The sequence below is a fragment of the Triticum aestivum genome, chromosome 5D (genome assembly GCF_018294505.1).
Source record: "Triticum aestivum cultivar Chinese Spring chromosome 5D, IWGSC CS RefSeq v2.1, whole genome shotgun sequence".
Lineage (NCBI taxonomy): Eukaryota > Viridiplantae > Streptophyta > Magnoliopsida > Poales > Poaceae > Triticum > Triticum aestivum.
In genome coordinates, this window is record NC_057808.1 from 467142856 (window position 1) to 467283228 (window position 140373).

Genomic DNA, 140373 nt, shown 5'->3' on the forward strand with positions numbered 1-140373 from the left:
CACGATTGGTGGCACAAGGCTACTCCCAAGTCGAGGGTATCGACTACGGTGAAACCTTTTCTCCCGTTGCTTGCCTTGAATCTATTCGTTTGTTGATTGCTTATGCTTCTCATCACAACTTTAAGTTGCAACAAATGGATGTGAAGAGTGCTTTTCTTAATGGTCCTATTAATGAGTTGGTTTATGTCAAATAACCCCCCGGGTTCGAGGATCCCTACTTTCCCGATCATGTGTATCAACTCGATAAGGCACTCTATGGCCTTAAACAAGCCCCACGTGCGTGGTATGACCACCTTACCGAGTTGTTACAAGATCATGGGTTTGAAGTTGGGCTAATCGACCCCACTCTTTTTACTAAGAAGGTCAAAGGGGAGTTGTTTGTGTGCCAACTATATGTTGATGACATTATCTTTGGTTCCCCTAACAAAGCTTTCAATGAGGAATTTGCCGCACTCATGACCTCAAAGTTCAAGATGTCTTCCATGGGAGAGTTGAAGTTCTTTCTCGGTTTTGAAGTAAAGCAAAGAAGAGAAGGAACCTTCATCAACCAAGCCAAATACACTCAAGACATGCTCAAGAGATTCAAGCTAAGTGATGTCAAGCCGGCGTCCACTCCAATGCCCACCAAGTGCCAACTTGACATCGATCCCAATGGTAAAGCGGTGGATCAAAAGCTATATCGCTCCATGATTGGTTCCTTGCTTTACCTTTGTGCATCTAGACCGGATATCATGTTGAGTGTGGGAATTTGTGCACGGTTTCAAGCCGCACCTAAGGAAAGACACTTTGTGGCGGTCAAGCGAATCTTTCGATATTTGGCTCATACCCCAAACTTTGGCTTATGGTACCCAAGAGGAGCAAACTTCAAGCTTGTAGGGTATTCGGACTCCGATTGGGCGGGAGACAAAGTGGATAGGAAGTCCACTTCCGGAGGGTGCCAATTCCTTGGTTGCTCTTTGGTAAGTTGGTCTTCTAAAAAGCAAAGTTGTGTGTCTCTCTCGTCCACCGAAGCGGAGTATGTGGCGGCCGGCAGTTGTTGTGCACAACTCTTATGGATGAGGCAAACTTTAAAGGATTACGGTGTCATTTGTGACAAAGTGCCTCTTTGGTGTGATAATGAAAGTGCCATCAAGATTTCTCTCAACCCCGTGCAACACTTCAAGACGAAGCATGTTGAGATTCGGTATCACTTCATCCGAGATCACATTAGGCGAGGGGAGATCGAGCTCAACTACGTCAACACCCATGATAACCTTGCAGCTATTTTCACGAAGCCTTTGGATGAAGCAAGATTTCGCGAGTTAAGGCATGAGCTAAATATCATTGATTCGAGCAATGTTGCTTGAACCCTTGCACACCCCACCACACTCAACTTGTTGTCTAATCTAGGTGTAGGCATGGACATAGGGGGAGTGTTGTTCTCTCAATGAACTCTCCCTCCCCCCATTATGCATAAAGTGATCAACTCTTTCACATTATCCATTTTTGATGGTACTTGTGCTTCAAAGACGAGTTTTGGTCATGGGCCCAAGGATAATTCTTCGCGGTGCGATACCAATTGACTCAAACATAGGTGGCTCCGGCCACCGCCCTCTCCTTGGAGAGTTTGTGTCTCGTTTTTGGTCTGTGTTGTCTCTTGCCTCTCTTCCTTCGTGCCGAGCTTGTGCTTATGGTGTCCAGTGTGTTAGCTCTTTGGTGTGGTCTCTCGCTTGAAGGTTCCGTGCTTCGGTGTTCTCTCTTTTGGTTGAAACTGTCTTTTCTTGAGCTCACGGTACTACCGCGGCCTGCCACGGTACTACCGCAAAGGGGGGGGGGGGCAGTACTTCCGCACCCAGCGCGGCAGTAATTTTTTACTGCCGCCTGGGGGAGCAGTACTACGGCCTCGGTGCGGTACTTCCGCCCGGGCGGTACTACCGCAATGACGTGCGGTACTACCACGTGAGGAGCGCACGGTACTTCCGCACCCAGCGCGGCAGTAATTTTTTACTACCGCCTGGGGGAGCGGTACTAAAGTCACGGTGCGGTACTTCCGCCCGGGGCGGTAGTACCGCGATGACGTGCGGTACTACCGTGCGATCAAGGGCGCGTGGGGGGTTAAACACGGGCAGGGGGAGTTCTAACTCCCCCATACCCATTCGTCTCTCTCCCCACTCCGTCTCTCTCTCTCGCTCAAGAACGGTGCCGGAGGTCCTCGCCGGATCTTCGTCTCTGGCCGCTGGGATCGTTCCCACCACTCCCTCTTGCCATGGAACAAGGTTTCTCCCCAATCCCTCCTTTTTTCTTGTTCGTCTTGTTGCTTTTAGGTTTTAGGCCAAATCTATGCAAGAGTAGGACGTAGGAGAGTAGTTTTGTGTAGTGATGGTACTTGCTATAGTTGTCCCGTGATGGATTTGATCGACCGTAGTACCGCGTGTTGACACGGTTGTGCTCAGATCTCCGTGGCCGTTTCAGATCTGCAACCGTGCGGTACTACCGCTCTTTAGGTGCGGTACTACCGCACGTCCGGTACTACCTCCCTGCTGGTGCGGTACTACCGCGTCTACGGTACTACCACTCCTTGGAGCTGTACTACCGCACGTGGCGCAACACACGATACTACCGTTGTCTCAAATCCCTCTTGTGGCACTTCTCATGTGCCATGTCTACTTGTTTTACCTGCTTTGCTGTGGTCTTTGCATTGATCCTTCTCGCGTTTCGTGTGTGTTTGTTTTGTGGTGTGTGTTTTAGGTGGTGGCTCAGGTGCTCCGGCTCGCCGCTCCAATCCAAGTCGTGACACGGGATCCAAGCGTATGCGCAACACAGAGGCAGCAGAGGGCTCCAATGCCCCCCAACGCAGAACCAAGACCACCGCCACCAAAGAGAAGGAACCCACCATGGGTATGGATGAGATACCGCTTGCTGAGTTCATCTCTCGGAGGAAGATCCATCCATATGGAAACCCTCGTGCCAACTTTCGAGGGAATGAGCTATTCTGGACCAAGCAGCAGAATCTCATTTATCTGGATGTCATCAAGGCCAAGCAAAACACCTATGTGGAGGTGAAGTGGATCAACATGCATCACATGCGAAAAGAGGCGCACCGGGAATACTTTGGTGAGGCTTTAGACCTAGTGGAGCAATTTGGCATTGAGCATATCATCTCATTCCACAAAGACTATGATCCTGAGATCCTTGCTCAGTTCTTTGCCTCAGTGCATTTTCATCCCAATGAGGAAAGGACCATGACTTGGATGACCAATGGTCAGCAGCTGACTGCTACTTGGAAGGAATTCATGACTTTGCTTGGGGTTCTGGATGAGGGGCTCGCCACACCCCAAGGTGTTCGCCCTCATGCCAATCCCGAGTCTGCCAACAAGAACAAGCTTATGCCCTTCTATGTGGAGAAGAATCTCTCCAATGGCAAGTCATCTTGGGTACTCAACTCCTTTCTTGACATCATGCACCGGATCTTCCGCAACACTCTCTTCCCACGCATTGGGGACAAGGACAAGGTGCATGCCTATCTTGTGGATATGATGCTCCTGTGTGAAGATGCTCGCAACTCTCAGACACTACCACTTGATGTCTCACATATCATGTGGCATGAGCTTCGGTTTGCGGTCTACAACCGCAAGGTCCCCATCTATGGACCTTATCTGTTTCAGTTGATCTCGGCTACTTGGGAGCGGGTCTACCCTCAGGATGAGTTTGAGGCCCCTGGTTGGATCCGGCATGAGCCCATCAACCTCCGTATCAAGCCTCAGTGGGCCAACACTACCTCTCGTGCTGATACTGCGGCTGCCATGGACGTGGATGCAAATGAAGATGAGGAGGAGGCAGCAGACGAGGACAACTCTGAGGGTTACATCCCTCCCACCTCTGAGCCTTCTTGGGCTAAGCGACTGAAGAACAAGATGAAGGTTTTGTTCTGTATGCAGGCAAAGGGGCAGTACCAGACCCATGTGGCTTCCAAGGAGACTCGCCGCCGCGACAAGCGGATTTTCAAGACCTTTGGCGAGACCATATCTAGCGGGTCAGAGGTGCACATCACCCCAGAGGCAGAATGGATGCGCAAGCAGGGTTATCGGTGGACCGAGTCTGAGGAGGAGTCCGTCCCAGCTGCAGAGTCTGACGGGGAGCGTGCAAGTGACTACTCCGCTTGAGCCACCACTATTGCTGTAGGTGTCCTCTCTGCCTTTTTGGCGTCTCGATGCCAAAGGGGGAGAGAGTGTAGGATTTGCGAGTTGTGTCGTGTTTGGGTCAGTTGAACTTCGTTTATTTCGTTTGCTTTGGTTTGCTTTGGTTTGTGCTCGTGAGATCTTCTATCATATGGTGTAAGACATATGCACTCTATCGTACCGTAGTGAGCTTATTCTATCTTGTGCTTATTACATTATGCTCCTGTCTATCTTGCTTAGCTTTAGCCTTATTGCAAGATTTGCTATGTCTATAAAATATAGGGGGAGTGTTGATCCTAGTATGTGTGCCGTGCAGTCCAAAGCACTCATCGAGATAGCACACATCTAGGGGGAGCCCGTCTATATTTTAGAGACTTGGGGTTTGCCCTTGCTCTTTGCGTTATACCCTCGTGCAAATCCCGTGTTGTCATCAATCCACCAAAAAGGGGGAGATTGTAAGGGCATTTTTATCCCTTAGTTGGTTTTGGTGATTGATGACAATGCTTTTGCGGACTAATCATGTGCATCGAATATTTCAGATATATTGACTAGGCACAAGATGATTTGGTTCCCCTCGAAGGCTATGGAAGACGGCGTTTCTCTTTGTTTCTTTTCGGTGGTATTGAGTCGTAGGGAAGTCGTACTATTAAGAGGGGGTCCGCGTTGGAAAGGTTGGGTGGATTCATCACGTACACATCTTCCTTTGCACCTCCTTTCCTCTAGCCTTTGGAGTATCCTACGTTTTCCTTGTCTATGCAAATATTGCTCTTGCTTGCTGAACTAGGGCGTGCGGTAGTACTGCTCCTTAGAGCGGTAGTACCGCAGGACCTTGCGGTAGTACCGCCCACTGGTGCGGTAGTACCGCAAGGGCCCATGGTAGTACCGCTTCTAGTAAGCGGTAGTACCGTGGTATCTGACTTAGCTCCGCAAGTACGCGGCAGTAAGGGGCGGATGTAATTTTTTACATCCGCGCCTCGCGCGGTAGTACCGCTGCTGGCTTACGGTACTACCACGTTGGGTTTTTGCATCGACTCCAACTCTGCGGAAGTAGCCACGGATGTAATTTTTTATATCCATGCCTTCACATCTCTGGACAGCCCCTGCCTTGCGGTAGTACCGCAAGGGGGAGCGGTAGTACCGCGCCAGCAGTACTACCGCCCTCTGCTTTAGTGCATTTTAGGCTGTTCTGGTCTCTGCTGCGTGGGCGGTAGTACCGCAGGGCCCTGCGGTAGTACCGCGCCTCAGGTACGGTAGTACCGCGTTGCGCAGGCTGAGTTGGTGGATAACGGTTGGATTTGTTCTTCCACTATATAAGGGGTGTCTTCCTCCTCTAGTTGACCACCTCTTCCACCTCCAAGCTCCATTGTTGCTCCAAGCTCCATTTTCGCCCGATCTCCTTCCCTAGCCAATCAAACTTGTTGATTCTCTAGGGATTGGTTGAGAAGGCCCCGATCTACACTTCCACCAAGAGAAATTTGAATCCCCCCACTAATCCCTTGTGGATCTTGTTACTCTTGGGTGTTTGAGCACCCTAGACGGTTGTGAGCACCCCGGAGCCATAGTCCATTGTGGTGAAGCTTCGTGGTATCGTTGGGAGCCTCCAATTAAGTTGTGGAGATTGCCCCAACCTTGTTTGTAATGGTTCGGTCGCCGCCTCCAAGGGCACCAATAGTGGAATCACGGCATCTCGCATTGTGTGAGGGCGTGAGGAGAATATGGTGGCCCTAGTGGCTTCTTGGGGAGCATTGTGCCTCCACACCGCTCCAACAGAGACGTACTTCCTCTCAAAGGGAAGGAACTTTGGTAACACATCCTCGTCTTCACCGGCTCCACTCTTGGTTATCTCATGCCTTTACTTGTGCAAGCTTATTTGTGCTTTATCTCTTGCTTGCGTGTGTGCTTATTGTTGTTGCGTCTTATAGGTTGCTCACCTAGTTGCATATCTAGACAACCTACTTTGATGCAAAGTTTAAATTGGTAAAGAAAAGCTAAAAATTGTTAGTTGCCTATTCACCCCCCCCCCTCTAGTCAACTATATCGATCCTTTCAATCCTATTGTGGATTTTTCCCAAGACAACGCAACCGAGATGATAAACATCCAAAATAAATTGGGGAAAAGCCGGCAACAAAGCCCGAGAAAAGCGAAATAACAAAGAAAATACGACGAATAAAATAGAGTTCCAACATAATTATACATAGACTCATACATGAAAGATAAACAACATGCCAAGTTCAACTACTCTCATACATGAAACGGAGCATCATGACTTTTACGACTACATCCGTACATCATCCTGACAACTGCGGATACTCAAACGCTCTACTGCTCTGCTGGTGTTGCGGGGTCCTCTCCTGAAGCGGACTCGGATCCTGAACTGACGACGTTAACTGAAACCTCCGGGTTAAAGGTAACATGACGACGCTGCCTCGAGGGCTCTCCCTCCGGGGCAGGTGCAGGGTGAAGCATCGGGGCTACAGGAGTAGTGAGAAGTGACACCCACTCAGCAGGAGCACTGAGAGGATTCACGGTCGAGGTGCCCGAGCTACTCGGAGGAGTAACCGGTGAAATAGGTGAACTAGAACTGGATGGAATATAAGGAGTAAATCCCGTAGAGGATGGAGTAGTGAAAGATCTAGTAGTGGCTAAAGCAGTACGAGCACGAGTCAGCTCTCGAGCCAGCTCGTGGATCATAAGGTAGCTAGCAGTGATAGCGAGAAAGGTGGCTAGCAACACTATCAGACTCCGGATCAATGATAGGAAAATGGACACGACCATTGTCGTGCAGAGAGGGATAGTAGTGGAAACCTGGGTGGTTCTGCATCCGGACCTCGTTATAATGAAGCTCGACAAGGACCTCGAATGCAGCAAATTGGACGGCCTGGGAAGCGGTAGAAGCAAAACCGCTCCGAGAGGTACGAGTGTAAGTGCTGGAATCAGAACTGGTGCGCAGAGTAACCACTGCGTGATACTCATACACTGAGTCTGCTAGGCGCTCCCGGTACACACGATAGACTGGGTCGTCACTGAGGGGGTACAGCCGACGCCACACGTTACAAAGGAGATGCGGCGACGTGTACGGCATCAGCTGCAACTGGCATGGATACGGCACCGGAGCCATCTACACTCACAACCATTAGTAGGTTAGCATAACAATAAAACGAGTGCATACAATGCAACAACCAGCTACAAATGCTACCGGCACTCAACTTAAACTCGTAACTAACATCCAATTAACACGTCGTAGTCTAGCGTGGCCTACAGTCAGCGGGCTCTGATACCAAGCGTTGTGGCACCCCGGCTCAGAGCAACCGGTTTACCCTGCATTGCCAGCCCAGAGACCGTGTCTTCTGGCAACACACAACATCTTGGTACAGAGAGCAACCGCTTTATTGATGCTAGCGGATCATAGTTCATATTACAACAGGTGGCGAGGCCAAGCGGCACACATGGTGCGGCTGAACAATATGTACATTATTTAGTGAACATAAAGGGGCCTCGATCATAACAACTACGCGGCAGCGGAAAAACGTTGTAGCGGAACTCCATAGCACAGGGACACCGATGTGGACACGATCTAGACTCGGACAGCACTCCTTTCCAACGAGACTTTCCTGAACGCTGGCATGACACGCCAGGTCAGTACATTGAATGTACTTGCAAGCTCACAACAAACATAAACATAATGACAAGCAATATCATGATATTTAACCAATTGATTTACTAATGCAACATCATATCATACATGCAGTGATCATGATCTTGTGATATAAGTCCCTCGGACTTGCTTACCAAACGGTGATCGCTCTCGGATCACAAATGGACCAACCTCGTGGTGTTTGATCGGGTTACCTCGTAACCAAATGGTGATCTTACCGAGATCACAAATGGACCAACAACTTGGTCTCCATCAACACAATGTTTTCTCAAACATCATCTTCTCAATGGTGCAAAGTTCATATCTTAGTGTGCAAAATTAATTAAACGTTGACCCATGGTGTGACCTACTTTCGAGCGTGTCTGTAACCGTGGACTCGGCTATCGATAGATTTAATACACTCTACAGAGGTAGCGCACTGTACCCACACCACGGAACCCATGGCCTCGCACTCCCATTCGGGTGGACCAACGACGTTCCGACGAAACCCCTCCATTGCCATGACACTCTCCCGGCCACTCCGACTCACTCCCCACTGGGCTAGTCATGGGTGGCCCCGTGTCTACCAAAGACACCAACGGCCTCTTGCAGTGGCAAAACATAAACGGTCTCAAACGGGGACAAGGTACCATAACAACAACAACAACGGGCACACAAGGTTATGTCTTCTTACCGGGCCAGGGTACCGCACGCCCATAACCTTTCCTCGTTGGAGGCACCGACCAGAGGCATGACAACAGACCGAATAAAGGCCTTCCCATAAAGGCAAATGTGGTTGCACCGGGAAAACTCGATTCAGTGGCACCATGACCCGATCAACGATATGTTCAAGTTGAGTTATTATCAGGTTCAACTTAAGGTGAAAGTAACCGGTGTCATGATATGCCATGAAAATGCATCACAAACATATGCATCATATATCAACGGAAATAACTGGGTCAACCATATCCACACTAAGCATAGACATCAACAACTCATAACACCCCTCTGGTTATGATTTATCATCACTTTAAACAGAATCTTTTCTTAGCAAAGTTATCATTTATCTCATTTAAGAAAATAACTCAAAAAGAATTACTTATATCCATAACCATATTACTTCTTCATAACAAATATTACTTCTAGTTACTTAACCAACTAAATTAGCTTCAAACTTCTGTAACTAAGCATATCAACTCAAACAAGCAACCAACAGAATATAAATATTATTCTAGTGATTTAAATGCATGGATTAAACCATTAATTCAAGTTGAAAAATCACAAATATTGTAATGGCACCATGAAAATGTTGTTGTGGCTTGCCTTAGTGCAGATGAGGTTCACAATACTCCTGGTGATCCTCAAGACAAGCTTCACTTTCTCAAAACAATTATAAACACAAAAAGAAAACATCAAGAACCCTTCTGAAATTCACCAGAAAATCTAGACAGCAGAGAAAAATCTCATTTTTGGTGAGCTGCTAGATTTCTTCATAAAGAACACAATGCAAAAAGAATCAATTCATTTGGACTTATGGTTAAAAAGTTTTGGCTGTTTGAAGCTCTCTGGATAAAATTGAATTTTGAATTTAAATAAATAGAACTGGGGGGTGACGTCGAAGGCGTAAACCTCGCGGGTGCCACCACTCATACCGCTTTGGGCGCGTACAGAGTGGCTGACTAGCGGACCCCGCTAGTCAGGTGAGAGGGAGGGGAGAGGGAAACAGAGGGTGGCGAGGCTCCGCCGGAGCACATGCCGGCGATGAGGGCTCCTTGGCCAGAACTGGAGGGAGGGATCGAAAGAGGAGACGGAGGCACACCTGCCCGTACCCGTAGGTTAGCTAGGGGTGGTCGGACGGCGTCGGAAACGGCCTCTCCAGCTGCGACAGAAAGCAGAGGTCGCCGGAGTTGGAGACGACGGCGACTAGAGGCAGCACCGGGGGCTCCAACCGGGTGGAACAGCACCACCGAGGCACGGCGGAGGCCCTGGAAGGGTGGCCCAAGCCTCAGAGGGGCTGGAGCTGCGGAGACGACCCAAGGGGATCGCCGGCGAGCTCGAGCTCGGGGACGGCGGCCTGCCCGGTCGGGCTACGGCTTTCTACGAGTTTGTGGAGTGTGTGTGAGGAGTGGATGATGCTCGAGGAGGCTGGGGAGGGCTCTATTTATAGCCGAGCGATGAGAGGGGCTCGGGCTCCACCGGAGGACACCTGGACACGGCGCCCGGCAACAAACGACATCAGTGAGCGAGGGGGAAGGCGACGCAGCTCACGCGGGCACTGTGGGCGAGCGGAGACGAGCACATGAGCGAGGGGGTGGCGACAAACACAGTGCGCAGCGCACTGTTGGGTTGGCCGGACCGCGCCCGTGCTCGCTGCGGCGAGCTCCGGTGTCGGCGAGCTCCAGGAGAGAGTTATGAGGGCCGGGAGGATGATCGGGCCGAAGTTTGGCAAGGTTGGCAAGCGGGGAAGCGATCACGCGAGCAACAGAGGCGCGGGCGCGACGCAGAGCGCGTCGGCCATATGCCAGCACGCCTGGACGAACGCGGTCACCGCGTGAACTCTGACCTCAAGCTGAGCTAAGCCTAAACTTCATGTCTGGCGTGTAGTCTGTGGTAGATTGAGAGGTTACCACACTTTGGTTTGAGCTCAGGCACAGTAACATGGATTTCAACTTCCTAGTAAGTTTCTGGACAGTAACTTTGAGAGCTTATTGTGGTCAAAATACTGGGAGTTGGGAGCTAGGCTTTGGAGGTTAGCAATCATCTACTAAGGTGATGATGCACAAGAAAATTCAGCCACAATTGAGCAAGTAATTAAAATGGTAGTTGCTGTAGAAACTACCATTTCTATCCAGAACAGAAAATATTTTCTGTAGCAAAAATATTCCAAAAAGTGATGAAATATTTTTGCTCCGGAAGGTGCCCTAGGGTTCAAAGAATATTTGGGAATTTTCTCAGATTTTTGTGGGCAAGAAAAATTGGGGTTGCTTTGGACACAAGGGGCTAGTTAGGGTTTTAGAGAGAAAATGAATATTTTTCATTAGAGAAAAATATTCATAATATTGTTTTGAGATGGATCAGAGAAGAAATGATGGCTTAGGGAGAGAAATAAGTCACTTGGGTGAAAGTCAAGGGGGTACCCCAAGTGTTTAAGTCCATCTGAAGTGATTCAAAATTTCAAATTCAAATCCAAACCAACTGAAAATCAGGCAAAGAGAAGAGGGCAAAAACCAGGCTGTCACAGGTGGAGGGCGCGCCCAGGGGGGTAGCCCCCCCAAATAGTCCTATTTTTCCTCCATGTCGATAAGGAGCTAAAAGATCGACGACCTTAATACCTGTTTCAAAGATGGATAATTTCGCGGTTATATAGATATTTTCTATACTAGGGTCTTTACGCTCGGTATAAGAGGGTTAACCGAACTCACGGAGTTTTTTGATAAGGGTGTTATTGATGGAATTACCAAGGCAATACCGACGGTGTCCGCTTGACCTTTTCTAAGCGGGGACAGAATGAAACGACCATAATAAAGGCGCTTACTATCTACTCTTGATTCAACACACGTCCATTGTAGTGTTTGAGTGGATCTTGCTCGGTTTTTTGGGGTTGATAGTGGAAAAGTCGACAGATAAGTCACCCTTACTGTCCCTTTACAGAACGGGGCGCGCCCCCGACCTTGTGGGCCCCTTGTAGACCCCCTGACCTAGATCTCCCTCCTATATATACTCTTATACCCCAAAACATCCAGGGGAGCAACGAAACCACTTTTCCACCGCCGCAACCTTCTGTACCCGTGAGATCCCATCTTGGGGCCTTTTCTAGCATCCTGCCGGAGGGGGATTCGATTCACCCACCATAATAAATTCTATCTTGAGAGAAGCCTCTAGTGAAACCTATGGCCCCCCGGTCTATTTTACAACATATTAGTTTCCCGTCAACTTGCCAATTTCTGTCGCCGTTCCTTTACTTTACAATCTTTTACTTTTCGTTCCATAAACCAAAAATACCAAAAATATTACTTTACCGTTTATCCATCTCTATCAGATCTCACTTTGCGAATAACCGTGAAGGGATTGACAACCCCTTTGTCGCGTTGGTTGCAAGTTGGTGTTTGTTTGTGTAGGTATTCGGTGGCTTGTCGCGTTGTCTCCTACTGGATTGATACCTTGGTTCTCAAAAATGAGGGAAATACTTACGCTACTTTGCTGCATCACCCTTTCCTCTTCAAGGGAAAAACTAACGTAAGCTCAAGAGGTAGCAGCAAGCAAATAGAAGGCACATGGAAACACGAACAAAAAGACATGCGGAAAGAAGGCCAATAAAAAGGCAAATCTTTTCGAAAATTGTTCTAGAAGTGGGGGATAGGAAAACGAGAGGCGAATGGCGAATAATGTAATGCAAGAGATGAGAGTTTATGATGGGTACTTGGTATGTCTTGACTTGGCGTAGATCTCCCCGGCAACGGCGCCAAAAATTCTTCCTGCTACTTCTTAAGCTTGCGTTGCTTTTCCCTTGAAGAGGAAAGGGTGATGCAGCAAAGTAGAGATAAGTATTTCCCTCAGTTTGAGAACCAAGGTATCAATCCAGTAGGAGACAACGCACAAATCACCGAATACCTGCACAAACAATCAAACAAACTTGCACCCAACGCGATAAAGGGGTTGTCAATCCCTTCACGGTTACTTGCAAAAGTGAGATCTGATAGAGATAGATAAATGATAAAGTAAATATTTTTGGTATTTTTGGTTTATAGATCGAAAAGTAAAAGATTGCAAAAAGAGTAGATCAGAAACTAATATTGTAGATCGGAAACTTATATGATGGAAAATAGACCCGGGCATAGGTTTCACTAGAGGCTTCTCTCAAGATAGCAAATAATATGGTGGGTGAAGAAATTACTGCCGAGCAATTGATAGAAAAGCGCAAAGTTATGACGATATCTAAGGCAATGATCATGAATATAGGCATCACGTTCGTGTCAAGTAGACCGAAACGATTCTGCATCTACTACTATTACTCCACACATCGACCGCTATCGAGCATGCATCTAGAGTATTAAGTTCATGAAGAACAGAGTAACGCATTAAGTAAGATGACATGATGTAGAGGAATTAACTCAAGCAATATGATGAAACCCCCATCTTTTTATCCTCGATGGCAACAATACAATACGTGCCTTGCTGCCCTACTGTCATTGGGAAAGGACACCTAAAGATTGAACCCAAAGCTAAGCACTTCTCCCAGTGCAAGAAAAACCAATCTAGTTGGCCAAACCAAACCGATAGTTCGAAGAGAATTACAAAGATATCAAATCATGCATAAAAGAATTCAGAGAAGATTCAATTAATATTCATAGATAAGCTGATCATAAATCCACAATTCATCGGATCTTGGCAAACACATCGCAAAAAAGTATTACATCGAATAGATCTCCAAGAACATCGAGGAGAACATGGTATTGAGAATCAAAGAGAGAGAAGAAGCCATCTAGCTACTAGCTATGCACCTGTAGGTCTGTGGTAAACTACTCACGCTTCATCGGAAGGGCAATAGAGTTGATGTAGAAGCCCTCCGTGATCAAATCCCCCTCCGGTAGGGTGCCGGAAAAGGTCCCTAGATGGGATCTCATGGGTACAGAAGGTTGCGGCAGCGGAAAAGTGTTTTTGTGGATGCCTCTGGTGGTTTGGGGATATATGGGAATATATAGGCGAAAGAATTAGGTCAGGAAGGTGCACGAGGGCCCACAAGGGTGGGGGGCGCGCCCTCTATCCTTGTGGCCGCCTCGTGGCTCTTCCGACTTCATCTCCAAGTCTCCTGGTTGTCTTCTGGTCCAAGAAAAATCATCGCAAAGGTTTCATTCCATTTGGACTCCGTTTGGTATTCCTTTTCTGCGAAACTCAAAAACAGGGGAAAAACAGGAACTGACACTGGGCTCTAGGTTAATAGGTTAGTACCAAAAATAATATAAAATAGCATATTAATGCATATAAAACATCCAAAACAGGTAATATAATAGCATGGAACAATCAAAAATTATAGATACGTTGGAGACGTATCAGTGATCGTGCTCATCTCGATGGCATTAGCAGAACCCTGGCACTAGCGATGGGCATCTAAAATCGACCTGCCAAATTTACTATAAATACGGAAACCACACACTTCGTCACCACCATACGGTTCAATCAAGCCTACCATTCTGAGCCACCAAGCGGTGGCAACTCGTCTTCCGTCGGTTACAGCATTGACAGTATGATAATATAGAGGCAACCAACCTGACAAGCGACCCCGGCCGTCTCATGATGCATGAGAGGTTCTCCAGCAAGGACAAGGTCTGAAGTTATCTTCGATGTTTCCTAAAAAAATAGAGGCACAATTGTCTTATTCAATAGTCTGAAGTTATCTTCGAGTCCATCACAATTCAAAGAAAATCTCTTGCTCCTTAGCATAAGAGTCATCTGTGTGTGATTTATAATATGCTAGTTAACCAAGAGTCATACACATTCTTTTAATGATTCCACACATGCAATATCTCAAGTTATGGTTGAGTCCATCGCCAATCAAATGAATCCATTGCTTGTTCGCAAGAGTCATCAGAGTGTGGTTTATATGCTACTTAGCCAAGACTCATAAATTTTCTTTCAGTGATTATATACATGCAACATCTTCACCTCTTGAACTAGCACAATGATGTTTGGGGGCCTGCTCTCACATCTATAGGAGGTATTAAACATTACGTAAATTTCTCAAGGATTTCAGTCGCTATACATGGACTATTTGCTCAAGGAAAGAATGGCGTTGAGCAATGAGCATGCCTTTTACAATTTCCAAGCACATGTCGAGAAATACCTCAACACCAAAATTCGCTCAATTCGTTCAAAGTAGGGTGGAGAATATCATAAGTTGCATCAACACTTCCAATAATGTGGGATCACACACATTGTCTCGTTCCCTCACCCTTTGCTCAAAACGCCATTTTCAAAAGCAAGCACTGGAACATTGTTGAGGTTGGACTTGCCCTCCTTCCTCATGCCTTTCTCTTGTTTTTTTGGGGTGAAGCTTTCCCTTATGGCATGCTACCTAATGATTCGACCCAACAAACTTCTGCAAAACAACAACACATTATACAATTTACTTCTATTAAGTATGTTAGCTTCTTACTTTTGCAGCATAGTGACAATATCATACGAAGGGAGAGTCTATGATTGATCGTGAACAAGAAAACGTTGCAAGTGCATACCCGCAAACCATTTCAAGGAAAGATGCGTAGATATGCCAAAACAGTAATTAGGTGGGCTAAATCATCCTAACAGGAAGCGTCCAATCGATCAGGTGATTATTAATGTTGGTACTTCTCCCACAAGTCTTCTAAATAAAAAGAGATGTACAATATGATCATATACCCTTCGTGAATACATGTGAAGCTCCTAGTGATGATACTAATTTGAAGTGTCTGGAAGATTTGAAGCTTATTTTCTTCTTAGCGTGTGGCCCATCATCGAGGAAACAAACTTCAAATCTTTCTAACCCTTCAAATTAGTAGCATCACTGGGAGTGTTGTTTGTATTGATGAGATATACAATCAAATTCATACATTTGTTTTTCTTTATAAAACATTTAGGAGAATACCAACATTTTTAGTTGGTGCATGATCGATTAACGCTTCTCGTTCAGTCTCCACATTGTTTCTTGAGAGTAGTCACAGGAAAGCACTTAGGCCCTGTACAACGTAGGTGCTTAAGTTGGTGGTTCAATAAGAAAACCCTTGTGTTGCCAGCCTGCTTAGCACAGGTGCTTAGGATGAGGCACATAAGCAAACTTTGGCTCCCGGTGCTAGCCGGTGCTTGCCCTTCCATGAAACTATAGTTAACTCGGGTCAACCTTAATTAAAGCAACTTAGGCACCCGTATGAAGCACCTAGCGTCGTAAGGTACAAAATTTCTGAGATACAACTTTAGTCTCTCTCTCTCTTTCTCTTTAAGCATCCGTGCATGAACCCCCGGCATTATACAAGGCCTTACATTGGTAGGCGGTTCATGATTATTTAGAGGCTTTCGGTCATATGATATTTTTCATGTTTTGGAAAAAGCAAAACATACATGTTCAATGGAGGTAACTATTATAGGTGGTGAAGAACAAACAACACACGTGTTGTTCCATCACTAGAAGAAAAATGTTTCAAGCGTCGTTGATTCTAAAATAAGAATAATATTAAGGCCGTCTAGAATTTTGCTTTTGCTCTCCTCATGAATCCCCGGAGCAGCAACATAGCAAGTACCAAAACACTCACTAGTGTGATTAAGGATCATTACCAAGTCTGAATCTTGTTTTTAGCAAACCTCTTAAATTAAGCAATACTCTCGTTTGTACTACACTAATTTTTTCAGGACATAACATGTTATTGGACATATTTGAAGGCTCCACCTCATATATGTGTGTGTTTAACACTATTTTTTGTTCATTCCAATCATTAATGTCCCATCATATACCTATATAATTTCACCCCCAGGCGAACAGGGATGGCAAGACATGCTTTCATGTTATGGTAAGCTACACATCATGTTATGGTAAGCTACTCATTAACCCAGAAATTCTCTAGTGTCCATAAATGCATTGGTAGAGTAAGATGCCCAACTTCATCTTCGACTGCTAACGAGTTTGAAAAGGCTGGATATGCATAATGTATAGACAACAGATTCAAAATTTTATTATTTTGCTAATATGAATACTTAGTTAGAATAGATGAAGTAAAGAATAGTGGCAATAACACTCACCTAGATACTTACTTCATTCATGCCCAACCCTAATTGGTAGAAATATCCGAAGCTCCCTATGAATTGATGGAAGAACTCATCATTTAGAAAGATTATTTCTATTTGATCAAGGTAAATTTCAATGAGATTGAAGGAACACTTCTAGTCTGGGTCATGAAGAACGCTCCTACATCCATCGTCGGAGAAGAACTAAAGCATCTTTAACATCAAATGTGTTTGATATATGCGCCGATCTATCTAGATATCACAGTCCAATACGGCGACCGACTATCATGTAAAAATAATAGAAAAGTATGCACATGACCGGACTAATTATCATGTTCACTATTGTAGTACAAAACGTATGTGGAGTCAGCTCGAGGTGTTAGCACGTCATAGAAAGCCCGCAACAAAGTCACTATCTATATTCGTGATGCTCAGCGTGTATTGCATTAATAGCTCACACTAAATGAAGAGTGTTGCCATAAAATGGCAAGTGGTGAAAGTATAAGGATTCATTGTGCGAATTGGAAGAACCCCCCTGGAAAACTTACATAATGAGATGAAAGGAAAAGAAATAAAAAGGACAAGTGCATCATTCATGATGGTTGGTAAAGGCATAACTATTGTATCAAGGAGACCCTTATCATATACTCCTTTTTTTTCTAAATCCACATGTAGTTTCAGCAACACATCTTGGTATGTACGTACAATCTGAAGAACAAATTAAAGTCCCATTTGCATGTTTATAAATACTTACTTGTTGAATCACCCCGATGAGCTCTTTCGGCCCCTGGTTATTGGCCAAGGAGGATTTACCACATAAAGATCATCTTTGATGTCGTTCTTCAGGCTAAAATGGTATCTACCTTGGTGTACCACATCAAAGAGGGTGGGGAGTTTGCTACATCACCAAATCATAGCCATGATACCAACTAGTTGAATTTGTCACCTTTGGATGCACATCATTGATTTATGGATTGGATCTTCGCCTTTGTTTCTGGATCCACTATCTTCCACTATGACCACCTCTTTATTGTTTGGGATCAGTTAAATTTTATCAAATGTCCCCTTCTCATCGCCCTTAAACGACGCAAGGGTTACACGATGGTGGGTTCTCATAGTTTCACGCCAAACAAGTTAGGATGTGTAGAGGCGGTGCAGTGGACATGTGCAAATCTCACCCGAGAGGCACATAGAGTACGTGAGGCATGCAATGTATCTAAAGGATGAATTTACATGCCAGGAAGGGCGTCCCATGAATGCCTTGCCTGAGGCATCGATGTTCCCCATGCAATAGTGTGGGCCCTAAGCCGACGTGTTGGCAATTTCCTTGCATGGATGTTGATGTCAAGGCCCTTATGCCTCCTCTTCCTACCACCCCTTTTATTTCTTAATTTGCATCAATGTTCGGCAACATGACTTAGTATATGCATACAATATAAAAAGCAAAATTAATGAATATAATTTTGAGGTCCCTCTCGCTAGCAATTATTTTACCTTGGTGCACCACCCCAAAGTGGGTGGGAGTTGGCGCTTTATCACCTAGTATATCACATCTAGGATACCAACCAGTCGGATCTCTCACCTTTGGATGCGCATCGCCGTTTGTGGACCAGATCTTCATCATTTTCTTTAGATCCATTGTCTTCCGCCATGAACATTTATTTAGGATCCCATAACTTCAATGGAGGGAAGAACACATGATGATAGGTTGTGGAGGTTTAGCAGTATCAATGCGAAACGAATTAGGGTGCACATCGGAGGTGAAGTGGATGTGTCCAGACCTCACCCAAGAGGAACATGGAGCAAGGCCAGATCTAAAGTGGTGACGCTCATGGGAGGGCGCTATGGATGATGGTGGAAGCGAAGGAGAAAGGAGGGTTGGCGAGGAAGAGGGGTGGCAATGGCAGCAGGGAAGGGGTGGAATGATGAGAAGAATGACTATTAGGGTTGAGTTTATATAGAAGTGGGGTTTGAGAGGAAAGAGCCATCACCGTTTGATATGGATTCGATTGTGCTAATTTCTTTAATATAAAGCTGGAAAAAAATTGAGTGCCACGTAGTAACTCCTATTTAATAGACATGGTATTTCCCAACTAAAGTACAATCTCCACAATAAACCTCTTACTCCCTCTGTTCCTTTATATAAGGTGTATTACCACTATGAAAGGAACAAACATTATTATTTTCTTGCCAATAGGAGTATTACCACTATGAAAGGAACAAACACTGGTCCTTTGTTTTAGAAAAAATGTCTCTAGCACCCCACATGGTTGTTCAATAAATTTTGACATTGGAGTTTTGATGTTAAATAAAACCTCCCACATACCACACCAATGCCAAATGATATACTCCTAAGTCACAAGTATATGTTGGCAATCCTCCGCCAACAACATGCTTGTCCTCTTGCCATCCTCCATCTCCTTGTCCCTAAATCAATTGTTGTTGTCGGCTCCCATGGCACCCATGCTCTTCCAGAATCTTTGCCGCTGCCTATCCACTCAACCTAAAAAAACAAAAAATAATGAATACATACAATCTAAAAATCAAAATTAATAAATAACCTTTTTTTAGTTCCCGATAGCTAACAATTATTTTACCTTGGTGCACCACCCCAAAGTGGGTGGGAGATAGTGCTCCATCACCTGGTATATCACATCTAGGATACCAACTAGTTGAATCTCACTTATGGATGTGTGTCACCATTTGTGGACCAGATCTTCATCCTCTTCTTTAGATCCATCGTTTTCCGCCATGAACACTTATTTAGGATCACATAACTTCAATGGAGGGAAGAACCCATGATGGTGGGATCTGAAGGTTTAGCCATCTCCATGCGAAATGATTTAGGGTGCATATAGGAGGTGCAGTGGGTGCGTGCAAACCTCACCAAGAAGAACATGAAGTAGGGAAGGCAAGGCGAGATCAAAAGTGGCGGCGTTCGTGGGTGGGAGGTATGGATGATGGTGGAAGCGAGGGGGAAAATAGGGTTGCCGAGGAAGCGGGATCGCGGCGGCAGCGGCGAGGGAGGGGAGAGGGAGGGTGGAATGATGAGAAGAATGGCTATTAGGGTTGAGTTTATATAGAAGTGGGGTTTGGGAGGAAAGGAGCACCACTATTTGGTATGGATTTGATGGTGCTGGTTTACTTTTACATAAATCTGCAAAAAAATACTATTTGAGTGGTACATAGTAACTCCTATATAATAGACAAGATATGTCCTGATTAAAGTGCAATAACCACAATAAACCTCTTATTTCACAAGCAAAAAAAGTGTTTTTTCAGTTTCGTAAAAAACAATTTCTTTCTTTCTTGTGAATACCGCTACGAAAGGAACAAACATTGGTCCTTTGTTTTAGAAAAGGACGCGACTAACTTCCAGTCAACTGGAAGTTAGCGATAGGTGCGGACGACTAGTTCCTACATGATCGTTATCATCACACGCTCGCTTCCACTGGTTTTTTTCCTTCTCTCAAAAACCGTTGATGGAAACAATAAATCGCTAGTGGTTTTTTTTTGTTTTTTCGCTGCATAATACGAGAATAAAATAAAAGTGCTTGAAAGAGGATTCGTACCCAGGTCTATGCAATAGCTATTGAGCCCAATAGGCAACTAAGCCACCTTTAGTTGTTGTCTATTGTAGATAAACAATGTTAATTGGACCTTTCTTATTTCCGCCATATCAGAAAAAAATGATAAACTTTGGCTTGGTAACTTTGGCATGACCAGCGTCATAACTATGGTATGAGCAACATGGTAACTATATCATGATAGGGTTGGTAACTACAGTACGAGAAGGTTAAAGCATGATAACTTTAGCATGGCGAAGTATGATAATTTAGCACAGAAATTACCGGTGAATGTTTCAAAAACATTTTTCCCTTGGATGAAAGATACCATGGTGTTTAAACGTAAGATATTAGGTCTGTCATGCATAAAATTGTCATAAACTTACATAGAAGTTACCGGAGGAGTTATGTTTCACCGTTTTTTCCTTGAAGTCAAAGTTAACATGGTGGTTGAACGTAAGTTATGAGGTCCTAGAAAGTTACCATGGGGTGTACATAAGTTATCATGTCTTCAGTATGTAAATTATCATGTCATTTGCACAGAAGTTACCATGATATGTTTCAACAACTCCCCACCCCCACCCCGGTCGCCAAAGTTTGTAGAACCGGGGTGTACACAAGTTATCAGGTCTGCGGTGTGTGAGTTACCATGTTATTCACACAAAAGTTACCGAGAGGATATTTCATCAACTCCCCCCCCCCCCCCCACTCCCGTCGCCAAAGTTACCAGGACCAGGGTACATAAGTTATTAGGTCTACGATGTGTGAGTTACCATGCTGTTGACACAAAACCTACAGAGGGGATATTTCATCAACTCTCACCCCCACCCCCGTCGCCAAAGTTATCAGGTCTACGATGTGTGAGTTATCATGCTATTGACACAAAAGCTACAGCGAGGATATTTCATCAACTCCCCCCCCCCCCCCCCCGGCACCCTTGTTGCCAAACTTACCAGGACGGGGTGCATAAGTTATCAGGTTTGCGATGTGTGAGATACCATGCTATTCACACAAAAGTTCATCGACTACCCCCACCCCCTTTCGCCGCGAAAGTTACCAGGACTGGTGTACAGAAGTTATCAAGTTTGTAATGTGTGAGTTATCATGCTATTCACACACAAAAAAAGTTACCGAGGTATATTTCATCAACTCCCCCCACCCTCACCCGGTCGCTAAAGTTGCCAGGACCTGGGTGCATAAGTTATCAGGTATGCGACGTGTGAGTTACCATGCTATTCATACAAAAAGGTATCGAGGATACGTTTACACTAGTTCTGTTTGGGGTCAAAAAACCTCCACACTGCCTTCTAACATCATAACCTGAACCAGACTTAAAGTTGGTACACTGTAGTACTGTATTTCTTAGACGAGAAACTCAAACCCAAGTTTTTCTTGCGGACGGAAATACTCAACCCATGCTTTTCTAAAACACTCAACTTGAATGCATTTGCTCACCGCCTCATACCCAAAACAGGTAAGTGCCTCGAGGACCAACGGAGTGGAACAAAATCCAGAAGTTTCATTTCCTCCCCTGAACAAATCTCAGCTTCAGTGGTGTTGTATACATATATACTGTACGTTGATAAGCTATAAGATCTTATTCAAATTTATAGAATGAAAAATGTTTCAATTCGCCCCGATGATAGTACATAACACAGTATCAAACACATGGCTCAGAACCAAATCCAACCAGAAGGCAGATGATAATGAAGTGATCATCCATTGTCCTGTCGTAAGTAAGACGGCTGAAAGTCTGACACACTTGCGGAAGCTCTGTGGAGATTCTTTCTGGTGCACAGTGCATCCAATACCGTCAACAGACAATGGCGTCAGTTAACTGTCAGGGATCGATGAACCTAACCTTGTGAAAATCATTTCTTCGGATTATTTCTCGTCCGTTTCCTTGGTCTAGAAAGCAGCTTAAGCATGTTATCGGTCAGGTCGAGCGGGGAGTCGTCACCCTCGTCCTGGAGCTTCGTACCGGACGTTTGTGTCAACCATCCCAGCGCTTCTATCGCGGCATCCCTCTCCGCGACCTGCTTGTTCCTCTTCGGCTTCCCGACGAACTGCATCCCTTTGAACTCCACCATGGCCCTGAACTCGTTGGTCTTGAGGTGCTTTGTCTTGTACTTTGGAGGCGTGTGGCCTGCCCTCATCAGCAAGGTCTGCAGCAGGCTCTTTGGGTTCATACCATCCTTTATGATGTTGCTTTTGCCGTCTTCGTTGTCCCGAAGCCTAGCTCTGCTCGTTTCTCGGCCGAACACAAACCTTCCTTCACATAGGTCGCCTGCAGCAAGCTCTTGTGCAGCAAATAAAATGTACTTGCCTTCCTTGTGAATATCAAAGGTTGGGTCTTCAAGCTGGATTTGGGAAAATTGCCACATTACAAGCACAATCAGCATATACACCGAATATGGAAGACAAAAATTAAGCAAATTGGATACTCAACAACTTTGTTTTTAATTTCTTACTGGTGACACATATATTATAAAGTAGCGCATGCTTTATATTCAGGGGTAACAACATGATAAACAGTATAATCATTATTCCCTTGTTAGCTACTAGAAATGGCAGAGGATTGTAATTTGGTACATAAAGTATCACCGATGTTTCTTTTACTTATTTGCTGAATCAACTAAAACATCTTATGAGATGAAATCTGTATAACACCTTCCAAATTAATTGGTAGCAGCACTTTACCTTCTTCTGTACAAGTTTATCAAGTTCTTCTTTAAGTTGCAAGTAGCACTCTGACAGGCTGGGGTCCATAAATAGATCAATGTAACCATCAAGCATCTTCAAATGCCCAGCCTATTAGACAAGTTAGAAGGCATAGATCAGTGCAACAAAAAATGCAAAAATACATAGACAAAGCATTTGACAGAATACTCAACATACCGCGCTTCCTTTTGTGACAGCACCACCAAATAAGATCAGTATGGAATCTGATACTCCAGTTGAATCACGGATGAAGACAGCATTTACCTTCACCTTCTCACCAAAGACCAGCCATGGATAAGGGATGGTCTGGTACTTAGCATTCACAGAATTCTGAACAAACCTTAATGTCAGAGACTCAGAGTACTCAGATAAACATGTCCGAAAGATGATGTATTAAACGGGGTGTTGGACATGAGCATTTCAGGACGCTCCTGTATGCACTTACAGCATAAACAAGAACTTGGCCATCATCCATGGTCTTGAAGGACATGGAGTTTTCCCTGTGCTGCAAAGGAATGCTAAAAATTAATTGAACTGTCTTCCATGTAATACAAATGCAATGGAAATTGTTGGCAGCTGTTTACCACAACAGATGATATCCCAGGAAAAAGTCCAGAACAAATTACGCCACGAACTAATGATTGATTATGGCTCAAACTATTATTTGTATTTGCATCAGAGTCTATCAAACCGGCGTCCTTTAAGATATAGCTGAATTGCTTTCGAAGAGAATGAATGGCTTGTAGTGTTTGAGCAGAAAGGAAATTCCTCCAACAGTACTCATAACCAGATCCTTCCCTCTCAGCATCCTTCCATCCTTCATAAGCTCGGACAAGGGCCATATGATCACTATAATCTTTCGCTGAGAATCTTGATTTTGCAGTTCCTGCCAACTAATAATAATGACAAAACTATAAGCTAAGCCTTCTTAGCTGAATGAAAAAAAATGGCTTGGGAATGAACGGAATATAGTAAAATAGCTAACAGCCACCGTGTGTACGACTGTACGTATTGGTGGTATTTAGATCTTCCTAACTTTTATCACAAAATTCATAGGGAAGAGAATCATTTCAAAACTAAAACTAGTAATTAAGATATAGTCAGACAGTGGAAATTAAAGTCATACATCTTTCTTGTCCTGTGGCAACAGGAAAGGATCCCGGGCACTCAATCCAGCAACCACAGTAAGTATAGGGTCAATGCAACGGAAAACTGCACCCATTATAAGCATCTTCCCCAACTTTGGATCAACCGGAAGCATGGAGAGGTATCTTCCTACAAAGTTGAATATGTTTCAGTGCCAACATTCCTGTAGCGTTTGGAAGAAATCAGAATATAAGGCATACCTAGATCAGTAAGGTTCTCGTTCTCATCTAATGATCCGATCATCTTCAGGAATTCCACTGCATTTTGGACCTACATATTTATCATGTGGTCAGAACACAAAAATGAAAAGGATAAAACTGAACCCTTTACTGCCTACTTAAAACAATAACTCATAGAGTTATAAGCCGTGTAAGAGCCCAACAAATGTCAAAAGTACCAAGATAGAACTAAATCATGTAGACGCAAAGACAGAGAGAAATGGAATATCCAAATGCTTAATTATGATTTCAACACATACGGCTCGTGGTTCTGGAGGCTGCAAAGCAGCTGATAGAAACTCCCCAATGCTGTCAACCTGCAAACTTTTTATCTGCAAACATAGTGAATTCAAAGGAGTCCTAAGAAGCTCTGGAAGCTGGTACTCTGCAAATGCATCATATACACATCTGGGGTAGAGATGATAGCATTCTCCAGGTTGTACACGACCAGCTCTGCCCCTCCTCTGCATGAAGATATTGGGAGAAAACATGAGAATTGTAGCAAAGAAGATGATTTGTAAACAAAAGTATTGACTATTGAGTGTGATCATATCGCCCAAACAAGACTGTTACGGTCAAGATAGGTTCACTGTTATACAGAAAGTTATTCATTGCTAGAAAATTTCTTGCTTGTAACCAACGACAAGTATATATTGACCACCGAAGCAGAATAAAGATGCTTTGACTAAAACAACTTCATGAGAGGAACGGGAACGTTGACGTGCTTGTTGAGGAATACATTATTATTAAGCGAGCAAAAGAAAATAATGGGGTTCTGCTAAGAAGATAGGCCTTTTGACTTGATATATAAACCAATGGGCTAAATTTTGTCAACTTATGACCACAAATGACCAGAAACCTCATATTAAGGCATGCCCTCATGGCCTCGTACAGGCAAATCATATAAACATGGTAAATAGCTGACAAAGAGACGGTCAAACATAATAACACAATGATACATAACTCGCAAAGACAAGAGTCTCACTGGTCAACATATAACATACAGAAGGGAAGCATTGCTTTGAGCTATGGAAGCTGCTGAACGTGGGTCCAAGTATGTGACATTTACCAGATTGAGTCGAAGAGAAAGGGCTGGTGACTAAGAGACTGAAAAATTGAAGATAAGGATTACCTGACGGGAAGAAGCCTTTGAAATCCATGAGGGGAGTAAGCAGGGAGTGTTGTTTAGAGCATCGTATGTGGTTTCCTTTGCTTTTCCACAATCCATGACGAAAACAATGTCATTTATGGTAATACTTGCTTCTGCCATGTTAGTGGCAAGTACTACCTTCCGAACATTAGGAGGTGCCTTGTCAAATATTAGCCTCTGCGGAAAAACATAATGTTAAATATAAATGTGAATGGCAAATAATTATACGATGCACACAGGATGCTATGGATATAATGATATATGCACATCAATGAACCAGTAAGCAAGGTGAATCTGTGTATATAAGATGCAATTACACAATAGAAGTGGTATCTCAGATCCAGTGACACAATTGGCATCACAAAGCAATCTCATTTCAATAAGAAATGCAAAATTAGGATCAATTACCTGCTCAGAAGTAGCCATGGAACCATGGCATGCAAGCAGCAACACTCTATTTGGGTCACCTAGCAACGGATGCGCTTTTAATTGATCCTTCAAAGAGCTAATGTCATCCCATCCGGTCATAAATACTAAAACTGCACCAGCTCGCTCTTTGCGACATATGTGGCACAGAACAGCCTCTATGAGATTAAACCCTATGCAGTCAGGATTCCAGTTTGCCAGAGAATCACGTGTCCTTGAGCCATAGGTTTCAAAGTTCGAATTTTGAAGGGCATCCTGCATAGTACAGTAACAATATCTGAAGAATGTTGAGGAATAATTGCAGTCATTAATCTCTATATAGAACTAGTACCTCAACAAGTGTAGTAATTTGATTTTTCCTTTTTCTGGGCAATAGCTGTCTCTGAGTCTTCCACACTTTATCTTGGCCGTAATCGTCAAGTTGATTACTTGCTGTCATCTTATAGCCTGTCCTCTCTAATATGTCTTCCAGAAAATGCGCCCTCACTGGATGTGTGAATCCCTGAATTCAGGGGAAGAATGCAATGGATGCAAGATCACTTACACAGTATACCAGAGGTACACAAGCTGGCAGATGAGCATTATGTATATAGAGTGACATATTACATTTAAAAAAATAACAACTCACAGGAATGTGGATAGTTGGTGCTCCTCCAAAATAACTTGAGAACAGTTCCGCGTTTAAAGTAGCACTCATCAATATCAACCTTAGATCGCGGCGCCGTGACAATAGGTCCTTTAGAACGATCAATAAGAAATCTGACAGACCAAAGCAATAATAATTTGATTATTGTCATGAGTTAAATGGGGAACAAAACCATCATAAGGGCAATTAATAAGGTCTTGAGACACAACCTTCGTTCATCCCTCTTTCATGTATTTCATCAACAAATACATGAGACACTCCATTCAAGTTTCGGTCACTCAGCAATCGTCTTAGTAAAATACCACTGGTGCAGAAAAGTAAATGTGTATCTTTTCCTCTAATTCCCTCCAATCGAACTTTGTAGCCAACCTATTAAAGAAGCTAGTGTTGTATGCCAAAAATTACAATGGATATGGGCTACAATAACAAAGGTAGCAAATCGGAAGTTCCATCTTACCGATTCACCAAGGTTTTCTCCTCTTTCGGTGGATACCCTTTCTGCAACAGCCATTGCAGATATTCTTCGTGGCTGTGTACAGATTATGTTACAAAAGGCCCCTCGACCAGATTCTATCTCTGACTCCAACACAAATTGAGGCAACTGTGTTGTTTTTCCACACCCAGTCTCCCCAGAAATAACTATAACCTGGCATGCACAGGAATAGTCAGATAAATAGAAGGACAGAAGGGAATTGCAACACATCTTTCCACTGAGTTCACAAATCTCATAAGTTCCTCCCAGACAAGTGTACCTGATTGCGTGCAATGGCTGCTAGAAGCCTTTCCTTCTCCTTGTATGCTGGGAGTGATTTCCGAAATTCTACCATCTTAGCGCCTTCAGGTGATTCCTGTTATTACAAGCAGATAAAAGCTTCATCCAATATTTCCATGAATCAGCAGCTCGCGTACAGATATGTAAATGAAGATATAAGAAATGGTGCAGAAGGTATTTGTAAATCATGCCTTTGTTTCTTTCCTCTAACATAAATCAAGCTGTATGCTAAAAAACAGAAATAAAGCTATGCGGCATTCAGATACTGTTTGGATTTTATCATACCTGCCAACTTCTTTGAAAATTGCGCATCCTAAGACTCTTCCTCTGAAGGATCTTCTCCATAACCGACTCGTCGAGCAGAGGATCCTGCTTCTCATCCAAGTTGACCTGCTCAGCTTTCTCGGAACCACTTTCTGTCTTGCCACCGTCTTTATCAAACGGCAAGAGCGAACGGTCAAGGTGCTCCTGCACAAATCCTTCAACCCTCCTCTGCAAGCTTAGCGGGATCACCACCTGTTTGTTTCCATGCACAGCAAACACATACACGCCATTCAAATGGAATGCATTTGCAATAAGAGAAAGATGTGTGATCTTGCCATTGGATTGCATGGACTCACCTCTCTTTGCGGGCGCTTGTCGTCCAGGTCTGGCCTGTAGTTCGGTAGCGGGACCTTGCTCGCAACAATAACCTTCCCATACAGCTCACTGTCGTCCCACAGAGGCAGCACCGCCCGAAAGATTCATCAACATTTCTGTGACTGCATATGAAATTAAGAACTGGGGGCAGGTGAAATTACAGTACACAACCTGTAGAGCCCCATCCTCTTGGCGAGGTTGGCGATCTGGTCATAGTCCCGGCGGTCCCTCCGGTCCCTGGAGATGATCTCCTGCTCCTCCGCATTGCGCTGCAGCATGCTCAGCTTCCACCTCCACTCGTCGATGTTCGCCACCGACGACGACGGCTGCGGTTAGCATTTGGTGTGAGAGGCAGCAAATGAGACGAAGAAAAGGGTGGAAGAATTGTTTTTTTTTTTTGCCAGCAGCATAGATAAGATGTGCCGCCCGGCGGGAGTGGAGTATACCCGGTGGTCCTCGTACTCGTGGTCGTACTCGTCGTCGGAGAACTGCTCGACGGCGCGGCCCCCGCTGTAGCCGCAGAAGGTCCGTCGGGAGAAGGCATCCAGGCGGCGCGGGAGGAGGAGGAGAGCAGCGAGAGGGATCGGCGGCGGCGGCGGCCGGCTGAGTGGGCCAGGGAGTGGGACGAGGAGGATGCCCAGCCCGCGCCGCAAGACGCGGCGCATGCTACTGTTGGCTGGTTGGCTGGGCTCTACTGCTGCGGCGGCGCGAGCATGGCCGGAAGAGGAGATGGATGGGGGGAGTGAGGCGACGCCGGCGTCGGGGAAGGGGGGAGGAGGCGGCGGCTTGGCTCCCGTTCGAGCTTGGGCTGGTCCTTCACGGGGCTGCCTTATTGGGCCATCCGAATGGCGGCCTTCGGTTCTTTTAAGGCTCGGCTGTGAAAATGGGCCTGTGCATCATTCTTCTGGAAGAAAGAAAACTGGTTTCGGACCGTTCGCAGCTCCTGCCCGGATAACCAAACCTCTCTCTTGGACTCAAAAAAACAAAAACCTCTAATTTCAAAAAAAAACAAAGAACCTCTCTCTTCTTCCACTAAAAAAACATCTCTCTTCTCATAAAAAAAACAAAACCTCTCTCTTTCTCATAAAAAACATAAACCTCTCCCAAATGTCCGGACCAAACTGTCCGACACTTTTAGCCATCCAACGACGGTTACCATAATTGCCCGAACCGGTCAATGTCATCCGAAATCCCCAAAATCAGCACCAAACTGGAGGAGGTTTGCGACAGTCTGGACGTCAGCCATGTCGGACTCCGACACCCCGGCCAACCCAAAAACCCTATCCAAATATCTCATTCTTTCACTCCATCCACCCCCATGTGCTTTATATTCACGCTCCTGGACTCCGACATCGTCGTTTTACCACTCCAAACGTTGCCAAGGCCTTGTCGGACTTCCGCTGCTCCACCCAAGCAGTCACCCAACTTTGCCTACGCCCGTCATTCCGCCCACGATCCAATTGCCTTCCAGATAGCCCTGATCCATTACGGACACCACACATGGCGAGTGTTCGGCCAAAGGCATAGCCAAAAAAAAGTGACGGTTGTTTACTTTGAAGCAAACACGGTGAATTCGGACGAGGATTACTTCTACACCGAGTTCATGGATTTGTCGGATGATGATCAAACGACGATGATGAGAGCAATTCTTAAAGACACATAGCATGCGATGGAGCATGCTCTCAACTTCAAGGGTTCAATGACGGGACATATGATGTTGTATGACAACTACTTTCAAACGCGTCTACCGAGGTGTCAGGGCCTACTATGATTACTTTAAAATTGAAGAAGGATGTCGTTACAAACATTGCGGGTTCTTTGGTTACCAGGAGTGCACGACTGTTATGAGGCTGCTTTTCTATGGCACAATCGCAAATTTGTGGGATGAGTACCTTCGGATGTCTAAAAGCACATGTCTCTAAGCCATGATCAGATTTTCTACCGTAGAGGTCAAGGTGTTTGGACCGGAGTTCTTGAAAGAACCAAATGTCACATACATAGCAAGGCTCGTGGCACTTGGAGAATCAAGTGGGTTCCCGGGTATGCTCAGAACACTAGATTGCATGCACTGAGAATGGAAGAACTATCCATATGCTCAATGGGAGCAATACCAGGGCCATTGCAACAAAAAAAACATTATTCTTGAAACAGTTGCATCATAAAGACCTATGTGTTTGGCACTCTTTTCTTTGACATGCCTAGGTCTCACAATGCATCAAAGTGTTGCAATGGTCTCTTTTGTTTGCAAGGTTGTGCGTGGGCGAAGTCCTTGCGTGCAACTATACCATAAAATGGTTATGATACGGCAGGGGGTACTATCTTTTTGATGGTATATAACCTTCGTGTGTGACCTTCGTCAATATCATCTATGAGCTAAGGGGTAACAAAAATATCACTTTGCCCCAAAACAAGGAGCTCGAAAGGATGTGGAGGGGCATTTGGAGTGCTCCAAGCCCGTTTTGTAGTTGTTCGCAGACATGCTAAACTATGAGATGCAGAGACATCATGGGAGGCGATGACAACTTGTGCGGTCATGTGCAACATGATTGTGGAAGATGAGGGCGAGGGAGTTCGCCAAGGTCTGGAATTTCAAGATATGGGTGAATGCAAACCTTTTCTTGTGCAGCAGAATTCGGCGACGTTTCACGATTTTCTCCAAGTGTGTCATCAGTTTCTTAGTCTAGTAAATCATGAGCAGTTTCATAATGATCTGATTGAGCATCTGTGGGCATTTCATATGGATAACTAAAACATGTATCTGAATAAGTTAAAATTCAAATTTGAACTATTTTATTTCAAAATTTTACGTTTGAATTATTGTTTCACTGAAATATCCATCTTTCTATTATCAATTAATTGTGATATTTTTATTATTATTATTATTAACTTTCAATACTCTAGGCATAGGAAAAATAACTGAGTGGCCTGACATTAAATGAGTAGGGTTGGGTGGCCAATGTCTCGCCCGCTGTCCGCTGACATATTTAGTGCCGTGTGGTTGGTGATCTGCGTTGGAGTTGCTCTTTATCTTACTTCACAACATATAAAATTGTGGAGGTGAAGGGAGAAAACCAAAGAAAATGTTTGCCTTTCTTAATTAAGAGATGATATTGTAGCACGATATTTCTCACCGCATATTTAGATATATCTAGTTACTAGAAATAGAACTAAGAGATATCCATTGTATATATATTTCTATTGTTATCTCTAAATTACATGTTAGAGTTAAAATAAGATTGCCTGTCAACCACTGTATATGACTTCAAGGCATTTTTATTACTCAAAGAGGCTTATTTTAAGAAAACATATTAGGATGTGTTATAAGATAGTCTTATCTTGCGTCCCGCACATATCTGAAGAAGTTTACAGTGGGATTGTTTGTTATTCTTATGCCCAATAGTTTTTTTTGGAATTAATGAGCTCAAAGAGCCCAACATTCACTACTTAGGAAATTGATAAAACATCATTCTGCTCCCACATCTTCATCTATTAGAACGGCACACAAGCATACCGTCTGTACACCCCACAAAAGAACATGCACAAAATAGGGAATCCAAGACATGGTTCTAGTTGAAAAACTCTTACAACTCCAAGCCATACATCTAAAACAGGGAAATCACATAAACGAAAGTATGCACGACAACTGCTTAGATCATCAAAGACTCAAAGAGCCATCCCAAAGCTTTTTGGTCTTTCATCTTTCAAACTTGTGCACACATGGTGCCCAGCCAAACTCTTGTGGGAGAGTTTAGTTGCCACCAAAAGTAACCTACTCTATTCGTGCCACATACAAAACCCCCGATAATTAATTGCATGATCCTATATTTGTGGGGGTGAAGGTAACCTCTTTTTTCTTCATATACTTGTCTCTCTTCCAACTCAGCAATTATATTTGGTGGCACTCCTGCTCTTATATGCATGTTTTTTAAACTATGCATAGACTCAGATCCTTGGAAGAAAAAAAATGTCCAAGATGCCATGATTTTCATTTTTTTAAATCAATACTATCAAGTAAGGCTTCTAAAATCTGATTACAAACATGTCCAAGATGCCATGTTTTCAGGAATTGATGGGACTAGTAACCTAGCCACAAACATAAATCCCTAAGACTACCCACAGCGGGGAGTAACTTAGAGTAGTAACATGCATATGTTACTAGTCTATGTTACTACCTCTATAGTGGGGAGTAACATATGTGGTGTCATGCATCACTTCATTTATTAGGCTGTAGACTCATCTTGTCTTGATATGCGTGATGTTACAGTAACTAGCTATGTTACCACATGCCTCTCTTTCTTCATTGATTACTTGCCACATCATCTATTTTAGCTAGATGAGTGTGATGTTACCACCTATGTTACTCTCATTGTGGGCAGTCAACATACTAGCAAAGGCTCATTTACACCATTTAGTTGTCACCTGGTCCTTTTCGTGTTCGATCAATGCTCATGAAACTAGGATGGGTGGGTGTGCGCGTGCACATGAGGATGGGGCGGATCTTTTAATATCCATCGAGATTCTATTAGTTTGGTTCTGTATCACTAAAGTTTTATTCGCAGAAAGAAGAGCACTCCCTCCGATCTAAAATTTTAGTTCAAAACTTGAACTAAAACCACGACACTTATTTTGTGTTGGAGGGAGTATATACTGAAGTTTATAGACGACACTTGTTTTACAGAAGGACTGTTTGGCTTGGTGCAAAAAAATGGCTATCAGCATAACTGGCCAACCATTCGAGACTAGTCCCTCCTTTCCAGAACCATTTATTGGGCAAATTTTGAAGCTGCCAAATGTTAGCACGTCAAAAGCAAAGCTGGCCAGCTAACCACTGGCTTGTTTTGTTCTCACCTTGCTTGCAGTTGCAGGTGAGCACTACTCACCGTGACGGATAGGCAAAAGATAAGAGGATGAGGCCCATCATCTCTGTCTGTCGTGCCAAATGGGGGATCATCGTTGGCAAACCAGATAGCAGGCATGCTTTGTTTTCGCTTTTTCATTACGGGTGAGCGCTCGCTGCGGCCGATGGCAACGGGGTCAGTACGAAAGCCATCTGCCAGAAGGAAAGGAAAGAATTGAATTGTGATCGCAGAAAAAAAGGAAAGAATTGAAAGCCGGGTCCACCCAGCAGCGAGAGGAAGCAGTGAGAGTGCACACACGCAAGACGCACATGCTCGACGGAACGGAAGGTTCTGTCACCATTCCGTTGCGGGGCAGAGAGAGAGGGGGAGATTGACGGATCATGAGGACCGGCCCCGACCGAGCTGTCCGTGGGCCTGGGCAACCACCACCATCGCGACGCTTGACCGAATCAAATCGAAACCAGTGGCTGCGCGTCCCCCCGGCCCACCGTAGCCTAAACTAAACAAACGCCTACTGGACGAGACTGGACCAGCCGATGCCGCGTCATTATTGGGTCGCTAATCACTTTGTTTAGGGAACGCTAATCACTTTTTAAGGAGCGCTAACACTAGACTACTAGTCGTACAGGTCAGGGGAGGTGGCCATGCGCCGCCGCGAAGCAAACGCAGCACGCCAGCATGTCGCCCAAGTAAGACCGGCCTCCTGAATTGACCCTTCCGCCCCTCGCTCCCCTGGCCATAGACCCCGCGCCCACACCGGTAATATACCGCCCATGGCGAGGGCGACGCGGGTATTCCGCTCGGGGGCCCAGTGGTAGTACTAGTAGGGGCTTGGGGTTCTGACCCGTCTATCGATCAACCCGGCCCTTTTTTCTCGGCGACCAACGCACGCACGCGAGCTGCTCGAGAAAGAGAAAAGTAGCCAGCAGCGGCAGCGGCAGCGGCGAGAGCGAGCACAGCCGCGCAGACAGACAGACGCACGCACGCCACGCCACGCCATTACAAATCGCCCCAAGCACCAAACCCTACCCAACCAGGCAACCACCACCCGCCAGCCCTCCCGCGGATCCCCGCCCTCAGCTCGCGCCTTCCTCCCGTCTCGTCTCGCCTGTCCTTTTTTCTCTCCCGCCGCCGCGCCATGGAGGTGAGCGACCGATTGCTGCTCTTGTTTTTTTTCTTTTGTGCGGCGGCGTTGTGTCTTTGGAGTGCGTGGGTCGCTGACGGGCCGTGCCTTGTGGGTTGCAGGAGGGGAGGAGGGGGACGAGGACGGTGCGGGTGCGGAACATCTCAGATCTGGCCGGGGAGCGGGAGGTGCGCGAGTTCTTCTCCTTCTCCGGCGAAATCGACCACGTCGACATCACCCCGTGAGCGCCCGCTCCCTTCTCTTCCTGAATTCCTTCCCTCCCCACTCGTGTCCCGTCTGTCTAACCGCATTGCGGTTTTGGGCTTGCTGCTGCAGTGACGGGGCGGCGGCGGGGAGGACGGCCTACGTCACCTTCAAGGACGCCAAGGCCCTGGAGATCGCGCTGCTGCTCTCGGTATGCATGGCCTTGCCCAATCATCCAATGGCTACTTCCGTCTGCGCAATCTGGTTGTGCTGGTGTTGTCAATTGCTATCTATAATGAATTATTTTGCGTGCTGTCAATGTCATTGTGAACTGTAAATAGTGTGGTAGGTATACGCAGCTGTTATGGCTTTTGCATTGGACCTAATTTTTTCCCATCGATATCAGTACTTGAAGTGTCTTTGGCTGGAAAGGAAATTTATCTCCATGATAAATTGCACTTGGGGACAGTTGACATGGATGTAGAAATTAGGAGGAATAGAAATCTTTCATTCTAATCGTTTCCCCTCTTGTGGCATTCTGTTTGCATTGTGAGCTTTTTTCATAGTAGAAGAAGGTGACCAAACTTAGGAAGGAATTGGAAACCACATTTGAATTTCATTGCTTTCAAATCATTTGGTAAGATATGTTGTACTGTATTGTCATGTCCATCAACTGGCAATATGATGGAATGACAGTTGACACCGCTACTTGTTTGTTTGTGAAATCTGTAGAGCCCATTGACCATGTTTGAGTAAAGAAAAAGGAAATTAGTATTTTAATCATGGCTGCTTTGATTGGCACAGAAGTGTGCTGCATAATATACTACGAGATTGCCGTTGGAATTCTTTGACTTTGTGATCTTTTTTGTCCTTTGAAGTAACTAGCATGCCAGTCATTTCTTTATGTGCACATGTCCTTGCTCCAATCAAGGGGCCTTCCAGGTTGACAGGTCTACAGTGAATTTATAGTTGTATATTAGCTCTGTGTCTATTTCACTTTTTTTACACATCACCACGTTCCTTAGATCTGCATAACTGCAAAACAAACAAATGTTGATAAGCTTCCCCATGCATGATAGCGTGAATCATTATAAACAATATATTCTATTTCTTTTTCAGGGAGCAACAATTGTGGATCGAGTTGTGAACATAACCTCTGCTGAAGATTACATCTACATCCCTGTTAATGAACAGGTGCACTATTCAACTAATTAATGTTACATAAATGGCAGTACTCTATCCGTCCTTTTTTTCATAGAGAGGTCCATTTTGAAATCATGCAGCAACTTGTGATGAATGAGGTGACAAGTACAGCTCCTACTGCAGATTTGGGACAACCTACTGAGGTATCTTTGAATTCCATTACATTTACGTTTCTTTCTTTTCTCTTTGTAATATCATGAAAACCCCATCAATCATGGGTCACTGTGTGGAAATCTGCCCCAAATAAAAATAAGAAAATGAGAACCTTGGGTTATCTGCTTATATGTTACTGTAGTGGATCATCCTTGTTACTGATTACTGAAGTATGACCCTACCATGTAGGCCAACGCAAGCCCCACTAGTGTTTATGCCAGCAAGGCTCATGATGTCATGACAACTGTGATCGCAAGGGGTTCAGCAATTCGACAAGATGCTGTGAATAAAGCTAAATCATTTGACGAGAAGCATCAGTTAAGGGCTAATGCGTCAGCTAGGATCAGTTCCTTCGATAGGCGTGTTGGCCTTTCAGAGAAGTTAAATACTGGGATATCTGTCGTAAATGAAAAGGTGAAAACTGTGGACCAAAGGTTACATGTTTCTGACAAAACAATGGCTGCTTTGCTGGCTGCAGAGCGCAAGCTAAACGATACAGGCTCTGCTGTGAAAACCAACAGGTCTCTTCTTTTACATACCTTTGCTATTGTTCACTTAATCAATTTGATGTGTGTTTTTATATCAGCTGACGATTTACCTATGTCCTGTATGGCTGATCCTTCGCCCTCATTTCCCCTACTTGTAGGTATGTGTCTGCTGGAACAAGCTGGCTGAATGGTGCCTTCAGCAAGGTCGCCAAGGCTGGACATGTTGCTGGCTCAAGAACAAGAGAAAAGTTCCAGATAGCTGTGTCAAATATATCAGCCAAAGTAAGTCAATAATGAATTTTACTGGGTGAATTTAGCACCAGAAAGATAAGCAGTGCTATTAAAGACATGTAGCAACGCTAAAGAGCTGCCTTCTGCACTTTTTCTTGTTGTCTAAACAGTGATGAAGCAGAACTTTATTTGCATTATTATGGTTATTATTAATAGGCATGCCCAATAGCATACCATCGTAACATCATCCTGCTGCTGCCAGTGCACATATGATTCTCAACTTTGGGAGCTAACTGATCATACTTCTAGACTTCAAGCATTACACACAATTTGTTTCCAATAGGTGCTACTCTATTCTCCTGGACATTACCAAGTCAACATCATATTCTTACCTGCAAATAGTAGACCCAGTCCTGATCCCTGATTAGAAAAATACAACCATTTAGATAAACTCTCAACCAAGAGACAACACCGAGCAAGAGATATAGAGTCAAGTACTGGAACAATTTGTCTGTTCAGTTATATGGTTTTTATCTGTTCACTGTAGAGCATCTATGTTCTGCAGAATGTGATGCTGCGATACCGGTAATGCCTTTGCTGCTTTGTTAGCTTTTGGCAACATAAGTGGCATTATCGAAGGTAGATTGTTTGTGTGCATAACTTAGGAACAAATGTGCTTTTGAAAAGCCATTAAGTGGCATTATGGAAGGTAGATTTTTTGTGTGCATAACTGTAGGAACAAATGTGCTTTTGAAAAGCCATTTTAAAGCCAATCCATATGCACATTTTTTTCTCCAGGATATATTTTGTCAAACAGTAATTTATTTGCAACCTTATTTCTGTCACAACATAGTTTGTTGCGTCTCATGCTCCAATTCCACGTTCTTTCTTCTTTTGCTGTAATAGGGGCCTGCTGTCGTTGCTTGAGCGTGTTGAGTTTGTTCTGGGAGGCTCCTCTTTTTGGTGAAAATCTGCTGGAAACCTTGAGCAAGCACCTTCCGTTGGTTGTGTCATCAAGCTGTGGCTTGTAACTGTGTATTTCTCTATTTTTTTTTCTTCTTCTTTGAGGAGGTTTTAACTTTCAGGGAGTTTGTCAGATTTGGTACATAGAGGATCTAAATTTTCTTTAGAATTTTAGAACCACTATTCCTTTTAGTGTCGGTGTTCAATTGATTATAGGTGGTAGTGACATTTTGAACCATGTTCGGTGTGGCTTCTTGATTGTCATTGATGTCCCATGTGTCATGTCTCTGCTTCTGCAGAAATTGTCACTCAAATTGAGTAATTTGGAACATATGGAACTGCAGTGCTTCTTTGTGTACACATTCATCTTGTGCAGTTAGTATGCATTTAAGTTTCAGTGCAAGCATGTTAAGTCAAGGGAATTGTGATACTCCCTCCGATCCATATTACTCCCTCCGTTCCTAAATATTTGTCTTTTTAGAGATTCTAATGTGGACTACATATGGAGCAAAATGAGTGAATCTACACTCTAAAATACGTCTATATACAACCGTATGTAGTCCATATTGGAATCTCTAAAAAGACTTATATTTAGGAACGGAGGGAGTACTTGTCTTAGATTGCTCTTGTCTAGATACATAAATACATCTGTATCTAGACAAATCTACTAATCTGAGGGAGTATATTTTATGATTATTAATTTGATTAGATTGCTTCAGAACAACGCTCACCATTTTTCTTCTGCTAATCTGTCACATTCAGATTGTTATGAACTTATTAGTAAGAGTGCTCAACTGCTCATCCATAATAAGTTTCCTCAAGTACTCGATCCTATGTGGCTATTATGTACTCCCTCCGTCCAGAAATACTTGTCGAAAAAATGCATAAAAATGAATGTATCTAGAACTAAAATACATCTAGATACATCCATTCCTCCGACGAGTATTTCCGGACGGAGGGAGTAGTTCTTATTCCTTCCGGTCGCTGTCCTTATTCTTGTGTTTTCTAAGTCTGTGGCTTCGTTGCTGAACTAACAACGGTTGCAATGGATTATCGATATGCATTCTTTTTTAGTTTTTTGGGGCATGTAACCAGTGTAAAAAAAAGAACGGAAACGCTAACGCCCACACGTGTGCACACGCCTTGATTGCCGTCCAGTGCCTTTTGCACGAATCTTGGCACGAAACGGCTGGTTTTGTGTGCCACGTAGGACAACTCGTGTGTGTGGCATGTGAGGGAGTTCGCCCGCACGCCGGTTTTCTCTTCACGGTCAACGGTTGCCAGTCGGGGCGTGCGGTGGAACTGCTGTCGTGCCCGCACGCCATGCCCGACTGCGGTTGCCGTCTACCACGTCTCGCCACTTCGCCCCCCTCCCCTCACGGTTCCATTACTCCCCTCCCATTCATTACTCCCCCAACCCACCATCCACACTAGTTGCATTTGATTGGAGGAGAAGCCGAGAGGAGAAGGCGACGGCGGAGCCGGAAGAGTCGACGACATTCGCGGCCGTTGGTGGGGCTCGCCGGACCGGAGCGTCGTCGCCGGAGAGCCGTAGATTGAAGGTAATGCTCCATCCTACGCTCACATTCCTGCCTGCATTTCCGCCCCCTCCCTCTGTGGTTAATTTCCGCTCGAGATTCGTCGAGATTCCGGCGGTTTCGCGGTGCTCCAGCGTCCCCGTCGGCGGTGGAGTCCGGTGCTTGCCGTTTAGGGCGGCATTGCGCAGTTTCGTCGCCGCCGCGGTGGCAGCCATGCCGGTGTGGCTCGGCCTGTGCGCAGCCACATCCGGGTTCTGCCTTGCGATTGAGCCGACGATTTTTCTAGATGTTAGTTATGTATTGCTTCGGAATGCTATGGCCATTAGTGTAGGGAGTTTTTTGTTGTTAAATTTCAGGGTATGATAGTTGCGAATGAACCCTAGATCTAGTTAGGTGCATTTCAAAGTGTAGGATAATGACAGCCGTGGCATTTTTCAACAACTATCTTCACTGATGGCAACTAATTTCCTGATCAACCGTGTTAGTTGCCACAAATATGCTTTCCATGTGGAAACTAATTTTGTGAACACACTATGGCTGTTGCCATGTTATAGGCAGGATAATGGCAAATTCACTATACTATAGACTTAGTTTGTGTTTTGCCATGCTGACTTGTGATATTTGAACATTTTTGGCTGTATTACATGGTAACTCATTTTTTATATGAGGCCAGGGTGTGAATTGCCACATTAGATGTTGTGTAGTGGAACTTGTCTGCCTTTTTTTTAAAGTGCCTTGCATTAACATGGCAACTTGAACCTAGTACATTGCTTGTGAACACATGGCAATTATTTTTATATGAGGCCAGGGCGCGAGTTGCCACATTATATGTTTGCGCAGTGGAAGATGTCTGCCTTTTTTTGGAGTGCCTTTGTGCTAACATGGCAACTTGAACATTTTTAAAGTGCCTTACGATCTGTACATTTTTTTGAAGTCAATGTGTTCAGTTGCCACATTTCATGTTGGACAATCCTAGGGGGAGCGCGGGGGGGGGGGGGGGGTGTTCCTATGATCTGCCTCATTTGCCACTTTCAATTGAGCCAATATGGCAAGTAGATTCTGCTAGCTGGCAACTGCCTCCTTCATAAGCTCATACACGCCCAGTTTGCCATGCTTCTGCAATTGCTTTTCCATTTTGATTTTTTCCTGCCTTTTTGTGCATGTTCAGCACATGGCAATTACTGCCCTCTTCAGATGCTTAAACTTTGGGGCAACCATTAGAGTTTTCATTTTTTGTTCATCAAAGATATCAAGTGAAATTTTACTTTACGCATTTCTTTCTGTATTTGTCGGCTATGTTTCCATTTCACCTTAATGTGTGTTTTGTTCTTACCTTAGCACAATGGCTCGTGGCGACCATCAAGACGACGATGATGACTTCATGGAGTTACCGCAACAGAATCGCGCAACTGGTCGGACAAAAGATGGCGACGAGGTCACTTTCCACCCCCATATGTTTTAATGTCACATTGAGTTTGTAATCTTCCGTTAGAAACCAAATTTTCACGACATTGAAACATGGCAACAAATGATCCTTTATCTGTTATGCAGAAGAAGAAACGTTATCGCAATAGGGCTTCACAAGAACGCCTGACTATATTTACCGAGGGATTTACTGACGAGCAGAAGGGAGCTGCTGGTGAGATGGGGATGCAGGCTCTGATGGATGTTCGGTGCAAGAACCTAGTGAACCCTATATGCGACTGGCTCGGTGAGATTTATGATCCTGCCTCCAGGGAATTTGTCATTCCGGGACGTGGAAGACTGCCTTTGGACGAGGAATCCGTGTTCTGCACTTTGGGTGTGCCCCGTGGAGAAATCAAAGTCCCGTATGAGGTGAATAATAAGATCGAGGAAGCCTTGTTCGCCCGTTTGTTTCCTGGGATGGCATCCATGCCGAATACGACTGTGCTGGCAACTTCGCTGGAGGGCATGAAAACCCATGGCGAGGTTTTTAAGATGAAACTCCTCATGTACCTGATCTCACCTGTTTTTGCGCCTACCACATCTCTTCGCCCAAGCAACAAGTGCTTCCCCATCCTGGTGAATGCTCTCTCTCTACTTCTTTCTTCCTTCATTCTTTTGATTTTGATGTCATCTGGAAGCTAGTCACTGCCAGTTTTTTTATGATTTCATTTTGAATGCTGATGCGGCAACTTTTTGTCCTAAAATTTGTGTCGTGTAGGCGAAGCTGAAAGACGTGAAGAACATGAATTGGTGTAAATTCATCGCGGCCTTCCTGCATGATGCATTCTCAAACAAGAAGTACCAAAAGGGCTGTCGCCTGCACTTAATGGTATTTTTCCCTACTCTTTTGCAAATACTCTTACCACGGTTGAATGTTTTCCCAAATCAACATGTCAGCTGTTTATAAGTGTGAACCGTACAAGATCATGCATGTCAACCCTTTTGTTTTCATTGTTTATGTGAATTGTTTACATGTGAAAGTGACCTCTGTTTGATCTATGGCATCTGTGGTTGCTGCCTACAAGGCAATAGCATTTTTCAACAACACAAAAAAGTGTTCATTTCATACATCCACTCTCTGTTTATACAATCTGCATGGCAAGCATGATGTTGAGCTTGTGGCAACTATCAGCATAACAAGATGGCAACTTGTAGGATTGAAAGTATGTCTAGAGGGGGGGGGGTGGTTAGACTACTTGACCAAATAAAAATCTAGCCTTTTTCCAATTTTAGTTCTTGGCAGATTTTAGCAACATAGCACAAGTCAAGCAATCAACCTACACATGCAATTCTAAGAGTATAACAGCGGAATGTAAAACAATTGCACATGAAGGTAAAGGGAGGAGTTTGAGGGAGCAAACACAATGTTGACACGGAGATTTTTTATCCGTGGTTCCGATAGGTGGTGCTATCTTACATCCACGTTGATGGAGACTTCAACCCACGAAGAGTAACGGTTGCGCGAGTCCACGGAGGGCTCCACCCACGAAGGGTCCACGAAGAAGCAACCTTGTCTATCCCACCATGGCCGTCGCCCACGAAGGACTTGCCTCACTAGGGTAGATCTTCACGAAGTAGGCGATCTCCTTGCCCTTACAAACTCCTTGGTTCAACTCCACAATCTTGACGGAGGCTCCCAAGTGACACCTAGCCAATCTAGGAGACACCACTCTCCAAGAAGTAACAAATGGTGTGTTGATGATGAACTCCTTGCTCTTGTGCTTCAAATGATAGTCTCCCCAACACTCAACTCTCTCTCATAGGATTGGATTTGGTGGAAAGAAGATTTGAGTAGAAAGCAACTTGGGGAAGGCTAGAGATCAAGATTTATGTGGTTGGAATGGAATATCTTGACCTCAACACAAGTGTAGGTGGTTCTCTCTCAGAAAATATGTATTGGAAGTGTAGGCATGTTCTGATGGCTCTCTCCATGAATGAAGAGTGGGTGGAGGGGTATATATAGCCTCCACACAAAATCTAACCGTTACACACAAATCACCAAACTCGGTGGGACCGATTCAGAGAACTCGGTCAGACCGACTTGGTTCATAATGTGACCGTTAGGTGTTTCGGTGGAACCGACATGTCAACTCGGTGGAACCGATATCATTAGGGTTAGGGCATAACGTAATCTCGGTGCGACCGATTTTGGTAATAGTCAAACAGAGAGTTGGTCAGGCAAACTCGGTGGGACCGATTTGCTCATCTCGGTGGGACCGAAACGTTACGAAAAGGAAACAGAGTGTTTGCATTGCAATCTCGGTGGGACCGATCGCTCATCTCGGTTGGACCGAAACGTTACGAAGGGAAACAGAGTGATTACAATCCCATCTCGGTGAGACCGATCCCTATCGGTGAGACCGAAAAGATTAGGGTTTTTGGCAGTGGCTATGTCAACTGAACTCGGTGGCTCCGGATAGAAAGAATCGGTGGGGCCGAGTTGGATATTTGTGGATGTGAGAAAGTAGTGGAGGGTTTTGGAGCATATCACTAAGCATTTTGAGCAAGACCCTCATTAAGCAACACCTCATCCCTTCTTAATAGTATTGGCCTTTTCCTATAGACTCAATGTGATCTTGGATCACTAAAATAGAAAATGTAGAGTCTTGTGCTTTGAGTTTGAGCCAATCTTTTGTCCTTAGCAATTTGAAGGGTCCACCTCCTAATCCATGCCATGCCAATCATTGAGCTTTCTTGAAATATTCATCTTGAAATAGCATTAGCTCAACGAGCTATATGTTGTTAGGAATTACCAAAACCACCCAGGGATAGTTGCACTTTCAATCTCCCCCTTTTTGGTAATTGATGACAACATATATATCAAAGCTTCGACAAGTGATAAGATTGAAAAACATCGTCGCTTTGAGAAGAATGTGATAAGCAAGAGCTCCCCCTAAATTTGTGCATTATTTAAAATTTTCTTTTGAATGCAAATGCACAATCGATTAGGATCATGGGTTACTCTTCCATGTCACATACATCTTGGTGGAGCGCTCAAAATGATAGAAATTAAAACACATGCACTCATCACCAAGCAAAGTGAATGATCATAAGAGGATATAAAGATAATATCATCCAACAAGCATTAAGGGTAGCATATGATCAAACACATGATCAAACAAGTATCTCACAAGGACATAAAGTTTCAAACCAAACCAAATAAGTGCAAAGAGAGAATAAAAAGGCAACACTCTCTCTCGAAGCCTATGATCTATACATTTTTCTCCCCCTTTGGCAACAAGTTACCAAAAAGTTCAAAAATTCATAGTGCTAAATGACTCTCAGGCTTGATCTTCGGGAGGTGGTGTTGAGAGAACTCCAAGGACGAAGGCTTCAGATGAAGTAGCTGGAGCTGGTGGAGTAGCTGGTGGAGGTGGAACTGGAGCTGGAGCTGCTGGTGCTGATGCTGTAGCTCTGGTGTCTGTCACTGGCACTGCAGCAGATTTCTGTCCTCTGGGCACTCTAGCAAAAGCATCTGTGGTAGACTTGCCCTTCTTCTCCTCCGCTTCCTCCTGAAGTTGCTCAACTGCAGTTTGGATTTCTGTTACCTTGACATCAAGGTCATAGAATTTCTGCTCAAAGATCCTCTCCAGACTCTCTTGGGTGGCCAAGCCCTTCTCAATCCTCAGGGTGGATTGGATCAGATATCCAAGCTGGTCTTGCTTGCTCTTCAAGAATACCTGAGATGTCTCCTCTACTTGGCATCTTTGCAGCCTTCTCTGCCTTAGCCTTCTCTCTCTTTTCATGTGCTTGAGCTGAAGATGGTTCATTCTCATTCATCACTACTGTGTTATCTTCAAATTCAGGATAGATGGGCAGGTGCTCTTTGTCCAAAAGATATGTGCCTGTGCCCATCTTTGAGTTGATGGGCTCCTGAATGTGTGGGGCATACCTACAACTTCTCTTCTGGTCAGCAGCAGTCCTCTTGATTGTCTCTACAATCAGGCTCATAACTTTGAACTTCTGTGGGACATCAAATATGTGCAGCAAGTTGATGGCATGTCCTCTGATCATCTTGTGATCACCTGACTTGGGTAGCAGTGTGTGCCTTAAGATCCAGTTTATGGTTGGTAGGCCAGACAACAGATAATGGACAGATCCAAACTTATGTGTATCCAAAGCAGCATCTGGGATCTCTTTGTACATGTTGGCCATAGTGTTGTGGTCTTTCTTCTTCTCTGCATAAATGTCCAAGTCTGTTCCTCAGGAGAATTTATAAGCTTGGCCCATTCCTCAACTGTAGACGGGTACCTAGTACCCTCAGACATCCATACTATCCTTCCATCTGGATAGAAGTGTGCAGTGGAGTAGAATTGCATGATGAGCTCATCATTCCACTTGGTGAGCTTCTGGGCAACAAGAGTGTCCACCCCACATGCCTTGAAGCTATCAAGCACACCAGGGAAGTGATCCTCATTTTCCTTGATGAATTCCCAGTCAACCCATCTCATATCACACAATGGGCTTCTTGTCAAGCAGAATAGTCTCATAGAAGTCCTGCTGTTCCTTAGTGTGAAATCTGTAGTCCACAGCAATCCTTCTCCTGATAGCATATGGATCAGACTGTCTCCATAGTCTTAATCCTGCATCCTTCCTGATTTTCATGTTCTTTGCAACTGGGTGTGCATCAGTGTGGTCAGGGATCTTGGGCTTCAGCTTTCTCAAAACAACAGAATCATCATCTTCTTCTTCAGCAGTTTGAGGCACTGGGGCCTTGTTCTTCTCTTCAGCAGGTATGTTCCTGGTGCTTCTCTTGGGTTTTGGTTTTGGAGCTGGAGCAGCAGCCTTGGGAGCAGCTTTGGGCTTTGAAGGAGCAGCCCCTGATTTAATTGCATCTCCCATAAGCTTTTGTGCTTTGGGTGCTGGTGCGGCATCCTCTTCCTCTTCCTCTTCTTCAGACTCTCTCATAATTGATGGCTTCCCAATAACTCTGGCAATGGTCTTCTTGACCCTTTCTTTTCTCTTCTTGCCATCTCCAGTTTCCTTGGGTTCAAGAGTGAACTCCATTGTTTCTTGAGTGGAGGCTCTGGCTTTTGACATTGGAACTCTTCTTGCTGGAGCCTTTGTTTTCAGTCCAGGCTTTGTTGCAGCAGCTGTGCCATACTCCTTTTTCAGCACCTTTTTCTTTGAAGTGGCTTCATCTTCAACAACCACATAATCTTCATCCTCAGAGTCAGAAGTTTTCTTCTTCCTAGTCCTGGTGGCAGCCTTTGGCAGATTGCTTGGAGTGCTCCTGCTGCCTTCATCATAGCTGCTAGAGGGACTAGTGCCCTCACTCAACTGAACCTGCTCTTCAGACTTGTTCTGGCTATCACTTTGGTCAGACATCTCTGCAAATACTCTGACAGCAGACCCTGTGAATAGGTTATAGATGAGGTAGAGTAGATGAGCATCACAAAGTACACGAGTTTTGCAAAATGGATGACTTAAAAACTTAGTTTTAGTTCTTCACAGAAAGCATTTCGGATCTACCGATTTGTAAACTCGGTGATACCGAAGCAGCTTTTGGAACCTAAACTAGTGAACTCGGTCAGACCGAGTCACAGTTCGGTGGTACCGAGACTGCTAGGGTTTCACAGAGAATCGAACTCGGTCACACCGATTTGCAATTTTCGGTCAGACCGAAAACGCATGTGCACTGGCCTAAGCCAAAATCGGTGAGACCGATTTCTACAACTCGGTCGGTCCGAGATGAATTCGGCGGAGACCTAACCCTAAATTTTCAAATCAAAACTAATCTACGGGATGTTTTCGCTGGACAGGATGATTTCAATCGTGGCAAGAATCATGGCAAAGCAATGTGCTAAGAATCGGAGTTAAGGATTAGCACAAAGTTCAAGTTCGTACCCTAGTTCGGCGACGAACTTGCTACGGCGGCAACGGCAGTGGAGATTTCCGTTGACGGCGGCGGAGACCAGCGGCGGGAGGTCGCTGGCGACGAGAGGACGATCCGGAGACCCGAGGAGGCAGAGTAGGTTACGCGCGGGCGAGGAGGTTCGGAAAATTTTCCAAAATTTGGCCCGTCGGTATATATAACCTGACCCTGTCGGTGTGACCGAGTGGAACGACTCGGTGGCACCGAGATGCAAAACTGCAAGCAGTTACTGCAACTCGGTGTGACCGAAAAGTTCTAATCGGTTGCACCGAGATTGAAAACCCTAGATCAACTTAGTGACTCGGTAGGACCGAAAAGGATGAATCGGTCAGACCGAGATGCACAAAGAGGTTTTGGAGGTTTAGTCTATGATGAATTGGGAACTCCGAGTGCTCCTCACACAGAGTGGTTCGAATCTGACTTGATCAAACTTTGTGATGTAGCATGAATAGAGTTTGAGACGAGAAAAGCATAGATAGCTAGAGGGAGTTCTTAGGCATTCTTGTCCATCCATTTGGCAAAAGAGAAAGAGCCAAACAATCAAAACAACAAATGGATGTCCTCGAATGAGTAAAATATGCAACCAACATGCTCACACAATAAAATGGCAAATGAAATATGTGACAAAGCATGCACAAACACTCTAGCATCTATCAAGCAGTTTGGTGATGACTAAGTCATCTATATATGAGTATATTGACATAGGAGTCAAATGAGAACATTTGATCATAGGTCATACTCATCGTTTAAGCACAAGTGGGGTTACCACTTTTACATAAAGCATTGTTGTGTTCACACCATTAGAGTTGCTTTAGCTCAATTGATTAGAGTAAAGCTCCCCCTAGATGTGATATCCCCCCTAAGAGGGATGAACTAACCTTGGGTTTTGTCGATGATGACTTCATGTAGGTGTTGAAGATGTAGATGCTCAATGTTGATGTAGATCATGTGGAGCAATCCTTTGGAGTGAGTTGCACTTTCAATACCTACACGGGTTAGTCCCACAAGGAACAAACAAGGATATCCATAGACATAGAGTGATGCATACACAAGATGATGTCCATGAAAGCATTAGGTTACCTTGTCCCTTGTCTTACCAACAAGAGGGTTTGTGACTCCTTGAACTAGTGCAAGATATGGAAGTTGTTTGCACTTGTCCTTGCCAAAATGATAAGAGTGAAGTATGTTGGCGGAGTCACCCTCAAGAACTCTCTAGTTCTTCTTCTTCTGGATCCACACCATCTTGATGGGAATCCTTGGAGTTGTAGTTGTACTTGATGAGGTAGAACTTGATGTAGTCTTGGGAACCCACTTGACCAAGGCCTTAGGTGCTTCTTCAAATGCATCAATTTCCTCTTGAAGCTTGTCCTTGCCTTTTTGCTTGTGGTCTTGTGGTGGAAGATCATCTTGAGCTTGTGTCCCTTTGAAAGAAGTAGGATCATACTTCTCTTGTTGAGGAACAAACTTCGTCTTGGGGTATTGATCTTCTTCCCACTCAACTCCATTGGCATTGAACTTTCGTTCAAAACCAACACCTTGATTCTTCCGGTGTCTTCCTTGCTTGCGCACAATTTCCTCAAATTGCTTACTTCCGGCAAGGCTCTTGTAAACACCTTTCTCTATAATTCCCTTCAATAAGCTATTTTCTTGCTCAAGTGTAACTTGGCTAAGAGAATCATTAGTGGAATCAAGAGAATTACTAGAAGCAACAACATTGGATTTAGCATGATTGTTGTTACTACTAGATGAAGCATCTTTCTTGTTCTTGTTACTAGATTTAACTTGTGGCATGTAAGTAGACAAGAGTAAACGCTTGGCAATGTAAGAAGAACTTTTCTTGCGAAGATCATCATTGATTGCCTTTAAAAACTCATGCTCTTGCTCAAGGTTGAGCTTTTCAAAGCGTAGCTTATCATGAGTCTTTAAAAGTTCTCGATGATTTTCCAAGGTAGTTTCATGAGCTAACTTAAGAGTGTTTAGTTCTTGAGTTAGACGCTCAATCTCCTTCTTATCATCATCATTCGTTTTATCTTGATTAGCATGATTAATTGACGTTTCATCATAGTCTTCATCACTAGAGTTGTCAACAAGTAAATCATCATCACCTAGCAAATCATCTTCATCACTATTGAAATCAACATACTCGGGATGTGTTACCTTTGGACCTTTGGCCATGAAGCATCTTCCAATTCCTTCATTTGGTGAGTCAAATATGTCGTAGGAGTTGGTTGACACAAGTGCTAGACCGGCAACACCTTCATCTTGAGTATATTCGGAGTCGGAGTGATAACTTCTTTCGGAGTGATTGTCGGAGTCGGAGCCGGATACCCATTCACCAACATGAGCTTGATGTCTTCTTTTTGTGTAGCTCCTTGATGACTTTTCTTTCCTTTCCGAATCCTTGCTTCTCCGAGAGGGTTTTCGTTCATAACGATCATCTCTACTCCTCCTTTCTCTTGGTGGTGATTCTTCTCTTCTACTTCTTCTTTTGGGAGAATCTTCTCTTCTTTTGTAGGGGGCCGTACACTCATTGGAGTAGTGTCCGGGTCTTCCACAATTGTAGCAATTTCGCTCACGACTAGAAGATCTTTTGTCATTGTAGGACCTTGACTTGGAACTTCTTTCTTTGCTTCTACTCTTGTAGAACTTGTTGAAGTTCTTTACCATTAGGCTCAATTCTTCATTGAAGGTTTGCTTCTCACTTGATGATGTGGGAGCATCACACGAGGCTTTGTAAGCACCACTTGACTTGTTGTGAAGCTCTTCCTTATCCTTGAGTGACATCTCATGAGCAACAATTCTTCCAATGACTTCCGTTGGCTTGAGATCTTTGTAATTGGGCATCATTTGGATCAATGTGCACACGGTATCATATTTCCCATCCAAGGCTCTTAGGATCTTCTTGATGATGAATTTGTCGGTCATCTCTTCACTTCCTAAGCCGGCAATCTCATTTGTGATGAGAGCAAGCCTAGAGTACATTTCAGCGACACCTTCACCATCCTTCATTTTGAACTTGTCAAGTTGACTTTGAAGCACATCCAATTTGGATTCCTTGACGGAGTCGGTACCTTCGTGCATATCAATCAAAGTATCCCAAATTTCCTTTGCATTCTCAAGACGGCTGATTTTGTTGAATTCTTCGGGGCACAATCCATTGAAGAGAATATCACAAGCTTGAGCATTGTATTGTAGCATCTTCAACTCTTCCGCGGTAGCTTCACGGTTAGGTTCTTTCCCATCGAAGAATTCACCTTGCAAGCCAATACACACAATAGCCCAAACGGCGGGGTTATGTCCAAGAATATGCATTTTCATCTTATGCTTCCAACTAGCAAAATTTGTACCATCAAAGTAAGGACCTCTACGGTGGTAATTTCCCTCGCTAGACGCCATACTCTCCTAGGTTGTGAAACCAAGGCTATGACCACCAAAAGCTATGGAAATCAAAGCAAATGGAGACCAAAGCTCTGATACCACTTGTAGGATCGAAAGTATGTCTAGAGGGGGGGTGATTAGACTACTTGACCAAATAAAAATCTAGCCTTTTCCCAATTTTAGTTCTTGGCAGATTTTAGCAACTTAGAACAAGTCAAGCAATCAACCTACACATGCAATTCTAAGAGTATAGCAGCGGAATGTAAAACAATTGCATATGAAGGTAAAGGGAGGAGTTTGAGGGAGCAAACGCAATGTTGACACGGAGATTTTTTATCCGTGGTTCCGATAGGTGGTGCTATCGTACATCCACGTTGATGGAGACTTCAACCCACGAAGGGTAACGGTTGCGCGAGTCCACGGAGGGCTCCACCCACGAAGGGTCCACGAAGAAGCAACCTTGTCTATCCCACCATGGCCGTCGCCCACGAAGGACTTGCCTCACTAGGGTAGATCTTCACGAAGTAGGCGATCTCCTTGCCCTTACAAACTCCTTGGTTCAACTCCACAATCTTGACGGAGGCTCCCAAGTGACACCTAGCCAATCTAGGAGACACCACTCTCCAAGAAGTAACAAATGGTGTGTTGATGATGAACTCCTTGCTCTTGTGCTTCAAATGATAGTCTCCCCAACACTCAACTCTCTCTCATAGGATTGGATTTGGTGGAAAGAAGATTTGAGTGGAAAGCAACTTGGGGAAGGCTAGAGATCAAGATTTATGTGGTTGGAATGGAATATCTTGACCTCAACACAAGTGTAGGTGGTTCTCTCTCAGAAAATATGTATTGGAAGTGTAGGCATGTTCTGATGGCTCTCTCCACGAATGAAGAGTGGGTGGAGGGGTATATATAGCCTCCACACAAAATCTAACCGTTACACACAAATCACCAAACTCGGTGGGACCGATTCAGAGAACTCGGTCAGACCGACTTGGTTCATAATGTGACCGTTAGGTGTTTCGGTGGGACCGACATGTCAACTCGGTGGAACCGATATCATTAGGGTTAGGGCATAACGTAATCTCGGTGTGACCGATTACACAAACTCGGTGGACCGATTTTGGTAATAGTCAAACAGAGAGTTGGTCAGGCAAACTCGGTGGGACCGATTCGCTCATCTCGGTGGGACCGAAACGTTACGAAAAGGAAACAGAGTGTTTGCATTGCAATCTCGGTGGGACCGATCGCTCATCTCGGTTGGACCGAAACGTTACGAAGGGAAACAGAGAGATTACAATCCCATCTCGGTGAGACCGAGATCCCTATCGGTGAGACCGAAAAGACTAGGGTTTTTGGCAGTGGCTATGTCAACTGAACTCGGTGGCTCCGGATAGAAAGAATCGGTGGGGCCGAGTTGGATATTTGTGGATGTGAGAAAGTAGTGGAGGGTTTTGGAGCATATCACTAAGCATTTTGAGCAAGACCCTCATTAAGCAACACCTCATCCCTTCTTAATAGTATTGGCCTTTTCCTATAGACTCAATGTGATATTGGATCACTAAAATAGAAAACGAGAGTCTTGTGCTTTGAGTTTGAGCCAATCTTTTGTCCTTAGCAATTTGAAGGGTCCACTTCCTAATCCATGCCATGCCAATCATTGAGCTTTCCTGAAATATTCATCTTGAAATAGCATTAGCTCAATGAGCTATATGTTGTTAGGAATTACCAAAACCACCCAGGGATAGTTGCACTTTCACAACTGCCAACACAACATGATGGCAACTAACACAGATAGATGGCAAATCTTTTGCCTTCATTCCCCTTCAACTTGTTGACTGAAGGACTCTACATGAGCTACTTTTTTCAACATAGCATGATGGCAACTGACATATTTTCTTTTTATTTGTGTATACCAGCTCATGTATGTTGATCGTCTTGATCTGTCCACCGTCGACTTTACTGGGATAGGTGGCCCGCCGCCTCCACATAAGTTTGATGTCTCTGCGTGGACGTACGATACTGTCAAGGCTGTGCTTGCCGCAGACAGGAGAACTGAGACGAAATATGGGAAACTACAGGTTAGTTCTGCCTCCTTTCTTGCACGGCATTGTTCAATTTCGATGCTGCATAACATATGAAAAAAAACCCATACGGCAACCACCTGTGGCTAACAAGAGATGAATACCTTGTTAGCCATGGCTGTCTGCGCATGACACCCATGTCTAATCCCACGCGGCAACTCCGCCATCCGTGATGAAACTTCTTATTTCTCCCTCTTTTTTTGCAATACATGAATTGTTAGTCACTGTTCCTTATTTTTCTCTCTTACATCTTAGTTGTTTTTGATGATTTCCAGCTGATGGCCAAGCATGCTATAGACTACATCGTGTTTGGTGGGGCTCAAAACTTTGGCAAGTGGATGGATGTGCATTCAGCTCCATCTTGTCCTGCTGAGGTAATCAAGGATGTTTATTTTGTTTTTTGAAATTGTTTTTCTCTTTTTTTTGATATATCTCTATGGTTGTTTTGGTTTATTTGTTCTTGCGCACATGACTCTAATATGGTTGGTTACTGTTGCTTTTTGTTTCGTGCACATGCGAGGGCACCTGCTGAGCATCTAGTTGGGCAGTTTGCTTCCGGCATGACCAGCTTGCTTGGGAAGTTGGTTGAGGGTTGGACGACACTTAATGGCTCTGACAGCGACGCGGTTGCGAGGCAGTTCACACCATTTGTTGCAGAACGGACACATCGGCCAACTGGTTGCCGTGGCCGGTACGACTACAACAGCTCCCAGGAGCTTCCTGACATGCAAGATGAACTAGATGGAGATGCTGGTCTCGACAAGGACGATGATGATGACATGGAGAATGTGCAACATGAAACCGACGACGATGAACATGTTGAAGTTCGTGCAGGTGGTAAGAAGGACAAGGCTGCATCAGATGTCCCCCCACCGGAGAAAGTCATTGAACAGACAGTTGCGAGAGACAAGGGGGTGTCGCCCTCAAAGAGGGGCAGGGCTCCAGAGGATGTTGGGCAGGGCTCTGTTGGCAAGAGGTCTAGGACCGATCCCGTAGCTGCTAGGAGGAGGTTCGACATATATTTTAGTGTTTTGTTTGTCTCTCCTTTTTAACAGACCGACCCTTTTTTCATTGTTTGCTAAGTGTGGCATGATTTTTGTGTCTCACACGTGGTACCTTTTTTGCCATTTTTTCTACGTGCAGTGAGGCGACAGCGGGTGGACGAGCAGTTACAAAGAAACAAGCACCAACGCCAACCCGTGTTTCTGCCCGATTGAACAAGGGTGCTCCCATTGCTGGTGACACCCCTTCCATTAGGTCGTCTCCTCGTACATTGATGTCCAACACCGGGGATCCTGTCGTGTTGGAAGACTTAAGGAAGACAGTCAAGAAGTAGGTTATCCCTGTTTTTTCATTGTCATAGTGCTACATTTTTGCTTGATGCATTCTAGATCTTATGCAACCTTTTTAGTTTATACATTTATGCGGCAACTACCCATCTGGTTTTCAATGCAGCTGTCCAGCTTGCCACATGGGCTACTGCCATCAGTCCCATATGGGAACTGTTGTTTTCTCATGATCTATTTTTTTGCTGCATGGCAACTCCTGCTTGTTCTGCATGGCAATTGCTAACTAGGCCACATGGCAATTCTTATTCCACTTATATGGCAACTACCGGCTTTCCACTGGCTTCCACCCCCCTACATTGTCTTGTGTGCTCATCCATACCTAGTTCTCAAATGGCAGCTCTGGCACATCACATATTTTTTTCATTTTTAAGATGGCTACCATGGCAACTATTTTGTTCGAATTTTTACACTCTTCATGTACTTTTCTTGCAGGGTGAAGAAGACTACCACACGCGTGACCAAGCAGAACTGTAGAGACCCACTTGAACGCATTCATTTGAAGCCGTCGACAGGTGGCAACTCAGATGTTCATGAGGCGCCAGTCGACAAAACTGCTGCTGCACCGTCCACTATTCCCACTAGCTCTGATGCAAGCAGCCGACCATCTCCGCCGGTTGTAGATGTGCATGCTACAACAACAGGCATCCGTACATCTGGGGGTGATGAGTCAATATCTGCCAGGACTGCTGAGATATTGCCCACTCTGCTGGCAATGAGGGATGCTGCTGTGCCCCATGCCACCCGATCAGCAAGTGTTGAAGTGGACGCTCCAGATATCAACCTAAGCAAGGAAGATTCCCGCTCATCTGATACGGATTCCAAGCGTGTGGCTGGTGGCACTTCTGCGTCCATAAAAGAAGGTGCTGCGGTGACAATTCAGAATGAGATGCCATCCACAGGTGAGACTCTTGGCACAACAGCTCCAGCTTCTGGTGGTCCAGAGGTTGCTACGGCGACCGTTTCGCGAGCTGGTCTTCCACCTAGGCGGCGTAGCCCCCGCAAGCAATCTGCAGACATACCCAACGCACCAGCTGTAGCTAGGAGCAGCAGAGATGACTCTGGTTATGTGCCTGCGTCCACACTGTTCCCACCACCTGCCAAAAGCAATGTTATGGAGAAAACGGAAGTCCGGAGTACAACTGACGCAGGTGGCAAGCCGGGCACGACTGACGGAGGTGAACGTCCGGAGCAGACGTCTTTACCCGCCGTGGAGAACCCCAGCTTAAATCTGCACACTTCTAAGCTCCCAGTCAACATTGGTGTCCCATACAGCCCAAACAAGAAGATTGGCAAGAAAGTTGCGGTTCATACCGCTGGCAGCACGCCCCGCCCTACCAATAAGCCTGATGATACTGCAGCAGATGAGGCAGAAATGTTTGTTGATCTGTCACCCCTGGATTCTGCGAAGCAACTTCCTCGCGATCCGGCTGGTAAGGAGGAGAGGCACCCAATGGCCTTCACCCCACCGAGCTGTAGCCTTGGCATCGATCACTGTCAAGATGAACCAGTGGTGCAAGATCCTATGCCAGTTGCCTTTGCTTTCCCGGCAGGCATGGCCCCAATGATGGCGCAGCCAATGGCTGATGGCAGGAAGACTGTGAAGTTTGCAGAGCCGATAGTGCAAGGTACATTTTTTGTGTGTTTATCATTTTGTTTTTTACATTTTTTTAGTCTGACGTTTGTCACAAGCTTTTTTTGGTTTCTCACTTGTGATGGCAAATCTCATCTGATGCACATGGCAAATGGAGTTGCTGCACCATGCCACCTATAGTTTGTTGCCATGTTGCAATTCCATTCGCCAAGCACATGTCAACTGGAGTCGCTGCAACATGGCAACTTCAGTTCAATGTACTTGGCAACTGTAGTTGTTGCCACATGGCAACTACAGTGCACTACACATGGCAACTCACTATTTTTTTGCACCTACATTTCATATTCTGCACCCTTTCTTTCACAATAAACTTGTTTTGTTTCCAGGTATCCTAACCCACTGTTTCATCCTCGCAGCCACCCCTGAAGAGATTATGCCGTCACTTGATGAAGCTTACCGCAGGGTTGAGGAGGCAACATTGCAGAGGAGGTCCTCACAAGGTCAGGGGCAATCAAGTTCTAACGTGCCTGCTGAGTCGGTAACCGAGGATACCGTTAGAAGTGCCACCCCTGATTCTGTGAGGCAGCATAGGGTAGTTCACGCACCACCCGCGGATGACTATGAGCCCGAAGTCAAGGCCACAAAGGAGCAGAACCAACTGTAAGATATTGTCAAGCATTTTGGAAATGCGAGGTCCAACAACAAGTACATGAAGGAGCTGAAAGCGTAATGTCCACACCACATAACCCCTCACTTGCTTTTCTCTTATTTGTTTCCTTTTGCTATTCTAGCCATGCTTTGTTTACGTTTTATTTCTATTTTACTTAGTAGACATGATTCTTTCATGTTATATCATTTTCATACAGCTCATGTTTGGACAGAACCAAGATCATACAATGTGATGCGACGTACGTTGACCTGGGTGATCTTGCCGAGTCTATGAGGCCACTCGGTAAAATGTCGAAGAATGTAGTTGCGTGTGGGATTGACTTCATCAACAGGCATATGGATATTTGTCCCGACAAAACGATCATGTAGTATAGTGTGACCTGCAAAATATGGGATGGTGACTTCCACCATAAAATGCTGAGGAAGCATTTTGCGGCGCATGGTGAATTCAAGCTCACAATGTAGAAATGTGTGAGTGTTCCTTCCTTTTTGCACATTCTCCTCCCATGCTATGTTTTGTCAGTAGCTACGCTTCACATGTGGGCTACACACTATTTTGTGACAGATGTTTCATGTGGCAACAGCTGCCATGTAAAATGAGTTTGACTGCTTTTTTTAATGCAACTTATGTGGCAACTTTAACTAAAATACTGGGCAACTTTGTTCATACATGGATGGCAACTTCTTTTAATTACACATGGCAACTAAACATTCTCCGTGGGTGTACTTTTGGACACTTGCTGCTTTTGTCATTCATGTACCTCTTAGTGCATCCGGCACTATCTTTACACATCATTTTTCCAACTACATCATTTCTGTTTTTGATGTGAACTCTGCTTTTTCTTTCCTTTATTTTACTTGCAGGTCCTATTCCCCATGTTCCAGGAGCTTTCACCAAACAACCTAGATGACAAGTGTGGTCACCACTACGCGATTTTCCTTGACCTAAAGAACCAACGATTTGAGGTGTTTGATTCAATGCGTCCAAAAGCTGATGAAGACCTTACTACGCATGCTGAATACTTCATCAACAACCTCAAAGAGACATGGAACCGTCACTACGAAAACTCAAAGGTCTAGATCAGACATTTTCCAATCGAGTACGTCGCGACTACGAAGCAAGGAAACCGGTAATAACTCTTTTTTTTCATGTGTCCTCTACACCAATCCTAAACCTTTTGACACCTCTGCATTGAAGTTTACAATTTTTTCTGTTCTCTTGAGTTCACCTGATTCTTTTCTTTTATAGGCACTACTGTGGCTTTCACACATTGGAATACCTTGCAAAGTGGGAAGGTTGACGGGTCCCTGTCGTCACAGCTGCAATGGTCGTCGAGCTCCGCAAAATATACACATGGAACTGGTTGAGGAATGAAGATTTCAACATGCGGGCCAACGCACGAGAGTTCATAGAGAAAGCTGTCAAGAAAGCCAACAAGAAGTACAAGTGACCACGTGGTGCTCCATACCGCACGCCTACCTTACATTCTGTTGCTGAGGAATGTAAGGTATCAACTTGTTCTTTTAAAACTATGTCCGTGTACTATGTTATGACTGCATCTCCCCGTAGCCTAGTATATAGTGGTGGCGTGTGAGTGACATTGAATATTTGTAATATATGTGTGGATGTGAACCTACTTAGGTGTGACAGCAGCTACGTTTATGTTTTCAGTATTTATTTTGTGTTCGTGGTTGGTAGTACCAGTTGGGTGTTTTGAATGCGTCTATGATGCCTGAAAACATGGCAAATGTAGTTGATCAGACACGGTTAGTGAAAGTAATCGTTCTTTTCGTTTGGCTTTTTGGGTTTTTTGCATTGCTAACTGTATCGGTTAGCATGGTAGTTCATAAGTAGTCGTTACCTTGCGTTTTTTGCACGCGATCGTTTCAACTAGTTTTTCATAGTATGCACACAATACAATATGTGTGTAATAAAATGCGTTGACTAAAAACGGAAATCTACGCGATGGCAGATTCAGTATAAATAACATGGCAGATTCAGTAGAAAAGCATGGTAGATTCAGTAGAAATAGCATGGCAAATTCAGTAGAAATAACATGGCAGATTTAGTATAAATAACATGGCAGATTCAGTACCACACACGGGGCAATTGTAGTCATTCATTCATGGCATTTTCTTTCAAATTCTGATGCCCATCAACAGTCATTCTCCCATTTTTTAAAATTTAGAACATCTACCTTACAAAAATGTGACCAACAACCAAGTTACAGTCCTCCAATGTTGCTTACGGATTGCCCGTCCCTTTCTTTGTTTTCTTGTGTTTTGCTTGAATCTCCAACCCCGATTTGTATCTCACCTCTTTTGGATGCCCTTTTGTGATGGAACGGGGCGGGTTCCTGACCTGGGTTTGTGTGCTTGCTGTTCCAGACCCTACCTCCGAGTTTTCAGATGATGGCCCCGTGGACGAAGGCACACTTGAGGTGCGGGGGAACCTGTGTAAGGCTTCTTCAACTTTCCTCTTTTTGACCTCATCAAGCTCTCTTTTCAGGGCCTTCCTGTGTTTTTCTTCCACCCTCACTGTCTCATCACTCTTGCATGCTTCATCTATTAGTTCAGCATAGTTCTTGGTCAACACAACGTGCCTCACGGCTTCCATGGTTGCCTCAGGTCTCTCATCATGCACAGCCAAAACTGCATTTGATGTTTGTGGCCCCAACGCGTCGTCAGCGTCCCAAGTCCATCGCCGCCGTATGAAATGGCGGGGCATTCGTGTGACCGCGTTCATGTCCATTACTTTTAGTATGTGACAACACACAATCCCGCCCCGTTCGAATTTGCAGCATTGGCAGTAGTATTCGCCTTCGTTTATCGAGGCCTTCACAAAGTAGTTCCTTCCTTTGTCTGGGTCTTCAGGTTCTGAATCCGACATGCCCAAGAGAGAACACACCTTGACCGTATGTTCGTCCACCTGGTAAGCCGTGTACATGCTGGCACGCTTTACTGGAATCTGCATGTTTTTTGTGGTTTGTTAAACTCTTATATGATGTTTTGTAGCACCTTATGTTGATGTAGGCCATAACGTAGCAAAGGCATCCAAAATGAATGATGGCATGGAAATCCTGATTTTTTCCCCACATCTGTTCTTGTGTTGTTTGTTTCCACATGGCAACTGTATGATGTTTTCACATGGCAAATGCATAACATTTTAATTGGCAAGTGCATTTCATTTAACATGGCAAATGTAGTTCATAAAACATGGCAAATGCAGTTTTGGGTCACATGTCAATTGCATGTCATTCTCACATGGCAACTACAGTTCATTAAACATGTCAACTACAGTTCAACCCACGTGGCAACTATAGTTGATTTCACATGGCAACTACAGATCATGATTACACTGTACTCAATGGCTACTTTTCAATATATCAGCAATTCAAAAAGCTGGCAACTGCATTGCATTCTATATGGCACCTACTACCTTCATGCTTGTGCAAATAAGACGGTAACACAATTGACTCACTTGTTAAAAATCTTGTTGGTATATGTCTTGCTCATCCGCCTCTCCATTGATAAATATGTTAGCAATTTAGGCTGCTTGAGCGCGGTGTTTGCTTCTTGCTGTAGCTCAGATCCCAGTATTTTCTGTTGCAAAGCTGTGTATTTGTAACGCCTCGGATTCGATGCGCCAGGTGTCTTCCAGTTATTCGTCGTTGTTGCCATATCATTTGCTTGCGTGCTGCATCTTGCCATGTCATCATCTGCATTGCATCCTCATGTTTTCAAAACTTGCATCCGGTCCTTTTTCCCCACTGTCCGTTTCGCGATCCGACACTCGCACGCGCCCGTCGCCCCTCTCAGACCTTGTTTCGTGAGCGGGAGAAAAACGTTCTCAGAATGGGTCGAGATTTGCCGAGTGGCCTTGGTATAGCACCGGTAGACCGTCCGTCAAATTTCGTTCCATTTGGAGGTCGTTTGATGCCCCAACGGTTAACCGCGTAGCCCGAAGCCCCTTTTGTCTTGCAGCCCAACACCCCTCCAAATCAGCCCACTATCCCAGCAAAACCCCCTCCATGCTCTCCGCCATTCGATCACGATCGCGTGGCCGAAAACCGCACCTCATTTGGACTCTCCTAGCTCCCTCTATCTATAAATAGACCCCCCTCCGAAATTTCGGGTCCAAACCCTAGCCCCGCTCCTCCGCGCCGCCGGACATGTCCGCTCCGGCCGGACGCGTCCACCGGCCACCTCGCTCCGGCCAATCCAGTGCGGCCACGTCACCCCGCCGCCGCTCCCGGCCAGTGGCATCGCGCCACGTCAGCCCCGCGCCTCCTCTCTCTCCTCCAGCGCCGCCGCGGCCCGCCCAGTCCCGGGGCAAGCCCGCCGAGCCCATCGGGGCCCGTCCCCGTGTCCGCCTCGCCGGGCAGCGCCCGCGCCCGCCAGAGCCCTTGTTCAGCCGCCTCCTCGTCCGGCTCGCCGGAGTCACCCGCCGGCGACCCCCAGGCCGTCGCCTCCGCACCTCCTCGCCCCGCCGGTTCCCGCCGCCCCACGCCCCTTCGACCCCGCCGCCGGTCGCCCGCCCCCGCGCGTCGTCCCGGCCGCGCCGTGCCGCCCCGAGCGCTGCCCGGCTCCCTCCGCCCCGCCGCCATGCGCCGCCGCCACCGGAGGTCGCCACCGCCCCACGCCGGCGAGTTCCGCCACCCAACTCCGGTGCCGCCCCTCCTCGACGTCCGCGCCCGTCCCCTGGCTAGATCCCGCCGGAGCCACTGCCTCGGCTTCCGCGCCCTCGCCGGACCATCGCCGGAACCGCCGCCTCGTCGCAGGATCTGGGGTGGGATGAGATCCACCACTTCCCCGATCCAAACGGCTCCCCGCGCCCTGGATCCCGCCGTCCCGCTCCGCTCGATCCCGCGTTGACTTTTCCCGCGAGGTAATTTTTCGTCTAAGTCCCTGAAAACTCATGATATGTGTGCATCTTTGACCTGCTGTAACTTCTTGCAAATAGCTCCGTTTTGCGTACATAATATGTCCAAATGTTCATCATGAGATGCTCTTCATTTTATTCCATTGTGCCATGCTTGTTTGAGATCATCTTGATGCCCTAATCATCATTGCAAGAGTGTTATGTGATGTTAACCTGCTGTCTGTTATCAGAACTTGTTGTTTTGTCATTTTTGTTGCATTTGATGTGTGTATCTTATGAACATGAGCTCTACATGTGTTTTGAACTACATCATGCCATCTTTACAGTGGTGCTTGTCTTGTATTTTTGTGATCTATGTCGTGACTAGCACAAGCATGCAAAGTAGCCTCCATGATGTTGCCGATTTCTGTGACATGTCCTAGGTCTATCAAAAAACATTCTTTTCGCAAGAATGATGCAGGAGCAAGAAAGTCTATTTCCTCCGCCTTTCAAGAATCAGTCATTTCTGCTATCTGTAGCTGTAACATTGTGATGCCATGTAAACCTGCTGTCACCATGAGTTCTATGCATAATCTGGAGATGTTCACTAAGGGTGTTTTGTTTTACTTGTTATGCTATATCCATCCATGCCCTTGGTTGCATTTACAGCCTGCTGTAGCTTGTTGCAAACTTGCTCTCAAATTGCTAAATAATGTTGCTGTCAGCCTGTTAACATTAAGTTCAGTTTTGACATGTGTTTTGCTAGTGATCCATGCATCCTATGTACTTGCTCTTGACATGCTTAGCTTCATATTTATGCCATCTTACTGTTGGTTAACTTCACATGCCATTTATTTCTCTGTGGTGAGTGGTTCAAGCTCACCAACATGCATACTTATCGTTGTTCCTTCCATGTACTGTTATTTTCACTAAGTCTGAATCTGTCATATTACTTGCCATGTTTGCATGGGTACTACCATCTTTTCTGTTGATCCTTGGAATTAGTTCGGTAACGGAGTTTTGTTCTTTGTCTTTAGTAATATCATGCTATTCTTTCATTTTCCATGATATATTCCTGTAGCATGTTGTTTGATAGCTCTAAACATTGCAACCTGATGTTATTTCTGCCATGTCCTGGAATTCTGCTAAGTCTGTGAATCTTATTATTTGCAATCTTGCCATGTCCTTTTTAGCATGTTCGAGTGGTTTCTGGGGATAGCTCAGTGTTCATGTTTTGTAATTATTTACCTGTACATCATGTCCATGCCTTTTTCTCTCATGTTGGAGTGCTGTAGCTTGTTGTTTTGATGCTTGCTAGATGCCTAGTTGCTGTTTTAGACAGATTGTTGTTATATCTTGTTTGGAGTGTATGTGTTGCACCGTTGCTCCGTTTTGAGCATGCTCTATATGAAACTTGCTTAGTATTGCATGTAGTTTCATATTATCTTGTTGCATCCTTGTTTTGAGGTGTTTGCTTAATGTTTGTATGCATTTTGCATCAACGCCATGTTTAACTTGTTTTGCTCATATCTTCCAGGCCGTAGCTCCGAACTAAATGAACTTTATATGTAACTTGACTAGAATTTTGTGTAGATCATCTTGGTGCATATTAACTTGCTGTTTAACAACTTGAACATAAGGCCTTATTCGGATCTGGACCAATTTCGAAATTTGCATATGAGGACTTATCGGAATTGTTATATGTTGTTTCCGGCCTCATTTAAATTTGCTTTGATGTGTTGTTCTTATATGCATCATCTCTTGCCATGAGTAGCTTCATGTAGCCTTGTCATGCATCATACTTGGTTGAGCATCATGTCTTGTTTATGTGTTGAGTGTTTACCGTGTTGTTTGCTTCTTTCCGGTTGTGCTCCTTCTCGTTAGTTCCTGTTTCGTTGCGATCGTGAGGATTCGTTCGTCTTCGTGGCTTCATCTTCTTCATGGACTCGGTCTTCTTCCTAACGGGATTTCAGGCAAGATGACCGTCACCTTGGATCTCACTACTATCATTGCTATGCTAGTTGCTTCGTTCTATCGCTATGCTGCGTCACCTACCACTTGCTTATCAAGCCTCCCAAATTGCCATGAACCTCTAACCTTTGTCACCCTTCCTAGCAAACCGTTGTTTGGCTATGTTACCGCTTTGCTCAACCCCTCTTATAGCGTTGCTAGTTGCAGGTGAAGATGAAGGTTGTTCCATGTTGGAACATGTATATCATGAACTTTGTTGGGATATCACAATATCTCTTATATTATTAATGCATCTATATACTTGGTAAAGGGTGAAAGGCTCGGCCTTATGCCTGGTGTTTTGTTCCACTCTTGCCGCCCTAGTTTCCGTCATACCGGTGTTATGTTCCTTGATTTTGCGTCCCTTACGCAGTTGGGTGATTTATGGGACCCCCTTGACAGTTCGCTTTGAATAAAACTCTTCCAGCAAGGCCCAACCTTGGTTTTACATTTGCCTCACCTAGCCTTTTTCCCTTGGGAGTCGCGCATCCCAAGGGTCATCTTTATTTTACCCCCCGGGCCAGTGCTTGTCTAAGTGTTGGTCCAAACTAGAGCACCGTGCGGGACCATCCCTTGGCAACTTGGGTTACGTCGGTACCTGTACGCTTAGCTCATCCGGTGTGTCCTGAGAACGAGATACGTGCGACTCCTATCGGGATTGTCGACACATCGGGCGGCTTTGCTGGTCTTGTTTTACCATTGTCGAAATGTCTTGTAAACCGGGATTCCGAGACTGATCGGGTCTTCCCGGGAGAAGGAATATCCTTCATTGACCGTGAGAGCTTATAATGGGCTAAGTTGGGACACCCCTGCAGGGTATAAACTTTCGAGAGCCGTGCCCGCGGTTATGTGGCAGATGGGAATTTGTTAATGTCCGGTTGTAGAGAACTTGACACTTGACTTAATTAAAACGCATCAACCGCGTGCGTAACCATGATGGTCTCTTTTCGGCGGAGTCCGGGAAGTGAACACGGTTTTTGGGTTATGTTTGACATAAGTAGGAGTTCAGGATCACTTCTTGATCATTGCTGGTTTCATGACCGTTCCGTTGCTTCTCTTCTCGCTCTTATTTGCGTATGTTAGCCACCATACATTGCTTAGTCGCTGCTGCAACCTCACCACTTATCCTTTCCATACCCATTAAGCTTTGCTAGTCTTGATACCCATGGTAATGGGATTGCTGAGTCCTCGTGGATCATAGATTACTACAACAACAGTTGCAGGTACAGATTTTGCGATGATCATGACGCGAGAGCGATGTTACTTGTTTTGGAGTTCTTCTTCTGCTTCTTCTTCGATCAGGGGATAGGTTCCAAGTCGGCAGCCTGGGCTAGCAGGGTGGATGTCGTTTGAGCTTCTGTTTGTGTTTCATCCGTAGTCGGATGTTGATCTTATGTATGATGTATTGATGTATTCTTGCGGCATTTGTATGCCTTGTATGTATCCCCAACTATTATGTAATGTTGATGTAATGATATCCACCTTGCAAAAGCGTTTCAATATGCGGGTCTATCCTTGGTGGGACCTTCGAGTTCCTCGCGGATAGGGTCGCATATTGGGCGTGACAGTATTGCTTGCCAAACTGCAGCAATGAGTTGCCAGGGCTCACGTACCGCTTTAGAACAGCATTGAACCCCTCGCTGCACTGCGTAGTCCGGAGAAATGGGAAGACGCACTGCATGAAGTAGGCCGGCACCCAGTACATTCGCTTCCCACACAGGCTAGCAAGCGTCTCGTTGTCTTGGACTTGATATGTTTCAATCATAGCTGTCCAGCTCCGTTCAAACTCCTCCACCGTCAAGCTGTGGTCCACGCACAACTCGAATGCCTTGTGCAGCTCTGGATGGTCAGCAAAGAACGGTCCTAGTGTCTCCCCAGCCTTCTTTATAATATGCCACCTGCAGTGCCTGTGCACTGCCAACGGAAAGACCTCCTCTATGCCTGCACGCATGCTAAAATCCTGGTCTGTTATTATGTTCATCGGAGCAAGTCCACCCATGCACTCCAAGAAGGTTTTGAACAGCCAAGTGTACCCATCCGTATCTTCGTTTCGAACGAGCTCGCAACCGAACTGCAATGACTGATTGTGGTTATTTATTCCTATGAATGGAGCGAGGGCATCTTGTACATATTAGTGAGATATGTCGCGTTGAACGAAATGCAATCTCGGAAATGTTTGTAGGCTCTTCTTGCAGCACCATCCACCCAATACATGTTCCTGACACGGTCCTCATCGTCCAATCTTATCCTGTAGAAGAAATCAGGATCTGCTTTTGCTTTCTCGTCGAAGTAGGCTATCGTGTCTTCTATGTCAGCCAACCTGCTCTCTCTACGGTACTTTGCCTTTAGGTTTGTGACGTCTGCTGGTATGTAGGGCATGCTACTCAGAGTTCCATTTTTGCTGTGGATCATGGACAGTATTTGGACCATTCTTGATGGACCGATGTTACAATCATGTAGCAGCTTTATGAATTTCTTCTTGAGGGGGCTGAATCCTCTGTGGGTGCTTAGAAATTTTACCAGGTCAAACTTCTTTATGAGTTTGTGGTTGTGCTCGTCAAAATATTCAGTGACCACCCACCGTGCTCCATCTACGTTTAGCTTACACCGGACAGGGCATTTCGTCTTGACAATGATACCTCTCTTTCATTCCGGCACGACAGATGCAACACCTTTACCCTTCTTGTTCCTTCGTGCCTTGTAGCACCTCATCTCAACTCTGCTGTACTCGTTAGTTTTTTTAATTTTCCTATGGTATTCGGTGTTGACCGCAAACCCATGGAACATTGCATATCTCTGGTAGAATTCCTTGGCATCTTCAAACGAATCAAATCTCTGCCCAACATATGGTGGTTGAGGTACCATGATTTCTGATTGCCCATCTTCTTCATCCCCTTGTGCTTTGTCATCAGTTTCATCATTCACTTCAGTATCGGCGGCTGTTCCATCTGCTTGAGTGTTGCTTGTGCTGGTGTGCAAAGGTGTGCTTGTCGGCATTGCTGGAACGATTGCCATTTCCGACACTGATTCTGCATAGTTTGTGGCAGGATTGCTGACTGGCTGGTGAAACGCTTCTTCCGTGTGCTCAGAGGTTCCCGCAGTAGATGTCCCCGCGCCGCTGTTGATTGTAGTTGAAGGTCCTGCAAAAAAAAACAGGTGCATGTGTAAGCATTGCTTCAATGGCAGGTTTATCGCAACGAATATAGCAACTGCATCTAATTTGGCTTGACATCATTCATAGAGCAAGTCATGGCATCTGCATGTGGCCATGCGTGGCAAGTGCAGTTTTTCAATCATGGCAGCTACAGTCCAACAGAAATGGCAGTTACTGTTGCCAAGGCATGGCAACCAGCGTCTTTAGCATCAAAACTTGGATTCTAGGTACGAGCTCACTAGGCAAATGGAATCAATCACGAATGTTGCACACATGCATACAACAATTGACAAATCCTGAAGACAATAGATGACTATTTGCACGCGTCCACTTGGTAGCATTTTTGTTGCTTTTTCCACCACCACCGTGACAAATCCACTTTCCCCCCCATGCTTTTTCCACAAAAGCAAATGCACTACTGTTTTTCTGGTTCACATTTTTTTTACCTTGTTGTGCCGCATGTGCTGATCGTATCTGGTTTGTCATTCCAATTTGATGTGCTCTATCTGCAATATCGTTGGCCTGCAACTGTGAAGCTTGCCATGAGACATTTGCCGATGTGGTTCCACCATAACAACCTGTGATCATTTAGTAGTTGGTCAATGCATGGCAACTGTAGTTTGTACAACATGGAACATGTAGTGGTCCAACCATGCCACACAAATTTGTTCACACTTGTCATCCACAGTTGTTTAGACATTGCAATCATATTTGACTATACATGGCAACTGCAGTTGTCCAGGCATGGCAACTGCATCTGTCAAGTCAACATGAAAACCCCAATGTCACCTATGTTCCTTCTCCTAATTCACTGTCCACAACTTCACTTCATAGACTCACCTGTGTACGACGTTGATGGCAGGTACATGGTTGCCGCCTGTTGCCACGTGCTGCATGAAGGTCCTATATTTTCCCATATAACTCATAAGTCTTTGCCATACTTGCAAGTTTAATTTCATGGCCACACCAGTATGTTTCTTTCTCGTATGTGTTACCTTGATTTGCCACATTGGCTACTTGAAGTTGGTCGTCCGTACATCTGTCAGCGTTAGTGCCATGTGCCTGAACTTGCCATGGTATCCCCGTGTGTGTGGTTGGGTCATAAGAACCTGCAAAAAACGACATTGTAGGACATAAGTAGAATGCCATCTTCCTCATCACAAACATGGCAAATGTCCCTTTTTTATCATGCATCGTACCGATGCTCGCGTACTGCTCTAGTAGTGGCAGCAACGGCCCTGCAGAAATGAGTTGATTTTACTCTGCTGCATCCCAAGGGGGCATTTCCGGCCTTTGAGAAAACCAAGGATCAGTGCCGTCTTCATGATTCATTTTTCCGCTTTTTGTCCCACTGTGTTTTCAGTCACTGCATGAACAAAAATGCATCAATATCCACAACTATCATTTTGTGAACAAGTAGGACATGCACATTTATTCTCTTTTCTAAAATCTGGATGCCAACTATCATTTTGAATCGATGGCAACAACCAACATATTATGATGGCAAGTAACAACATAATATTTGTGGCAGTTGACGACAAAGATAGGTGGCAACTAACGTCAGATACAAGTGGCAATTATTTTTCCTCCCTCCCTATGCCAAATTCCTTCTTTCTTCCCTTTTTTAGTGATTCCTACGCATCCTTCTGTAACAACTACTCGCACCAAGCCAACCCATAAGCTTAGCTCAACTCTAGGATAGAATACGACAGATCTGGCGTATGTTGGTGGGCAAATGTGAATACACAGAAAATCCGTGGTGTGTTTGCCATGACATCGTGGATCTAGTCGCCATCTTCGTGGGCAATCTGCAATTTCAATTTTCTGGACAGAAGAAGGACGAGAAACAGAAGGAGATCGGAGATCCACCTGTTAGCTCGTCGTCTCGGGAGGGCGGGGTTGGGGGGGGGGTGAGTAGCGGTTGGGAGGCGCTAGGGATCTGCTCTGGTTGCCATGGCAACTAGAGAAGGAAGGCGGTGGAGGTACGGGGATCGAGAGGTAGGAGACGACGGCGGCAGGTCGGACAGGGATTGGAAGGCGGGCCGGGACGAGGGGGCGCGTTAGGTCGTGCGGGCAGTGCGGTCGATCGCCCGGACGTGTGGGCGATTGTTTCACACACCGGACGTGCGGGCTGTGGCTGCCTGCGCCCGGACGCCGTCGTGTGGGTGGGGTCGTCTCCGTGCCACACAGGGCGTGCGACGACACACCCCCACTAGATGCCACACGTGTGGCAGTTATCAGCGTCCAAAAAGAAAAACCCAAGTCCAACATCCATCTTGTCGCTTACTTAAACGCGTGTACTGAGTAACCACACGCCAGCCACAGCCAGTGGATCAGTACTCGCCAGACACGAAAATGACTCCTGCCACTGGCGGTAGCCCTCCCTTTATTTTTTAGAAAAGGAGGATGACCCTAGCCTCAAAGATGCATGCAGTCACTTTATTAATTATTCATAAGATTTTACAAAGTAATACATCCAATATGTAAGCCGTCATCTTGGCAACATATGTCACTACTCCTATCCAATGATGAAGGGGTGTAGAAAGAGCCAAATACCCGAACCTCTCACCTAGCTTAACATCTGATGCCGAAGACCCCGACCAAGCCACATGCTGGGTCTGGGGCGCAAACTGGTCCAACGCACTCTTATAGGTCGTCGCCTCTGTCTTCCATCAATCCATCTTCAGAACAGGCACTGACGCAACGACCTTGCTTGGCCTTCCGTCGACGCCCCCACGGCGCCAAACAACGCCTCCTGCCTACGTGCATTCATCATCACGCATCCGTCGCTGAGACTTTGCTGCGCCTTGCCACCTAGCTAGACTCCACGGCGTCGATGCGTCACAAGGAACGCCGCTCCACCGCAGATCCCTCGAGCCTATGCACACCTCCAAGAATGACGCCCTCAAGAGGGGTACGACACCTGAGCGCCGCCGTCATCCGATCGATTGATTTAGGGTTTCCCCCAGTGGTAGCGGATAGGGGTCTAGAGCTTCTCCATGACGATGCCTTCAAGAAGGGGACGAGTAGACGACGCAGTGAAACGCCGCCATCGCCGACCTTGGCAACATGCCAAGAGTAGGGTTTTCGCCCGGATCCGCTCGAGGACCTTGCATCCAACATCGTGTGCACGGGACCGCCACCGATCATCGCCGCCGCGCATGGAACACGCCGCACCAGCTGGATTGGATCTGATCGGAGACCAGGCCCACCATGCCGTCGCCGCAGTTCTCAGGTAAGATCAGATCTGACCCGCCACCACCATGGGCACGCAGCCAGCATACAACGGGTCGCCCCCACCGTGTCGTCCCAATGAGGCCGTGGTCGCCGCGAGCCTTCGCCGCCACGTCCTGCTCATCCATTTTTTTTGCGACCAGCCATATAGCGATACCCCACCGCCGCCGCCGTAGATCAGGCGACCGTCGACAGTCAACGATGCTGTGATGCGCTCCGTGCAGTAGGCGCTCTTCACGGAGCAGTCTTGGGCAGCGACCCCGGCGTCGTCGTGGTCCCTCGGTTTCCAGGACTGAGCTGCCGGAGTTCCGGGCCCTTCTATATGAATACCCCATGACCAACTCGTTCTATGTGGCGCAAGCCGACTGCTTCGTCCTCGCGTCAGCATGTTGTCACACCAGTTCTGCGAGATGCACATGAGTGAAGGCTACATGAAGCGACACATCGTTCGGGTGTGTCCACATTGTCCCATATTCGCTCTAGATTTTGGGCTGGCTAGGAGGGATCTGGTTGGATGGCCATTTTTGGTCCGGGCAATGGCCAGGCTTTGTCCCCTCAAGTGCTTGAGAAGAAGGATTTGAGGGGTCCGATGCTGATGCTCTCACCATAACAATATGACATAATCTCAAAACGAAACTGCTATCCAGACGACAGTGCTGCCCGATCTATGCACGACGTGCTAATCCAGCCGCTGGTGCCCTTCTCAATCATGTGCATGTCCGGCTGGATTTAAGTATCATGCATGAATCGTGTGCATTGTGTCGTGTGTATAGCACTGCTGATCTCAAAAAGAAAAACCATAACAATATGACACATCCAGCCTGGGTCAACTACGGTGTTGTGTGTAGCGTGCTGCTGAAATAAAAATGGTTAGATTGGATCATCGACGGCGACGCGCATATTTTATGGGTTGGTTCTTGGGCAGGTAAGCAGCTCGTGGTATTCAAGGAGAAAACTAACGCAAGCCCAACATCGATCTTTGCTTACTTGAACGCGCGCCCCAATCAGTAGCCACAAGCCACAATCAGTAGCAAGTCAGTACTGCTCTCCAAGAAAGAACATGGCCTCTACCACTAGCAGCAGTAGGAGCAGCAGCAAGAAGCTGCGTATCCTGCTCATCCCCTTCTTCGCGACCAGCCACATCGAGCCCTTCACCGACCTCGCCCTGCGCCTGGCCGCGGCGGCTAACCCCGGCGCCACCGTAGAGGCGACCGTCGCCGTCACGCCGGCGAACGTCCCCATCGTCCGCTCCTTGCTCGAGAGGCGTACGCATGACGCAGCCGGATCTGAGGGCATGCCTGTCAAGATAGCGACGTACCCGTTCCCGGCCGTGGACGGCCTCCCGAGGGGCGTCGAGAACCTCGGCAAGGCCGCGCCGGCCGACTCGTGGCGCATCGACGCCGCCGCCGTCAGCGACGCCCTGATGCGCCCCGCGCAGGAAGCGCTCGTCAGGGAGCAGTCCCCGGACGCGCTCGTCACCGACCTGCACTTCGTCTGGAACGTCGGCGTCGCCGAGGAGCTCGGCGTGCCGTGCGTCAGGTTCAGCGTCATCGGCGCCTTCTCGTCGCTCGCCATGCGCCACCTCGAGCTCCTCGCATCGGACGTCGCCGGCGGCGACCCCGACCCCGACGTCGTCGCCGTGGTCCCTCGGTTTCCGGGCCCTCCGGTACGGATGCCGAGGACCGAGCTGCCGGAGTTCCTGAGGAGGAAAGCGGAGGTGGATTGCTCCACGACAAACCCCTTCTACGCGGCGCAAGCTGACTGCTTCGGCCTCGCCGTCAACACATTCTCGGACCTGGAGCAGCACTACTGCGAGATGAACACGCGCCAAGGCTACGTGAAGCGCGCCTACTTCCTGGGGCCTGTCTCGCCGCGGCCATCACCGGCAGCCGTGGGCGCCGGCGGCGGCGGTGGCTGCACCGACTGGCTTGACTCGAAACCAGACCGCTCGGTGGTGTACGTGTGCTTCGGCAGCCTCGCCCCCGTCTCGGACGCCCAGCTGCGCGAGCTTGCTCTCGGGCTGGAGGCGTCGGGAAGGCCGTTCCTGTGGGTGGTGAGGGCGGAGAAGTGGACTCCGCCGGAGGGATGGGAGGAGCGTGTCAGAGGCAGGGGGCTGATGGTCACCACCTGGGCCCCGCAGACGGCTATACTGGGGCACCAGGCGGTGGGCGCGTTCGTGACCCACTGCGGGTGGAACTCGGTGCTGGAGACGGTCGCGGCGGGCGTGCCGGTGATGACATGGCCGCTGGTGTTCGAGCAGTTCATCACCGAGAGGCTGGTCACGGAGGTCCTCGGGATCGGGGAGCGGCTGTGGCCTCATGGCGCCGGCGTACGGAGCACGAGCTGTACAGAACACGAGCTAGTCCCCGCCGAAGCTGTGGCGCGGGCGGTGACGGCGTTCATGGCCCCTGGAGGACCAGGGGACGCGGCGAGGGGCAGGGTGATGGACCTCGCCGCAAAGGCTCACGCTGCCATGGCAGAAGGAGGCTCCTCACGCTGTGATCTTCGGCGTCTGGTCGATGATCTCGTGGAAGCAAGAAGAGCTGCTGGAGGGATCAAGTCAGTTCTGGCACCCATTGAAAATCCATTCCATGTTTAATGTCTATCTACACCTTGATGGTGTCATGGACATGTGGCACCATCTGTTTATTCGACTTTTTTTTTTGAGAAATTGTTTATTCGACATTTGCCCTTGTAGAGTTTCCCCGCCTCTCATTTCTTCACCGCAGTTGTATGACAAGTTCGTTCAATTTCCCGGCTGTTCAAATTCACACTTGAATTTTTTTTTCTTCTTGTGCACAAACGACTTTTCTAAAATCAAAGAGCACGTCATCGCCATGAATTTCGGAACACTGTTGACTAAATCGATCATGGACTGAAACCATACGCATCACACGTTTGACAGACATGCATGTTCACAACATAAAATTGTCTCCGTGTTAGAAAAGAGCATAAAATTGTTTATTACGTGCTCTCTGTAAAAGCTACGATTGTGGAAGCGTATTGCCTTCCTAGTAGGGACGCGTTCGTGTTAAATACTCAGAAGATTACATCATGCGCAAGTTGTTTTTTCGCGAATACGCAAAGCTTCCGTATCATTCATTGATAGGTCGAAAAGAGAATACAAGGAGGGGGGGGGGGGCTAGAGTACTACATGGCGCAAGGATGGCGTAGTCGCTAGCGCGAGCATGATAGAGAGTGGGTATGCTCAGCCCCAAAACAATCATCTAGCGCCTAAGGTGCTATGGCGGCTATCCCGGTCGCTCCTGCCTTGATCCAGGAGCTCGCTTCTTCGCGAATGTTAAGGCATAGCTGCGTGGCTGAGGGGGTGCCGCCGTCAAACACGCAAGAGTTGCGGTGCCTCCAGATAGACCAAGCGATGAGCAAGATGAGTGAGGAGAGGCCCTTCCCGTGCGCCGCCGGGGCGTTGCTCGTGGTAGCGTGCCACCAGTCAAGGAACCGAGTGCCGGCGGTCGGCGCATGAACTGTGGAAGTGCACCAAGCAAGACAGCTGTGCCAAACCTGCCTCGAGAAGGGGCAACCTGTCAGGAGGTGCTCCATGGACTCGATCTCCTGGTCGCAGAGCAGGCAGAGGGCATGGTGGGGGAGACCATGGCGAGCTAGGCGCGCGGCGGTCCAGCACCGGTCCTGGAGCGCCAGCCACGCGAAGAACTTAATCCGGAGGGGTGCCCAGGTTCTCCAAGTCAGCTGCCAGTGCGGCGCACGGATGGAACCAGCGAAGAGCGCGTCATAGCAGGACTTAGCGGAATAGCAGCCGTTGCTTGTCCAGCGCCAACTCAAGCGATCTGGCTCGTCGGAGAGGGTGGTATACTGGAGGCGGCGCCAGAGCTCAACGTACTGGACCATGGCCACCGGAGTGAGTGCTCCTCGAGGGTCGCGGGTCCAGGCGCGGTGGAGAAGGCCGTCCACCACGGAGCAGGAACGGCGGCGTCGGCGGGGAACAAGGGAGGCGAGGGCTGGAGCCAGCTCGGAGATGGAATGGCCGTCCACCCAATGGTCCTCCCAGAAGAGGCAGGAGCGCCCGTCGCCCACGGTCCACGTAGTGGAGGCGCGGAAGATGGCGCGAGCCTCTGGGTCGTCGGGCAGCTTGAGGTGACGCCAAGGGCGTGACAGATCCGTGCGCTGAAGCCAGCATCATCGCGTGCACAGCGCGATGCCAAAACGCTGAAGGTCCAGGATGCCGAGGCCGCCAAACTCGAGAGGCCGACACACCTTTTGCTAGTTAACCAGGCAGTGCCCGCCGTTGGCCTCACGACGCCCGTGCCAAAGGAACTATCTGATGATGCGGTTGACACGTTTGAGAACCGGTTGGCAGATCGCCATGGCCATGAGGAGATGGATCGACATAGCGGAGAGCACGTGCCTCACCAGGGCTAGGCGCTCGCCCCTGGAGAGCATGGAGGCGCGCCATATGGAGAGCTTCTTGACCAGGCGGTCCACCAGGGGTTGAAGAGCCGAGGCCGGCACCTTACGCACCGAGAGGGGAAGGCCCAGGTAGGAGATGGGGAAGCTGGCAATGGGGCAAGACAACACGGCAGCTATGCAGAGAGATAAGTTGCTCCCAAATTATCACACCCCCTATTCCAAGCTATACAAGATAAGGCTCAACTTATACTAACAACCTGCGCCATTTACACAAGATACACATGCATACAATATACGTGACATCTATGTCACATTACACACCTGAATAGCCTATCATCTAACATCCTCCCTCAATCTAAACATGTCAAGGTTGAGATTGTTTCTGAAGGCTTGAAGTTGTCGAGCTTGTAAAGGCTTCGTGAAGCCATCAACAACTTGATCTCCTGTTGGGATAAACCTGATGTCCAAGAGTTTCTTTGCAACTCTTTCACGAACAAAGTGAAAATCAATTTCTATATGCTTTGTTCTTGCATGAAATACTGGATTTGCAGAGAGATAAGTTGCTCCCAAATTATCACACCATAAACAAGAGACACGTGGTCTTGCAATTCCCAATTCATCTAACAGAGTTTCTACCCACATTACCTCAGCTGTTGCATTTGCCAAAGACTTATATTTTGCTTCAGTGCTAGAACGTGAGACTGTAGCTTGTTTGTTTGCATTCGAAGACACAAGATTAGAACCAAAGAAAACAGCAAACCCACCAGTAGACCTTCTGTCATCAGGGCATCCTGCCCAATCTGCATCAGAGAAGGCACTTACTGTTGTTGACGTTGACTTGCAAATTTTCAGACCAATTCCAGCACTTCCTTGGATATACCTTAATATCCTTTTAACTGCCGTCCAATGCAAAGATGTAGGAGAATGCAAAAATTGACATACCTTGTTGACAGAGAAAGCTATATTAGGTCTTGTCAAAGTTAAGTACTGTAGTGCCCCAACTACACTTCTATATTTTGTCCCTTTCCTCTGGACTGAGTAATTCTCCTCCATGCAATGACAAGTGTTCAGTAGTAGACAGAGGTGTACTATAAGGTTTACAATCCTTCATGCCTACACGTTTAAGTATCTCTGTTGCATACTTTTCTTGAGTTAGCAGAATACCATCATGTATTTTCTTTACTTCAATACCTAGGAAATAGTGCAACTCTCCCAGATCTTTTAAAGCAAAGTCATTTCAAGTTCTTAAGCAGAGCTGAGGTGGCCTCTTGAGAAGAACTAGCAACAATTATGTCATCTACATAAATGAGCATAAAAATGATCACCTTTCCTCTCTTGAAATAAAACAAGGAGGTGTCCCCCTTGGAGGGCCGAAAACCAAGTTGTTGTAGCTTTGAATTTAACCTTGAATACCAGGCCCCGGGTGCCTGTTTTAATATAGTGCTTTGTCCAACCTACACACATGTTGTGGTTTAGTATTGTCCACAAAACCAGGTGGTTGTCGCATATAAACCTCTTCCTCGAGAACGCCATGTAGAAATGCATTCTGTACATCCAATTGACGAAGACTCTCCCCTGGATACAACAATAGACAAAACCAGCCTGATAGTAGCAGCTTTAACAACTGGACTAAACGTGTCCTCATAATCAATGCCATAGCGTTGCTTAATGCCTTTAGCCACACTAATCTAGCCTTGTACCTATCTATTGTCCCATCATATTTTCTTTTGATTTTATACAACCATTTACAATCTATAATATTTCTACCTAGTCTAGGTGGAAATAGATGCCAGGTTTTATTTTTCATGAGTGCATCATATTCTACTTCCATAGCATTTTTCCAGTTTTTATCTTGCAAAGCCTCTACTAGATCACGAGGTTCTTGAGTGGCAGCAAAGTTTACAACCTTAAAAAATTTATCATACCTCACAGTTCCATCTTTAGGAACCAAGGGTTTGAAGATACCTCATTTAGCACGTGTATTGGGGCGTTTAGAAACTGTAGCCACAGAGGATCCGGCGGTTGCCGCAGAAGATCCGCCACCTCGTACCGCTAGAGGATCTGCCTCGGCTGTTGCTCGGTCGGGCGTCGGATCCCGCGTTCGATCCGGGGCCACCAAATCTGGTGCAGGCAAATCAGCGCCAGGAGACAGCAGCGCAGGATCCCTTGTTGACGATCCAGATCCACCCGATCGCCGCCAGCTGTCGGTGGAGGGCCCGCCTGTATTGATGCCGCCGCCCCGCACGGGCGACCCGCGCCGCGTGTCACGCGCGAACGGGCTACCTGGTGACCCTGCGCCTGGCGGTGTCGGAGGCGCTCCCGTGTCAGGCTCTGGGCTGCCGCCGAATCTCTCGGGATCAGGACCGCCAGGAGAATCCGCCTCGTGTCTTGTACCGGTCCAGTTTGGCCTTATTGTTGGAAATATGCCCTAGAGGCAATAATAAATTGGTTATTATTATATTTCCTTGTTCATGATAATCGTTTATTATCCATGCTAGAATTGTATTGATAGGAAACTCAGATACATGTGTGGATACATAGACAACACCATGTCCCTAGTAAGCCTCTAGTTGACTAGCTCGTTGATCAATAGATGGTTACGGTTTCCTGACCATGGACATTCGATGTTGTTGATAATGGGATCACATAATTAGGAGAATGATGTGATGGACAAGACCCAATCCTAAGCATAGCATAAAAGATCGTGTAGTTCGTTTGCTAGAGCTTTTTCAATGTCAAGTATCTTTTCCTTAGACCATGAGATCGTGTAACTCCCGGATGCCGTAGGAGTGCTTTGGGTGTACCCAACGTCACAACGTAACTGGGTGACTATAAAGGTACACTACGGGTATCTCTGAAAGTGTCCGTTGGGTTGACACGGATCGAGACTGGGATTTGTCACTCCGTATGACGGAGAGGTATCTCTGGGCCCACTCGGTAATGCATCATCATAATGAGCTCAATGTGACTAAGGAGTTAGCCACGGGATCATGCATTACGGTACGAGTAAAGTGACTTGCCGGTAACGAGATTGAACAAGGTATTGGGATACCGACGATCGAATCTCGGGCAAGTAACGTATCGATTGACAAAGGGAATTGTATACGGGATTGATTGAATCCTCGACATCGTGGTTCATCCGATGAGATCATCGTGGAACATGTGGGAGCCAACATGGGTATCCAGATCCCGCTGTTGGTTATTGACCGGAGAGGCGTCTCGGTCATGTCTGCATGTCTCCCGAACCCGTAGGGTCTACACACTTAAGGTTCGGTGACACTAGGGTTGTAGAGATATGAGTATGCGGAAACCCGAAAGTTGTTCGGAGTCCCGTATGAGATCCTGGACGTCATGAGGAGTTCCGGAATGGTCCGGAGGTGAAGAATTATATATAGGAAGTCCAGTTTTGGCCACCGGGAAAGTTTCGGGGGTTATCAGTATTGTACTGGGACCACCGGAAGGGTCCCGGGAGTCCACCGGGTGGGGCCACCTACCCCGGAGGGCCCCATGGGCTGAAGTGGGAAGGGAACCAGGCCTTAGTGGGCTGGGGCGCCCCCCATGGGCCTCCCCCCATGGGCCTCCCCCCTGCGCCTAGGGTTGGAAACCCTAGGGTGGGGGGGCGCCCCACTTGGCTTGGGGGGGAAGCCACCCCCCTTTCCCCTTGGCCGCCACCCCCCATGTAGATGGGTTCTAGGCCGGCGCCCCCCTCCCAGGGGGCCTATATATAGTGGGGGGGGGAGGGAGGGCAGCAACATGACAGCCCCTGGCGCCTCCCTCTCCCCCCGCAACACCTCTCCCTCTCGCAGAAGCTTGGCGAAGCCCTGCCGAGACCCCGCTACCTCCACCACCACGTCGTCGTGCTGCTGGATCTCCATCAACCTCTCCTCCCCCCTTGCTGGGTCAAGAAGGAGGAGACGTCGCTGCTCCGTACGTGTGTTGAACGCGGAGGTGCCGTCCGTTCGGCACTCGGTCATCGGTGATTTGGATCACGGCGAGTACGACTCCATCAACCCCGTTCATTGGAACGCTTCCGCTCGCGATCTACAAGGGTATGTAGATGCACTCCTTTCCCCTCGTTGCTAGTATACTCCATAGATGGATCTTGGTGATGCGTAGAATTTTTTTTAAATTCTGCTACGATCCCCAACAGTGGCATCATGAGCCAGGCCTATGCGTAGTTACTATGCACGAGTAGAACACAAAGCAGTTGTGGGCGTTGATGTTGCCAATTCTTCTTGTCGTTACTAGTCTTATCTTGATTCGGCGGCATCGTGGGATGAAGCGGCCCGGACCGACCTTACACGTACTCTTACGTGAGACAGGTTCCACCGACTGACATGCACTAGTTGCATAAGGTGGCTAGCGGGTGTCTGTCTCTCCCACTTTAGTCGGATCGGATTCGATGAAAAGGGTCCTTATGAAGGGTAAATAGAAATTGGCATATCACGTTGTGGCTTTTGCGTAGGTAAGAAACGTTCTTGTTAGAAACCCATAGCAGCCACGTAAAACATGCAACAACAATTAGAGGACGTCTAACTTGTTTTTGCAGGGTATGCTATGTGATGTGATATGGCCAAAAAGGATGTGATGAATGATATATGTGATGTATGAGATTGATCATGTTCTTGTAATAGGAATCACGACTTGCATGTCGATGAGAATGACAACCGGCAGGAGCCATAGGAGTTGTCTTAATTTATTGTATGACCTGCGTGTCAATGAAAACGCCATGTAATTACTTTACTTTATTGCTAACCGTTAGCCATAGTAGTAGAAGTAATAGTTGGCGAGACAACTTCATGAAGACACAATGATGGAGATCATGGTGTCATGCCGGTGACAAAGATGATCATGGTGCCCCGAAGATGGAGATCAAAGGAGCAAAATGATATTGGCCATATCATGTCACTATTTGATTGCATGTGATATTTATCATGTTATGCATCTTATTTGCTTAGAACGACGGTAGTAAGTAAGATGATCCCTTATAATAATTTCAAGAAAGTGTTCCCCCTAACTGTGCACCGTTGCGAAGGTTTGTTGTTTCGAAGCACCACGTGATGATCGGGTGTGATAGATTCTAACGTTCGAATACAACGGGTGTTGACGAGCCTAGCATGTACAGACATGGCCTCGGAACACATGCGAAACACTTAGGTTGACTTGACGAGCCTAGCATGTACAGACATGGCCTCGGAACACAAGAGACCGAAAGTTCGAACATGAGTCGTATAGTAGATACGATCAACATGGAGATGTTCACCGATGATGACTAGTCCGTCTCACGTGATGATCGGACACGGCCTAGTTTGACTCGGATCATGTATCACATAGATGACTAGAGGTATGTCTATCTGAGTGGGAGTTCATTAATCAGATGAACTCAATTATCATGAACATAGTCAAAAGGTCTTTGCAAATTATGTCATACGCTTTAGTTCTACTGTTTAAGATATGTTCCTAGAGAAAATTTAGTTGAAAGTTAATAGTAGCAATTATGCGGACTGGGTCCGTAAACTGAGGATTGTCCTCATTGCTGCACAGAAGGCTTATGTCCTTAATGCACCGCTCGGTGTGCTGAACCTCAGCGTCGTCTGTAGATGTTGCGAAACATCTGACATACACGTTTTGATGACTACGTGATAGTTCAGTGCGTATTGCTAATGGTTTAGAATTGAGGCACCAAAGACGGTTTTTGAAACGTCGCAGAACATATGAGATGTTCCGAAGATTGAAATTGGGATTTCGGACTAGTGCCCACGTCAAGAGGTATGAGACCTCTGACAAGTTTCTTAAGCCTGCAAACTGAGGGAGAAAAGCTCAATCGTTGAGCATGTGCTCAGATTGTCTGAGTACCACAATCGCTTGAATCGAGTGGGAGTTAATCTTCCAGATGAGATAGTGATGGTTCTCCATAGTCACTGCCACCAAGCTATTAGAGCTTCGTGATGAACTATAACATATCAGGGATAGATATGATGATCCTTGAGAAACTCGCGATGTTTGACACCGCGAAAGTAGAAATCAAGAAGGAGCATCAATTGTTGATGGTTAGTAAAACCACTAGTTTCTAGAAGGGCAAGGGCAAAAGGGACACTTCATGAAACAGCAAATCATTTGCTGCTCTAGTGAAGAATCCCAAGGTTGAACCCAAACCCGAGACTAAGTGCTTCTGTAATGAGGGGAACGGTGACTGAAGCGGAACTACCCTAGATACTTGGTAGATGAGAAGGCAGGCAAGTTCGACAGAAGTATATTGGATATACATTATATGAATGTGTACTTTACTAGTACTCCTAGCAGCACCAGGGTATTAGATACCGGTTCGGTTGCTAAGTGTTAGTAACTCGAAATAAAAGCTGCGGAATAAACGGAGACTAGCTAAAGGTGAGATGACGATATGTGTTGGAAGTGTTTCCAAGGTTGATGTGATCAAGCATCGCATGCTCCCTCTACCATCGAGATTTGGTGTTTGCGTTGAGCATGATTGGATTATGTTTATCGCCATACGGTTATTCATTTAAGGAGAATAATGGTTACTCTGTTTATTTGAATAATACCTTCAATGGTCTTGCACCTAAAATGAATCTCGATCGTAGTGATACACATGTTCGTGCCAAAAAGATATAAAATAGTAATGATAGTTCCACATACTTGTGGCACTGCCATTTGAGTCATATTGGTATAGAACGCATGAAGAAGCTCCATGTAGATGGATCTTTGGACTCAGTCGTTTTTGAAAAGATTGAGACATGCGAACCATGTCCATTGGTATATATATCCATGAAGAAACTCCATGTAGATGGATCGTTTGGACTCACTTGATTTTGAATCACCTGAGACATGCAAATCATACCACATGGGCAAGATGACTGAAAGGCCTCGTTTTCAGTAAGATGGAACAAGAGAGCAACTTATTGGAAGTAATACATTTTGATGTATGCAGTCCAATGAGTGCTGAGGCATGCAGTGGATATTGTTATGTTCTTACTTCACAGATGATTTGAGTAGATGCTGAATGTATTTACTTGATGAAACACAAGTCTGAATTTTTGAAAGGTTCAAGTAATTTCAGAGTGAAGTTGAAGATCGTCGTGACGAGAGGATAAAATGTCTATGATATGATCATACAGATGAGTATCTGAGTTACGAGTTTGGCACACAATTAAGACATTGTGGAAAGTGTTTCACAATTAATACCTCCTGGAACACCATAGTGTGATGGTGTGTCCGAACATCATAACTGCACCCTATTGGATATGGTGCATACCATGATGTCTCTTGTCGAATTACAACTATCGTTTATGGGTTAGGCATTAGAGACAACCGCATTCACTTTAAATAGGGCACCACGCAATTCCGTTGAGACGACACCGTTTAGAGAAACCTAAGTTGTCATTTCTTAAAATTTTGGGGCTGCGTGCTTATGTGAAAAAGTTTCAAGCTGATAAGCTCGAACCCAAAGCGGATAAATACATCTTCATAAGAATACCCAAAACAGTTGGGTATACCTCCTATTTCAGATCTGGAAGCAAAAGTAATTGCTTCTAGAAACGAGTCCTTTCTCGAGGAAAAGTTTCTCTCGAAAGAATTGAGTGGGAGGATGGTGGAGACTTGATGAGGTTATTGAACCGTCACTTCAACTAGTGTGTAGCAGGGCACAGGAAGTTGTTCCTGTGGCACCTATACCAATTGAAGTGGAAGCTTATGATAGTGATCATGAAACTTCGGATCAAGTCACCACCAAACCTCGTAGGACGACGAGGATGCGTGCTACTTCAGAGTGGTACGTGATCCTGTCTGAGATATCATGTTGTTGGACAATACTGAACCTACGAGCTATGGAGAAGCGATGGTGGGCCCATATTCCGACAAATGGTTAGAAGCCATGAAATCCGAGATAAATGGATCTTTGAGAAGAAGACGGACGTGGACGGTAATGTTACCGTCTATGAAGCTCGACTTGTGGCAAAGAGTATTTCCACAAGTTCAAGGAGTTGACTACGATGAGATTTTCTCATCCGTAGCGATGCTTAAGTTCGTCGGAATCATGTTAGCATTAGCTGCATTTATGAAATCTGGCAAATGGATGTCAAAACAAGTTTCCTTACCAGTTTTCGTAAGGAAAGGTTGTATGTGATACAATCAGAAAGGTTTTGTCGATCCTAAGGATGCTAAAAGGTGTGCTAGCTCCAGCGACCCTTCCATGGACTAGAGCAAGCATCTCGGAGTCAGAATATACGCTTTGATGGAGTGATCAAAGTTTTTGGGTTTATGCAAAGTTTGTTAGAAACTTGTATTTACAATAAAGTGAGTGGGAGCGCTACAACATTTCTGATAAGTATATGTGAATGACATATTGTTGATCCGAAATGATGTGAAATTTCTGGAAAGCATAAAGGGTTGTTTGAATGTAGTTTTTCAAAGGAAGACCTGGATAAAGCTGCTTACATATTGGGCATCAAGATCTATAGAGATAGATCAAGACGCCTGGTGATACTTTCAAAGAACGCACACCTTGACATGATTTTGAAAGAGTTCAAAATAGATCAGCAAAGAAGGAGTTCTTGGCTGTGTTACAAGGTGTGAGTATTGAGTAAGACTCAAGACCTGACCACAGCAGAAGAGAGAGAAAGGACGAAGGTCGTCCCCTATGCTTCAGACGTAGGCTCTACAGTATGCTATGCTGTGTACCGCACATGAAGTGTGCCTTGCCATGAGTTGGTCAAGGGGTACAATAGCGATCCGGGAAAGGATCACATGACAGCGGTCGAACTTGACCTTAGTATCTAGTGGACTAAGGAATTTTCTCGATTATGGAGGTGAAAAGGAGTTCGTCGTAAAGGGTTACGTCGATGCGAACTTTGACACTAATCCGGATGACTCTGAGTAGTAAACCGGATTCGTATAGTAGAGCAGATACTTGAAATGGCTCCAAGTAGTGCGTGGTAGCATCCACAAGATGACATAGATATTCGTAAAGCACACACGGATCTGAAAGGTTGAGACCCGTTGACTAATAACCTCTCTCACAAGCATAACATGATCAAACCAGAACTCATTGAGTGTTAATCACATAGTGATGTGAACTAGATTGTTGACTCTAGTAAACTCTTTGGGTGTTGGTCACATGGTGATGTGACCTGTGAGTGTTAATCACATGGTGATGTGAACTAGATTATTGACTCTAGTGCAAGTGGGAGACTGTTGGAAATATGCCCTAGAGGCAATAATAAATTGGTTATTATTATATTTCCTTGTTCATGATAATCGTTTATTATCCATGCTAGAATTGTATTGATAGGAAACTCAGATACATGTGTGGATACATAGACAACACCATGTCCCTAGTAAGCCTCTAGTTGACTAGCTCGTTGATCAATAGATGGTTACGGTTTCCTGACCATGGACATTGGATGTCGTTGATAACGGGATCACATCATTAGGAGAATGATGTGATGGACAAGACCCAATCCTAAGCCTAGCACAAGATCGTGTAGTTCGTTTGCTCAGAGCTTTTCTAATGTCAAGTATCATTTCCTTAGACCATGAGATTGTGCAACTCCCGGATACCGTAGGAATGCTTTGGGTGTACCAAACATCACAACGTAACTGGGTGGCTATAAAGGTGCACTTCAGGTATCTCCGAAAGTGTCTGTTGGGTTGGCACGAATCGAGACTGGGATTTGTCACTCCGTGTAAACGGAGAGGTATCTCTGGGCCCACTCGGTAGGACATCATCATAATGTGCACAGTGTGACCAAGGAGTTGATCATGGGATGATGTGAGTTACGGAACGAGTAAAGAGACTTGCCGGTAACGAGATTGAACAAGGTATTACCGACGATCGAATCTCGGGCAAGTAACATACCGATAGACAAAGGGAATAGTATACGGGATTGATTGAATCCCCGACATCGTGGTTCATCCGATGAGATCATCGTGGAACATGTGGGAGCCAACATGGGTATCCAGATCCCGCTGTTGGTTATTGATCGGAGAACGTCTCGGTCATGTCTGCATGGTTCCCGAACCCGTAGGGTCTACACGCTTAAGGTTCGATGACGCTAGGGTTATAGGGAATAGATATATGTGGTTACCGAATGTTGTTTGGAGTCCCGGATGAGATCCCGGACGTCACGAGGAGTTCTGGAATGGTCCGGAGGTAAAGATTTATATATGGGAAGTCCTGTTTTGGTCACCGGAAAGGTTTCGGGTGTTATCGGTAATGTACCGGGACCACCGGGAGGGTCCCGGGGGTCCACCAAGTGGGGCCACCAGCCCCAGAAGGCTGCGTGGGCCAAGTGTGGGAGGGGACCAGCCCCAGGTGGGCTGGTGCGCCCCCCCACCAAGGCCCAAGGCGCATGGGAGAGTGGGAGGGGGCAAACCCTAGGTCCAGATGGGCCTTAAGGCCCACCCTAGTGGCGCCCCCCCTCTCCCCCCTCTTGGCCGCCACCCTAGATGGGTTTGGGGCTGCCGCCACCCCTAGGGAGGGAACCCTGGGTGGGGGCGCAGCCCTCCCTCTCCCCCTATATATAGTGGAGGCAAAGGGGCAGCCCAACACACGAGAACCTCTCTCTCTTGGCGCAGCCCTATCCCTCTTCCTCCTCCTCTCCCGCGGTGCTTGGCGAAGCCCTGCGGGATTGCCATGCTCCTCCATCACCACCACGCCGTCGTGCTGCTGCTGGATGGAGTCTTCCCCAACCTCTCCCTCTCACCTTGCTGGATCAAGGCGTGGGAGACGTCACCGGGCTGCACGTGTGTTGAACGCGGAGGCACCGTTCTTCGGTGCTCAGATCGGAATCAACTGCGATCTGAATCGCTGCGAGTACGACTCCCTCAACCGCGTTCTTGCAACGCTTCCGCATCGCGATCTACAAGGGTATGTAGATCCACTCCCCTTCCCCTCGTTGCTAGAGTACTCCATAGATTGATCTTGGTGATGCGTAGAATTTTTTTGAATTTCTGCTACGTTACCCAACAGATACGATCAACATGGAGATGTTCACCGATGATGACTAGTCCGTCTCACGTGATGATCGGACACGGCCTAGTTTGACTCGGATCATGTATCACTTAGATGACTAGAGGGATGTCTATCTGAGTGGGAGTTCATTAATCTGATGAACTTAGTTATCATGAACATAGTCAGAAGGTCTTTGCAAATTATGTCATAGCTTGCGCTTTAGTTCTACTGGTTAAGATATGTTCCTAGAGAAAATTTAGTTGAAAGTTGGTAGTAGCAATTATGCGGACTGGGTCCGTAAACTGAGGATTGTCCTCATTTGCTGCACAGAAGGCTTATGTCCTTAATGCACCGCTCGGTGTGCTGAACCTCAGCATCGTTTGTAGATGTTGCGAAACATCTGACATACACGTTTTGATGACTACGTGATAGTTCAGTGCGTAATGCTAACGGTTTAGAATTGTGGCACCAAAGATGGTTTTTGAAACGTCGCAGAACATATGAGATGTTCCGAAGTCTGAAATTGGGATTTCGGACTAGTGCCCACGTCAAGAGGTATGAGACCTCTGACAAGTTTCTTAAGCCTGCAAACTGAGGGAGAAAAGCTCAATCGTTGAGCATGTGCTCAGATTGTCTGAGTACCACAATCGCTTGAATCGAGTGGGAGTTAATCTTCCAGATGAGATAGTGATGGTTCTCCATAGTCACTGCCACCAAGCTATTAGAGCTTCGTGATGAACTATAACATATCAGGGATAGATATGATGATCCTTGAGCAACTCGCGATGTTTGACACCGCGAAAGTAGAAATCAAGAAGGAGCATCAATTGTTGATGGTTAGTAAAACCACTAGTTTCTAGAAGGGCAAGGGAAAGAAGGGATACTTCATGAAACAACAAATCATTTGCTGCTCTAGCAAAGAATCCCAAAGTTAAACCCAAACCCGAGACTAAGTGCTCCTGTAATGAGGGGAACGGTCACTGAAGCAGAACTACCCTAGATACTTGGTAGATGAGAAGGCAGGCAAGGTCGACAGAAGTATATTGGATATACATTAAATGAATGTGTACTTTACTAGTACTCCTAGCAGCACCTGGGTATTAGATACCGATTCGGTTGCTAAGTGTTAGTAACTCGAAATAAATGCTGCGGAATAAACGGAGACTAGCTAAAGGTGAGATGACGATATGTGTTGGAAGTGTTTCCAAGGTTGATGTGATCAAGCATCGCATGCTCCCTCTACCATCGAGATTTGGTGTTTGCGTTGAGCATGATTGGATTATGTTTATCGCAATACGGTTATTCATTTAAGGAGAATAATGGTTACTCTGTTTATTTGAATAATACCTTCAATGGTCTTGCACCTAAAATGAATCTCGATCGTAGTGATACACATGTTCGTGCCAAAAGATATAAAATAGTAATGATAGTTCCACATACTTGTGGCACTGCCATTTGAGTCATATTGGTATAGAATGCATGAAGAAGCTCCATGTAGATGGATCTTTGGACTCACTCGTTTTTGAAAATATTGAGACATGCGAACCATGTTTATTGGTATATATGCATGAAGAAACTCCATGCAAATGGATCATTTGTACTCACTTGATTTTGAATCACTTGAGACATGCAAATCATACCACATGGGCAAGATGACTGAAAGGCCTCGTTTTCAGTAAGATGGAACAAGAGAGCAACTTATTGGAAGTAATACATTTTGATGTATGCAGTCCAATGAGTGCTGAGGCATGCAGTGGATATCGTTATGTTCTTACTTCACAGATGATTTGAGTAGATGCTGAGAATATTTACTTGATGAAACACAAGTCTGAATTATTGAAAGGTTCAAGTAATTTCAGAATGAAGTTGAAGATCGTCGTGACAAGAGGATAAAATGTCTATGATATGATCATAGAGATATCTGAGTTACGAGTTTGGCACACAATTAAGACATTGTGGAAAGTGTTTCACAATTAATACCGCCTGGAACACCATAGTGTGATGGTGTGTCCGAACATCATAACTGCACCCTATTGGATATGGTGCATACCATGATGTCTCTTATCAAATTACAACTATCGTTTATGGGTTAGGCATTAGAGATAACCGCATTCACTTTAAAAGGGGCACCACGCAATTCCATTGAGACGACACCGTTTAGAGAAACCTAAGTTGTCGTTTCTTAAAAGATTGGGGCTGCGATGCTTATGTGAAAGAGTTTCAAGCTGATAAGCTGGAACCCAAAGCGGATAAATGCATCCTCATAGAAAACCCAAAGCAGTTGGGTATACCTCCTATTTCAGATCTGGAAGCAAAAGTAATTGCTTCTAGAAATGAGTCCTTTCTCGAGGAAAAGTTTCTCTCGAAAGAATTGAGTGGGAGGATGGTGGAGACTTGATGAGGTTATTGAACCATAACTTCAACTAGTGTGTAGCAGGGCACAGGAAGTTGTTCCTGTGGCACCTACACCAATTGAAGTGGAAGCTTATGATAGTGATCATGAAACTTCGGATCAAGTCACTACCAAACCTCGTAGGTCGACAAGGATATGTGCTACTCCTGAGTGGTACGGTAATCCTGTCTTGGAAGTCATGTTGCTAGACAACAATGAACCTACGAGCTATGGAGAAGCGATGGTGGGCCCATATTCCGACAAATGGTTAGAAACCATGAAATCCGAGATAGGATCCATGTATCAGAACAAAGCATGGACTTTGGTGAACTTGCCCGATGATCGGCAAGCCATTGAGATAAATGGATCTTTAAGAAGAAGACGGACATGGACGGTAATGTTACCGTCTTTGAAGATCGACTTGTGGCAAAGAGTATTTTCACAAGTTCAAGGAGTTGACTATGATGAGATTCTCTCATCCGTAGCGATGCTTAAGTTCGTCGGAATCATGTTAGCATTAGCTGCATTTATGAAATATGGCAGATGGATGTCAAAACAAGTTTCCTTACCAGTTTTTTAAGGAAAGGTTGTATGTGATACAATCAGAAAGGTTTTGTCGATCCTAAGGATGCTAAAAGGTATGCTAGCTCCAGCGATCCTTCCATGGATTAGAGCAAGCATCTCGGAGTCAGAATATACGCTTTGATGGAGTGATCAAAGTTTTTGGGTTTATACAAAGTTTGTTAGAAACTTGTATTTACAATAAAGTGAGTGGGAGCGCTACAACATTTCTGATAAGTATATGTGAATGACATATTGTTGATCCGAAATGATGTAAAATTTCTGGAAAGCATAAAGGGTTGTTTGAAAGGAGTTTTTCCAAGGAAGACCTGGATAAAGCTGCTTACGTATTGGGCATCAAGATCTATAGAGATAGATCAAGACGTCTGATGATACTTTCAAAGAACGCACACCTTGACATGATTTTGAAAGAGTTCAAAATAGATCAGCAAAGAAGGAGTTCTTGGCTGTGTTGCAAGGTGTGAGTATTGAGTAAGACTCAAGACCTGACCACAGCAGAAGAGAGAGAAAGGACGAAGGTCGTCCCCTATGCTTTAGACGTAGGCTCTACAGTATGCTATGCTGTGTACCGCACATGAAGTGTGCCTTGCGATGAGTTGGTCAAGGGGTACAATAGTGATCCGGGAACGGATCACATGACGGCGGTCGAACTTGTCCTTAGTATCTAGTGGACTAAGGAATTTTCTCGATTATGGAGGTGAAAAGGAGTTCGTCGTAAAGGGTTACGTCGATGCGGACTTTGACACTAATCCGGATGACTCTGAGTAGTAAACCGGATTCGTATAGTAGAGCAGTTATTTGAAATGGCTCCAAGTAGCGCGTGGTAGCATCCACAAGATGACATAGATATTCGTAAAGCACACACGGATCTGAAAGGTTCAGACCCATTGACTAATAACCTCTCTCACAAACATAACATGATCAAACCAGAACTCATCGAGTGTTAATCACATAGTGATGTGAACTAGATTGTTGACTCTAGTAAACTCTTTGGATGTTGGTCACATGGTGATGTGACCTGTGAGTGTTAATCACATGGTGATGTGAACTAGATTATTGACTCTAGTGCAAGTGGGAGACTGTTGGAAATATGCCCTAGAGGCAATAATAAATTGGTTATTATTATATTTCCTTGTTCATGATAATCGTTTATTATCCATGCTAGAATTGTATTGATAGGAAACTCAGATACATGTGTGGATACATAGACAACACCATGTCCCTAGTAAGCCTCTAGTTGACTAGCTCGTTGATCAATAGATGGTTACGGTTTCCTGACCATGGACATTGGATGTCGTTGATAACGGGATCACATCATTAGGAGAATGATGTGATGGACAAGACCCAATCCTAAGCATAGCATAAAAGATCGTGTAGTTCGTTTGCTAGAGCTTTTTCAATGTCAAGTATCTTTTGCTTAGACCATGAGATCGTGTAACTCCCGGATGCCGTAGGAGTGCTTTGGGTGTACCCAACGTCACATCGTAACTGGGTGACTATAAAGGTACACTACGGGTATCTATGAAAGTGTCTGTTGGGTTGACACGTATCTCTGGGCCCACTCGGTAATGCATCATCATAATGAGCTCAATGTGACTAAGGAGTTAGCCACGGGATCATGCATTACGGTACGAGTAAAGTGACTTGCCGGTAACGAGATTGAACAAGGTATTGGGATACCGACGATCGAATCTCGGGCAAGTAACGTACCGATTGACAAAGGGAATTGTATACGGGATTGATTGAATCCTCGACATCGTGGTTCATCCGATGAGATCATCGTGGAACATGTGGGAGCCAACATGGGTATCCAGATCCCGCTGTTGGTTATTGACCGGAGAGGCGTCTCGGTCATGTCTGCATGTCTCCCGAACCCGTAGGGTCTACACACTTAAGGTTCGGTGACGCTAGGGTTGTAGAGATATGAGTATGCGGAAACCCGAAAGTTGTTCGGAGTCCCGGATGAGATCCCAGACATCACGAGGAGTTCCGGAATGGTCCGGAGGTGAAGAATTATATATAGGAAGTCCAGTTTTGGCCACCGGGAAAGTTTCGGGGGTTATCGGTATTGTACCGGGACCACCGGGAGGGTCCCGGGGGTCCACCGGGTGGGGCCACCTATCCCGGAGGGCCCCATGGGCTGAAGTTTGAAGGGAACCAGCCCTTAGTGGGCTGGGGCGCCCCCCATGGGCCTCCCCCCTGCGCCTAGGGTTGGAAACCCTAGGGTGGGGGGGCGCCCCACTTGGCTTGGGGGGGAAGCCACCCCCCCTTTCCCCTTGGCCGCCGCCCCCCCATGTAGATGGGTTCTAGGCCAGCGACCCCCCTCCCAGGGGGCCTATATATAGTGGGGGGAGGGAGGGCAGCAACATGACAGCCCCTGGCGCCTCCCTCTCCCCCTGCAACACCTCTCCCTCTCGCAGAAGCTTGGCGAAGCCCTGCCGAGACCCCGCTACCTCCACCACCACGCCATCGTGCTGCTGGATCTCCATCAACCTCTCCTCCCCCCTTGCTGCATCAAGAAGGAGGAGACGTCGCTGCTCCGTACGTGTGTTGAACGCGGAGGTGCCGTCCGTTCGGCACTCGGTCATCGGTGATTTGGATCACGGCGAGTACGACTCCATCAACCCCGTTCATTGAAACGCTTCCGGTCGCGATCTACAAGGGTATGTAGATGCACTCCTTTCCCCTCGTTGCTAGTATACTCCATAGATGGATCTTGGTGATGCATAGAAATTTTTTTAAATTCTGCTACGATCCCCAACACTTATACGTTGCATAAAATGACGATCGGAAGTGCTGTTTTTTTTCACTGTTTTGCTCAACGCAGCCTCCATTGGTTGCAGGATTAGGATTATTAAACACATGATCATTAGCAGAACATTCACCCCCATGATCAGAAGGATTTAATAACTCCGGAGAAAGTAATAAATTTCAGCACGAAGCCGAGCACCGGCGTTTGGATGGAGGCTGGCGAAGGGAAAAATGTTTTCATCAAAGATGACGTCTCTGGATATGTAGACACGGCCAGTAGATATATCAAGACATTTAAACCCTTTGTGTAGATTGCTATACGCAAGAAAGGCACATTGTTTTGACCGAAATTGAAGCTTGTGATTATTGTAAGGTCGAAGGTTGGGCCAGCAGGCACACCCAAAAATTCGAAGGATAGAGTAGTTGGGTTTTTCATGAAATAGTTTTTCAAAGGGTGTCTCAAACTTGATAACCTTGCTAGGAATTCGATTTATCAAATAGGTGGCAGCAATGAAGGCCTCATCCCAAAATTTTAAGGGCATGGAGGCTTGAGCAAGGAGGGATAGGCCTACTTCGACAATGTGTCGATGTTTTCTCTTAGCTGACACATTTTATTGGTGAGCGTGAGGGCATGAGAAATGGTGAGATATCCCTATTCTGTTGAAGGAGTTCAATTTTTCGTACTCCCCTCCCCAATCTGTTTGTGGAGCAAGGATTTTACGATTAAATTGACGTTCTACTAGATGTTGAAAGTCATGAATTTTTTGGAAAACTTCAGACTTGTGTTTGATCAAATATATCCATGTGAATTTACTGAAATCGTCAATGAAACTCACATAGTATTTCTTTCTTCCTACTGTTTCAACAGCAGGACCCCAAACATCAGAGAACACAAGTTAAGGAAACTTTGATTCACTTCTTGACTTAGGATAAGGCAATTGGTGACTTTTGCCCTTTTGGCATGCATCACATACAAAATCTATATTGAAAGAGTTTGCACACGGGAGATTATCCTTGCTAATGATTTTGCTAACAATAAGAGGAGATGGATGGCCTAGACGTCGGTGCCACCTATCCGGAGATAGCTTGGTGGCACTGAGCATGTGCTTCTTGACGTCGGATCCCGTGTGCCTAACCGGGTAGAGTCCTCGTCTACCCTTGCCTCGAAGGAGAACCTTCTTCGTTCCCCGTTCCTTGACAAGAAAAGAATAGGGATGAATTTCAACAAAGGAATTGTTGTCAACGGCAAGGCGGCTAGCAGAAATTAGACTTTTGTTGGCTTGAGGTACATGAAGAATATTGTTTAGAAGAAGATCACAATCAGGAGTGTGAATAGCTGAATGACCGATGTGTTTGATAACCATACCTGATCCACTGGCAGTGTGAATCTGCTCGTTCCCGGTGTAGCGGTCACGTACGGTCAGCTTCTCCAAATCTCCTGTGATGTGATCGGTGGCACCACTGTCCAAGTACCAGTTGGTGTCCACCCCGTACTGCGGTGTAGCGAGGTTGGCCGACTTCTCCTCCATGCCTTGGTAGGATTCGTCATAGCGCTTCCAGCACTTCCAGGGTGGATGGCCCATCTTGCCGCAGATCTGGCACTGGACCCTAGGGGCAGAGGCATGGTTGTTGTAGCTACCCCCCGCCGCTGTTGTTGCCGTTGTGTCCGCCTCCGCGACCTCCTGGCTTGGAGTAGCTGCCGCCACGCCCGCCGCGGTCACCACCATTGCCGCCTTGGCAGCGACCGCGATCACCACCGCCAGCGCCGTTTCTACGGCCTCGAGTAGCGGCGTTAGCAGAGGATTGGGACCCTCCACCCCGAAGATTGAGCCTCGTTTCGAAGCTCGGCAGCTGTGAGAACAGCTCAGCCACGGTCACCGGCTCCACCCGAGAACACATGGCGGACACCACCAGGTCGAAGTCTTCATCTAGCCCGGCCAGGATGTGGGAGACGATGTCGTCGTCGTCCACCCTCTTCCTTGCAGCGATCAGTTCGTCGCAGAGAGACTTGATCTTCCCGACGTAGTCGGTGATGGAGGAGTTGCCCTTCTGCAAGTTGGCGAGGGCGATCCGAACATTGGTGGTCTGGGAACGGGTGTGAGTTGCAAGCGTCCCTTCCACCGTGTTCCAGAGCTCAGCAGAGGTGTGGCATGAAGCAACCTGGATGGCTATCTCACGAGGAAGTGTCGTCAGGAGATAGGAGAAGATTTGTTGGTCTTGAGCATACCAGGTTTGGAAATCAGGGTTCGGCGCTTCCGCCGTCGTCTTGCCGTCAGACGAGGCCACATCAATCTGCATGGGCGGTGGCGGTTGCTCGATGTCGAGGTACTTGGACATCTGTGCTCCTCGGATGGCCAAGAGCACCGTCGCCTGCCATAGAGCCTGGTTGCCCTTCGTGAGCTTCTCGGTGGTGGCGTGTGTGAATGGCGAGGATGGGAAGGAACTTGAAGACGCCATGGATGTGCTCGAGGATGGCTCTGGTTGCCATGTAAAAGCTACGATTGTGGAAGCGTATTGCCTTCCTCGCAGGGACGCGTTCGTGTTAAATACTCAGAAGATTACATCATGCGCAGGTTGTTGCTAAGCTTTGCCCCTACTCCAAGCTATACAAGATAAGGCTCAACTTATACTAACAACGTGCGCCATTTACACAAGATACACATGCATACAATATACGTGACATCTATGTCACGTTACACACCTGAACAGCCTATCATCTAACACTCTCTCCGTCAGTTTCTTTTTTGTTTGCGTATAAAATTTGGTCAAAGTCAAGCCTCGTATAGTTTGACTAACTTTATAATAAAAAAAGATTAACATACACAACATGAAATCAATATTATCAGATGCATCATGAATTGATATTTTTATGTTGTGTATGTTGATATTTTTATCTCAAGCTCTGGCTGGGCTTCTCGCTCCCGGACGACAGCCCCCCCCCATGGGCACCTTGATCTCGGTGTGCAGCCCCCTTTCCCAGGTTATGCGCCTTGGACCTCTCTGCCATGGACGGCGCGGAGCAGCCACCGGCACCACGGGGTATTTGTGATTTTCTTGACCTGCCCGAGGATAACAAGAGGAGGATGATATTCGAGCTCCATCTGGTTAACTTGGGCTCTGGCATGCTCTGCATCGCCACGCTACTTAGGAACTTGTTGCGCGTACCTGCACCATACATGCCACTGACAGACGATGAGGACGACTCGCCATGCATCTCAGATGAGGACAACATGATGGATCTCCTTTGCGACGAGATTGTTATCTTAACTGGAGTGAAAGTGGAGAGATGCTGCAACGACGGCGAGGCTCCTCTTCAGATGATCAAGCACAAGTCTAGACGTTACGACTTAAAACAGTATACCATGAAGTCCGTGCTCTAACCCATTTTTTCTTGGTCAAACGGATGATATGCTATGTTATTTTCATGTAATGTACGAGACATTCAACGATTTTCGTTTTTTGCTTTTAGGTTATTTTTGTTAGTTTGTTTAACCAACTATTATTGTATCCTTGCGTGTCTCTGGTTAATTGCCAGAGTTTCTGCTGCGTGTCAAAATGATGTCTATTGCGAGTAATAAACTATTAAAAATACATTTGAATGTCAAATGAATGAACTTGGTATCTCTGGTGCATTTCATATGATTGTAACTATGCAGATGTCTTTAATCATATAAGAAACTAAATCAAACATGTTGTTCATAGTACAAGTTCTTGTGATCAAAGTCCTTTAGCATTTCCTGAACCATTCACTACTCAAAAAGGCAGGAACCTAACAAACAAGGTCACTGACCTGATTGATCCTGCTACAAATACCCGGGATGAAGACCTAGTGAAATAAACCTTTCTACCAGAAGATGCAAAGGTTATATTGCAAATTCCAATTCAAGAGCGCACTGAAGATTTCATAGCATGGCATTACGACAAAAAGAATTTTCTTCGTAAAATCTGCCTATAGATTAGCAGTGGATAGCACAACCCATGAACTCTCTTGCCGGACTAACTTCCTCCTCAAGTGCAGATGAAGACGTGGGCGGTTTCAATTGTCCAAATTTATGGGCGCTACACCCCCTGGCCTACCACCGCGAAGGAAACTCTAGTGCAGAGGTATGAAAGTAATAGTTTGCTGCCCTCTCTGTTTTAGGCTGGATGAGGATGTCGGGAGCTGTTTTGTTAAATGCAAGAAAGTAAAGGAGGTGTGGAGGAAAGCTATGTTGGAACATGTTAGACTATAACTAATTACTTGCAACGATGCCATGAGCTTTATGGATACAATTTCGAGCTTACACGAGGAAGATAAATTAAAACATGCATACTTTGGCGTTGGTGGCACTGGAGAAATAGGGCAAACATGGGAGATTCTACAAAAACTTCTGATGAGATATGCTCCTCAATTAATTACCATGCCATGAATGTTTTGAAGGAGAAGAAAATAGAAGGAGAACATGAAGGAAATATGCCCTAGAGGCAATAATAAAGTTATTATTTATTTCCTTATTTAATGATAAATGTTTATTATTCATGCTAGAATTGTATTAACCGGAAACTTAGTACATGTGTGAATACATAGACAAAACAAAGTGTCCCTAGTATGCCTCTACTTGACTAGTTCGTTTATCAAAGATGGTTATGTTTCCTAACCATAGACATGTGTTGTCATTTGATGAACGGGATCACATCATTAGGAGAATGATGTGACGGACAAGACCCATTCGTTAGCTCAACATTATGATCGTTACAGTTTCATTGCTACTGCTTTCTTCATGACTTATACATGTTCCTCAGACTATGAGATTATGCAACTCCCGAATACCGGAGGAACACCTTGTGTGCTACCAAACGTCACAACGTAACTGGGTGATTATAAAGGTGCTCTACAGGTGTCTCCGATGGTACTTGTTGAGTTGGTATAGATCAAGATTAGGATTTGTCACTCCGATTGTCGGAGAGGTATCTCTGGGCCCTCTCAGTAATGCACATCACTATAAGCCTTGCAAGTAACGTGACTAATGAGTTAGTTGCGGGATGATGCATTGCGGAACGAGTAAAGAGACTTGCCGGTAACGAGATTGAACTAGGTATTGAGACACCGACGATCGAATCTCGGGCAAGTAAATACCGATGACAAAGGGAACAACGTATGTTGTTATGCGGTTTGACCGATAAAGATCTTCGTAGAATATGTGGGAGCCAATATGAACATCTAGGTTCCACTATTGGTTATTGACCGGAGATGTGTCTTGGTCATGTCTGCATAGTTCTCGAACCCATAGGGTCCGCACGCTTAACGTTCGGTGACGATCGGTATTATGAGTTTATGTGTTTTGATGTATCGAAGATAGTTTGGAGTCCCGGATGTGATCACGGACATGACGAGGAGTCTCGAAATGGTCGAGACATAAAGATTTATATATTGGATGACTATATTCAGACACCGGAAGTGTTCCGGGGGTCATCAGATATTTATCGGAGTGTCGGGGGGTTATCGGAACCCCCGGGGGAACTAATGGGCCAACATGGGCCTTGTGAGAGAGAGAGAGAGGAGGAGGCCTAGGTCTGGCCACGCCCCCCCTTGGGAGTCTGAATTGGACAAGGAGGGGGGGGGGCGGCGCCTGCTACATCTTGAGCACTGCGTTGGTTTTCCCTTGAAGAGGAAAGGGTGATGCAGTAAAGCGGCGTAAGTATTTCCCTCAGTTTTTGAGAACCAAGGTATCAATCCAGTAGGAGGCCACACACGAGTCCCTCGCACCTAGACAAACAAATAAAATCCTCGCAACCAACGCAATAAAGGGGTTGTCAATCCCTTCACGGTCACTTACGAAAGTGAGATCTGATAGATATGATAAGATAATATTTTTGGTATTTTTATGATAAAGATGCAAAGTAAAGAAAGCAAAATAAAAATGGTGCCAGAAATGACTTGTTGTCGGGAGAATAAATATGATGGAAAATAGACCCGGGGGCCATAGGTTTCACTAGTGGCTTCTCTCGAGAGCTAAGTATTACGGTGGGTAAACAAATTACTATTGAGCAATTGACAGAATTGAGCATAGTTATGAGAATATCTAGGTATGATCATGTATATAGGCATCACGTCCAAGACAAGTAGACCGACTCCTGCCTGCATCTACTACTATTACTCCACACATCGACCGCTATCCAGCATGCATCTAGAGTATTAAGTTCAAAAGAACAGAGTAACGCTTTAAGTAAGATGACATGATGTAGAGGGATAAACTGATGCAATATGAAATAAACCCCATCTTGTTATCCTCGATGGCAACAATACAATACGTGCCTTGCTGCCCCTACTTCCACTGGGAAAGGACACCGCAAGATTGAACCCAAAGCTAAGCACATCTCCCATTGCAAGAAAGATCAATCTAGTAGGCCAAACCAAGCTGATAATTCGAAGAGACTTGCAAAGATAACCAATCATACATAAAAGAATTCAGAGAAGATTCAAATATTGTTCATATATAAACTTGATCATAAACCCACAATTCATCGGTCTCAACAAACACACCGCAAAAGAAGATTACATCGAATAGATCTCCACAAGAGAGGGGGAGAACATTGTATTGAGATACAAAAAGAGAGAAGAGGCCATCTAGCTAATAACTATGGACCCGAAGGTCTGAGGTAAACTACTCACACATCATCGGAGAGGCTATGGTGTTGATGTAGAAGCCCTCCACGATCGATGCCCCCTCTGGCGGAGCTCCGGAAAAGGCCCCAAGATGGGATCTCACGGGTACAGAAGGTTGCGGCGGTGGAATTAGGTTTTTGGCTCCGTATCTGGTAGTTTGGGGGTACATAGGTATATATAGGAGGAAGAAGTACGTCGGTGGAGCAACATGGGCCCACGAGGGTGGAGGGTGCGCCCAGGGGGGTAGGCGCGCCCCCTACCTCGTGCCTTCCTGGTCGATGTCTTGACGTAGGGTCCAAGTCCTCTGGATCACGTTCGTTCCGAAAATCACGTTCCGGAAGGTTTCATTCCGTTTGGACTCCGTTTGATATTCTTTTTCTGCGAAACTCTGAAATAGGCAAAAAACAACAATTCTGGGCTGGGCCTCCAGTTAATAGGTTAGTCCCAAAAATAATATAAAAGTGTATAATAAATCCCAATAATCTCCAAAACAGAATATAATATAGCATGGAACAATAAAAAATTATAGATACGTTGGAGACGTATCAAGCATCCCCAAGCTTAATTCCTGCTCGTCCTCGAGTAGGTAAATGATAAAAATAGAATTTTTGATGTGGAATGCTACTTAGCATAATTTCAATGTAATTCTTCTTATTGTGGCACGAATGTTCAGATTTAATATGATTCAAGATAAAAGTTTAATGTTGACATAAAAATAATAATACTTCAAGCATGCTAACCAAGCAATTATGTCTTATCAAAATAACATAGCCAAAGCAAGTTATCCCAACAAAATCATATAGTCTGGTTATGCTCCGTCTTCCCCACACAAAATATTCACATCATGTACAACCCCGGTTTTAGCCAAGCAATTGGTTCATACTTTTTAACGCGCTTCAGCCTTTTCAACTCTTACGCAATACATGAGCGCAAGCCATGGATATAACACTATGGTGGAAATAGGTATAATGGTAGGGGTTATGTGGGAAGACAAAAGAAGGATAAAGTCTCACATCAACGAGGCTAATCAACGGGCTATGGAGATGCCCATCAATTGATGTCAATGCAAGGAGTAGGGATTGCCATGCAACGGATGCACTAGAGCTGTAAGTGTATGAAAGCTCAAACAAAAGAAACTAAGTGGGTGTGCATCCAACTTGCTTGCTGACAAAGACCTCGGGCATTTGAGGAAGCCCATCATTGGAATATACAAGCCAAGTTCTATAATGAAATTTCCCACTAGTATATGAAAGGACAAAACAAGAGACTCTCTATCATGAAGATTACGGTGCTACTTTGAAGCACAAGTGTGGTAAAAGGATAGTAACATTGTCCCTTCTCTCTTTTTCTCTCATCATTTTTTTATTTGGGCCTTTTCTCTTTTTTTTATGGCCTCTTTTTTTAGTCCGGAGTCTCATCCCAACTTGTGGGGGAATCATAGTCTCCATCATCCTTTCCTCACTTGGGACAATGCTCTAATAATGATGATCATCACACTTTTATTTACTTACAACTCATAAATTACAACTCAATACTTAGAACAAAATATGACTCTATGTGGATGCCTCCGGCGGTGTACCGGGATATGCAATGAATCAGAGCGACATGTATGAAAGAATTATGAATGGTGGCTTTTCCACAAATACAATGTCAACTACATGATCATGCAAAGCAATATGACAATGATGGAGCGTGTCATGATAAACGAAACGATGGAAAGTTGCATGGCAATATATCTCGGAATGGCGATGGAAATGCCATAATAGGTAGGTATGGTGGCTGTTTTGAGGAAGATATAAGGAGGTTTATGTGTGATAGAGCGTATCATATCACGGGGTTTGGATGCACCGGCGAAGTTTGCACCAACTCTCAAGGTGAGAAAGGGCAATGCACGGTACCGAAGAGGATAGAAAATTGCGGAAAGGTAAGTGTGCGTATAATCCATGGAATCACATTAGTCATAAAGAACTCATATACTTATTGCAAAAATTTATTAGCCCTCGAAGCAAAGTACTACTACGCATGCTCCTAGGGGAAGGGTTGGTAGGAGTTAACCATCGCGCGATCCCGACCGCCGCACAAAGGATGACAATCAATAAATACCTCATGCTCCGACTTCGTTACATAACGGTTCACCATACGTGCATGCTACAGGAATCACAAACTCCAACACAAGTATTTTTCAATTCCACAATTACTCAACTAGCACAACTATGATATTACCACCTTTATAGCTCAAAACAATTATCAAGCATCAAATTTCTCATGATATTATAATTAAGAAAATTGCCATGCTGTTTTAAGATTCTCAAAATAATATAAGTGAAGCATGAGAGATCAATAGTTTCTATAAAACAAATCTAGTGCCGTGCTCTAAAAGATATAAGTGAAGCACTAGAGCAAAAACTATATAACTCAAAAGATATAAGTGAAGCACATAGAGTATTCTAACAATTTCCGAATCATGTGTGTCTTTCTCAAAAGGTGTGTACAGCAAGGATGATTGTGGCAACCTAATAAATAAAGACTCAAATAATACAAGACGCTCCAAGCAAAACACATATCATGTGGTGAATAAAAATATAGCTCCAAGTAAAGTTACCGATGGAAGTAGACGAAAAGAGGGGATGCCTTCCGGGGCATCCCCAAGCTTTGGCTTTTAGGTGTCCTTAGATTATCTTGGGGTGCCATGGGCATCCCCTAGCTTAGGCTCTTGCCACTCCTTGTTCCATAATCCATCAAATCTTTTACCCAAAACTTGAAAACTTCACAACACAAAACTTAACAGAAAATCTCGTGAGCTCCGTTAGCGAAAGAAAACAAAGCACCACTTCAAGGTACTGTAATGAACTCATTCTTTATTTATATTGGTGTTAAACCTACTGTATTCCAACTTCTCTATGGTTTATAAACTATTTTACTAGCCATAGATTCATCAAAATAAACAAACAACACACGAAAAACAGAATCTGTCAAAAACAGAACAGTCTGTAGTAATCTGTAACTAACGCAAACTTCTGGAACTCCAAAAATTCAGCCAAAATAGGAAGACCTATAAATTTTTTTTATTGATCAGCAGCAATTGGAATCAATATTTTATCACGTTCTGGTGATTTTTAACAATTATTTTCGTTAACAGAAAGTTTCTGGAATTTTCAGCAAGATCAAACAACTATCATCCAAGAAGATCCTATAGGTTAAACTTGGCACAAACACTAATTAAAAATAAAAAAACATCTAACCAGAGGCTAGATCAAATATTTATTCCTAAACAGAAGCAAAAAGCAAAAAACTAAAAATAAAATTGGGTTGCCTCCCAACAAGCGCTATCGTTTAACGCCCCTAGCTAGGCATAATAGCAAGGATAGATCTAGGTATTGCCATCTTTGGTAGGCAATCCATAAGTGGCCCTCATAATAGATTCATAGGGTAATTTAATTTTCTTTGTAGGGAAGTGTTCCATGCCTTCCCTTAACGGAAATTGGAATCTAATATTCCCTTCCTTAATATCAATAATTGCACCAATCGTTCTAAGGAAAGGTCTACCAAGAATAATAGGACATGAAGGATTGCAATCTATGTCAAGAACAATAAAATCTATGGGCACATAGTTCCTATTTGCAACAATAAGAACATCATTAATTCTTCCCATAGGTTTCTTAATAGTGGAATCCGCAAGGTGCAAGTTTAAAGAACAATCATCAAAATCACGGAAACCTAGCAAATCACACAAAGTCTTTGGAATCGTGGAAACACTAGCACCCAAATCACACAAAGCATAGCATTCATGATCTTTAATTTTAATTTTAATAGTAGGTTCCCACTCATCATAAAGTTTTCTAGGGATAGAAACTTCCAACTCAACTTTTTCTTCATAAGGTTGCATCAAAGCATCAACGATATGTTTAGTAAAGGCTTTATTTTGACTATAAGCATATGGAGAATTTAGCACGGATTGCAACAAGGAAATACAATATATCAAAGAGCAATTATCATAATTAAATTCCTTGAAATCCAAAATAGTGGGTTCATTAATATCTAGAGTTTTGATCTCTTCAATCCCACTTTTACCAATTTTTGCATCAAGATCTAAAAACTCTGAATTTTCGGAACGCCTTCTAGGTAAAGGTGGATCATATTCAGTCCCATCATTATCAAGATTCATATTGGCAAACAAAGATTTAATAGGGGACACATCAATAACTTTTAGATCTTTGAGGGAGTCCTGGATTAGGGGGTCCTTGGATAGCCGGACTATATACTTTAGCCGGACTGTTGGACTATGAAGATACAAGATTGAAGGCTCCGTCCCGTGTCCGGATGGGACTCTCCTTGGCGTGGAAGGAAAGCTTGGCAATACGGATATGTAGACCTCCTCCCTTGTAACCGACTCTGTGTAGCCCTAGCCCCCTCCGGCGTTTATATAAACCGGAGGGTTTAGTCCGTAGGACAACAACAATCATACCATAGGCTAGCTACTAGGGTTTAGCCTCTACGATCTCGTGGTAGATCAACTCTTGTAATACTCATATCATCATGATCAATCAAGCAGGAAGTAGGGTATTACCTCCATCGAGAGGGCCCGAACCTGGGTAAACATCGTGTCCCCCGCCTCCTGTTACCATCCGCCTTAGACGCACAGTTCGGGACCCCCTACCCGAGATCCGCCGGTTTTGACACCGACATTGGTGCTTTCATTGAGAGTTCCACTGTGCCGTCACCGAAGGGCTTGATGGCTCCGTTGATCATCGACAATGATGCGATCCAGGGTGAGGTTTTCCTCCCCGGACAGATCTTCGTATTCGGCGGCTTCGTACTACGGGCCAATTTGCTTGGCCATCTGGAGCAGATCGAGAGCTACGCCCCTGGCCATCAGGTCAGGTTTGGAAACTTGAACTATACTGCTGACATCTGCGGAGACTTGATCTTCGACGGATTCGAGCCCATGTCAGGTGCACCGCACAGTCACGACGAGCATGGCTTAGCTCTGCCGTCGGACAGTGTTCGGGAGATCGCACCTGCAACTACTCCGGCCCTCAATCCGGAGCAAATTGCGCCGTCTGAGGACGGGTGGATGGACCCCGCCACGGAGGCCGCGCACTCAGCGGTGATAGAGCCGAACGTCGACTTCACTTCCTATGAGACCCGTGTTGCCGGACACTTGGATTCGTCCCCGGCCACGGGCTCCGAGCCGCCTGCGTCCGTGCCTATCGAATCCGATTGGGCACCGATCATGGAGTTTACCTCCGTGGATATCTTTCGGCACTCGCCCTCTGGTGACGTGCTAAACTCGTTGAAGTCTCTCTCCCTGTCAAGAGACCCTTGGCCGAACTATGTCCGGCTAGAATGGGATGCGGACGACGAAGAAATTCGCTCCCCACCCACCACCCACTTAGTAGCCACTGTCGACGATTTAACCGACATGCTCGACTTCGGCTCTGAAGACATCGACGGTATGGACGACGATGCAGGAGACGAACAGGAACCACCGCCCACAGGGCGCTGGACTGCCACCTCATCATATGATATATACATGGTGGACACCCCCAAAGAAGGTGATGGCGATAAGACAGCGGAGAATAATCCCTCCAAGAAGCAATCTGAGCACCGACGTCAGTGGCGCCGCTCTAAGTCCCGCCATAGCAAAAGCAAAGAAACTGGCACAAGAGACAATAACGCTCCGGATAGTGCCGAAGACAACGACAATCCCCTCCAGCCAGATCTCGAGCCAGAGGATGGGCAAGCTAGCCCTAAGGAACAGGCGGCAGGCGGAGAACTAGAGGATGGCAATTACATGCCTCTCTCCGAAGACGAGGTGAGCCTCGGCGACGAAGAATTTATCGTGCCCGAGGATCCCGTCGAACAGGAGCGCTTCAAGCGCAGGCTCATAGCCACAGCAAAAAGCCTGAAGAAAAAGCAACAACAGCTTCAAGCTGACCAGGATATGCTAGCGGATAAGTGGACTGAGGTCCTAGCGGCAGAGGAATACGGACTCGAACGCCCAACCAAAAGTTATCCAAAGCGCAGGTTGCTACCCCAACTCGAGGAGGAAGCATTAAAGCCTATGCTCCCAGCGTATGATGCGGCTAACCGGCCACCTCGTGGCCGAGACAAAGCGGCATATCAGGCCGAAGCCCAGCCCGCACCCCGCCGCCAGTCAAATAAAAATACCAAGGCCCGGGGCAACACGCAGGACCTGCGAGACGTATTGGAAAATAAAGCAGGACATGCAAGATCGATCTACGGATCACGGGGGCGCGCCCCAACGCGTGACGGTGATCGTCACACCGGATATACTAAAAGCAAATCCGGCCGGGCCGAATACAGCAGACAAGACTCGTATGAACTGCGTCGTGATACAGCCTGGCACAGAGGCGCCGCACACCCCCTATGCTTCACTGATGAAGTAATGGATCACGAATTTCCAAAGGGTTTTAAACCCGTGAACATCAAATCATATGATGGCACTACGGACCCCGCGGTGTGGATATAAGATTTCTTCCTCCACATTCACATGGCCCGCGGAGATGATTTACACGCCATCAAGTACCTCCCGCTAAAACTCAAAGGACCGGCTCGGCATTGGCTGAATAGCTTGCCGGCAAACTCCATTGGAAGTTGGGAGAACCTGGCAGACGCATTCCTGGACAACTTCCAGGGCACTTATGTGCGGCCACCGGATGCTGACGATTTAAGTCACATAACACAACAGCCCGGAAACTCAGCGAGGAAATTCTGGACTCGGTTCCTAACCAAAAAGAACCAAATTGTCGACTGTCCGGATGCCGAAGCCCTAGCGGCCTTTAACATAACATCCATGACGAGTGGTTCGCCCGACATCTCGGCCAAGAGAAGCCAAAATCCATGGCAGCCCTCACGACACTCATGACCCGCTTTTGCGCGGGCGAAGATAGCTGATTGGCCCGTAGCAACAACACAACAAGCAAAGCTGGCACATCAGAAGCCAGAGATAGCAACGGCAAACCCCGACGCAATAAACACAAGCGCCGCAAATATGGTGAAAACGCTGAAGATACGGCAGTTAATGCCAGATTTAGGGGCTCTAAGTCCGGTCAGCGGAAAGGGCCACTCAAAAATAACAATTCTCGTCCAGTCTGGACCGCATACTCGACCGCCAATGCCAAATTCATGGCACCCCAGGAACGCCAGCCACCCATACCAACAGAGAATGCTAGGTCTTTAAACAAGCCGGCAGGGCAGGCGCCAAAAACAAAGATGGGGGGTCCCAAAGCGATGATGGCGACGAAGAGCCCAGATCACCAAATACAGGAGGGCAAAAGAAATTTCCCTCTCAAATCCAAACGGTGAACGTGGTAAACAACACCCGCATTCCTAACCCGGACCGGATGCGCACCCTCAGGGATGCCGACTTAACGGAACTAGTCTTCCCACAATATAAACTAGGGCCGGTCACCTTCAACCGCACGGATCGTCCGGTTAATGCCAATCAGGGCAATCCAGCCGCATTAGTCCTCGGCCCAATAATTGGCGGGTTCCACCTCAAACGAGTCCTTATGGACAGAAGCAGCAGTCTAAACCTGCTTTACCAGGACATAGTGCGCAAGATGGGCATCGATCATTCGGTGATCAAACCCACTAAAGCCACTTTCGGAGGCATTATACCAGGCGTGGAAGCCAGCTGTACAGGCTCCATCGCCCTTGAGGTAGTCTTCGGATCACCTGACAATTACTGTACTGAAGAGTTAATCTTCGAAATTGTCCCCTTCCGCAGTGATTATCAGGCACTGCTCGGACGACCCGCATTCGCTCGATTCAACGCGGTGCCACATTATGCCTACCGTAAGCTCAAAATGCTCGGTCCACAAGGCGTCATCACGGTTAATGGCAAGGACGAACTTTGCTTCGGCATCAACGAATACACCACTGCCTTAACAGCAGAAGCAACGAGCAGCACCTTGCAGCCGAACCTCGAGTCGATGGCCAGGCTCCCGGACACTACCAAAGGACTCCGAACTACTTCGCGGAAGGATAGCCCGGCTCGTCCAGAGCTCAATTAAACACTCCGGCGAAGGCCAGGACAGGACGCACTCAGCGGCTCAACCGCTCTCCGGCACGCAAACATTTCTTACATTTCCTTCGCAGGTTCACCTTTGCGCCGACCAGGACGGGCGATATGGAGGCAGCTTGAACGCGCAAGGGAATCCTTAGACATTCCCCGCGATGACCATCCGACTATACTCCGGATCCGCACACAGCTGCTTCTCTCCTGGTCTCAGCAGGTTCCACAGTCATATTTCCTTTTTATCACATTACCTGTACTTATACGCATCGACGTACTATTCAAATACAACATGTGGATTTATATGACGCCTTTCTGCTATTATCTCTTATTAAAATTATTTTGTCAAATGGCATCCGTACACCGCGATATGCCTTTAAACATGCCAGGGGCTTCGTTTTACCCATAATACGGCAATAAAGTCCGAACACCTTCACGGAAGTTCGGCACCCCGAACCTATAGCATTATATGCATCAGCTCCGAATCATGTCTTGGGTCAATAGTTGGGTTTGCCTGGCTCCCATGTTTTGGTACCTTACGTTCCGCTATATCGGCTAAGGTAGCACTGGGAGAACTACTGCGATTGTGTCCCGGTTCTTCCGGATGAGCACCTCAGTAGAGAAAGCCGAAAACTGACTGTCATGATATGGCGAGAGCTGGTCAGCTGTTCGAGAGGTTGTAAAATCTTTAAGGATTTCTCCCGCATAATGCCATAACCAATGCAGTGTGCGATGGATCGGTTTTTCTTCCGATCAGGTGCTTATAGAGCCCCTCGTGCGGTCTTCCGAACACCAGGGGCTGCACCTACCTTCCTAAAGCTCCTATGGCTAAGTGAGAGTGATAAAGCCCTATAGTCCGATTGCCTGGTTCATTGTGCTGAACACCTCCTTCGAAGGACCCAAAACTGGGATAGAGAGTGATCAGGTTTATCCCGAACACCCCCGTACTTCTTACGTGGGGGCAGAAGCCGACGACTGGCCAACTCTCAGGATTAATACATAAAACGGCCGCGTAGGAGGATAAACTTTTATATAACAGGCAATAAATAATATAAATGACCTTGTTTAAACATTAAAAAGGACAACATGATTTGCATTCATAGAAATATAATGTCCTTGGTGCATAGCTCTGCTGCAAGGTAGGATCCTTTCAGGACACTCTCATGATATAACTCGGGCTTGCGGTGCTCCTTCCCCTCCGGCGGTCCTTCGGTCATCAGCTTTTCAGCATCCATCTTCCCCCAGTGCACCTTTGCGCGGGCGAAGGCCATTCGTGCACCCTCTATACAGACCGACCGCTTGATGACGTCAAGTCGAGGACAGGCACTCACAAGCCGCTTCACGAGCCCGAAGTAGCTAGTTGGGATCGGCTCGGCGGGCCATAGCCGGATAATCAAATCCTTCATGGCTAGTTCCGCCGCCTTTTGCAGTTCGATCAGCTGTTTCAGTTGATCGGCAAAGGGCACCGGATAATTCGGTGCCAAATACTGCGACCAGAAGAGCTTATCCGCAGTGTCCCTTCCTTCGGCTCGGTAGAATTGGGCGGCATCCGATATGCTGCGGGGCAGCTCCACAAATACCCCTGGAGAAATCGGAATTCAAAATTAGCAACATAATTTTCTGCTCAAATACTTGCTTTACATGGCAAAAGCCTTACCCGCCGCGATCTTCCTCGCCTCTTGGACCTCCTGCAGGGCGCTTCGGGTTTCCCCCCGAGCATCGCTTGTGGCCTGATGAGCCTTGGTGAGTTCGGATTCTTTCTCCGTTAAACTCTGCTCCAAGGTCTCGCATTTCTTCACGGCCTCTTGAAGCTCCCGCTCAGCTTCAATAACCCTGGCCTCGTGCTTCTCACGAAGAGCCTCCTCTGCGGCTGCCTTTTCCTCGGCCTTGGCCACAACCTTTTTAAGAGCCTCAACTTCGGTCATCGTCCCTAGAGAAAATCAGGGAACATATATTATCATACTGGAAATTCGTTCGCACCAAACGCGAACAAGGCTTGCGCCTACCTTGCTTATCTTCCAGTTGCATTTTCAACTGGCCAAGTTCTTCGTTGGCCCGCCCCAGACTTTGATTCAGTCCGAAGACCTCCGCAGTATGTGAGGCAGCAGCCGCTACAGACGCCTGCTTATAAAGAAGAGAGATAGATGTCATCAAGTGAGTCCCCCTGCGAACATAAATTTGATCCTCTGTCCGGTTCTTTCTTTCACCGAACAGTGTATCAGGGGCTACTATCCATACCATGACACTTTTCGAAACCTCATAAAACATACCTCAAAACCTTTTATAAGGCTGATACAGGCTTCATTCAGTCCACTCTCAGCAGACCGAATCTTCTCAATCACCGCACCCATAAGGGCACGATGTTCATCGACGATGGAGGCGCTCTTCAGCGCCGCCAATAAAGCATCCGACACCTCTGGTTGGACAGAGGCTGCCGGTGGAACATGAACACCCCCTCCAGCCAAGGGAGGCTGCCTGCTTGACTCTAGAGCCGTATTGGTCTCCGGAATTGCATCCGGCTGGGAGCCGAATTCAAGATGGCCTCCGCCGTCAACTCCCATGGGAATCTTCTCCCCCATGTGTCCGGCCCCTGAAGTGTGACCTCCAGGCGCTGCCTTCACGATTTTTTCCTCCCCTCCTTGGCCGGGGTCCTTCTGGGACGAAGCCTCGGTGTTATCCACCTATTTGGGGGAAGGGGCCTTCAGGGGCCTCCCACTCTCCATAGCATCCGAACTCAGCAAATCTTCTGATGAGGATCGTTCGGTGCGGGACCGCACCGGACTACAAAAAATATGGCTCAGGTTAAAATATTATGCCATGATGAGTCTGGACGCATAAACGTATTCGGACTTTATATACTTACGAGTTCACCAGGGGTTGGGCCCTGGGATCCCACGCCGGGCCGCTGTCGGCGGCGGCAGTGGACTCTTCCGGAAGAGGAGCTTTTCCCCTTTTAGGCGACTCGGCCTCCAAGTACGCGGAGGCCGTCCTCTTCTTTCTTCCCCCCAAGGGGGAGTCATCTTCCTCCTCCTCGTCCTCTTCGGATGCGGAACGGGCATTGGAGCCTTCGGATATTGTGTCCGAAGTGCCGCGGCGACGAAGGCCGCCCCAGGTCTTTTTGGCCTCCTTCTTGGCCGTCTTCTTCGGCACCTTGTAAGGCGCCGGGACCAGCATCTTCGTCAGAAGTGGGACGGCCGGTTCTTCGGGCAGCGGGGCCGGATAGTGGATCCGCTCCGCCTTCTTCGTCTGGCCCTAGGAGAGTTGTGGAAAACATATTAAGCGTTTCCTTTGGGTTATGCGGATAAAATGTATGCTGACTTACCGAGCTTGCAGGGCGGGACAGTTGGTACCCGCGGTCCTCAGCTGAGTCCGGCCATGATTTGTCGGACTTGAAAAGCACCTTCCAGATGTCTTTGTGCGAGGATCCAAAGAGCTCTCGCAGGGTTTGGTGCTTGGCCGGATCGAATTCCCATAGATTGCAAGTTCGGTGTTGACAAGGCAGGATCCGGCGAACTAACATCACCTGGACCACGTTGACAAGTTCAACGTTCTTGTCTTCCATATCTTTAACGCGCATCTGGAGCACCGACAGTTCGTCGGACGAAGACCAGTTCAGGCCCTTCTTGATCCAGGATGTAAGCTGCAGAGGGGCTCCGGATCGAAACTCAGGAGTAGCGGCCCATTCCGTACCGCGCGGCTCGGTGATGTAAAACCACTGCTGTTGCCACTCCTTGACGGAATCATTAAAGGTGCATGTTGGCCATATGACGTTGGGCATCTTGCTCACCATAGCACCCCCGCACTCGGCGTGCTCGCCACCCACTACCTTGGGCTTCACATTAAAAATCTTCAGCCATAAGCCGAAATTTGGCGAGATGCGGAGAAAAGCCTCGCACACGATGATGAATGTTGAGATGTTGAGGAAGGAATTGGGAGACAGATCGTGAAGATCGATCCCATAATAATACATGATGCCGCGAACAAACGGGTGGAGGGGAAACCCTAGACCGCGGACAAAGTGAGGGAGGAATACAACCCTCTCGTGGGGTTCCAGAGTGGGGACGATCTGTCCCGCCGTCGGAAGATGATGGCTGATTCTCTTGGCCAGATACCCGGCCTCCCGAAGCTTTTTGATATCCTTCTCCCGGACGGTAGAGGCCATCCATTTGCCTCCTGCTCCGGATCCGGACATTTTCGGAAGGCCTTTGTGGGCAGAGAAGATGAACGCTTGGGTGCTGGAGCTTGGGCGGAGGGGAATAGACCGGGAAAGAAGAAAGCGTGGGTGCGAAAGGGAGCCCTTATCCCCTTATAAAGGCAGCAGGGATACTGCGCCTCCCCACTTGCCTGGTAGAGCCGCTTATTCCCCAAACGCCGTAATTGATGGCGCGGTTGGGTTACCCACACCCGTATTGATGAGAATCCCGTGATAAGGGGACACGATCTCTGCTTCGACAAGACGTGCCAAGAAAACCGCCTCGCAATATGTGCAGTAGCTGGTTGAGAAAAACGGTTCGAATAATGACCGGGGCGTGGTATGATGTCATACTACAGAATGTGTCAGCAGATTAGATTTGTGGAAATATTATTCTCTCTACGGTGGTATGTGGAATTTGTTTTGCAGAGCCAGACACTATCCTTGTGTTCAAAATCTTCTATGGAGTATTCGGAGGAAGAACCTGCCTTGCAATGCCGAAGACAATCTGCGCGCCGGACTCATCGTCATTGAAGCCTGGTTCAGGGGCTACTGAGGGAGTCCTGGATTAGGGGGTCCTCGGATAGCCGGACTATATACTTTAGCCGGACAGTTGGACTATGAAGATACAAGATTGAAGGCTCCGTCCCGTGTCCGGATGGGACTCTCCTTGGCGTGGAAGGCAAGCTTGGCAATACGGATATGTAGATCTCCTCCCTTGTAACCGACTCTGTGTAACCCTAGCCCCCTCCGATGTCTATATAAACTGGAGGGTTTAGTCCATAGGACAACAACAATCATACCATAGGCTATCTTCTAGGGTTTAGCCTCTACGATCTCGTGGTAGATCAACTCTTGTAATACTCATATCATCAAGATCAATCAAGCAGGAAGTAGGGTATTACCTCCATCGAGAGGGCCCGAACCTGGGTAAACATCGTGTCCCCCGCCTCCTGTTACCATCCGCCTTAGACGCATAGTTTGGGACCCCCTACCCGAGATCCGCCGGTTTTGACACCGACAATCTTCATCCTTATTTTCATAGAAATTAGAAGAACACGCTTTCACAAAGCAATCTTTCTTAGCACGCATCCTAGCGGTTCTTTCTTTGCACTCATCAATGGAAATTCTCATGGCTTTGAGAGACTCATTGATATCATGCTTAGGTGGAATAGATCTAAGTTTCAAAGAATCAACATCAAGAGAAATTCTATCAACGTTCCTAGCCAATTCATCAACTTTAAGCAATTTTTCTTCAAGCAAAGCATTGAAATTCTTTTGAGAAATCATAAATTCTTTAACACTAGTCTCAAATTTAGAAGGCATCTTATTAAAATTTCCATAAGAATTTTTGTAGGAATTACCATAATTATTAGAGGAATTACTACGGTACGGCCTAGGATTAAAGTTTCCTCTATACGCGTTGTTAACAAAATTATTCCTACCAACAAAATTCACATCCATAGATTCATTATTATTCTCAATCAAAGTAGACAAAGGCATATCATTAGGATCAGAAGAAACACTTTTAGTAGCAAATAATTTCATAAGTTCATCCATCTTTCCATTCAAAACATTAATTTCTTCTATCGCATGCACCTTTTTATTAGTAGATCTTTCAGTGTGCCATTGAGAATAATTAACCATAATATTATCTAGGAGTTTAGTAGCTTCTCCTAAAGTGATTTCCATAAAAGTGCCTCCCACGGCCGAATCTAAAAGATTTCTAGAAGCAAAATTCAATCCGGCATAATTTTTTTGTATAATCATCCACAAATTCAAACCATGAGTAGGGCAATTACGTATCATTAATTTCATCCTCTCCCAAGCTTGTTCAACATGTTCATGATCAAGTTGCTTAAAATTCATAATATCGTTTCTAAGAGAGATGATCTTAGTGGGAGGAAAATACTTAGAGATAAAAGCATCTTTGCACTTATTCCAAGAATCAATACTATTTTTAGGCAAAGACGAAAACCAAGCTTTAGCACGATCTCTAAGCGAAAAAGGAAATAGCTTCAATTTAACAATATCATTGTCCACATCTTTCTTCTTTTGCATATCACACAAATCAATGAAGCTATTTAGATGGGTAGCGGCATCTTCACTAGGAAGGCCGGTGAATTGATCTTTCATGACAAAATTCAACAAAGCAGCATTAATTTCACAAGATTCAGTATCGGTAAGAGGAGCAATCGGAGTGCTAAGGAAATCATTGTTGTTGGTATTGGTAAAGTCACACAATTTGGTATTATCTTGAGCCATCGTGACAAGCAAGCGATCCAACACACGAGCAAACAAGAAGCAAGCGAAAAAGAGGCGAACGGAAAAGAGAGGGCGAATAAAACGGCAAGGGTGAAGTGGGGGAGAGGAAAACGAGAGGCAAATGGCACATAATGTAATGCGGGAGATAAGGGTTTGTGATGGGTACTTGGTATGTTGACTTTTGTGTAGACTCCCCGGCAACGGTGCCAGAAATCCTTCTTGCTACCTCTTGAGCACTGCGTTGGTTTTCCCTTGAAGAGGAAAGGGTGATGCAGTAAAGCAGCGTAAGTATTTCCCTCAGTTTTTGAGAACCAAGGTATCAATCCAGTAGGAGGGCACGCACGAGTCCCTCACACCTACACAAACAAATAATATCCTCGCAACCAACGCAATAAAGGGGTTGTCAATCCCTTCACGGTCACTTACGAAAGTGAGATCTGATAGATATGATAAGATAATATTTTTGGTATTTTTATGATAAAGATGCAAAGTAAAGAAAGCAAAATAAAAATGGCGCCAGAAATGACTTGTTGTCGGGAGATTAAATATGATGGAAAATAGACCCGGGGGCCATAGGTTTCACTAGTGGCTTTTCTCGAGAGCATAAGTATTACGGTGGGTAAACAAATTACTATTGAGCAATTGACAGAATTGAGCATAGTTATGAGAATATCTAGGTATGATCATGTATATAGGCATCACGTCCAAGACAAGTAGACCGACTCCTGCCTGCATCTACTACTATTACTCCACACATCGACCGCTATCCAGCATGCATCTAGAGTATTAAGTTCAAAAGAACAGAGTAACGCTTTAAGTAAGATGACATGATGTAGAGGGATAAACTCATGCAATATGAAATAAACCCCATCTTGTTATCCTCGATGGCAACAATACAATATGTGCCTTGCTGCCCCTACTGTCACTGGGAAAGGACACCGCAAGATTGAACCCGAAGCTAAGCACTTCTCCCATTGCAAGAAAGATCAATCTAGTAGGCCAAACCAAACTGATAATTCGAAGAGACTTGCAAAGATAACCAATCAGACACAAAAGAATTCAGAGAAGATTCAAATATTGTTCATAAATAAACTTGATCATAAACCCACAATTCATCGGTCTCAACAAACACACCGCAAAAGAAGATTACATCAAATAGATCTCCACAAGAGAGAGGGGGAGAACATTGTATTGAGATCCAAAAAGATAGAAGAAGCCATCTAGCTAATAACTATGGACCCGAAGGTCTGAGGTAAACTACTCACACATCATCGGAGAGGCTATGGTGTTGATGTAGAAGCCCTCCGTGATCGATGCCCCTCCGGCGGAGCTCCGGAAAAGGCCCCAAGATGGGATCTCATGTGTACAGAAGGTTGCGGCGGTGGAATTAGGTTTTTGGCTCCGTATCTGGTAGTTTGGGGGTACGTAGGTATATATAGGAGGAAGAAGTACGTCGGTGGAGCAACGTGGGCCCCACGAGGGTGGAGGGCGCGCCCAGGGGGTAGGCGCGCCCCCCTACCTTGTGCCTTCCTGGTTGATGTCTTGACGTAGGGTCCAAGTCCTCTGGATCACGTTCGTTCTGAAAATCACGTTCCCGAAGGTTTCATTCCGTTTGGACTCCGTTTGATATTCTTTTTCTGCGAAACTCTGAAATAGGCAAAAAACAACAATTCTGGGGCTGGGCCTCCGGTTAATAGGTTAGTCCCATAAATAGTATAAAAGTGTATAATAAAGCCCAATAATGTCCACAACAGAATATAATATAGCATGGAACAATAAAAAATTATAGACACGTTGCAGACGTATCAGCGCCCCCTCTTTCCTCCCCCTCCCCCTCTCCTTCCTTCCCCCTTCCCCCTGCCTAGTTGGACTAGGAAAGGGGGAGTCCTACTCCTACTAGGAGGAGGACTCCTGTCGGTGTCAAAACCGGCGGATCTCGGGTAGGGGGTCCCGAACTGTGCGTCTAGGATCGATGGTAACAGGAGACGGGGGACACGATGTTTACCCAGGTTCGGGCCCTCTCTATGGAGGTAATACCCTACTTCCTGCTTGATTGATCTTGATGAATATGAGTATTACAAGAGTTGATCTACCACGAGATCATAATGGCTAAACCCTAGAAGTCTAGCCTGTATGACTATGGTAATGAGTATATCCTTTCCGGACTACACCCTCCGGTTTATATAGACACCGGGGGGATCTAGGGTTACATAGAGTCGGTTACATAGGAAGGAATCTTCATAGTTGATCACCAAGCTTTCCTTCCACGCCAAGGAGAGTCCAATCTGGACACGGGTAGAGTCTTCGGCCTTCATGTCTTTACAGCCCATCAGTCCGGCCCATAGATAACAGGCCGGACGCCCGAGGACCCCTTAGTCCAGGACTCCCTCAGTAGCCCGTGAACCTGGCTTCAATGACGAGGAGTCCGGCGCGCAGATTTTCTTCGGCATTGCAAGGCGGATTCCCCTTTCCGAACTCCAAGATATTCTTCAGATGTAATGATTGTATCCGGACCTGTCGCACGCACCATACACAACCACAGAGAAAATATAGTTTTTACACGAATCCAATCCACTGACACGTGTTTTGTAGAATGACATCACGTTTGATTGGTCATAATTCCGGACCATTTTATGCCCGACGCTCCACGCCCCGAGACGCAGTTGCCATTGGCACGTCCTGTCAAAGCAGAGATCATGCCCCCTTATCGTGGGATTATCATCGATGTGGGCATGGGTAACCCAACCGTGCCGTTTACACAGGCCTTGGGAATAGGCGAATTCTAAAGCGAGTGGGGAGGCATTCAATATTTACTGCCTTTATAAGGGGATAAGGACTCCCTCTTCCTCTCCCACGCCTTCTCTCTATCTCCGCCCTTCCAATCTCGAGCTGCAGCGGCCAAGTTCTCATCTCCTTTCCACTCTAGCTAGCACTCGACCATGTCCGGATCCAGAGGTCAGGGCAAGTGGATGGTCTCCTCCGTCAAGGAGGAGGACATTACTGAGCTTCGGGCGGCCGGATACTTGGCGAAGGAAATCGCCCACCGCCTGCCGGCCGAGGGACAAGTCGTCCCCACACCGGAGCCCAACGAGAGGGTGGTATTTATCCCTCATTTCTTCTGCGGACTAGGGTTCCCTCTCCACCCTTTCATCCGCGGGCTGATGTATTATTACGAGATAGATTTCCACGATCTGTCCCCGAACTCCTTTCTCAACATCTCGGCATTTATCGTCGTGTGTGACGCCTTCCTCCGCATCCAACCCCACATCGGGCTATGGCTCAAAGTCTTCAATGTGAAGCCGAAGGTGGTGGATGGCCAGCACGCGGAGTGCGGGGGAGCCATGGTGAGTAAGCTGTCAAACGTCTCCTGGCCGAGAGGTACTTTCGTGGAGATAGTAAAGGAGTGGCAGAAACAATGGTTCTACATCACAGAACCCCGCGGCACCACCTGGGCCGCAGCTGCCGAATTCTGCTCCAGTGCTCCAATGCGACTCACTTCCTGGGTCCAGAAGAGTCCGAACTGGTGTTCGCCCGACGAGCTGATTGCGCTATAGACGCGCGTTCAAAGTATGATAGCCAAGAGCGTCAAGCTTGTCGATGTAATTCCGGTGATGCTGGTTCGCCGGATCCTCCCATGCCAGCGCAGAAGCCGCCCTCTGTGGGAGTTTAATCTAAAGAAGCACCAAACCCTGGTGAGGCTCTTTGAAACCACTCACAAGGGTTCCTGGAGGTTGCTCTTTAAGGGCAACGAGAAACCGCTGACCAAAGATTCAGACCGTGGGCACGACAGTACACACCCCGCCAGCGAGGTATGTTATTTTTAACGCATCCCCTACTTGCTTGTTTTGAGAATGATGTCTGAGCTTTTACCATTGATTTCTCAGGATTGGACGGAGAGGGCGAAGCGGATCCAGTGTCTGGCTCCGCAGCCTGAAGAACCGCTCATCCCGCATTTGGAGAAGAAGGCCAAGAAGAAGGCAAGGGAGCCAAAAGTGGCCCTCGTCGCAAGGGCACTTCGGATGTGACGTCCGAAGACGAGGAAGCCCATTCCTCCGTCCCTGAGGACGACGACAAGGAAGAGGAGGAGGAGGAGGAGAAGAACCCTCCCCCTAAGGAGAAGAAGAGGGGGGCCTCCACGAATCTGGAGGTGGGAACGCCCAAGAAAGGGAAGGGCGCCCCTGCGGTCGACACCGCGTGGGACGTCGTCAGCAGTCCGGAGCGACGCCTTCGCACTAAGCCTCGGGCCGCATCATAAGTATTATGACTCCCGTACATAAGTGTACCCGACCTCTCCTTTTCATTGTTTTAACGTGATTAATTGTGCCATTGCAGTCCGGCCCGTGGTAGCATCCAACGATCCTCATCTGGGGGTTCGTTGGATCCGACGAAAATGGCCAGTATGTCGCCGCCGCCCGCTTATTCCCCTGAGGCCAAGGACGACACGGAAGTGTTGTCCCGGAGGACCGCTCCGAGCCGGGAAGGGGCCCAGGACACTGTCCAGGAGGCGCCGCAAGGCGAGACCTCCGCTGCCGGACACATGGGGGAGCAGATCCCCATGGAGACTGGCGAAGAGGGACATACTCAGTTCGGCCCTCAGCCGAATATGATCCCGGGGACCGATACGGCCCCGGAATCCGGCGCGCGTCTTCCTGCAAAGGAGGGGGTGCGCCAATTCCACCGGTGGCCCCTTTCCAACCGGGGCACCAGATAACCTAATGGAGGCACTACGAGGCGCCTCCATTGTGGACGAGCACCGTATCTTTATGGGTACGGTGATCGAGAAGGTTCAGTCCGTCAAGAGCGGACTAAACAAGGCCTGCAACAACCTGTTGACAGGTTTCGAGGTAAGTCACGTAAAAAGAGAACATCCCATGCTGACAGTAGCCCCTGAGACACTGTCCGGTGTTCGAAAAGAAAGGCCGGACAGAGGATCAACCCTTTGTAGGAGACAAATTTTGTGATTAAACAAGCATCGCTGTTGGCCGTGACCTCGCATGCTGCCGAAGACTCTGAATTGAAGCAGAGATTGGAGCGGACCGAGAACGAGCTCGGCGAGGTGAAAATTCAGCTCCACAAGAAGCAAGGTGAGTAACGACTTGCTGTGTATTCGGAAAGAGTAAGCGGTGAGTATTGACCGGAGTGTCATAATACATGTAGGGGCGGCAACCGAGGTCGAGGCCCTAAAAAATGCCCTGACCGAAGCCGAGGGGAATGCTGTTCAGCAGCAAGCCGCCCGTAAGAAGCTCAAGGCCCGGGTCGGCGAGATCCAGCAGGAGCTCCACGACGCGGTGAAGAAGTGTGAGGCTTTGGAGCGCGAAGCGTCGGTTTGAGAGACCGAACTTGCTAAAGCAGGCCAGAGCGTGGAGGCCGCACAGAATGAAGCCCGGGGCGCTCTCCAGGAGATCCGGGAGGCCAAGAAGATCGCAGTGGGTAAGGCTTTTAACATGCAAAGCAAGTATGCGGAGAAGAAGTACCTTTTACTAACCCAGGTTCGGAGTTGCACAGGGGCCTTTGCGGATCTGCCACGCAGCATGTCCGATGCTGCGGAGTTCTTCCGAGCCGGAGACGGGAATTCCACGGAGAAGCTGTTCTGGTCGCAGTATGCTGTGCCAGAACATCCGGTGCCCTTTGCCAATCAGCTGAAACAGTTGGTCGAGCTGCACAGGGTGGCCGAACTAGCCATGAAGGATTTAATAATCCGTCTTTGGCCAGTCGGAGCTATACCTAGCAGTTATTTTGGCCTCGTGAAGCGGATAATGGAGGCTTGTCCGCAGCTAGACATCGTCAAGCGATCAGTCTGCATCGATGGTGCCCGCATGGCCTTCGCTCGTTGCAAGATGTGGTGGGCGAAGATGGACGCCGTCGAGGTGGCCAAGGGGCCGCCGAAGGGCAAGGAGCACCGCACACCCGAGCGATATTTTGCGGATGTCCTGGAGGGGTCTCGACTTGCAGCAGCGCAGTGCGGGCAGGAAATTATTTTCGAATGAAGACATTCGTTTTTTTTTGCCTTGTATGATGAAAACAAATCCGGTTTGTGATATAATGTTTGTTATGTTTTGATTGTTTCCTCCTGTGTGGCCGTGTTGTATGGAATCTGAGGGTTGACTAGTCGTCGGCTTCTGCCCTCACGTAGGTAGTACGGGGGTGTTCGGGATGGAATCTAAACAATCTTGATCCAATTATATGGTCCTTGAAGGAGTTTTTTAGCGCAACGAACCAGGCAATCAGACTATGCGGCTTAAACACCCTCACTTAGACATAGGAGTTTTATAATGAAACATAGGCGCAGCCCCTGGTATACGAACCAGAGTGCTGTCAGCGTCTGATCGGGAAGTACCGATCCTTCGCGAAATGCGGAAAAAAAATCTCCAACGATTTGTGACCTCCGAACAGCTGACCAGCTCTCGCCGCATCATGATAGTCAGTTTTCGGCTTTCTCTACTGAGGTGCTCATCCGATTTAGACCAGGGCACAATCGCAGTAGTTCTCCATTTACTACCCTAGCCGATGTAGCGGAACGTAGGGTAGCAAGCACAGGAGCCGGGCAACCCAACTATTGACCATAGACATGATTCGGAGCCAATGCATATAATGCTAAATTCGGGGTGCCGAACTTATCTTTAAGAAGTGTTCGGACTTTGTTGCCGTATTATGGGGCGATGGGAAGCCCCTGGCGAATGTGGAACGTACCAAAGTGCACGGGTGCGAGAATTTAAATAATTAATGGCAAAGGAAAACAGAAAGAGAGCAGAGGTAGTATCTAGGGCCCCTTGACTTGGGCCGTAAACTGCTTCCATTATGGTTGGGTTAATGCGTCGAAGCGCATTTATACAAATAATGCAGTAAGCAACTGGCTATTTAACATGCCAGAACCAGAGGAGAGCTGCATTTGGGTACTGAAAGACAGGTAGAGTAGTCGTTGGATTGTCCTCTAGGGCTTCCCCTGCATGCCTTTGCTCTGTGCCAATCTGGTGTACTTGTCCTTTGACAGGATCGGTAATCAGGCCGCCGAAGGGGACCTGTAGGAAAGGTACCTGAAAAAAAGAAAACAAAATAGTAAGGGTACCAGTGAGTCTGGGATTGGTGTAGCCGGACTACAAGCTAACTGTGCCTCCGTCGATGCCCATGGGATTTTGAGTGCGTAGTTATGTACGCGTGGTGCGGATGCCGCTACCTCCCCGGGACTGGGACGGAGGCCGAATTGCTAATCAAGCTCTTGACGAGCCGAACCGTCGTGCTGCAGTGTGGTGCGGACTCTCTTAGTGATGTCCAGGGGCTCGGCAGCCGGATTACGGTTCTGCTTGAGAAGGCCGCTCTATACCTCTGCTGCTAGGGCGGCTGTGTGCTCCTCTGTTCGGAGGGAGCGTTCAGTGTTTCCATTGACTGTTATGACGCCGCGTGGACCGGGCATCTTGAGCTTGAGATAAGCATAGTGTGGCACTGCGTTGAATCTAGGAAACGCAGTTCGTCCCAGCAGTGCGTGGTAGCCGCTGTGGAAGGGGACGATATCGAAGATTAACTCTTCGCTTCGGAAGTTGTCCGGAGAACCGAAGACTACTTCCAGCGTGATTGAGCCTGTACAACGGGCCTCTACACCTGGTATGAATCCTTTAAAGGTAGTCTTGGTGGGCTTGATTCGTGAGGGATTAATGCCCATTTTACGCACTGTATCCTGATAGAGCACGTTGAGGCTGCTACCACCATCCATTATGACTCGTGTTAGGTGGAATCCATCAATGATTGGGTCGAGGACCAGTGCGGCCGAACCGCCATGGCGGATACTAGTTGGGTGATCTCGACGATCGAAGGTGATCGGGAATGACAACCATGGTTTGAATTTTGGGGCGACTGGCTCTACCGCGTAGACGTCCCTGAGAGCTCGCTTGCGCTCCCTTTTGGGGATGTGTGTAGCGTATATCATGTTCACTATTTTGACTTGAGGGGGAGATTTCTTCTGCCCCCCAGTGTTCGGCTGCCGGGGTTCTTCGTCTTCGTCCTTGCTTTGTGATCCCTTTTCCTTGTTCTCGACATTTAATTTGCCAACCTGTTTAAAAACCCAACAATCTCTGTTGGTATGATTGGCTTGCTTGTCTGGGGTGCCATGTATCTGACATGGACGATCGAGTATGTGGTCCAAGCTAGAAGGTCCCTCATTGTTCCTTTTGTAGGGCTTCTTCCGTTGACTGGACTTGGAGCCGCTGAATCCGGCGTTAACTGTGGTATCATTGGTGTTATTGCCATTGCTTCGGCGTTTGTGTCTATTGCGCCGGAGCATGCCGGTGCTGTTCTTGGCCTCGGAGGGGCCTGCCTCGCTGGCTGTGTTTGTACTATGAGCCAGCCAGCTGTCCTCACCCGCGCAAAAGCGGGTCATGAGTGTTGTGAGGGCTGCCATGGATTTCGTCTTTTCTTGGCCAAGGTGGCGGGCGAGCCATTCGTCACGGATGCTATGTTTGAAGGCTGCTAGGGCTTCGGCATCCGGACAGTCAACAATCTGGTTCTTTTTGGTTAGGAACCTAGTCTAGAATTTTCTGGCTGATTCTCCGGGTTGTTGGACCATATGACTTAAGTCATCAGCATCTGGTGGTCGGACATAAGTACCTTGTAAGTTGTCAAGAAAAGCTTCTTCCAAGTCCTCCCAGCTGCCGATGGAATTTTCAGGCAGGCTATTTAACCAGTGTCTAGCTGGCCTTTTTAATTTTAGTGGGAGGTATTTGATGGCGTGGAGGTCATCTCCGCGAGCCATATGGATGTGGAGAATAAAATCTTCGATCCACACTGCGGGATCGGTTGTTCCGTCGTACGATTCGATGTTGACGGGCTTGAACCCCTCGGGGAATTCGTGATCTAGTACTTCGTCTGTGAAGCAGAGGGGGTGTACGGCGCCTCTATATCGGGCCACGTCACGGCGCACCTCCATGAAGTCCGTCTGCGGTTATCGGCCCGGGTGTGACTAGGTTTTTATGTCCGAATAGGTAGCCGTCATCCCGAGTAGGGAAGCGTCCTCGTGATCCGTAGATTGATCTGGTGTGTCCTGCTCTATTGTCCAGGTCCTGCCGAAGGTCGTATGTATGGTCCCGAGCTGTTCTGTCTCTGTTTTTACAAGGCGGTGGGGCGGGCTGTTGTTTGGCCTGAGTTGCCGTTTTCTCCCGACCGTGGGGTGGTCGGTGTGCCGCACTATCCCGACCACGTGGTGGTCGTTCCGCATTGCGCGAGGGAGGTATGAGATCTGGTGCCTCCTCATCGAACTAAGGTAGCAGTCTGCGCTTCGGGAAACTCTTGGCTGGGCGCTTGAGGCCGTATTCTTTGGCTGTCAGGACATCGGTCCATCTGTCAATGAGTAGGTCTTGATCGGCTTGGAGCTGTTGCTGCTTTTTCTTCAGGCTTCTAGCAGTGGCTATTAGCTGGCGCTTGAAGCGCTCCTGCTCGAGGGGTGCCTCAGGCACGATGAAATCCTCGCTGCCGAGGCTCTCCTCATCCTCGGAGATAACTATCGTCATCCGGGTCATTGGGCATGGCCTGTTTATCAGGGTTAACTTGCCCGTTGTCTTGTTCCTCCTGTTCGGATGCTACTCCGACAGGGTCTTCATTGTTTTCAGCGTCCCCGGAGTACTATTTTCTCCGGTGCCAGTGTTGCCATCTTTTGAGCGACGAGGCTTAGAACGGCGTTTAGGGTGTCGGCGCTTGGACTGTGTCTCAGAAGGTTTGTTCACCACTGGATCTTCTTTGTCATCGTCGCTAGCTTTTTTAGGCGTGTCAACCATGTACACATCGTATGAAGAGGTGGCCGTCCAACGCCCAGTGAATGGTGGGTCTTGGCCTTGCTCCTTGTCGGCATCGTCGTCCATATCGTCGATGTCTTCAGAGCCATAATCAAGTACGTCTGTTAAGTCATCGATAGTGGCTATGAAGTGGGTGGCGGGTGGGAAGCAAAATTCCCCATCGTCAACCTCTAGCTCAAACCGAACATAGTTCGGCCGTGAGTCCTTTTCCAAGGACAAATTTTTAAAAGTGTTTAGCACGTCGCCCAAAGGTGAGTGCTGGAAGATGTCTGCGGTGCTGAATTCAAAAATCGATAACTGATCCAGCTCGGTGTCCGCAGGCGTACATGGTCCGGAACTTATGGCCGGAGACGAGTCCGGAGTTCCGTTGACGCCAATATTGCAGAGTGTCGAGTCTGTGTGCGGCTCCAACGCCGGGGACTCAGTGGCCTCGGATGGCGCAATCTACTCCGGATTTAAGGCCGTTGCACCAACAGGAACCATCTCCTGGATGTGATCCGATGACAGATCTAAGTCATGTTCATTGGAGCGAGGGGGAGCGATCGCCGCAGTCTCGAATCCGTCGAAGATCAGGTCTCCACGGATGTCCACGACGTAGTTTAAGCTTCCAAATCTGACTTGATGTCCAGGGGCGTAGCTGTCGATCTGCTCCAGATGGCCACGCGAGTTGGCCCGCAGTACGAAGCCGCCGAATACGAAGATCTGTCCGGGGAGGAAGGTTTCTCCCTGGACAGCGTCACTATCAACGATTGAAGGGGCCATTGAACCTTTCGTTGACAGCACAGTGGAACTCTCAATGAAAGCACCAATGTCGGTGTCAAAACCGGCGATCTCGGGTAGGGGGTCCCGAACTATGCGTCTAGGATCGATGGTAACAGGAGACGGGGGACACGATGTTTACCCAGGTTCGGGCCCTCTCTATGGAGGTAATACCCTACTTCCTGCTTGATTGATCTTGATGAATATGAGTATTACAAGAGTTGATATACCACGAGATCGTAATGGCTAAACCCTAGAAGTCTAGCCTGTATGACTATGGTAATGAGTATATCCTTTCCAGACTACTGTCGGCGTCCTGGGAACGAGGGTCGCCAGACTTGCCTGCCTGCTGCCCACAACGTGGCTAAGCCAGCAGGCCGTACGGCCCATCTTCATCAACAAGGCATCCAAGGCGGGCGACGCAAGACCTCCTCAGGAGTGGCCTAGTCAGGCAGGCTCACGAGGAGCGGAGATATCAAGGCGGGGCTAACCTCACGAGGCTCACGTGACGTGAGCCATGATGATCGGCGCCAGGCGGGCGCTAGTGCGCGCAGCGTCCTTGTTTCCTCTTTGGTGCTAAGGAAGTAGGCGCAGAGAGGAGTACCGAGGCATCAGGCAAAGGTTGCTATATCGGTGCAACGAGACCAAGACCAGGAGGACGGCAAGATGGAGGTCATCATGGAGCCCAAGACGGCGTCACCACCAGAGCCTTTCGCTGGCGAAGACCACTTTTGTCAGGATAGCTTGTACTAGCTGTCCCCCTTCGAATTTGCCCGCCGTTGTTGGCTCCCTTCCCGCTCAATATTTGGGAAGATGACCAGGGCCTGTATATGTAGAACTAGCCACCAAAGTAGGGGCATCTGATCTCGGCTGGATCCCATCTGAGAACGGATCGAGCAGTTCACCCAGCTCTCGCCCGCTAAGCCACTAAGCACAAGAACACCTCAACCTCAGGAGGTTGTTCTTCCCTCTGTACTGTTCATCATTAGCCCAAGAGGCAATCCACCACCACCACACTGGAGTAGGGTATTACACCACAACGGTGGCCCGAACCAGTATAAATCCCGTGTCTCTTTGTGTTGCGAGTTCGTCGAGTTCGTCCGCGAGATCTAGCGAGCTAGGGCGTAAATCGGTAGGAGGGAAAGATTTCGCGCGCACCCAAGTGTTCTAACCTTAAGGGTTTGCCGGAACCCCACATCCGACATTTGGCGCGCCAGGTAGGGGTGCGCCGTAGATTCCCTTCCATCAGTGCGTCGCTCCGTCGCTCCGTCGTCTCCATGATGGACGCTCGCCGTGCTCGAGCTGAGCGGCGGGCTGCCCTCACCGCCCGCGTTGCTCAGACGGCTCCCATCGGCGGGCCACCTCGTCGTTCTCCGTCTCCCCCGCCAACGCTGCCATCGGCCCGGCGGGGAACGAGCAGCAGGCGTCCTCGCTGCATCCTTCAGTGCGGCGGGACGGCCGCACCACCACTCCATCATTGACCCTGGCCGGTTCCTCGTCTCACGCACGCCGCGCTCCCATGGAGGCGCGGGCCGCACTCCTCGCCGCAAACGAACTCCTGTGCTACCGCCCCGTTGGCGACCTCTACGAGGAGTGGCTCGACCGCGTCGCCAAGCTCGTCCGCGCCGCAGGGGGCTCCCCTGTGCCGTCCCTCTCTCTACCTCACCCTCAGCCAGCCACAGGCGATGAGGCTCATGGCGCGCCTCCACCACCTCTGCCCCAAGACGGTGCCTTGGCACCAAGGCGCGCGGCCCCACGGCGTGATCCGCCACGCCCAATGCCCGCACGCGAAGAGAGAAGCTGCCAAGAAATCCCGCGGCTGCGAGAAGCTGCACCTGCACTCCCCACGCCGCCTCATCAAGACCGCGCGCCACCAGCCGCGGCGCCGCGCGGACCTCATCAAAACCAAGCTCCACCTCCGAAGCAGGCCCCAGCAACCACGGCTGGCTGCCACGCCTTCACCCCCGAGCTGCGTAGCGTCGCCTGGCCAGGCAAGTACAAGCCGGACTGCCTCCTCGCGACGACGGCACCGCCGACCCCGCAGAGTTCCTGCAGCTCTACGAGCTAAGCATCGAAGCCGCCAACGGCGATGAGAAAGTCATGGCGAACCGGTTTCCCATGGCTCTCAAGGATGGAGCCCGCTCCTGGCTCCTGAACCTGCAGCACGGCTCGATCTCCTCCTCGGACGAGATGCGCGACCGCTTCGTCGCCAACTTTCAGGGCACTCGCGACCCCCCTCCGGCCGTGGGTGACCTGCGCCGCATCAAGCAACAACCAGGAGAGACCCTCCAGAAGTACATCCAGCGCTTCAACAACACCCGCCTCAAGATCCCCAAGGTCACGGGCGAGGCCATCATCTCCGCGTTCTCTGACGGCGTCCGCGACGTCAAGATGAAGGAAGAGCTCGCCATCCACGAGGAGCTCTGCACATCTCAGGAGCTGTTCAACCTGGCGACCAAGTGCGCAAGAGCTGAGGAGGGGCGCCTCTCTCTCCTTGAGCTGCCAGCCGCGGGCGCAGAGGAGAAGAAAGCCAAGGCCAAGGACATGAAGCGCAAGGAGGCAGCGGTGCTAGCAGCGGAGCCCGACACCAAGCGGGGCAGAGATCAGCCCGAGTCATCCAAGAACAGCAGACCGTTCTGCGCCTTCCACAACCTGAACACCCACAACACCAGCGATTGTCAAGAGCTCAGAGCCATACGAGAAGGACGCTTCGGTCGACGCCCCGAGCGCAGCGACCGGGGCTACGGCCGTGGAGGAGGACGTGGAGGCGGACACTTGACGACCGTGGCCCGCGCCAGGAAAGGCGCGACAGGCCTCGTGAGGACCGCTGGCAGGACCATCCTCACGAGGGGGCCTGGAGGGACCAGCCTCATGAGGATCGCCCCCAAGGCAAGGCCGGTCTTCCCCCGCTGCCGCCACCAAGGAGGAATGACGACCACCATCAAGACAAGCGGGCTGGGGGCTTCCAGGAGCTGCGCGCAATCGCCTGCATCTTGGGCGGCGCCCAGGCCCCAGCCTCTCAGCGCATCTTCAAATAGTTCGCTTGTGAGGTGAACGCCGTGCTCCCCAAGCTCGAGGCCACGCGCCCGCTCAAGTGGTCCCAATGCGCCATCACTTTCAACTCGGCAGATCAGCTCAAGTGCGTGGCGACTGCCAGCGCCCTCCCGATGTTGTGTTCCCCAGTCATCGGCAATCTGCAGGTTACCAAGACCCTCATCGACGGCGGCGCAGGGCTCAATGTCCTGTCCGTCGACAAGTTCGACAACCTCCAAGTGCCATACGAGCAGCTCCAGCCTACCAAACCTTTCTCAGGAGTGACTGACGGTTCCACCACACCGATAGGGCAAGTCCGCCTGCCTATCACCTTCGGAGAACGCAAGAAATACCGCACCGAGCTCATCGACTGCGATGTCACGCACATCCTCCTGCCGTACAACACCGTCCTCGGGTATCCGGCTCAGGCCAAGTTCATGGCAGTCACCCATCACGGCTACAATTTCCTCAAGATGCCAGGAAGCGGAGGAATTATCACGGTCCCGTGTGAAGTGAGAGATGCGGTGTGCTCCCTTGAGCGCGCCTTCCAAGCTGCAGCAATCGATGACCCCGACAGCGGAAGTGAGGGCCCTCCGGAGGCCATCCCCAAGAAGAAGCAGCTGCGCCGCGCAGGACCTCAGGAGGATGGCGACGCGGCAGGAGCCTCATCAGGATCAGCGTCCGTCCCAGGGGCGCCTCCCTCCATCGCATAGGAAGGCACGCCCGGCGCCCTCCTCGGACAGGGCTCGGGGGCTCTCTTTCTGGAGGGCCTGAGACCTTGCCAACCCCACGAGGGAGGCATTTGGGCACCACTTGGAGGCGTGCTTCGCGGCACATGTCTCTCAGGAGAGCACAGGGCAAGGAGTGCCCACCACTCAGGAGTTCATCACCAAGACCACTCAGGAACTGCAAGACGCAAGAGCCATGCGCGGCGACAGCCGCTCACGAGGCGCAGCTCCCCATCCTGGCGAGGATGCTGGGCTGCGTGTCTGCATCGACGTCCCCGGGCTCAACAGGGCCGCATCTCAGGAGCGCTTCTGGCCATCGCGTGTGGGCCGCTGCGAGGGCTCGCCACACAGCTACGTTCACATGCCCTTCGGCTTGCCGAGCGTGGCGTCAACCTATCAGCGCAACATGCGGCAAGTCTTGGCAGCTCAGGAGGCCAGGTACCACGCCATCCTGGAGGAGATGGAGATGCTCTTCAGGGAGCCTCCCGAGCCCCCAGAGCCTCCCGAGGCTCAGGGCTCCGGTGGCTCATGAGGAGTCATTTCTTCGACGCACGCCTTCAGCTACACCAACTCTACTTCGACTACAGAACCAGATGACATCTTCCAAGCTCGTTTAGCTCGGAGCGCCCCTCGGGCTGCATCATTCCCATGCCGCGTGGGTCCGTCCCTGCGGCATGTATCCCTTTTGCTTATGTCTTTAGCTTACCTTGCTGGGGGCTCCCCTCGGGCTGCATCATCCCCAAGCCGCTCGGGCCGGACCCAGTGGCATGTATCTTCCTGCATTTACCCAAGTTGAATTGCTTTCCATGATTAACCTGCTTATGGTTATCACCCGCTCGACCATCGCCTCCCACGGGGGCCTTCTCACAGGCACGACGCTGGTGCATGGGTCCGTCCCTGCCACGTCGACAAATCTGAGCGGCCAAGCTCTGGCTCGCGGCACGCCCCACGCACGTCACCTCACCATCCAGAGCAACCAGCGGCAGGCTGACAGCTGTAACGGCAAACCGTGTTTCTTCTTGTGCCTGTTCACAGGAACCTCATGGGGAGGATAGCAGGAGGCACTGCGAGTCTCCTTTTCTCTCGTGCAATTCGCTTGCGCGTTAAAAGGGGGGCTCCTGAGCATCGCGACTCAGGAGCTCTTACTGGCTCTCCAGCCCTCACCCCCTGACCTTGACCACGGCATCGCGACCTGGCATACCAGCGGTGGCTGAGCTCGCTCGGGGGCCGGGACATGAGGACGTAGAGCACTAACGAGAGCATGGGGGGAGGGAAACTCGTATGGGCCGGCCTGGCTATGCCGCACAAGTTGGCGCGCAGGCCTAGCGCACCATCAGGAATCGCCACGAAGTCAACAAGATAAGTCCCGCTCTCGGATTAGAGAAATGTTGGGGCCTAATGGTCACTCACGCCTTGCCGCAACCCCGTTGCGGCCACGTCGACTCCCTTTCTCGCCTTACCATGGCTGCTTGAGCGCTAAGGGGGACCTCCTAAGCATCGCGCCTCAGGGGCTCTTACTGGACCTCGGGCCGCACACCTCCTTGCCTTGACCACGGCACGCGACCTGGCACACCAGCGATGGCTGTAGCCTGCCTGGGGACCGGGACCTATCAGCGTAGAGCAACAAGCTACCGCGAGGAAAGAAAGGGGGACCGAGCCTTAACGGGACATGCGGTCACCAAATTCTCATAAAGGGAAGATAGGCACAAAAGGCATTACAGACCCTCACATGCCCCCCACGGGGTAATTCATGATTCTTCACAGGGAACAAAAGCTAAGACTAAGGGGGATCCTATCTTCACCCTCCCGTGGCAGACGCCATCATCAACAGTGGGCCATGGGAGGCCGGTGCCAACCCCATCCAGATCAGCGGCGGCGACGACCGGACACTGCGGCTCTGCTCCGAGCGCGGCAAGAGCTCGGGGGCACGTAGCTGTCGTCGCTCGTCTCCGGAGTCTCATAGGGCTCAGGAGAGCTGCTGGACTCCCAAGGGCTGCTACTGCTGGAGTGGCCCCGAGCGGAGCGCGCGTCAGCTTGACGCTTCTCTCCAGAGCAGCACTCCAAGCGGCGGCCCTCAGCATCAAAGATCTTGAAGAAGAGTGTGGAGACGCCGTCGAACTCAAAGTGGATAGCGAGGGCACCCCTCGCACGGCAGACCCGCGCGATCTCGCCCCAGCCTCGAGTCATGAAGATCTTGCCGGCGGGGACCGCTTCGATCTCTGCTCCGGTCGCCGGGGCGCTGCAGTCGGCGTGCTTCAACCAGAGCTCGAGAGGCCCCTTGGCGGCATCACGTCGGAGAAGAACCGCGGGAAGCGGATCCAGGAGCTTGGAGGCATCGGCGCCCACAGCACCAGCTCGCGTGAGGAGTCAGTGGCGTGGATTCCGGAGGCGACGGCGGGCGTCGCTGAGGCGCGGCGACCCCGTACGCGGCGTGGGCGGCGCTGCTCGTCGCTCCGTCCACCCGAGCCCTCGGCTCGGGCGTACAAGGGTAGCGGGTACCCCGGAGGAGGCCGCTCGCACCAAGGCCTCGTCACCACCCGCATCGCTGCTTCATCACGACGATGGACCGACCTCTTCTTCGACGGAAGTGGCCCCGGGTCATCCCGGGGAGCCTTTCCCTTCTCTTCGGTAGAAAACCTTCTGATAGGCGCCATTGTTGTTAGCAGTGGAGCAAGGAGGAAGAAGCAAGCAAGGAAGGAACAGATGGGCGACGGGGCTCCGCCCCCTTCCCATTTATAGCAAGAGAAGGCCAACCGGCGCCTCCCACGTTCGCAGGTAATGATGGTTTTCCTTGCATGTCACAGGGACTTGTCGAGTCGTGCAGTTGCCGAGGCAGCGTGGGGAAGCGGAGACGCCCACCTCCAATCAACCGCCACGCGTCAACCGAGGCCGCAGGCTTTTGGGGCGCGTGGTGCTCCATGCTTGACCTTTGGCTTCGCCGCGAAGCCAAGCCCGAGCGCACCTTGGGCCCGGGGCTACTATCGGCGTCCTGAGAACGGGGGTCCCCAGACTTGCCTGCCTGCGGCCCATGACGTGGCTAAGCCAGCAGGCCGTACGACCCATCTTCATCAACAATGCATCCAAGACCCTCGCGAGGGGCCAAGCCTCGCGAGGCGGGCGACGCAAGACCTCCTCAGGAGTGGCCTAGTCAGGCAGGCTCATGAGGAGCGGAGATATCAAGGCGGGGCAAACCTCACGAGGCTCACGTGACGTGAGCCATGACGATCGGTGCCAGGCGGGCGCCAGTGCGTGCAGCGTCATTGTTTCCTCTTTGGTGCTAAGGAAGCAGGCGCAGGCGAGGAGTACGGAGGCATCAGGCAAAGGTTGCTATATCGGTGCAACGAGACCAAGACCAGGAGGACGGCAAGATGGAGGTCATCGTGGAGCCCAAGACGGCGTCATCACCAGAGCCTTTCGCAGGCGAAGACCACTTTTGTCAGGATAGCTTGTACTAGCTGTCCCCCTTCGAATTTTCCCGCCGTTGTTGGCTCCCTTCCCGCTCAACATTTGGGAAGAGGAGCAGGGCCTATATAAGTAGAACTAGCCACCACAGTAGGGGCATCTGATCTCGGCTGGATCCCATCTGAGAACGGATCGAGCAGTTCACCCAGCTCTCGCCCGCTAAGCCACTAAGCACAAGAACACCTCAACCTCAGGAGGTTGTTCTTCCCTCTGTACTGTTCATCATTAGCCCAAGAGGCAATCCACCACCACCACACAGGAGTAGGTATTACACCACAACGGTGGCCCGAACCAGTATAAATGCCGTGTCTCTTTGTGTTGCGAGTTCGTCGAGTTCGTCCGCGAGATCTAGCGAGCTACGGCGTCGATCGGTAGGAGGGAAAGACTTCACGCGCACCCCAGTGTTCGAACCTTAAGGGATTGCCGGAACCCCACATCCGACAACTACACCCTCCGGTTTATATAGACACCGGGGGGATCTAGGGTTACATAGAGTCGGTTACATAGAAGGAATATTCATAGTTGATCGCCAAGCTTGCCTTCCACGCCAAGGAGAGTCCAATCCGGACACGGGTAGAGTCTTCGGCCTTCATGTCTTTACAGCCCATCAGTCCGGCCCATAGATAACAGGCCGGACGCCCGAGGACCCCTTAGTCCAGGACTCCCTCAACTCCCCCATCTCCTTGGCGCGCCCCAAGGCTGGGCGGCCTCCCCCTTTCTCCTTTATATACGGGGGCAGGGGCACCCTAGGACACACAAGTTGATTGTTTCCAGTCGTGTGCGGCGCTCCCCTCCACCATAATCCACCTCGGTCATATCATTGCAGTGCTTAGGCGAAGCCCTGCACCGGTAGCTTCATCATCACCGTCATCACGCCGTCGTGCTGACGAAGCTCTCCCTCGACACTCTGCTGGATCGTGAGTTTTTGGGACATCACCGAGGCGAACGTGTGCAGATTGTGGAGGTGCCGTACCTTCGGTGCTTGGATCGGTCGATCGTGAAGATGTACGACTACATCAACCGCGTTGTCATAACGCTTCCGCTTACGGTCTACGAGGGTACGTAGACAACACTCTCCCCTCTCGTTGCTATGCATCACCATGATCTTGCGTGTGCGTAGGATTTTTTTTTGAAATTACTACGTTCCCCAACAGTGGCATTCGAGCCAGGTTTATGCGTAGATGTTATATGCACGAGTAGAACACAAGTGAGTTGTGGGCGATAATAGTCATACTGCTTACCAGCATGTCATAGTTTGATTCGGCGATATTGTTGGATGAAGCGGCCCGGACCAACATTACGCGTACGCTTACGCGAGACTTGTTCTACCAACGTGCTTCGCACACAAGTGGCTGGCGGGTGTCAGTTTCTCCAACTTTAGTTGAATCAAGTGTGACTATGCCCGGTCCTTGATGAAGGTTAAAACAACACATACTTGATGAAAAATTGTTGTGGTTTTGATGCGTAGGTAAGAACGGTTCTTGCTCAGCCCGTAGCAGCCACGTAAAACTTGCAACAACAAAGTAGAGGACGTCTAACTTGTTTTTGCAGGGCATGTTGTGATGTGATATGGTCAAGACATGATGCTAAATTTTATTGTATGAGATGATCATGTTTTGTAACGGATTTATCGGCAACTGGCAGGAGCCATATGGTTGTCGCTTTATTGTATGAAATGCAATCGCCATGTAATTGCTTTACTTTATCACTAAGTGGTAGTGATAGTCGTAGAAGCAATAGTTGGCGGGACGAAAACGATGCTACGATGGAGATCAAGGTGTCGCACCGGTGACGATGGTGATCATGACGGTGCTTTGGAGATGGAGATCAAAGGCACAAGATGATGATGGCCATATCATATCACTTATATTGATTGCATGTGGTGTTTATCCTTTATGCATCTTATTTTGCTTAGTTCAACGGTAGCATTATAAGATGACCTCTCACTAAATTTCAAGGTACAATTGTTCTCCCTGAGTATGCACCATTGTGAAAGTTCGTCGATCGGGTGTGATAAGCTCTACGTTCACATACAACGGGTGCAAGCCAGTTTTGCACACGCAGAATACTCGGATTAAACTTGACGAGCCTAGCATATGCAGATATGGCCTCGGAACACTGAGACCGAAAGGTCGAGCGTGAATCATATAGTAGATATGATCAACATAGTGATGTTCATCATTGAAAACTACTCCATCTCACGTGATGATCGGACATGGTTTAGTTGATATGGATCACGTGATCACTTAAATGATTAGAGGGATGTCTATCTAAGTGGGAGTTCTTAAGTAATATTATTAATTGAACTTTAATTTATCATGAACTTAGCCCTGATAGTATTTGCATAACTATGTTGTAGATCAATAGCTCGCGATGTAGCTCCCCGTTTATTTTTGATAAGTTCCTAGAGAAAAACTATGTTGAAAGATGGTAGTAGCAATGATGCGGACTAGGTCCGCGATCTGAGGATTATCCTCATTGGTGCACTGAAGAATTATGTCCTTGATGCACTGCTAGGTGACGGACCTATTGCAGGAGCAAATGCAGACGTTATGAACGTTTGGCAAGCTCGTATGATAACTACTTGATAGTTTAGTGCACCATGCTTTACGGCTTAGAACCGGGACTTCAAAAACGTTTTGAAAGCCATGGAGCATATAAGATGTTCCATGAGTTGAAATTGATATTTCATGCCCGTGTCAAGAGGTATGAGACCTCTGACAGTACTTTGCCTACAAGATGGAGGAGAATAGCTCAACCAGTGAGCATGTGCTCAGATTGTCTGGGTACTACAATTGCTTGAATCAAGTGGGAGTTAATCTTCCAGATGAGATAGTAATTGACAAAGTTCTCTAGTCACTATCACCAAGTTACTAGAACTTCGTGATGAACTATAATATGCAAGGGATAATGAAAACAATTCCCAAGCTCATTTGCGATGCTAAAATCGGCGAAGGTAGAAATCAAGAAAAGCATCAAGTGTTGATGGTTAACAAGACCACTAGTTTCAAGAAAAGGGCAAAGGGATAGAAAGGGAACTTCAAGAAGAATGACAAACAAGTTGTCACTCCCGTGAAGAAGCCCAAAGCTAGACCCAAGCCTGAAACTAAGTGCTTCTACTACAAAGGAAATGGTCACTGGAGGTGGAACTGCCCTAGATACTTGGCAGATAAGAAGGATGGCATAGTGAACAAAGGTATATTGGATATACATGTTATTGATGTGTACTTTACTAGTGTTTATAGCAACCCCTCGGTATTTGATACTGGTTCAGTTGCTAAGAGTAGTCACTCGAAACGAGAGTTGCAGAATGAACAAGAACTAGTTAAGGGTGAAGTGACGATGTGTGTTGGAAGTGGTTCCAAGATTGATATGATCATCATCGCACACTCCCTATACATTCGGGATTAGTGTTGAACCTAAATAAAAGTTATTTGGTGTTTGCGTTAAGCATGAATATGATTTGATCATGTTTATTGCAATACTGTTATTCATTTAAGTCAGAGAATAATTGTTGTTCCGTTTACATGAATAAAACCTTCAATGGTCATACACCCTATGTGAATGGTTTATTGAATCTCGATTGTGGTGATACACATATTCATAATATTGAAGCCAAAAGATGCAAAGTTAATAATGATAGTGCAACTTATTTGTGGCACTGCCGTTTAGGTCATATTGGTGTAAAGCGCATGAAGAAACTCCATGCTGATGGGTTTTTGGAATCACTTGATTATGAATCACTTGATGCTTGCGAACCATGCCTCATGGGCAAGATGACTAAGACTCCGTTCTCCGAAACAATAGAGCGAGCAACTGACTTATTGGAAATAATACATGCTGATGTATGCAGTCCGATGAGTGTTGAGGCTCGTGGCGAGTATCGTTATTTTCTGACCTTGTCAGATGATTTGAGCAGATATGGGTATATCTACTTGATGAAACAAAATCTGAAACATTTGAAAGGTTCAAAGAATTTCAGAGTGAAGTGGAAAATCATCGCGACAAGAAAATAAAGTTTCTACGATCTGATCGCGGAGACGAATATTTGAGTTATGAGTTTGGTCTTCAATTAAAACAATGTGGAATAGTTTCACAAATTCATGCCACCTGGAACACCACAGCATAATGGTGTGTCCGAACGTCATATCCATACTTTATTGGATATAGTGCAATCTATGATGTCTCTTACCGATTTGCCACTATTTTCTTGGGGTTATGCATTTAGAGACAGCTACATTCACGTTAAATAGGGCACCGTCTAATCCGTTGAGATGACACCGTATGAATTGTGGTTTGGCTAGAAACCGAAGTTGTAGTTTCTTAAAGTTTGGGGTTGCGATGCTTATGTGAAAAAGTTTCAACCTGATAAGCTCGAACCCAAATCGGAGAACCGCGTCTTCATAGGATACCCAAAAGAAAATGTTGGGTACACCTTCTATCACAGATCTGAAGGCAAGATCTTTGTTGCTAAGAATGGATTTTCTCTAGAGAAGGAGTTTCTCTCGAAAGAAGTGAGTGGGAGGAAAGTAGAACTTGATGAGGTAACTGTACCTGCTCCCTTATTGGAAAGTAGTTCATCACAGAAATTTGTTCCTGTGACTCCTACACCAATTAGCGAGGAAGCTAATGATGATGATCATGTAACTTCAGATCAAGTTACTACCGAACCTCGTAGGTCAACCAGAGTAAGATCCGCACCAGAGTGGTACGGTAATCCTGTTCTGGAGGTCATGTTACTTGACCATGACGAACCTACGAACTATGAGGAAGCGATGATGAGCCCATAGTCCGCAAAATGGCTTGAGGACATGAAATCTGAGATGGGATCCATGTATGAGAACAAAGTGTGGACTTTATTTGACTTGCCCGATGATCGGCAAGCCATCGAGAATAAATGGATCTTCAAGAAGAAGACAGAAGCTGACGGTAATGTTACTGTCCACAAAGCTCGACTTGTTGCGAAAGGTTTTTGACAAGTTCAAGGAGTTGACTACGATGAGGCCTTCTCACCTGTTGCGATGTTTAAGTCCGTCCGAATCATGTTAGCAATTGCCGCATTTTATGATTATGAAATTTGGCAAATGGATGTAAAGACTGCATTCCTAAATCGATTTCTGGAAGAAGAGTTGTATATGATGCAACCTGAAGGTTTTATCGATCCAAAAGATACTAACAAAGTGTGCAAGCTCCAGCGATCCATTTATGGACTGGTGCAAGCATCTCGGAGTTGGAATAAACGTTTTGATAGTGATCAAAGCATATGGTTTTATACAGACTTTTGGAGAAGCCTGTATTTACAAGAAAGTGAGTGGGAGCTCTGTAGCATTTCTAATATTATATATGGATGACATATTGTTGATTGGAAATGATATAGAATTTCTGGATAGCATAAAAGGATACTTAAATAAGAGTCTTTCAATGAAAGACCTCGGTGAAGCTACTTATATATATTGGGCATCAAGATCTATAGAGATAGATTAAGACGCTTAATTGGACTTTCACAAAGCACATACCTTGATAAAGTTTTGAAGAAGTTCAAAAAGCTGCTTATATATATTGGGCATCAAGATCTATAGAGATAGATCAAGACGCTTAATTGGACTTTCACAAAGCACATACCTTGATAAAGTTTTGAAGAAGTTCAAAATGGATCAAGCAAAGAAAGGGTTCTTGCCTGTATTACAAGGTGTGAAGTTGAGTCAGACTCAATGCCCGACCACTGCAGAAGATAGAGAGAGAATGAAAGTCATTTCCTATGCCTCATGCATAGGTTCTATAAAGTATGCCATGCTGTATACCAGACCTATTATATACCCTGCCCTGAGTTTGCCAAGATAGATCACTGGACAGCGGTCAAAATTATCCTTAGAGGACTAAGGAAATATTTCTCGGTTATGGAGGTGATAAAGAGTTCGTCGTAGAGAGTTACGTCGATACAAGTTTTTACACCAATCCGGATGACTCTAAGTCTCAATATGGATACATATGAAAGTGGGAGCAATTAGCTAGAGTAGCTCCGTGCAGAGTATTGTAGACATAGAATATTTGCAAAATACATGCGGCTCTGAATGTGCCATACCCGTTGACTAAGCTTCTCTCACAAGCAAAACATGATCACACTTTAGTACTCTTTGGGTGTTAATCACATAGCGATGTGAACTAGATTATTGACTCTAGTAAACCCTTTGGGTGTTGGTCACATGACGATGTGAACTATGGGTGCTAATCACATGGTGATGCGAACTATTGGTGTTAAATCACATGGCGATGTGAACTAGATTATTGACTCTAGTGCAAGTGGGAGACTAATGGAAATATACCCTAGAGGCAATAATAAAGTTATTGTTTATTTCCTTATTTCATGATAAATGTTTATTATTCATGCTAGAATTGTATTAACCGGAAACTTAGTACATGTGTGAATACATAGACAAAACAAAGTGTCCCTAGTATGCCTCTACTTGACTAGTTTGTTTATCAAAGATGGTTATGTTTCCTAACCATAGACATGTGTTGTTATTTGATAAATGGGATCACATCATTAGGAGAATGATGTGATGGACAAGACCCATTCGGTAGCTTAGCATTATGATCGTTACAGTTTCATTGCTACTGCTTTCTTCATGACTTATACATGTTCCTCAGACTATGAGATTATGCAACTCCCGAATACCGGAGGAACACCTTGTGTGCTACCAAATGTCACAACGGACTGGGTGATTATAAAGGTGCTCTACAGGTGTCTCCGATGGTATTTGTTGAGTTGGCATAGAGCAAGATTAGGATTTGTCACTCCGATTGTCGGAGAGGTATCTCTGGGCCCTCTCGGTAATGCACATCACTAGAAGCCTCTCAAGCAATGTGACTAATGAGTTAGTTGCGGGATGATGCATTGCGGAATGAGTAAAGAGACTTGCCGGTAACGAGATTGAACTAGGTATTGAGATACCGACGATCAAATCTCGGGCAAGTAACATACCGATGACAAAGGGAACAACGTATGTTGTTATGCGGTTTGACCGATAAAGATCTTCGTAGAATATGTGGGAGCCAATATGAACATCCAGGTTCTGCTATAGGTTATTGACCGGAGACGTGTCTCGGTCATGTCTACATAGTTCTCGAACCCGTAGGGTCCGTACGCTTAACGTTCGGTGACGATCGGTATTATGAGTTTATGTGTTTTGATGTACCGAAGATAGTTCGGAGTCCCGGATGTGATCACGGACATGACAAGGAGTCTCGAAATGGTCGAGACATAAAGATTGATATATTGGATGACTATATTCGGACACCGGAAGTGTTCCGGGGGTCATCAGATATTTATCGGAGTGCCGGGGGGTTATCGGAACCCCCGGGAGAACTAATGGGCCAACATGGGCCTTGTGTGAGAGAGAGAGGAGGAGTCCTAGGGCTGGCCGTGCCCCCCTTGGGAGTTCAAATTGGACAAGGAGGGGGGCGCCCCCTCGTTCCTCCCTCTCTCCCTCTTCTTCCTTCCCCCTTCCCCCTTCCTAGCTGGACTAGGAAAGGGGGAGTCCTACTCCTACTAGGAGGAGGACTCCCCCCTCTCCTTGGCGCGCCCCAAGGCCGGCCGGCCTCCCCCTTGCTCCTTTATATACGGGGGTAGGGGCACCCTAGGACACACAAGTTGATTGTTTCCAGCCGTGTGCGGTGCCCGCCTCCACCGTAATCCACCTCGGTCATATCGTTGTAGTGCTTAGGCGAAGCCCTGCGCCGGTAGCTTCATCATCACCGTCATCACGCCGTCGTGCTGACGAAGCTCTCCCTCGACACTCTGCTGGATCGTGAGTTAATGGGACGTCACCGAGCCGAATGTGTGCAGATCGCGGAGGTGCCGTACCTTCGGTGCTTGGATCGGTCGATCGTGAAGACGTACGACTACATCAACCGCGTTGTCACAACGCTTTCGCTTACGGTCTACGAGGCTACGTAGACAACACTCTCCCCTCTTGTTGCTATGCATCACCATGATCTTGCGTGTGCGTAGGATTTTTTTTGAAATTACTACGTTCCCCAACCAAAGAGTACAGAGAAATGGTCCCGGCCTCCACCCGGAACCTTGAAAGTTAACACAGATGGTGCATTTCAAAATGATTCAAGTGCTGGGGGAGGGGGGTGACTAGAGCACCCGACGGTGGGTGCGTTCATGACGCACTGCCGGTGAAACACGGTGCATGCGATGGTTGCACGGGCGTGCCGGTGCTTACATGGGCGCTGGTGTTCGAGCAGTTCAGCACCGAGAGGCTGGGTCATGGAGATCCTTGGGATCAGAGAGAGGTTATGGCCTCATGCCACCGACATATGAAGCACGAGCTGTAAAGGATACCCTACCCTCTCATCTCGTTGCTCCCGTGAGCTCCCCTTCTCCCTGCCCCTGATCCTCCTCCTCACTATCATCCCCATGCCGTCGTCGAGCGAAGCCTAGCCCGTGTCTGTGGTGACCGGGACTCCTTCCCTCCTCGTATGGCGGTGGCTACCCGGGTAGCACCGGCTAGTAGGAGCGCCGCGTGCAGGACGCAGTGGTGGGACTGTGCGGGCCAGCGCTGGTAGCACGATCACCCGTCGGGGCAGGGGTGGCTGCTCGGTGGCTGGCGCATGGGGGCGATGGCGGCGTGCCAGTGGAATAGTGACAAGCGGGGTTTGATATGTCTTTGACCTATAATTTTTCCTTGTTTCGTGCTGTTATCATACCACTTTTACATACTTTTGACAATAATTCATATTATTTTTATTTAGACTAACCTATTAATCCAATGCCAAAGGCCAGTTCCTATTTTATATTGTTTTAGGGTTTTTAGGTGAAATATTCATGGAGCCAGGATGGCCTAAATATTTTTGTGATTTTTTATGGGAATTATCGGATTTTTGGGCGAAGGAATCAACATAAGGCGGTACACGAGGACGTGACACGGCCTAGGGACGCGCCAAGGCCCTTGGCCATGCTAGGGGCCTGTGTGGGGGCTGTGAATGTTGGTTGGAGCTCTTCTTTTGTTGTAAGAAAGCCAATTTTATGGAAAAAAATCTCCTTAAAATTTCAGTCCAATTGGAGGATCTCTGGATATCTAAGAAACGACACTCGTCCGCAGAAACAGTATCGAAACATAGAGAAACAGAGGAGGAGAGATCCAATCTCAGAGGGGCTCCCGCCCTCTGGGAGCCATGGAAGGCAAGGTCCAGAGGGGGGACCCTAATCACATCTAGGGGGAACGCTAAGCAAGAAGAAGAAGGAGGGATGCCTCCCCCCTCTCTCCTGGTGGCACCGGAGCATTGCCAGGGGAACCATCGTCACAACGATCATCCACATATTTTTCCCTCTCTATGGAGTGGTGTACTCTCTCCCACCCTACTGTAATCTCTACTTGAACATGATGTTTATCGCTATATATTATTATCCGATGATGTGTTGCATCTCTATTATGTCCGAGTAGTTTCTGTTTGTCCCATGGGTAAATTTTGATATGCTATGGTTGATATGAGTTGTATGTTATTATGGCGTTTTACTATGATGCCTACCGTTTTGCGCACACGTGTGGGACTCCCGCCGTAGGGTGTTGCAATATGTGATTAATTGCTTATGGTGGGTAGCTGGAGTGATTGAAACCAAAACCCCAATGCATGAGTTTTTGCATATGGGATTAAAGGGGACCTTAGATCTTAATACTATGACTGGGTTTTACCTTCCTTAATCTTTGGTATTACTATTTGCGGATGCTTGCTACAGTTCCAGTCATAAGTACTTGTAGTCAATGTATTTTGCTACTTGTTAGTGTAGGCCTCTCCGGCATAAAAGACTGCAATACAGGATTATCACTATCGTTTCATATCCAATTGCTAGGGACAATCATTTTCTTTATTGTTCTTTCAGAACTCTTTTATTTATTGTTCTTTTATTTAGATGATACCCAACTTATATTTCCAACTTCTTTATCATTTTGCAAAGTTATATTTTCATTCCCGTAAAGTAGTTTTATTTCTGGTTCTAGGTAAAGAAAAAGCAAACATATGGTGTGCGTGGAGTTGTATGAGTGGTTGATAGAATTTGAGAAAATATTAATTCTACCTTTAACTCATCACTGGGTTTGACATTCTTACTTACCGAAAATGCTACAACTGACCCTCTACACTTGTGGGCTATCAGGGTTGAGCGTGGAGCGCCGGATTGGTGGCGGCGGGCACTGGTGGGGAGTGTGCCTCCTACACTGTGGCGGGTGGCCGGCTCGAATGATGCGGTGTGTTGTCCTGGCCGCGGGGGCATCGGGTCGGCATCGGGTGTGGAGCTGGTTCCAGGGGCTCCTCCAATGTCCCTTGGAGCCAATCTGAAGATGGCGATACCCCTCACTTCTTGTCCCGCCCTCTGGTCCTAGAAGCAGGTGACCTTCATGCGCCTGGATCTAGTGGCTGCCGGGGCTCTTGATCGGGGTAAGTCCTTGGTCGGTCGTGGCGACCACGGTGCCAGCGACGCTTCGGGCATCGTTCCCTTTCTTGTTGGCGGCACTGAGATCCTCCTTCTGCCCTCCACCTACATACCCCAGGTGAAAGCCTAAAATCTTCAGATTGCGCTGCAACGATGCTCCGGCGTCGTTTTTCTTCTTGAAGGCACCACATTAGGACGGTGGAGGTGATGGTCAGGGCTACGGCGCGGGTTTTGGGTTGTTCTTCAGTGGTGTTCTCGCTCGGCGACTTGCGGTTGGAGTCATGATTCCTTCCGGCGATGGTGATGTGGTTCGGGTTGCAGCTCTGCGAGGTGTAGTCGACATGCTTCCTCTCCTCGGCAACCGGCTATTCCTGCCCATGAGTGCTCAATGATGAGAGGCTCTGCCAGCCAAGGACGTAGCATCCTCCAATTCGGGACGAGAAGGCAGGGGGCCTTCATAGCCGGTGAAGGGCAGGTCAGCAGTGTTGGCCTCATGGGAGTTGACGGAGCGTGTACTTGTTCCGATGGCAGGTTCCTTCCTTGGCCAAGTCATATGTGTGGCGGGATCTAGAGTTCGCCGAGGGCTTTGATGCTCAAGCTTACTTGGTGCATTCGGATCCTGTTAGCTGTTCAGTACTTTCTTGTATCTTTGCCGTTTCTTTCTCTTTGTTTTTTGTCCTGTATCTTTGCCGTTTCTTTCTCTTTGCTTTTTGTTCTTTTGGCCATATGTTGGTTGTATTGCTTGGTTGGGTCTTTAATTATATATAAAACGGGACGGAAGCCTTTTTATAAAGAACACGAGGTAGTCTCTGCCGGAGCTATGGTGCGAGCATGAGAATCGGATTATTTTGTAGACACACACAAACGAGTTTTCTAAAATCAAGAGCACGTCAGCACCATGAATTTCAGAACGCTGTTGACTACAAATCGATCATGGACTGAAAAAACGCAACACGTTTGACAGACATGCATGTTCATAACATAAAATTGTGTGTTATTCCATAGCAAATGACAGGTATTTGCTATCGTATAAAAACAGGGAGAACGGCGTGACCTAGGTTGCATCCGAATAACAAATCTCACTGCGCCGCCGCCGCCATTTTTGCCAGTTGTGCTCGCCGCCCCCGAACCAGATCTCCCGATGTCTATCTGCATGTCTGCTGCTATCCAGGCGCATCAGACTAGATCGATCCCCATCCCGCGCTGGTAAATCGGTAGATTCAGGTGGTATTGTTCTGCGAAGCCCCCATCCGGTTCGGTCTGTAAAATTCGCTCGATTCACATCTCTTGAGAGCTAGGCCAGGCTAGCTAGACGGAGAGGATTGGAATTGGATTATCAAGTTGGAGTTTGGAGACGATGCGTTCCCCTCGGTTTGTGAATCTGATAGTGGAAGACACCAGCCGCCGGATGTGTACTCGCTGCACCGGCTGGACGCCATGAAGCACCTCTTCTACCCGTCAGCAGAAGCACTCAAAGCAGCACAGGGTGCAAAAACGAAGAAGAAAACATCAACGCTAGAGCGTCTGTCGGTTCTGCCGGAGCCGGAGATCAGTTTTCACCCGATGGCCAGTTCAACACTTAGCAGTATGAACAGGAATTCCTTCTCTCTGCTCGGAAGAGACGACCGCATTGTCTTCACCGACTCCTTCGGTTCAACAGCGCTCTACAGCACCGTCAATGGCACCTTCGCGAGC

At 47.3% G+C, this 140373-nt stretch overlaps 4 protein-coding genes and 1 pseudogene across 5 annotated transcripts; 3 read left to right on the forward strand and 2 right to left on the reverse strand.

Moving 5' to 3' along the window:
• Positions 1–21608: 21608 nt before the first annotated feature.
• Positions 21609–28652, reverse strand: LOC123122827 (DExH-box ATP-dependent RNA helicase DExH3). The gene is made up of 19 exons (XM_044543182.1): positions 28274–28652; positions 27999–28153; positions 27809–27896; positions 27474–27704; positions 27169–27264; positions 26874–27062; positions 26626–26785; positions 26399–26529; positions 26102–26272; positions 25753–26025; positions 25327–25521; positions 24455–24658; positions 24177–24246; positions 23957–24105; positions 23415–23723; positions 23276–23335; positions 23008–23160; positions 22810–22920; positions 21609–22469 (listed from the first exon to the last, which is right to left on the reverse strand). Exons 1-19 carry the CDS (start codon positions 28490–28492, stop codon positions 21981–21983), a joined length of 3453 nt encoding a protein of 1150 aa, XP_044399117.1. The 5' UTR covers positions 28493–28652; the 3' UTR covers positions 21609–21980.
• A 4881-nt stretch (positions 28653–33533) lies between these two features.
• LOC123122829 (binding partner of ACD11 1) lies at positions 33534–40354 on the forward strand. Of its 2 annotated transcripts, XR_006460398.1 has the most exons (9): positions 33534–33830; positions 33932–34050; positions 34146–34224; positions 35133–35207; positions 35297–35359; positions 35559–35890; positions 36016–36139; positions 39928–40024; positions 40141–40354. XR_006460398.1 is itself a non-coding variant. In XM_044543184.1 (8 exons), the coding sequence occupies exons 1-8, from the start codon at positions 33825–33827 to the stop codon at positions 37013–37015; spliced, it is 819 nt and encodes a 272-aa protein (XP_044399119.1). In that variant the 5' UTR covers positions 33535–33824; the 3' UTR covers positions 37016–37411. The 2 variants fall into 2 exon arrangements, 1 of the variants encoding a protein (XP_044399119.1); XM_044543184.1 differs by lacking the exons at positions 39928–40024; positions 40141–40354 and adding an exon at positions 36995–37411 and having other exon boundaries at positions 33535–33830.
• A 165-nt stretch (positions 40355–40519) lies between these two features.
• On the forward strand, positions 40520–56722 carry LOC123122828 (mucin-17). The gene is made up of 9 exons (XM_044543183.1): positions 40520–40632; positions 40775–40885; positions 51666–52399; positions 52534–52722; positions 53172–54364; positions 54747–55056; positions 55212–55470; positions 55864–56129; positions 56249–56722. Exons 3-6 carry the CDS (start codon positions 51870–51872, stop codon positions 54992–54994), a joined length of 2160 nt encoding a protein of 719 aa, XP_044399118.1. The 5' UTR covers positions 40520–40632; positions 40775–40885; positions 51666–51869; the 3' UTR covers positions 54995–55056; positions 55212–55470; positions 55864–56129; positions 56249–56722.
• A 12552-nt stretch (positions 56723–69274) lies between these two features.
• On the forward strand, positions 69275–70979 carry LOC123125553 (UDP-glycosyltransferase 73C4-like). The gene has a single exon (XM_044546025.1). The coding sequence runs from the start codon at positions 69319–69321 to the stop codon at positions 70855–70857; it is 1539 nt and encodes a 512-aa protein (XP_044401960.1). The 5' UTR covers positions 69275–69318; the 3' UTR covers positions 70858–70979.
• Positions 70980–91170: 20191 nt separating this feature from the next.
• Positions 91171–91309, reverse strand: LOC123126397 (uncharacterized; annotated as a pseudogene).
• Positions 91310–140373: the final 49064 nt, after the last annotated feature.

Coding starts and splice junctions, on each gene's coding strand:
- LOC123122829 (XM_044543184.1), top strand. Junction 34,225..35,132: donor AGATCGCGCTGCTGCTCTCG/GTATGCATGGCC, acceptor TTTCTTTTTCAG/GGAGCAACAATTGTGGATCG. Junction 35,891..36,015: donor TCTGCTGTGAAAACCAACAG/GTCTCTTCTTTT, acceptor CCCTACTTGTAG/GTATGTGTCTGCTGGAACAA.
- LOC123125553 (XM_044546025.1), top strand. CDS start 69,319: ATGGCCTCTACCACTAGCAGCAGTAGGAGCAGCAGCAAGAAGCTGCGT.
- LOC123122827 (XM_044543182.1), bottom strand. CDS start 28,492: ATGCGCCGCGTCTTGCGGCGCGGGCTGGGCATCCTCCTCGTCCCACTC. Junction 27,705..27,808: donor ACAAGCGCCCGCAAAGAGAG/GTGAGTCCATGC, acceptor GGAAACAAACAG/GTGGTGATCCCGCTAAGCTT. Junction 25,522..25,752: donor CCATGGCTACTTCTGAGCAG/GTAATTGATCCT, acceptor GTTTTTCCGCAG/AGGCTAATATTTGACAAGGC.
- LOC123122828 (XM_044543183.1), top strand. CDS start 51,870: ATGGTTGGTTACTGTTGCTTTTTGTTTCGTGCACATGCGAGGGCACCT. Junction 52,400..52,533: donor CCCGTAGCTGCTAGGAGGAG/GTTCGACATATA, acceptor TTCTACGTGCAG/TGAGGCGACAGCGGGTGGAC. Junction 52,723..53,171: donor TTAAGGAAGACAGTCAAGAA/GTAGGTTATCCC, acceptor CTTTTCTTGCAG/GGTGAAGAAGACTACCACAC.